This window comes from Tachyglossus aculeatus, chromosome 14 (genome assembly GCF_015852505.1).
Source record: "Tachyglossus aculeatus isolate mTacAcu1 chromosome 14, mTacAcu1.pri, whole genome shotgun sequence".
Classification (NCBI taxonomy): Eukaryota; Metazoa; Chordata; class Mammalia; order Monotremata; family Tachyglossidae; genus Tachyglossus; species Tachyglossus aculeatus.
In genome coordinates, this window is record NC_052079.1 from 50,660,142 (window position 1) to 50,779,909 (window position 119,768).

A 119,768-nucleotide genomic window follows, 5' to 3' on the forward strand; every position below is an offset into this window, starting at 1 on the left:
ATTTCTCTGGGGGATCCCCTGACTGCGCCCCATGTGCTCCAGAGCCTTGGCGTTCCCCTCCCAAGACCTTGTGAACTCTGGCACTACAGCTGAGGGAGGCTCGGCTGCAGAGATAAAAAACTAGAGAGAGAAAACATTTGGTATGGGACGGAGGGTAGACCTGCTGGAACTCGGAAGAGACTGGCCACTCTAGGTGGGCCTTGTTTCTGGGGAAGACTCGGGGCCGGAGGGGAGGAGGATTGGGGAAGTCCGGACCTTAGGGCGGCTATCTTTAGTGCCTCCCCCCGGCAATTTTCCGATGACTCCGCGGAGGACACAGGGTGTCCCTGCCTGGTGGGGTTGGGAGAGGGAGAGACTTCTCCAAAGTCATGTGAACCTCAGTAACCTTGGGGTCGGAGGCTGCACCAGGCCGGGCATACTGGGGTCTCAGGGATCTGGGCTCGCTTGAACCCCATGAGGGAGAAGGTCTGGGCATCCTTTCGACTCCAGCCTGCCACCCCAACTGCCAAGCTGGGCGGCCACAAAGAAGTCTCTTCCCCTCTCCCGGTTGGGAGAATGGCACTGAGCCCCTCAGGTTGGGGATGAATGGATCGTGAGGAAAGGAGCGACATGGATTCCGGGAGTGATTATGGAAAATTTTCTTCCTCCCAGGCCATAAGAGGAGCAGGGGTGGTATAAAGGCTGGGGCGACAGGAAGGGAAAGGGATTGCCTGTTCTCCTTCCAAAATCCAAAAGTGTTCCTGGAAGTTTAAATTCACAGAACGGTGGGTCAGAGCGAGGGAAAGTGAGCGGTTCATGGCTTTGGATTCTGGGCCAGGGGTCTTGGGATGGAAGACCCTCACCGATTCTCCCACCTTCCCTGGGGAGGAACACTACTCTGAGGAGGAGCCCAGGGAGGGTGAAAATTGGGGCAGGAATTCAGAGCATTAAAAAAAAAAAGTCTGGCTGATAGGATGATTTCAGGTGACATTATGGGGGGTGAGAAAGGGGGTTGGGGGTTGGGGTTGAGTTTCCGAATCTCTTGCCTGACCGAGGACACGGCTCACGCCGGAAGGGTGGGTCATCCGGCCGGGCTGGCCACCGGTGAGTTAGGGAGGGGAAGACACCCCCGGCTGCTCCTGCTCCTTTTAAGGTTACAGGATGGATACTTTCCGAACTCCCTGTTCTCACATGCTCAGAAATGTCTGTCGGTTGGTGCGTTCCTTTGTATGGGAGGAATGGAATGAGACTAAGGACTCTTGCCATTCCTCTCAGAGAGGATGATTTTTTTTTTTTTCCTTTTTTCCCCAGGGTGATTCAAACAGAGCCCTTGTGGACAGACTCCTCTCAGGGCAGCCAGAGGAGACAATGAGCCTGGGTCATTCATTCATTCAATTGTATTTATTGGGCGCTTACTGTGTGCAGAGCACTGTACTAAGTGCTTGGGAAATACAAGCTGGCAACATATAGAGACAGTCCCTACCCAACAACGGGCTCACAGTCTAGAAGTCTTCAGCACAGTGGAGAGAAGTCTTCCTTAGAGAAGCAGGGCGGCCTTGTGGACAGAGTCCCTGCCTGGGGGTCAGGGGACCTGGGTTCTAATCCCTGCTCCTCCACTTGCCAGCTGGGCGACATTAGGGAAATCACTTCTCCAGACCTCCACTTCCCCATCTGTAAAATGGGGATTCAATTTTTTTTTTCCCCTTGGGATTTGTTAAGAGCTTACAATCAAGCACCGTTCCAAGGACTGGGACACGGTCCGTGTCCCGCATGGGGCTCACAGTCTAAGTAGGAGGGAGAACAGGGATCGAATCCCCATTTTGCAGTGGGGGATACTGAGGCACAGAGAAGTTCAGGGACTTGAGACTTGCCTAAGGTCTAAGCAGGCAAGGGGGGGAAGCAGGATTAAAACCTAGGTCTTCTGGCTCACGGGTCCTAGGCCACACTGCTTCCCTTGTTCTCCCTCCCCGTTAGGTTGTGAGCCCTGTATAGGACAGGGACTGTGTCTGACCTGATTATCTTTTATCTAAGCCCGTGTTTTGCACAGAGAAAGCTCTGAACAGACACCCCGATGATCATTAAAGCATAGAGCCAGGGGATCTCAGTGAGGAGGAGCTTCCACTGCTCTTTGAGAAGACTGGACACAGTCCCTGTCCCACACGGGGCTCACAGATTTTATCCCCGTGTGGGACACAGATTTTTAGAGAAGTAGCGTGGCTCAGTGGAAAGAGCCCAGGCTTGGGAGTCAGAGGTCATGGGTTCTAATCTCGTCCCCCTCTCCATCCCCCATCTTACCTCCTTCCCTTCCCCACTGCACCTGTATATATGCTTGTACATATTTGTTACTCTATTATTTATTTATTTTACTTGTACATATCTATTCTATTTATTTTATTTTGTTAGTATGTTTTGTTTTGTTCTCTGTCTCCCCCTTTCAGACTGTGAGCCCACTGTTCAGTAGGGAGTGTCTCTATATGTTGCCAACTTGTACTTCCCAAGCGCTTAGTACAGTGCTCTGCACACAGTAAGCGCTCAATAAATACGATTGATGATGATGATGATGATGATGATGATGACTCCGCCACTTGTCAGCTGTGTGACTTTGGGCAAGTCACTTCACTTCTCTGGGCCTCAGTTGCCTCATCTGTAAAATGGGGATGAAGACTGTGAGCCCCACGTGGGACAACTTGATCACCTTATATCCCTCCGTGCTTAGAACATAGTAAGCGCTTAACAAATGCCATCTTTTTTTCCCACTGAAATGGGAGACCCCCACCCCCCAAGGTGGAAGCCCTGAGCCCAGCTCCACTGATCAGCAGGGCCTCCCGAGAGATGATGGCAGGACAAGGAGATTACCCATCCTGATCTGTCATCGGATGGGCACCACACAGCCGACCCGGCTGCTGACCCCATCGGTCCCGCAGATGGCCCTGGCTGGGGCGGCCACCTCAAGGAGCACTGGACTCTCTGTTCTCCTACTACAACCCACCCTATGCACTTCGCTCTTTAAATGTTAACCTTCTCGCTGGACCTCCATCTCGGCAATCTCTCTGCCGACTTCTCACCCATGTCCTCCCTCTCGAATGCCCTCTCTCCTCATATCCGACAGACAATTACTCTCCCCTCCTTCAAAGCCTTCGGAAGGCCAATCTCCTTCAAGAGGCCTTCCAATCAATCAATCAATCAATCGTATTTATTGAGCGCTTACTGTGTGCAGAGCACTGGACTAAGCGCTTGGGAAGTACAAGTTGGCTACACATAGAGACAGTCCCTACCCAACAGTGGGCTCACCTTTCCTCTTCTCCCGCTCCCTTCTGCCTCTCCCTAACTGGCTCCCTTCGTTCGCCCCCACTTCCAGCCCCACAGCACCTATGTCCCTATCTGTCATTTACTGATTTATATTTACATCCGCCTCCCCCTCTAATAATAATAATAACGATGGCATTTATTAAACGCTTACTATGTGCAAAGCACTGTTCTAAGCGCTGAGGAGGTTACAAGGTGATCAGGTTGTCCCATGGGGGGCTCACAGTCTTAATCCCCATTTTACAGATGAGGTAACTGAGGCCCAGAGAAGTTAAGCGACTTGCCCAAAGTCACACAGCTGACAAGCGGCAGAGCCGGAATTTGAACCCATGACCTCTGACTCCAAAGCCCAGCTCTTTCCACTGAGCCACGCTGCTTCTCTAGATTGTAAACTCACTGTGGGTAGGGAATGTGACCGTTTATTGTTATATTCATTCATTCATTCATTCAATCGTATTTATTGAGCGCTTACTGTGTGCAGAGCACTGTACTAAGCGCTTGGGAAGTACAAGTTGGCAACATATAGAGACGGTCCCTACCCAACAGTGGGCTCACAGTCTAGAAGGGGGAGACAGAGAACAAAACAAAACATATTAACAAAATAAAATAAATAGAATAAATACGTACAAGTAAAATAAATAGAGTAATAAATATGTACAAACATATATACATATATACAGGTGCTGTGGGGAAGGGAAGGAGGTAAGGTGGGGGGGATGGAGAGGGAGACAAGGGGGAGAGGAAGGAGGGGGCTCAGTGTGGGAAGGCCTCCTGGAGGAGGTGAGCTCTCAGCAGGGCCTTGAAGGGAGGAAGGGAGCTAGCTTGGCAGATGGGCAGAGAAAGGGCATACCAGGCCAGGGGGAGGACGTGGGCCGGGGGTCGACGGCGGGACAGGCGAGAACGAGGCCTAATGGTGAGGAGATTAGCGGTGGCAGAGGAGCGGAGGTTGCGGGCTGGGCTGGAGAAGGAGAGAAGGGAGGTGAGGTAGGAGGGGGCGAGGGGATGGACAGTCTTGAAGCCCAGGGTGAGGAGTTTCTGCCTGATGCATAGGTTGATTGGTAGCCACTGGAGATTTTTGAGGAAAAAAATATATTGTAATCTCCCAAGTACCTAGCATAGTGCTCTGCACACAGTAAGCGCTCAGTAAATATGACTGACTGACTGACTGACGGACTGGGCCAGAGAGCAGCCTGGTTTTGCCTCAGGACAATGGCATGCTGGGGACAGTAGCCCCTCTTTGCCCCTCAGAGTGAAGGCCACCAACTGTGAGGTTGGAGGAGACATGGGTTGTGTGTTTGTGTGTGTGTGTGTGTGTGTGTGTGTGTGTATGCATGTGAGTACTCGTGTGTGTGGCATGGGCATCTCCCTCCCCCGCCCCTGTTCCCCCGGAGGCATCGGCCTCCTGCCTGTTGTCACTTTTTGTGCTCTGCGGAAGCCACTCCAGGGTGACCCAGCTCCGGCCCTGCCGCCGGATGTAACGAGAGCCCTTAGGGCCCGGGAACATTTCATGTCACTTGCTCCACAAACATTAACTCAATCATCTTGGCCGTGGAGGACGGGGACGGGGGCCCGGTGAACTGCTCTCTCTTGGGAAGCGGTGTGGCCTAGTGGGAAGCAGCATGGCCTAGTGAAGAGAAGCAGCATGGCTCAGTGGAAAGAGCACAGGCTTGCGAGTCAGAGGGCATGGGTTCTGATCGCGACTCCGCCACTTGTCAGCTGGGTGACTTTGGGCAAGTCGCTTAACTTCTCAGTGCCTCAGTGACCTCATCTGTAAAATGGGGATTAAGATTGGGAGCCCCACCTGATCACCTTGTATCCCCCAGCACTTAGAACAGTGCTTTGCACATAGTAAGTGCTTAACAAATATCATCATCATTATTATTATTAGGTGCCAGGTAATAATAATAATGATAGCATTTATTAAGCACTTACTATGTGCAAAGCACTGTTCTTAGCTCTGGACTGTACTGAGCGCTGGGGTGGATACAAGCACAACAGGGTTGGACACCATCTGTCCCATGTGGGGCTCACAGGCTCAATCTCCATTTTACAGACGAGGGAACTGGGGCCCCGGAGAGATGAAGGTCACACAGCAGATGAGTGACGGAGCCAGGATGAGAAGCCACGTCCTTCTCACTCCCAGGCCCGTATTCTATCCGCTAGGCCACACTGCTTTCCCCTCTGTCCCACCCCGGACCAGGAAATTCCAGGCCGGCATGTGGCACCCCATCGAGGGCGTCCCCCAGGCTGCCACCGCTGCCGTGGGCGCCGCCCAGGACCGTGAGGGTTAAGGTTTCCGGTTCCGACAGCTCGCCCACCAGCACATATGCGCTGCTTGGATTCCTTGTCGGGCTCCCAGATGTAGTGTTTGTTCCGTACGTGGGCGATGGAGCGACGTTACTATGAGAACCTCTTCTTTCCCCTCTCCTCAGACAGAGACTGGTCCCCTCATTCATTCATTCATTCAATCGTATTGATTGAGCGCTTACTGTGTGCAGAGCACTGGACTAAGCGCTTGGGAAGTCATCATCATCATCAATCGTATTTATTGAGCGCTTACTATGTGCAGAGCACTGTACTAAGCACTTGGGAAGTACAAATTGGCAACATATAGAGCCAGTCCCTACCCAACAGTGGGCTCACAGTCTAGAAGGGGGAGACAGAGAACAAAACCAAACGTATTAACAAAATAAAATAAATAGAATAGATATGTACAGGGAAAATAAATAGAGTAAGAAATATGTACAAACATATATACATATATACAGGTGCTGTGGGGAAGGGAAAGAGGTAAGGCGGGGGGATGAGGGGGGGAGGGGGAGAGGAGGGAGGGGGCTCAGTGTGGGAAGGCCTCCTGGAGGAGGTGAACTCTCAGTAGGGCCTTGAAGGGAGGAAGAGAGCCAGCTTGGCGGATGTTGGGAGGGATTCATTCAATCGTATTTATTGAGCGCTTACTGTGTGCAGAGCACTGTACTAAGTGCTTGGGAAGTCCAAGTTGGCAACATATAGAGACGGTCCCTACCCAACAGCAGGCTCACAGTCTAGAAGACTTGCCAGCTGTGTGAGCTTGGGCAAATCACTTCACTTCCGTGCGCCTCAGTTTCTTCATCCGTACAATGGGCTTAAATACCTGTCTTCCCCCTGGTGGTTGGCTAGGGCCTGCCAGCTCAGTTCAGCGTAGCTTAGTGGGTAGAGCAAGGAGGCTGGGAGTCAGAAGGACCTGGGTTCTAATCACAGCTCGACCACATGTCTGCTGTGTGACCTTGGGCAAGTCACTTCACTTCACTTCAACCCTGAGTCATGATTGTAGGCTCAGGTGATACGCAGGGAGTACATGCTAAAGGCCCCGGGCTTGGGAGCCAAAGGTCATGGGTTCTAATCCTGGCTCCCCCACATCATAATAATAATAGTAATGATGACATTTATTAAGCGCTTACTATGTGCAAAGCACTGTTCTAAGTGCTGGGGAGGTTACAAGGTGATCAGGTTGTCCCACGTGGGGCTCAGTTTTAATCCCCATTTTACAGATGAGGTAACAGGCCCAGAGAAGTGACTTGCCCAAAGTCACACAGCTGACAATTGGAGGAGCCAGGATTTGAACCCATGACCTCTGACTCCAAAGCCCGGGCTCTTTCCACTGAGCCACGCTGCTTCTCCTCTATGTCTGCTGTGTGACCTTGGACAAGTCACTTAATTTCTCTGAGCCTCAGTTACCTCATCTGTAAAATGGGGATTAAGACTTTGAGCCCCACGTGGGACAACCGGATCACCTTGTATCCCCCCCCCAGTGCTTAGAACAATGCTTTGCGCATAGTAAGCGCTTAACAAATGCCATCATTATTATGATTTATTATTATTAATAATAATAATAACAGTAATGGAATTTGCTAAGCACTTACTATTTGCCAGCCACTGTACTAAGCGCTGATCTACTCCAGACTCAAAATGAGTGTGGGTTCTCTCCTGGTCTGGTCCCCGAAACCACATGGACATTTATATATTTACAATTCTATTTATTTTGTTAATGATGTGCATCTAGCTTTATTTCTATTTATTCTGACAACTTGACACCTGTCCACAGGTTTTGTTTTGTTGTCTGTCTCCCCCTTTTAGACTGTGAGCCCACTGTTGGGTAGGGACTGTCTCTATATGTTGCCAACTTGTACTTCCCAAGCGCTTAGTCCAGTGCTCTGCACACAGTAAGCGCTCAATAAATACGATTGAATGAATGAATGAATGAATGAATGAATTTAATACCTGGTAGTCAACGAGGTTAGAGAATACAGGATTAATGTGCCTAGTCAGCTTATAACGGCCATCTCACTGCTTCTAGACTGTGAGCCCACTTTCTAGACTGTAAGCCCACTGTTGGGTAGGGACTGTCTCTATATGTTGCCAACTTGTACTTCCCAAGCGCTTAGTATAGTGCTCTGCACACAGTAAGCGCTCAATAAATACAACTGAATGAATGCTCATTCTAGGCTGTAAACTCCTTGTGGGCAGGAAACATGTCTACCAACTCATCTGTACTGCACTCCCCTAAGCGCTGAGTACAGTGTTCCGCACGCAGTAAGCACTCAGTAAATACCAATCAATCAATCGATCGTATTTATTGAGCGCTTACTGTGTGCAGAGCACTGTACTAAGCACTTAGCACTGTACTAAGCGCTGAGACTAAGCGCTAATACCACTGATTGATCGATCGACTGCCAGTGCTACACCAGCCCGGGTTATTCCTGGGGGCCAGAAAGGGAGCCCTTTGTAAGCACTTAATACATTCAGATGCCAGGCGAGAAGCAGGGTGCCACTGAGGAAGAAACCCCAGCCCTTCCCTGGGCCTCAGTTCCCTCATCTGTAAAATGGAGATTGAGACTGTGAGCCCCACGTGGGACAGGGACCGTGTCCAACCCGATTTGCCTGTATCCACCCCAGTGCTTAGTACAGTGCCTGGGACATAGTAATAATAATAATAATAATGATGGCATTTGTTAAGCGCTTACTATGTGCAAGGTACTGTTCTAATAATAATAATGGCATTTATTAAGCACTTACTGTGTACAAAGCACTGTTCTAAGCGCTGGGGAGGTTACAAGGTGATCAGGTTGTCCCACATGGGACTCACAGTCTTAATCCCCATTTTACAGATGAGGGAACTGAGGCCCAGAGAAGTGAAGGGACTTGCCCAAAGTCACACAGCTGACAATCGGCGGAGCCGGGATTTGAACCCATAACCTCTGACTCCAAAGCCCGTGCTCTTTCCACTGAGCCACAGTGGAAAGAGCCCAGCTTCTAAGAGCTGGGGCCGGGGGTGGGGGGGGGGGGGGGGGTGTTCAAGGTGATCACATTGTCCCACGAGGGGCTCACAGTCTTAATCCCCATTTTACAGATGACATAACTGAGGCCCAGAGAAGTGAAGTGACTTGCCCAAAGTCACCCAGATGACAAATGATGGAGGTGGGATTAGAACCCATGACCTCTGGCTCCCAAGCCTGAGTTCTTTCCACTGAGCCACGCTGCTTTTCTAAGCACCTAACAAGTGCTATTCATTCAATCGTATTTAATTGTATTTAATCGTCATCTAGACTGTGAGCCTACTGTTGGGTAGGGACCGTCTCTATATGTTGCCAACTTGGACTTCCCAAGCGCTTAGTACAGTGCTCTGCACACAGTAAGCGCTCAATAAATACACTTGAATGAATGAATGAATGGGGAGGTTACAAGGTGATCAGGTTGTCCCATGTGGGGTTCACAGAACTGATCCCCATTTTTCAGTTGAGGGAACTGAGGCCCAGAGAATAATAATAATGATGATGATGGCATTTATTAAGTGCTTACTATGTGCCAAGCACTGTTCTAAGCGCTGGGGAGGTTACAAGGTGATCAGGTTGTCCCATGTGGGGCTCACAGTACCAATCCCCATTTTTCAGTTGAGGGAACTGAGGCCCAGAGAATAATAATAATAATAATAATAATAATAATAATAATGGCATTTATTAAGCAGTTACTATGTGCCAAGCACTGTTCTAAGTGCTGGGGAGGTTACAAGGTGATCAGGTTGTCCCACGTGGGGCTCACAGTACTAATCCCCATTTTTCAGTTGAGGGAATTGAGGCCCAGAGAATAATAATAATAATAATAAATAATAATAATAATAAATAATAATGGCATTTATTAAGCACTTACTATGTGTAAAGCACTGTTCTAAATGCTGGGGAGGTTACAAGGCGATCAGGTTGTCCCACATAGGGCTCACAGTACTAATCCCCATTTTTCAGTTGAGGGAATTGAGGCCCAGACAATAATAATAATAATAATAATGGCATTTATTAAGCGCTTACTCTGTGCAAAGCACTGTTCTAAGCGCTGGGGAGGTTCCAAGGTGATCAAGTTGTCCCACATGTGACTGTGAGCCCACTGTTGGGTAAGGGCCGTCTCTATATGTTGCCAACTTGGACTTCCCGAGCGCTTCGTACAGTGCTCTGCACACAGGAAGCGCTCAATAAATACGATTGAATGAATGCTATAATTACTATGATTATTATTATTATTACCGCCCGCCAGCCCACGTTGGCATGATCCACCTCTGCCACCCAAGGATGGATGAAGAGGGGGGTCCCGTTGCCCCACCCTGAAGCCGGTGGCTGGGATCTGAACACCCCCCACCCAAAGGCAGATCTGGGGGCCACACTCTCCCACATATTTTAGTTACATGGGGGGTTTCGGGGGGGTCCGACTTTATTTCCACTGCCTCAGGGAACCCAGACTACTCCTTGTGGGGCAAGGGGAAGCCCCCGTCCTCCCTCATCTGACAGAGAAGAGAAGCAGCGTGGCTCAGTGAAAAGAGCCCGGGCTTTGGAGTCCGAGGTCATGGGTTCAAATCCTGGATTCCCCCAATTGTCAGCTGTGTGACTTTGGGCACTTCTCTGGGCCTCAGTTCCCTCATCTGTAAAATGGGGATGAAGCCTGTGAGCCCCCTGTGGGACAACCTGATCACCTTGTAACCTCCCCAGCGCTTAGAACAGTGCTTCGCACATAGTAAGCGCTTAATAAATGCCATCATTAAAGAGCTGTACGTTGCCGGGGCTACCACGAGGCCGCATTCCCTGGCTGGAGTGGAGGTGGTTTGAGGCGTGATCATTTTGGCTTTTCCAACCAGCCACCGCCCCCAACTCCTTAAATAAAACTAGAGAAAAAGTGAGGCCTAAAATAACAACAGATAAGAACGATGGAATTCGTCAAGCGCTTACTACGTGTCAAACACTGTCCTAAGCACTGACGTAGATACAAGCTAATCCCGGCTCCGCCAATTGTCAGCTGCGTGACTTTGGGCTAGTCACTTAACTTCTCTGTGCCTCCGTTACCTCATCTGTAAAATGGGGATGAAGACTGTGAGCCCCCCGTGGGACAACCTGATCACCTTGTAACCAAAGAACAGTAAGCGCTTAATAAATGCCATCATAATTATTATTCATCAGGTTGGACACGGTTCCTATCCCACATGGGGCTCACACACTTATCCCCATTTTACAGATGAGGTCACTGAGGCACAGAGGAAGCGAAGGGGCTCACCTAAGGTCACGCAGTAGACGAGTGGCAGAGCTGAGACTAGAACCCAAGTCCTTCTGACTCTCACGCCTGTAGTCTATTTTGGCTTTTCCAACCAACCACCGTCCCCCAACCTTTAAATAAAATGAGAAAAGCAGTGTAGCCTGGTGGTTAGTGCATAGGCCTGGGAGTTGAGCATCTGGGCTCCAGTCCCAGTTCCCCCCACTTGTCTGCTGTGTGACCTTGGGTCAGTGTGGCCTAGTGGAAAGAACACAGGCTTGGGAGTCAAAGGACGTGAGTTCTAATCCTGGCCCTGCCAGTTAGCTGTGTGACTTTGGGCAAGTCACTTCACTTCTCTGGGCCTCAGTTCCCTCATCTGTAAAATGAGGATTAAGACTGTGAGCCCCCCGTGGGACAACCTGATCACCTTGTAACCTCCCCAGCGCTTAGAACAGTGCTTTGCACATAGTAAGCGCTTAATAAATGCCATTATTATTATTATCATTATTATGTCTGCTGTGTGACTTTGGGCAAGTCACTTCACTTCTCTGGGCCTCAGTTAACCTCATCTGTAAAATGAGGATTAAGACTGTGAGCCCCCCGTGGGACAACCTGATCACCTTGTACCTCCCCAGCGCTTAGAACAGTGCTTTGCACCTAGTAAGCGCTTAATAAATACCATTATTATTATTATTATTATTATTATTATGTCTGCTGTCACTTCACTTCTCTGGTCCTCAGCGACCTCATCTATAAAATGAGGATGAACCCTTTGAGCCCCTAGTGGGATGGGAACTAGGTCCAACCTGATTACCTGTTACATATCCCAGCGCTTAGAACAGTGCTTGGCACATAGTATGCGTTCAACAAATACCATCGTTATTACTTCACTTCTCTGTGCCTCAGTGACCTCATCTGTAAAATGGGGAGTAAGACTGAGTCCCAGGTGGGACATGGACTGTGTCCAAACTGATTAGCTTGCATCCATTCCAGCGCTTGGCACAATGCCTGGCACATAGTAAACGCTTAACAAATGCCATTAAAAAGAAAAAAGATAGCCCAAAGCTAAGCAGTCCAGCTGGGAGCCTTCAAGATAATCCAGCGGATTGCTTGGGGTGGGAGGGGCTCCTAGGCCACCCACCTAATAACAATAATAATAATGATGATGACATTTATTAAGCACTTACTAAGTGCCAAGCACTGTTCTAAACATTGGGGAGGTCACAAGGTGATCAGGTTGTCCCACGGGGGGCTCACAGTCTTCATCCCCATTTTACACGAGGTAACTGAGGCCCAGAGAAGTGAAGAGACTTGCCCCAAGTCACACAGCTGACAATTGGCAGAGCCGGGATTTGAACCCATGACCTCTGACTCCAAAGCCCGGGCTCTTTCCACTGAGCCACGCTACTTCTCGGGGTACAATGCCTGGCACATAGTAAGCACTTAACGAATGCCATTAAAAAGAAAAAAAGATAGCCCAAAGCTAAGCAGTCCAACTGGTCTCCCAGCTATAGAGAGCTGGGAGCCCTCAAGCTAATCCAGTGGATTGCTCAGGGTGGGAGGGGCTCCCAGGTCACCCACCTAATAATAATAATAATAATAATGGCATTTATTAAGCGCTTACTATGTGCAAAGCACTGTTCTAAGCTCTGGGGAGGTCGCAAGGTGATCAGGTTGTCCCACAGTGGGGCTCACAGTCTTCATCCCCATATAGAGAGCTGGGAGCCCTCAAACTAATCCAGTGGATTGCTCAGGGTGGGAGGGGCTCCCAGGCCACCCACCTAATAATAATAATAATGATGGCATTTATTAAGCGCTTACTATGTGCAAAGCACTGTTCTAAGCTCTGGGGAGGTCACAAGGTGATCAAGTTGTCCCACGGTGGGGGGCTCACAGTCTTCATCCCCATATAGAGAGCTGGGAGCCCTCAAGCTAATCCAGTGGATTGCTCAGGGTGGGAGGGGCTCCCAGGCCACCCACCTAATAATAATAATGATAATGATGTCATTTATTAAGTGCTTCCTATGTGCAAAGCACTGTTCTAAGCTCTGGGGAGATCACAAGGTGATCAGGTTGTCCCACAATGGGGGGCTCACAGTCTTCATCCCCATATAGAAACTGGGAGCCCTCAAGCTAATCCAGCAGATTGCTCAGGGTAGGAGGGGCTCCCAGGCCACCCACCTAATAAGAATAATAATAATAATGGCATTTATTAAGCGCTTACTATGTGCAAAGCACTGTTCTAAGCTCTGGGGAGGTCACAAGGTGATCAAGTTGTCCCACGGTGGGGGGCTCACAGTCTTCATCCCCATATAGAGAGCTGGGAGCCCTCAAACTAATCCAATGGATTGCTCAGGGTAAGAGGGGCTCCCAGGTCACCCACCTAATAATAATAATAATGATGGCATTTATTAAGCACTTACTATGTGCAAAGCACTGTTCTAAGCGCTGGGGAGGTCACAAGGTGCTCAGGTTGTCCCACAGTGGGGCTCACAGTCTACATCCCCATATAGAGAGCTGGGAGCCCTCAAACTAATCCAGTGGATTGCTCAGGGTGGGAGGGGCTCCCAGGCCACCCACCTAATAATAATAATAATGATGGCATTTATTAAGCGCTTACTATGTGCAAAGCACTGTTCTAAGCTCTGGGGAGGTTACAAGGTGATCAGGTTGTCCCACAGTGGGGAGCTCACAGTCTTCATCCCCATATAGAAGCTGGGAGCCCTCAAGGTAATCCAGTGGATTGCTCAGGGTGGGAGGGGCTCCCAGGCCACCCACCTAATAATAATAATGATGGTTTTTATTAAGCGCTTACTATGTGCAAAGCACTGTTCTAAGCTCTGGGGAGGTCACAAGGTGATCAGGTTGTCCCACGGGGAGCTCAAAGTCTTCATCCCCATATAGAGAGCTAGGAGCCCTCAAGCTAATCCAGGGGATTGCTCAGGGTGGGAGGGGCTCCCGTGCCACCCACCCAATAATAATAATAATAATGGCATTTATTAAGCGCTTACTATGTGCAAAGCACTGTTCTAAGCTTTGGGGAGGTCACAAGGTGATCAGGTTGTCCCACGGTGGGCTCACAGTCTTTCTTAATCCCCATTTTCCAGATGAGGGAACTGAGGCCCAGAGAAGTGAAGTGACTTGCTCAAAGTCACCCAGTTGACAATCGGTAGAGCGTGGCTCAGTGGAAAGAGCCCGGGCTTTGGAGTCAGAGGTCATGGATTCAAATCCCGGCTCCGCCAATTGTCAGCTGTGTGACTTTGGGCAAGTCACTTTACTTCTCTGGGCCTCAGTTCCCTCATCTGGAAAATGGGGGTTAAGACTGCGAGCCCCCCGTGGGACAACCTTATTACCTTGTAACCTCCCCAGCGCTTAGAACAGTGCTTTGCACATAGTAAGCGCTTAATAAATGCCATCGTTATTATTATTACTAGGTGGGTGGCCTGGGAGCCCCTCCCACCCTGAGCAATCCTCTGGATTAGCTTGAGGGCTCCCAGCTCTCTATATGGGGATGAAGATTTTGAGCCCCCCCGTGGGACAACTTTATTACCTTGTAACCTCCCCAGCGCTCAGAACAGTGCTTTGCACGGAGTAAGCGCTTAATAAATGTCATCATTATTAATTGGCGGAGCCGGGATTTGAACCCCTGACCTCTGACTCCAAAGCCTCTTTCCACTGAGCCACGCTGCTTCTCTGACAGATTCAATCAATCAATCAATCGTATTTATTGAGCGATTCCTGACAGATTCCCCCACCTCCCTGAACCTCCATGACCAGCGGCCGGGGCAGAGAAGTGGTCCAACTGTCAGTTGGCACACAGGGGCCTGCTTGGGTGCAAACATGCGTACCCCCACGTACACACCCTTGAGTGCACGCATGGCCTGGTGCGGTTTCCCCGCCAGCCACGCCTGGCTGAGAAGCATCCCCCAGGTGCTGGGAGGGGTCACCTTCCCCGGGCCCACGGCTGACCGCCCACCTGCCCTCCTGCTCTCCTCCACTCAGACCTCCCTGGTTGAGAAGCAGCGTGGCTCCGTGGAAAGAGCCCGGGCTTTGGAGTCAAAGGTCATGGGTTCAAATCCCGGCTCTGCCAAATGTCAGCTGTGTGACCTTGGGGAAGTCACTTCACTTCTCTGTGCCTCAGTTACCTCATCTGGAAAATGGGGATTAAGACTGTGAGCCCCCCGTGGGACCACCTGATCATCCTGGAACCTCCCCAGCGCTTAGAACAGTGCTTTGCACACAGTAAGCACTTAATAAATGCCATCATTATTATTATTCTCTGGGCCTCAATTCCCTCAACTGAAAAATGGGGATTAGTACCATGAGCCCCCCGTGGGACAACCTGATCACCTTGTAACCTCCCCAGCGCTTAGAACAGTGCTTTGCACAGAGTAAGGCTTAATAAATGCCATCATTAACATTATTACTATTCTCTGGGCCTCAATTCCCTCAACTGAAAAATGGGGATTAAGACTGTGAGCTCCCCGTGGGACAACCTGATCATCCTGGAACCTCCCCAGCGCTTAGAACAGTGCTTTGCACATAGTAAGTGCTTAATAAATGCCATTATTATTATTATTATTATTCTCTGGGCCTCAATTCCCTCAACTGAAAAATGGGGATTAGTACTGTGAGCCCCACGTGGGACAACCTGATCACCTTGGAACCTCCCCAGCGCTTAGAACAGTGCTTTGCACACAGTAAGCTCTTAATAAATGCCATCATTATTATTATTATTCTCTGGGCCTCAATTCCCTCAACTGAAAAATGGGGATTAGTACTGTGAGCCCCCCGTGAGACAACCTGATCACCTTGTAACCTCCCCAGCTTTTAGAACAGTGCTTGGCACATAGTAAGCGCTTAATAAATGCCATCATTTATTATTATTACTCTCTGGGCCTCAGTTCCCTCAACTGAAAAATGGGGATTAGTACTGTGAGCCCCACGTGGGACAACCTGATCTCCTTGTAGCCTCCCCAGTGCTTAGAACAGTGCTTGGCACATAGTAAGCACTTAATAAATGCCATTATTATTATTATTATTATTGTTCTCTGGGCCTCAATTCCCTCAACTGAAAAATGGGGATTAGTACTGTGAGCCTCACGTGGGACAACCTGATCACCTTGGAACCTCCCCAGCGCTTAGAACAGTGCTTTGCACACAGTAAGCTCTTAATAAATGCCATCATTATTATTATTATTCTCTGGGCCTCAATTCCCTCAACTGAAAAATGGGGATTAGTACCGTGAGCCCCCCGTGGGACAACCTGATCACCTTGTAACCTCCCCAGCGCTTAGAACAGTGCTTGGCACATAGTAAGCGCTTAATAAATGCCTTCATTATTATTATTATTATTCTCTGGACCTCAGTTCCCTCAACTGAAAAATGGGGATTAGTACTGTGAGCCCCACGTGGGACAACCTGATCACCTTGTAACCTCCCCAGCACTTAGAACAGCGCTTTGCACAGAGTAAGGCTTAATAAATGCCATCATTAACATTATTATTATTCTCTGGGCCTCAATTCCCTCAACTGAAAAATGGGGATTAAGACTGTGAGCCCCCCGTGGGACAACCTGATCATCCTGAAACCTCCCCAGTGCTTAGAACAGCGCTTTGCACATAGTAAGTGCTTAATAAATGCCATCATTAATATTATTATTATTCTCTGGGCCTCAGTTCCCTCAACTGAAAAATGGGGATTAGTACTGTGAGCCCCACGTGGGACAACCTGATCATCCTGAAACCTCCCCAGTGCTTAGAACAGCGCTTTGCACATAGTAAGCACTTAATAAATGCCATTATTATTATTATTATTATTATTCTCTGGGCCTCAGTTCCCTCAACTGAAAAATGGGGATTAGTACTGTGAGCCCCACATGGGACAACCTGATCACCTTGTAACCTCCCCATTCATTCATTCATTCATTCAATCGTATTTATTGAGCGCTTACTGTGTGCAGAGCACTGTACTAAGCGCTTGGGAAGTCCAAGTTGGCAACATATAGAGACGGTCCCTACCCAACAGCGGGCTCACAGTCTAGAAGGGGGAGACAGAGAACAAAACAAAACATATTAGCAGAATAAAATAAATAGAATAAATATATACAAGTAAAATTGGGCATTGGTACTGTGAGCCCACCATGGGACAACCTGATCACCTTGTAACCTCCCCAGTGCTTAGAACAGTGCTTGGCACAGAGTAAGCGCTTAATCAATGCCATTATTATTATTATTATTATTATTATTATTATTATTATTATTATTCACATGGATCCGGGACCCCCCTGCTCTATGCAGGGTGCCGAAACCACCCACAGGTACACACATACACACAGCCCTCCTGCAAGAAAACTTCCCCCACATTTGATGAGGGGTAAACACAGGCCTATTAGGCACAGACTGAGTTTAGCCTGAATGTTGTGTCAACAAAAAATCCCAAGAAGTGCCAAATCCCCCTGCTCTTGGTATTTATTGAGCGCTTACAGTGCGCAGAGCGTACAACGGAGTCGGTAGACACAATTCCTGCCCACAAGGAGTGTATTAATAATATAATAATGGTGATGAAATATCCCAACAAGTTCCAAATCCCCCTGCTCCTGGTATTTATTGAGCGCTTACCGCGCGCAGAGCGTACAACGGAGTCAGTAGACACAATTCCTGCCCACAAGGAGTTTATAACAATATATTAATAACGGTGGAAAATCCCAACAAGTTCCAAATCGCCCTGCTCTTGGTATTTATTGAGTGCTTACGGTGCGCAGAGTGTACAACGGAGTCGGTAGACACAATTCCTGCCCACAAGGAGTTTATTAACAATATATTAATAGCGATGAAATATCCGAACAAGTTCCAAATCGCCCTGCTCTTGGTATTTATTGAGCGCTTACTGCGCGCAGAGCGTACAACGGAGTCGGTAGACACAATTCTTGCCCACAAGGAGTGTATTAATAATATAATAGTAACGATGAAAAATCCCAACAAGTTCCAAATCGCCCTGCTCTTGGTATTTATTGACCGCTTACCGCGCGCAGAGCGTACAACGGAGTCAGTAGACACAATTCCTGCCCACAAGGAGTTTATAACAATATATTAATAATGATGAAAAATCCCAACAAGTTCCAAATCCCCCTGCTTTTGGTATTTATTGAGCGCTTACGGTGCGCAGAGCGTACAACGGAGTCGGTAGACACAATTCCTGCCCACAAGAAATTTATTAACAATATATTAATAACGATGAAAAATCCCAACAAGTTCCAAATCCCCCTGCTCTTGGAATTTATTGAGCGCTTACTGCACGCAGAGCATACAACGGAGTCGGTAGATACAATTCCTGTCCACAAGGAGTTTATTAATAATATAATAATAACGATGAAAAATCCCAAGAAGTTCCAAATCGCCCTGCTCTTGGTATTTATTGAGCGCTTACGGTGTGCAGAGCGTACAACGGAGTCGGTAGACAAAATTCCTGCCCACAAGGAGTTTATTAATAATATAATAATAACGATTAAAAATCCCAAGAAGTTCCAAATCCCCCTGCTCTTGGCATTTATTGAGCGCTTACTGTGCGCAGAGCGTACAACGGAGTCGGTAGACACAATTCCTGCCCACAAGGAGTTTATTAATAATATAATAATAACAATGAAAAATCCCAACAAGTTCCAAATCGCCCTGCTCTTGGTATTTATTGAGCGCTTATGGTGCGCAGAGCATACAACGGAGTCGGTAGATACAATTCCTGCCCACAAGGAGTTTATTAATAATATAATAATAACAATGAAAAATCCCAACAAGTTCCAAATCGCCCTGCTCTTGGTATTTATTGAGCGCTTACGGTGTGCAGAGCGTACAACGGAGTCGGTAGACACAATTCCTGCCCACAAGGAGTTTATTAATAATATAATAATGGCGATGAAAAATCCCAACAAGTTCCAAATCCCCCTGCTCTTGGTATTTATTGAGCGCTTACGGTGTGCAGAGCGTACAACGGAGTCGGTAGACACAATTCCTGCCCACAAGGAGTTTATTAATAATATAATAATGGCGATGAAAAATCCCAACAAGTTCCAAATCGCCCTGCTCTTGGTATTTATTGAGCGCTTATGGTGTGCAGAGCGTACAATGGAGTCGGTAGACACAATTCCTGCCCACAAGGAGTTTATTAATAATATAATAATAACGATGAAAAATCCCAAAAAGTTCCAAATCCCCCAGCTCTTGGTATTTATTGCATGCTTACTGCGCGTAGAGCATACAACGGAGTCGGTAGACACAATTCCTGCCCACAAGGAGTTTATTAATAATATAATAATAGTGATGAAAAATCCCAACAAGTTCCAAATCCCCCTGCTCTTGGTATTTATTGAGCGCTTACTGTGCACAGAGCGTACAACGGAGTCGGTAGACACAATTCCTGCCCACAAGGAGTTTATTAATAATATAATAATAATGATGAAAACTCCCAACAAGTTCCAAATGCCCCTGCTCTTGGTATTTATTGAGCGCTTACTGCATGCAGAGCGTACAACGGAGTCGGTAGACACAATTCCTGCCCACAAGGAGTTTATTAATAATATAATAATGGCGATGAAAAATCCCAACAAGTTCCAAATCCCCCTGCTCTTGGTATTTATTGAGCGCTTACGGTGTGCAGAGCGAACAACGGAGTCGATAGACACAATTCCTGCCCACAAGGAGTTTATTAATAATATAATAATAATGATGAAAAATCCCAACAAGTTCCAAATCGCCCTGCTCTTGGTATTTATTGAGTGCTTACTGCACGCAGAGCGTACAATGGAGTCGGTAGACACAATTCCTGCCCACAAGGAGTTTATTAATAATATAATGATAATGATGAAAAATCCCAAGTTCCAAATCCCCCTGCTCTTGGTATTTATTGAGCGCTTACGGTGCGCAGAGCGTACAACGGAGTCGGTAGACACAATTCCTGCCCACAAGGAGTTTATTAACAATATATTAATAACGATGAAAAATCCCAACAAGTTCCAAATTGCCCTGCTCTTGGTATTTATTGAGGGCTTACTGCACGCAGAGCATACAACGGCGTCGGTAGACACAATTCCTGCCCACAAGGAGTGTATTAATAATATAATAGTAACGATGAAAAATCCCAACAAGTTCCAAATCCCCCTGCTCTTGGTATTTATTGAGCGCTTACGGTGCGCAGAGCGTACAACGGAGTCGGTAGACACAATTCCTGCCCACAAGGAGTTTATTAATAATATAATAATAACAATGAAAAATCCCAAGTTCCAAATCCCCCTGCTCTTGGCATTTATTGAGCGCTTACTGCACGCAGAGCGTACAACGGAGTCGGTAGACACAATTCCTGCCCACAAGGAGTTTATTAACAATATATTAATAACAATGAAAAATCCCAACAAGTTCCAAATCGCCCTGCTCTTGGTATTTATTGAGCGCTTACGGTGTGCAGAGTGTACAACGGAGTCGGTAGACACAATTCCTGCCCACAAGGAGTTTATTAATAATATAATAATGATAATGATGAAAAATCCCAAGTTCCAAATCGCCCTGCTCTTGGTATTTATTGAGCGCTTACGGTGCGCAGAGCGTACAACGGAGTCGGTAGACACAATTCCTGCCCACAAGGAGTTTATTAATAATATAATAATAACGATGAAAAATCCCAAGAAGTTCCAAATCCCCCGGCTTGTGGTATTTATTGAGCACTTACTGTGTGCAGAGCGTACAACGGAGTCGGTAGACACAATTCCTGCCCACAAGGAGTTTATTAATAATATAATAATAATGATGATAATGATGGTATTTGTTCTATTTATTTTATTTTGTTAATATGTTTTGTTTTGTTGTCTGTCTCCCCCTTCTAGACTATGAGCCCGCTGTTGGGTAGAGACCGTCTCTATTCATTCATTCATTCATTCAATTGTATTTATTGAGCGCTTACTATGTGCAAAGCACTGTACTAAGCGCTTGGGAAGTACAAGTTGGTGACATAGAGACGGTCCCTACCCAATAGCGGGCTCACAGTCTTCTGGCTGGGCCACTGACCAGCTGTGTGACTTTGGGCAAGTCACTTCACTGGGCCTCAGTTCCCTCATCTGTCAAATGGGGATGAAGATATGTTGCCAACTTGTACTTCCCAAGCGCTTAGTACAGTGCTCTGCACACAGTAAGCGCTCAATAAATACGATTGAATGAATGAATGAATGAATGAAGCAGCAAGAAGCAGCGTGGCTCAGTGGAAAGAGCCCAGGCTTCGGAGTCAGAGGTCGTGGGTTCAAATCCCAGCTCCGCCAATTGTCAGCTGTGTGACTTTGGGCAAGTCACTTCACTTCTCAGGGCCTCAGTTCCCTCATCTGGAAAGTGGGGATTAAGACTGTGAGCCCCAGTTGGGACAACCTGATCACCTTGTATCCCCCCACGCTTAGAACAGTGCTTTGCACATAGTAAGCGCTTAACAAATACCATCATTATTATTATTATTAAGTGCTCACTATGTGCCAGGCACTACACTAAGCGCTGGGGTGAGTACGAGCAATAAATCAACCAATGACATTGAGCGCTTACTCTGTGCAGAGCATTGTACTAACCACTTGGAAAATACAACAGATTTACCTCATTGCACTTCCCAAGCGCTTAGTACAGGGCTCTGCACACAGTAAGCGCTCAATAAATACGATTGAATGAATCTGTAAAATGGGGATTCAGAGTGTGAGCCCAATGTGGGACAGGGACGGTGGCCAACACGATTTGCTTTTATCCACCCCAGCACTCACTACAGGGTCCGGCACATAGTAAGTGCTTAATGAATACCATAATTATGATTATGTTCCCTGCCCATGAGCTCAGTCTAGGAGGGGAATTAAGTAAGGGAAATAGTAGAAATATAAGGATATGTATGTTAGGGCTGGGGGGAATATTCAAAGTATTTAAGAGGTACACAGCCAAAGTTCACAGGCAATACAGCAAAGTATAGAGAAGTAGCGTGGCTCAGGGGTTGTGGGTTCAAATCCCGGCTCCGCCACTTGTCAGCTGTGCGACTTTGGGCAAGTCACAACTTCTCTGGGCCTCAGTTCCCTCATCTGCAAAATGGGGATGAAGACTGTGAGTCCCACCTGGGACAACCTGATTACCTTGTATCTACCCCAGCGCTTAGAACAGTGCCTTGCACATAGTAAGCGCTTAACAAATAGCAACATTATTATGTGACAGCACTGTACAGGTGGATACAAGCAAATCGGGTTGGACAGTCCCTGTCCCACGTGGGGCTCGCGCTTTTAATTCCCATTTTATAGATGAAGTAACTGAGGCAGAGCGAAGTGAAGTTACTTGCCCGAGGTCGCACAGCAGACAAGCTGCTGTCCCCATTACATGCTCTTGAATCAGGAGGGGTAGTGGGAGGGAAGGGAGAAGGCAGGTGAACAAACAGCCAGACAGCCAGGCTGGGTAAACATCCAACAATTAGTCATGACAAGGGGCCACAACACAGACGTCCCGCGGAGGTTGGACAGGGAGAGCTACAGCGGGGACAGGCCAGCACTGGTGACATTGACCTGTTTAGCGGGGTTAATAATAATGATGGCATTTATAAAGCACTTACTATGTGCAAAGCACTGTTTTAAGCACTGGAGGTTACAAGGTGATCAGCTTGTCCCACAGGGGGCTCAGTCTTAATCCCCATTTTACAGATGAGGGAACCAAGGCATAGAGAAGTGACTTGCCCAAAGTCAACACAGCTGACAATTGGTGAAGCCGGGATTCGAACCCCTGACCTCTGACTCCAAAGCCCGGGCTCTTTCCACTGAGCCACGCTGCTTCTCTGGGATGCTTTAAGGAGGAAGATTTCCTGCAGCCCTGTGACAATACAGCACATCTCCATGTTCTTGGTCCATTCATTCTATTTATTGACCACTTACTGTGTGCAGAGCACTGTACTAAGCGTTTGGACAATTCAGCAATTAAGGGAAACAATCCCTACCCACACAGCACTTAGTCTGGAAAGGGGAAGGCAGACATAAAACAAGTAAACAGGCATCAATATATACAATTATACACATGTACATAAATGCCTAAGTGCTGTGTGGTGGGGGGGAGGGGGGGAAGAGCAAAGGGAGTGAGTTGAGGTGATGCAGATGGGAGGCGGAGCTGAGGAAAAGGGGGGCTTAGTCTGGGAAGGCCTCTTGGAGGTGAGCCTTCAGTAGGGCTTTGAAGGGAAGAGTTCATTCAATCGCATTTATTGAGCGCTTGAGTGTGCAGAGCACTGACTACGTGCCTGGGAAGTCCAAGTTGGCAACATATAGGGACGGTCCCTACCCAACAGCGGGCTCAAAGTCTAAAAGGGGGAGACAGAACAAAACATATTAACAAAATAAAATTAATAGAATATGTACAAACATATACAAACATATATACATAGATACAGGTGCTGTGGTGAGGGGAAGGAGGTAATGGGGAGATGGAGAGGGGGAGAAGAGCAGATTTGGTAGATCTTTTGGCAGATTTGAGGAGGAAGGGCATTCCGGGTCAGAGGCAGGACATGGGCCAGGGGTCGACGGTGGGACACTGTGAGAAGGTTAGCGCCAGAAGAGCGGAGTGTGCGGGCTGGGTGTCTGCCAAGGGCTGAACCAAGCGCTGGGAACTAGACCCAGCTGACCACCAGTCTTGCACCAGGGAACAGGACACCCTGATGCCCATGAGCAGGTAGAAGGGAGTGGGTGGTTGGGTGTGGGGACTTGGATCCTATTTATTCTTCCCAGGGCCCAGTCAGAGAAGATTCATCCCAACTACGAGGCAGAGTGTTTTTATACAATTCTGTTTTATTCATAGACCACGAGCCCCCAACCGGGTCCCTGGCCTTAAGCAGCTTCCTCTTTGGCAATCCGGTCCTTCTTCAGTGGTCCCTGCAAAGAAGAAATTGTGACCAGGTTAGTGGGAGAGGAAGTCAGACCATCACGGTTTAGGCAGAGTGATGCAGCGCTGACTCCATTTCTCTACCTGGTCCCCACTCAGTGACAACAGCAGCCCAGTCACCCCCTTGCCCCCAGGCTCAGAGATTCAACCAGGGAAACCCAGTAACTGAGGCATCTGTTAAGCCCTTAGTAGATGCCAAGCACTGTATTGAGCACTGGGGTAGATACAAATCAGGCCCCACACGGGGCTCAATGTTGCAGAGAATGGAAGCTTTAGCGTTGCAGAGAATGGAAGTGAACTGCCCAAAGTCACAAGCAGCAAAGTGGAGGAGCTTTTAGTGTTGCAGAGAATGGAAGTGAACTGCCCAAAGTCACAGCAGCAAAGTGGAGGAGCTGAGATTGGAAAGCCGGCTGCTTTTTCAGCCCTGCCGCTTCTCAACATGGAGGCCTGAGTCATCTCTTGAGTTGGGAAGCGGCGGCAGCAAGCAGGACATGACACGGAGTGCCACCCTGTTAGATTTCTGAAGTGACTCCCGGCACAGGCTCGGGAAGTCTCAAGGATGCGAGGGCTGACTGTCCCCCTTTTCCCGCCACCCCGGTCGAGAATTCACTCTTCTAATGCTTTCCAGCCCAGCCTCATCCTGAGCAAATAGCAGCGAACCCACGTGGGATTACACAAGAGCTCGCCCGGCAGGTTTCCTGCGTGCAATCTCTAGACTTATCTGCAGACAAACAGGTTAGGTCATGGCATGTGCTGTCTTGAGGGCCGGGAGGGGGGAGGGGAAGGAGAGAGGAGGAGGTCCTCACCATGAAAGCCTTCTTCTCCTCCACCGTCTGGAAGCGGCCATGGCCAAACTTGGAGGTGGTGTCTATGAACTTCAGGTCGATCTTCTCCAGGGCGCGGCGCTTAGTCTGCACCAGAAGGGACTACGGGCACAGAGAGGGCAGGCCCGTTAGGCCCACCACTGCCAACATCCCCATTCCTCCCCGTAGGCAGTCCTGGGGTAACACCAGAAGGCCGGGTGTAACACGACCCCCCCTTGAATGCCCCACGCGGCCCCGATGGCCAGCGCTCCATAGCCCCGCTCACCTTGCGGAGGGTGAGGACGCGCTTCTTGGTTCCCACGACGCAGCCCTTCAGCATGACAAAGTCATTGGTCACTTCACCGTAGTGGACAAAGCCTCCCTGTGGAAGAAACAGCAGGTGAAAAATCACCGCATTTTCCCGATCCTATCCACCCTCTCTTCTGTGTCGACTATGGACTTGAGTGTCCCCTTCAGCCCTCAGACCGCCCCCAGAGCACTGGAGTAGACCCTTATCCTCTATTTCCCTTATCATTCATTTTAATGTCGGGTGGTCTCCCTCAAGACTGTAATAATAATGGCACTTATTAAGCGCTTACTATGTGCAAAGCACTGCTCTAAGCACTGGGGAGGTTACAAGGTGATCCAGGTTGTCCCACGGGGGGGCTCACAGTCTTAATCCCCATTTTACAGATGAGGTAACAGAAAAGCGAAGTGACTCGCCCAAAGTCACACAGCTGATGATTGGCAGAGCCGGGATTTGAACCCATGAACTCTGACTCCAAAGGCCAGGCTCTTTCCACTGAGCCACACTACTTCCCACGCTGTAACCTCCTTGTGGGCAGGGATCGGGTCTATGACTCACCTAAGACTTGTACTCTCCCCCAGGCATTTAGTACAGGGCTCTACATACAGTAATTCCTCAATAGATTCCTCAATAGAATCAATTCCTCATTGATTCATTGATGTGGACTCAGAAAAGCCCAGAAAGAAGACATCCCGCAATCCACACGGGGCTGAGGCGGGGAGGGGAAGCGCGCTCTCCAAGGGGGGCCAGCTGTGTGGGAAAGATCGTGATCTTCGGGAGAAGATCGGAGTCAGCAGGATGCAAATCCCCCAGCTTGGAGCCAGCTACAGGAGATAGATGCACGTTTGCCTTCGGGAAGGAGCTGCCAAGGGAGTTTCGGGATCAGTTAATAACTTGGTAAACAGTGCACCCTGTGATTCAGCTCGGCCCTGAACCACCTGGACGACTTTCCCTGAGCCGTGTCCAACCCCGCGCTGCTGAGCGCAGCATATCTGGCGGAGGCCAGGGGAGGGGAGTCTGGCCGGTGGGGGCCCTGGCCTCCAATAATAATAATAATAATAATGGCATTTATTAAGCGCTTACTATGTGCAAAGCACGGTTCTAAGCGCTGGGGAGTTTACAAGGTGATCAGGTTGTCCCACTGGGGGCTCACAGTCTTAATCCCCGTTTTCCAGATGAGGGAACTGAGGCCCAGAGAAGTGACTTGCCCAAAGTCACTCAGCTGACAATTGGCGGAGCCGGAATTTGAACCCATGGACTCCAAAGCCCGGGCTCTTCCCAGTGAGCCACGCTGCTTCTCCCAAGAGGGACACCCACCAGCGGATTGATGCTCTTGTCCGACAGATCGTAGTCGGTGGATGCGTTGTTCTTGATCAGTTTGCCGTCCTTGATTTGGTAGCCTTGGCCAATCTTGTAGATCTGAGGAGAAGGGTGGCAGCACTTCGGTAGGGCACAGGCCACAGGGTGGGGAGAAGAGGGGAGAGCCCAAGGCCAGCAGGAGCCACGGGCCACCTCCTCTGGGTCTGCCTCATGTTAAAGGGCGGACCGCCCCGCCCTTGCAGGAGACACTCTCGAACAATGGGCGCGTGTCACCGGAGGGCCACGAGGCAGTTCCTCAGGCCCCGGGGGAGGCACGCAGGAAGCCAAGCCCCTCGGCGGGAATGCGATCGCCACATGTCCCGTATTGTTCAGGGAACAAACAAGCAATTGAAGACCCTGACAGGGGAAGAGATTAGAGCCTAGGCAATCTAGTGTCCAGAGCAGGGATGGATCCCTGGGGACCTACAGCCAGAGCTGGGACTTTCTGGTGTCTGGAGCCGCCCTGCAGCTCCCTGGGAGCAGAGGAGCTGGGAGGTGAGGTAGGGTGGACTGGGGTGGGGGTTAATAATAATAATGGTGGTATTTGTTAAGCGCTTACTGTGTGCAAAGCACTGTTCTAAGCGCTGGGGGGGATACAAGGTGATTAGGTTGTTCCACAAGAGGCTCACAGTCTTAATCCCCATTTTACAGATGAGGGAACTGAGGCACAGAGAAGTTGAGTGACTTGCCCAAAGTGGCGGAGCCGGAATTAGAACCCATGACCTCTGGTTCCCAAGCCCAGGCCCTTTCCACTGAGCCACGCTGCTCCTCTGGTTCAGCAGTCTTCCAAAGCTCTGGAGCTGACCGGCTCACTGTCGCCAAGAGTCCTACCCAGCTGGCCCCCTGAATGCCTCACCTTCTTGTTGATCTCGGTGCGGTGGTGGTAGCCCTTTTGACCGGCGCGGGCCACAGAGAAGGCCACGCGGGCAGGATGCCAGGCCCCGATACAGGCAACTTTGCGGAGACCTCTGTGGGTCTTGCGAGGCAGTTTCTTTGTGTGCCAACGGCTGGTCACCCCTGAAAGAGACCGTTACATGCGTTCTGGAGGGGGATCGAGTGGAAAGAGCGCGGAACTAGAAAAGCAGGCGACTAAAATGCATCCCGTTTAACCCTGGGCAACTATTTCCCGTGCCTGTTTCCTCTTCTGCAAAGCCTCTAGCAGTGAACGTGTTTATTAGTCCTGTTGTATTTTTTATGACATCTGTTAAGTGCTTACCATGTGTCAGGCACGGTACCTAAGTGCTGGGGAAGATACTCACTAATCTGATTGGCAACAGTCCATGTCACGCACAGGGCGCCCTGTCTTAATCCCCATTCACAGGTGAGCTAACTGAACGGCCGCCCCACCATCCCCAACCTCATCGCTGTTCTCAGAAGGCAGGCAGCAAGGTTTCCTCATCCGGGTCGGGCGCCGTGCACGGCGCTTCTTGCGGTGCCTCATCACTGAACAGTCCGGCCAGGGGATGAGGGCATCGAGCCCCCTCCCCGATCCCCAGCGGGTCAGGTATGGATTCCGGAAAGGGGCGCCTACCTTTGTAGCCCTTGCCCTTGGTGACGCCGATGACGTCGATCATCTCATCCTGGCCAAAGACCGTGGCCACGGGCACCTGCTGCTCCAGCTTCTCGCGGGCCCAGTCCACCTTCTCGGCGATGCTGCCGCCGTTCACCTGGATCTCCATCAGGTGAGACTTTTTCTGCCTCAGGGGGAGGACGCGCATCTGTGCAAGAGGCAGGGGACTTGTTAGACTTTCAGGAGAGGGGCTGAGTTAGAGGTGGGCTTCCTGTCCTGTGCTTGGGATGTGCTCCTGTTTTCACCACTCCCTCAGCCGTACAGCACTTGCAGAGCCGTGAGTTATTTTCCACAATTTACATTGCCTGTCTCCCCGGGCTAGGCTGTAAGCTCACTCTAAACAGGCAACGTGCTCTCCAACTGTGCTCTCCCAAATGCTTGGCACAGTGCTCTGCATACCACAAGTGTTGAATAAACTGTTTTTCAGAACCGGGTCAAATGCCCAGGCGGCAGAATGCACACCCATTTGGGGGGTAAGGGGGTCCCAGCTCCAGCCCTGTCTGCCTGCTGGGGGACGTGAACCCCCACAGCCTCGTCAGCAGACCACTGGGTGAGGCCCGGGAAAGGTGACCGTTCTCAGCAGGAAGGCAGCAAGATATCCTCATTCGTGTCGGGCGCCGTGCCCGGCGCTTCTTGCAAGGCCTCATCATTGAACGGTCAGGTCTGCCTGAGGGACCACTGCAGTGCACCAGGGATCTGCCCTGGGGCATTTTGCCTTGGGCCATGCTGCCTGTGCCCTCACTTCCACTGGTCAAGGAGCAGCTGGCCAATCCCCCCTTGGGCAAGGCTAACGTGCCCTGGTCTCCATGGGTTACACAGTGCCTGGAGCTCGGCCAGACCCTCTGGAGAATAGGCCCTGTCCTGTTGCTGGATTAGGAAAGCTGGATTGTGCCCTGAACTCCAGAGACGGATGAACAATGGGCGAAGGAGCACGAGCCTGGGAGCCACGTGTACCTGGGATCTAATCCTGGCTCTGGAGGGTGACCCTGGACAAGCCACACTGGGCCGCTCTGTGCCTCGGTTACCTCACCCGTAAAACAGGGATGCTAATAATAATAATAATGATGGCATGTTAAGAGCTTACTATGTGCAAAGCACTGTTCTAAGCACTGGGGGGGATATAAGGTGATCAGGTTGTCCCATGTGGGGCTCGCAGTCTTAATCCCCATTTTACAGATGAGGGAACTGAGGCCCAGAGAAGTGAAGTGACTTGCCCAAAGTCACACAGCTGACAAGTGGTGGAGCCGGGACTAGAACCCACAACCTCTGGCTCCCAAGCCCAGGCTCTTTCCACTGAGCCCCACTGCTTCTCTAAATATCTGAGCCCCTTGTAACCTCTGCCGCGCTTAGAACAGTGCTTTGCACGTAAGTCCTTAATAAATAATACTACATTACATGGAATTATTATTCCAACGGAACTCGTGCAGCCATACCGTAAATGGGGCAGGTGGGTCATTCTGAACTCTCGGACCAAACTCGGGACGGCCCCCTCCGCACGGACTCGGTTGGGTTGCCCGGCTAGCCCCGTGTCCACCCCAATGCTACATGGAAGGAGGATGGGTCGTGCAAAAAAATCCCCAAATCACGAAAAATCTTTCGGGCGGGCAATTCCCTTTGTCCTTCCTCTAAAGGAACCACCTCCCTTCCCGGGACCCCATGGATATTAACAGTCAGAGGATGCATTGCCTTTTTGATTTCCTCTTAAATTAAATAAATTTAATTTATTTAACTGGGACAGGGACTGTGTCCAGTCTGATTAGCTTGTATTTAGCCCAGTGCTGGCATGATGAGGATTTAAATACCATTAAAGAATGGCACCATCTGGGCAGCATCCTGGGCTAATGGAGAACGCAGGCCGTGGTGCCCCCTGCTGGCCCTGATGGGAGTGGCAGCAAGCCCATCATGAGCTGAAGCCTGACCATTATCATCATCATCATCAATCGTATTTATTGAGCGCTTACAATTTATTGAGCGCTTACTATGTGCAGAGCACTGTACTAAGCGCTTGGGAAGTACAAATTGGCAACATATATTGAGCGCTTACTATGTGCAGAGCACTGTACTAAGCGCTTGGGAAGTACAAATTGGCAACATATAGAGCCAGTCCCTACCCAACAGTGGGCTCACAGTCTAAAAGGGGGAGACAGAGAACAAAACCAAACATACTAACAAAATAAAATAGAATAGATATGTACAAATAAAATAAATAGAGTAAAAAATATGTACAAACATAGATACATATATACAGGTGCTGTGGGGAAGGGAAGGAGGTAAGATGGGGGGGGATGGAGAGGGGGACGATTATTAGCCTGCCAGGGCAGAATGGCTAGTCCAGTCTGCTCCAATGGCTACTAACTTCTGGCTAGTCCAGTCTGCCCCAATGGCTAGTCCGGTCAGGCTTCAGTAGAGCCTGAACCACCAGAGTTGGATACATCTTGACCTTGATTCCCCCCCCCCGGGATCTTCCCGCGGGACCCCGGGCCACTCACCTGGGTGTGAGCAATCACACGGATAACCTGGCAGTACTTCTTCATACTGTTGAAGTCCTTCTCCAGCTGCTTCTTGCCCTCCTCATCCTGCCACTTCTTGCAGTACTTGGTGAAGGCCTTCTTCTTGGATTTGTGCCTTCAGGAGCAGAGCACAGTTGGGGAGGGGGGTCTCGGCTCGGCCCTTCATCGGCCCCCCCTCGGGGGCGAGCGGAAGGCGCCGGGGCCAAGGAGTCCTGGCTCATTGCCGGCTTCCAAGGAGCCCTTTCCACCGGCAAGCGGAGCCGAGCTCATCGGGCGGAGGCGGGATCGCCAGAGCCGAGCGGAGCTGCCGTGGGATGGTCCAAATGTGTTAATAAAGATCAAAGGCACCCGGAACAGACACTGCAATTCCTGCCCCCCATCATCATCAACTGAGGCACTGAGAATAATCTTTTTATGATATTAATGTTAAATTCCTCGTATTCATTCAATCGTACTTATTGAGCACTTACTGTGTGCAGAGCACTGTAATAATAATAATAATTGGCATTTATTAAGCGCTTACTATGTGCAAAGCACTGTTCTAAGCGCCGGGGAGGATACAGGGTGATCAGGTTGTCCCATGGGGCTCACAGACTTAATCCCCATTTTACAGATGAGGTAACTGAGGCCCAGAGAAGTTAAGTGACACTTGCCGAAGATCACACAGCAGACATGTGGCGGAGTCGGCATTCGAACCCGTGACCTCTGACTCCAAAGCCTGTGCTCTTTCCACTGAGCCACGCTGCTTCTCTTGGGAAGTACAAGTTGGCAACATATAGAGACAGTCCCTACCCAACAGTGGCCCCCCGCCCCCTTGCAGCCATTAACTGGGTGAGAAACCGCACTGTGCTCCACAGCAAAACTGTGCATAGTACAGTGTTCTGCACATAGCAAGCGCTCAATAAATTGGATTGACTGACTGCACTCACCACTATGGCTGGACTTTTCTGGGGTCAAAAATAATAAATCAAATGCCAGGCGTATCAACCTTTCTGGTTATGACCACGACTCACCCAGGGGTCAGAGAACTACATTCAGAACTTGACAATCAGCATCAAGCGCCAGAGGCGGTTTCCTATGTCCGCCCGTCAAGGGTCTCATCACTTGTAGTCCATTTCCCAAACCTCCCAACCCAAGGAAAAGTCCCCACCCGTGTCCTTCTTCAGGCCTAGCTATCTGGTCTCCAGTTGGGTGCCAATGATCCTATAATTGGGGGGCAAATCCCCTGCCAATCTGGGCATTTGACAACCTCCTGGGAAGTGAGGCTGAACTCTGTAGCATGCCAGACTACACGAAACACGTGGAGCTCTGGTCTTCCCAGTGTCCTTACCAGTTCTTGTAGAAACGCCTCTTGCACTCATCGCTGATGTGTTCGGCGAAGATGGTCTTGAAGGTGCGGAGGCCACGGGGGGTTTGCACGTAGCCCACGATACCCACGATGACCATGGGCGGCGTCTCCACGATGGTCACGGCCTCTACCACTTCCTTCTTGTTCACCTCTGAGGGGAAAAGACGCACAAACCTCAGTTAGAATCCAACCAAATCCAGCTATTTATTGGAGGCTCACTGTGTGCAGAGCACTGAAGTCAGCGTACGCGTTCCCTGCCAACAAGGAACTAGTTCAGAGGGGCCCAACATATACAAATGCATACCGTGGGGCTGACAGGAGTGAATAGCAAATGTTTGAAGAAATAGTTGGGGGTTAGTTGGGGAAGGCCTCTAGTAGGGCTTTGAAGTTGAGGAGTGGTGCGGTTGTATACAAAGAGGGAGGGAAAATGTAGGCAACAGACAGTGGTGACACAGGAGATGGAGGTACAGCAAGTACGCTGGCCTAATGGGGCATATCTCCTGCTACAAAATGGCCTGCAGACTTAAAACAGAGTTAGGGAGCCTCCCCCCCCGCCCCCCAATTGCTGTTTTCCTTAGCAGTATGGTAGCCAGAATTTCTGGAGTCTTTTTTGTGTTTGAAAAGTCTGGAATGCTGTTGCAGCTACGGTACTGAATTTATGAATGTGTAGAACATTACACACAAAAAATGGGACATTTTTTATTGGTATTCAAATGCTTATTCTATGCCAGGCATTGTACTGGAACTGGAAAAGTACACACTAATCAGGTTGGACAGACCATGTCCCACATGGGGCTCACAGCATTAATCCCCCTTTTACACAAATGGCAGGGCCAGGATTAGAACTCTTCATTCATTTTCCATTCATTCAATCGTATTTATTGAGCGCTTACTATGTGCAGAGCACTGCACTAAGCACTTGGAAAATACAATTCAACAACAAACAGACCATCCCTGTCCACAACGGGCTCAGTTTAGAAGGGGGGGAGACAGGAATCAATACAAGTAAACAGACATAAATATAAATAAAATTACAGATATATACATTAGTACTCAATAGAATTATACACACACAAGTGCTGTGGGGGGAGGGGGAGCAGAGGAAAAGGGAAGTCTGGGAAGGCTTCCTGGAGGTGAGCTTTCAGCAGGACTTTGAAGTGGGGTTAAGTGTGATTGGCAGATTTGAGGAGGGAGGGTATTCCAGCCCAGAGGTAGGAAGTCCACTTCTAGACTGTAAGCCCACTGTTGGGTAGGGACCGTCTCTGTGTTGCCAACTTGTACTTCCCAAGCGCTTAGTACAGTGCTGTTTACACAGTAAGCACTCAATACGATTGATTGATATGGGCCAGGTGAGAATGAGGCAGTGAGAACAGTGAGAAGGTTAGTGGCACTAGAGGAGCAGAGTGCACTGGCTGGGATGTAGAAGGGAGGTGAGGTAAGAAGGGGCAAGGTGATGGACAGCTTTGAAACCAAGTGAGGAGTTTTTGCTTGAATCCTTCTGACTCCAAAGCCCATTCTCTAGGTCACTAGGTCATCTACCAGGTCACACTGCCTCTCAGAGAGGATGGCTACATCCTGTAGCCAGGCATTGCAAGGTTTCCTTCCTGCCCACAACACATCTCCCCTTTCTGCATGGCACTGAGAGCCTGGTGGATTGGCAGAGTCTCGGCCTACGTGGTTTCCCAGGGATACTCCCATCCACCACCATTAATCAGGGCATTTCCTGAGCATTTACTAGGTCAGAAGCAGCGTGGCTCAGTGGGAAGAGCATGGGCTTTGGAGTCAGGTCATGGGTTCAAATCCCGGCTCCGCCAATTGTCAGCTGGGTGACCTGGAGAAGTCACCACTTCTCTAAGCCTCAGTTCCCTCATCTATAAAATGGGGATTAAGACTGTGAGCCCCCCGTGGGACAACCGGATCACCTTGTAACCTCCCCAGAGCTTAGAATAGTGCTTTGCATAGTAAGTGCTTAATAAATGCCATTATTATCATTTTTTAGATTTATATATATATATAAAATTGGCATTTGTTAAGCGCTTACTATGTGCAAAGAACTGTTCTAAGCGCTGGGGAGGATACAGGGTGATCAGGTTGTCCCACTTGGGGCTCACAGTCTTCATCCCCATTTTACAGATGAGGGAACTGAGGCTCAGAGAAGTTAAGTGCTAGGGCAGATAAAACGTAATCAGGTCCTACATGGGGCTCAGTCACAAGAGGGAGAACAGGTGCTGAATTGGTTTTGCAGATGAGGGAACTGAGGCACCGTGACTTGCCCAAGGTCACCAAGAATTGAAGTGGTAGGGGTCGGGACTAGAACCCAGACCCACATTATTCCCACTGGAGAGGTCGTGCCAGACTACCAGACAGACAATAAACCACACGTGCAGCACAACCCAGAAGGCCTTCTACTGGTCCACTAAAACAACTTTTCCTTACAGGGGGAAGCAGTGTGGCCTAGTGGCCAGCCCAGGGGCCTGAGCTCTAATCCCGGCCCTGCCACGTGTCTGCTGTGTGACCTTGGGTAAGTCATTTAACATCTCTCACTTTACCCATCCCTAAAATGGGGGTTCAATCTTCCCTCCTTATTGTGAGCCCCATATGGGACTGGGTCCAACCTTACTTAGCTTAGTAATAATGGTATCTGTTGAAGCGCTTACTATGTGACCGAACTACACTAAGCACTGGGGTGGACCCACACAAATCAGGTTCGACGGTCCCTATTCCACCTAGGGCTGTCACAATCCCCATTTTACAGACGAAGAAACTGAGGAAGAGAAGTGAAGTCAGTTGCCCACGGTTACAGGGCGGACAAGAACCCGGGATTAGAACCTGAGAGGTAGCGTGGCTTAGTTAAAAGAGCCTGGGTTGGTTGTCAGAGGTCATGGGTTCTAATCCAGGCTCTGCCACCTGTCTGCTGTGTGAACTTGGGCAAATCATTTCTCTGTGCCCCAGTTCCCTCACCTGTAAAATGGGGATTAAGACAGTCCCACGTGGGACAACCTGATAACCTCCTAGCTACCCCAGCGCTTAGAACAGTAATTGACACGTAGCAACCGCTTGCCAAATACCATTATCATCACTGTGATTAGAACTCAAGCCCTTCTGAATCCTGGGCCGGTTCTCTATCCACTACACCACCAGCGCTCAGAACAGTGCTTGGCACACAGTAAGGCCTTAACGGAGGATATCATTCAGGCCAATCAATCAATCAATCGTATTTATTGAGCGCTTACTATGTGCAGAGCACTGTACTAAGCGCTTGGGAAGTACAGATTGGCATCACATAGAGACAGTCCCTACCCAACAGTGGGCTCACAGTCTAAAAGGGGGAGACAGAGAACAGAACCAAACATACCAACAAAATAAAATAAGTAGGATAGAAATGTACAAGTAAAATAGATAAATAAATAAATAAATAAATAGAGTAATAAATATGTACAACCATATATACATATATACAGGTGCTGTGGGGAAGGGAAGGAGGTAAGACGGGGGGATGGAGAGGGGGACGAGGGGGAGAGGAAAGAAGGGGCTCAGTCTGGGAAGGCCTCCTGGAGGAGGTGAGCTCTCAGCAGGGCCTTGAAGGGAGGAAGAGAGCTAGCTTGGCGGATGGGCAGAGGGAGGGCATTCCAGGCCCGGGGGATGACGTTGGCCGGGGGTCGATGGCGGGACAGGCCAACTGAAGAAACAAGAGATGCCCACTTACTGGATCCAGGCCTGTCGACTTCGCGCACGATGTGGGTCATGCCCGCCTTGTAGCCCAGGAAGGCGGTGAGGTGGATGGGCTTGCTGGGGTCATCCTTGGGGAAGCTCTTGACCTTTCCCCGATGCCTGCTGCTGCGCTTCCGAGGCAGGAAGCCCAGGGATCCGTGCCTGGGAGCGGAGAACTTGCGGTGGGACTGAAAGAGACAACCAGCATCGCTCGGTTACTGCTGCCTGTCGGACCCCACAATCCCGGGGGTCTCCGGGATCCCACGTGCCCTGTCCTTTCCTCGGGATAAATTCAATCGGATTTATTGAGCAATTACTGTGCAGAACACTGTACTAAGCACTTGGAAAGTACAATTCGACAACAGAGACACTCTCTACACAACAATGGGCTCACAATCTAGAATAATTGTGGTTATGTTAAGCTCTATATGCTAGGAACTGTACTAAGAGCTGGGGTGGACACGAGAAAATCGGGTTGAACAGTCCCTGTCCCACATGGGAGCCACAGTCTCAATCCTCATTTTAGATGAGGGGCTGAGATTCATATAAGTGAAGCGACTTGCCCAAGGTCAAGTTTTGGCCTTGGGCAAGCCACTTCACTTCTCTGTATCTCAGTTACCTCATCTGTAAAATGGGGATGAAAAGTGAGTCCCACGTGGGCCAACCTGGTAACGCTCCATCTACCCCAGCGCTTACAGCTTACTTACAGCTGTGTGCTTAGCACACAGTAAGCACTTAACAAATACCATCATTATTAGAAGGGGGAGAAGGACAACAAAACAAGTAGACAGGTGTCAATATGCCTCCTGGGGCATGGAAGGCCCCCCTATTTCCGAATGATCCCCCTTAGGGGATCTGACCACAGGACAATAGAAGGAGTTTAAAAAGTGTGTCCCCAACCCCTAAGCCCACGGTCGTCTCGATGCTACAGGGCACAACCCCGGCACCCGCATCCCAGGGCTCAAACTTCCCATCCGCTTGATTAAGGGAGGAATGGAGGCCCGGGAAGGAACCCTGGGCAAGTCACTTAACTTCTCGGAGCCTCAGTTACCTCGGCTGTAAAATGGGGAATAAGACTGTGAGCCCCTGGTGGGACAACCTGATCACCTTGTATCCCCCCCCACAGCGCTTAGAACAGTGCTTTACACATAGTAGGCGCTTAACAAACGCCATTATTATCATTATTATTATTAACAATTCATTCATTCAATCGTATCTAGTGAGCACTTGCTGTGTGCAGAGCACTGAACGAATCAATCAAATTTATTGAGCGCTTACTGTGTGCACAGCACTGTCCTAAGCGCTTGGGAAGTACAAGTTGGCAACATATAGAGACAGTCCCGACCCAACAGGGGGCTCACAGTCTAGAAGGGGGGAGACAGGTAAAAAAGAAAACAAGTAGAGAAGTGTCAAGACTGTGAGCCCACTGTTCGGTGACAAAGCGCTTGGAAAGTACAATTCAGCCATAAAGGAAGACAATCCCTACGCAACAACGGGCTCACAGTCTAGAAGCGGGGAGACAGTAAAAAAAAACAAAGCAAAACAAGTAGAGAAGTGTCAAGACTGTGAGCCCACTGTTCGGTAGGGCCCGTCTATGTTGCCAACTTGTACTTCCCAAGCGCTTAGTACAGTGCTCTGCACACAGTAAGTGCTCAATCGTTCAAAAACGATTGAACGAATTAATACAATCAGATCAATCAATCATTCCACCTCCGTATCAAGCAAAAACTCAATCAATCATATTTATTGAGCGCTTACTGTGTGCAGAGCACTGTACTAAGCGCTTGGGAAGTACAAGCTGGCAACATATAGAGACAATCCCTACCCAACAGTGGGCTCACAGTCTAGAAAGGGGAGACAGAGAACCAAACATGCTAACAAAATAAAATAAATAGAATAGATAGGTACAAGCAAAATAAATAAATATATAGGGTAATAAATATGTACAAACTTATATAGATATATGCAGGTGCTGTGGGGAAGGGAAGGAGGTAAGACGTAGGGGATGGAGAGGGGGACGAGGGGGAAAGGAAGGGGCTTCCTCTTCCTCTTCGAACAAATCGAATTATGGCTATCTACACATCACTAATAAAATACATTGGCAGCAACAAGAGGCAAGAGCGGTTTTCTAAGCCCACCCGTCGAGGGTCTCCTGATTCCAATCGATGCCCCATGCCCGGCCCGTGGGGCCCCATTTGGGCCTAGACCGCCCTGCCCCGAATCGGGTGCCACTGTCGCCCTGGCAGCACCAAACCCCGAAAATGGGGCCGGCTCCGAGCCCGAGAGGGTTCCCTCTTCCCTTGAAGAAGGGTGTGAGGCGAGGATGAGTGGCGATGGCGGCGATGTCAGCCGATTACCCCGCAGCCCCCCTAAGGTGGCACCGCCCGCCATGACACCACATACCATGACGACACCAGCTGGTAGAGAGCGAGCGGGCCGCCGGCTTCGCTATATATAGACGCGCAGGCCCCGCCCCTTCCGGTCGGGGGGGGGTGCGCGCGACCTCGAGCGCGCTTGCCCCGCGCGGCTTCACGCATGCTCAGTCGGGCCCGGGCCATGCTCAGAAAGGAAGTTGGGGCGGGAGCGCGCCGACGGTGGCCGGCCGCGGACCAACTTCTTGGGAAACGGGGAGTGGGAGGAGGAGAGGCCTCCATCTTGGGGAGTTTGGTCATTTGGTGCCTAAATTAAGCTTCTTTCAGAGCTACTAGTTTTACATGGTTTTAAGCGCTTAGTACAGTGCTCTGCACATAGTAAGCGCTCAATAAATACGATTGATGACATGGAGAATAACAGGAGTTGACATAGTGGAGCTAAAACAGGGCTAGGTGTTAGAATAATAATAACTTTTAGACTGTGAGCCCACTGCTGGGTAGGGACTGTCTCTATATGTTGCCAACTTGTACTTCCCAAGCGCTTAGTACAGTGCTCTGCACACAGTAAGTGCTCAATGAATACGATTGATGATTATGATAATAATAATAATGATGATGGTCTGAGCCCCTTCCTTCCTCTCCCCCTCGTCCCCCTCTCCATTCCCCCCATCTTACCTCCTTCCGTTCCCCACAGCACCTGTATATATGCATATATGTTTGTACATATTCATTACTCTATTTATTTATTTTACTTGTTCATATCTATTCGGGAAAGGGCGCAGTAGCCCTGGATGAATGTCCGCCGCCTCATCATCATCATCAATCGTATTTATTGAGCGCTTACTATGTGCAGAACACTGTACTGAGCGCTTGGGAAGTACAAATTGGCAACATATAGAGACAGTCCCTACCCATCAGTGGGCTCACAGTCTACAAGGGGGAGACAGAGAACAAAACCAAACATAACTAACAAAATAAAATAAATAGAATAGATATGCACGAGTAAAATAAATAAATGAGTAATAAATATGTACAAACATATATACAAATATACAGGTGCTGTGGGGAAGGGAAGGAGGTAAGATGGGGGATGATGAGGGGGAGAGGAAGGAAGGGGCTCAGTCTGGGAAGGCCTCATGGAGGAGGTGAGCTCTCAGTAGGGCCTTGAAGGGAGGAAGAGAGCTAGCTTGGCGGATGGGCAGAGGGAGAGGTGATCGGGTTCCTCATGAGGAACATTTCTACATTTCTATCCTATTTATTTTATTTTGTTGGTATGTTTGGTTTTGTTCTCTGTCTCCCCCTTTTAGACTGTGAGCCCACTGTTGGGTAGGGACCGTCTCTATATGTTGCCAACTTGGACTTCCCAAGCGCTTAGTACAGTGCTCTGCACATAGTAAGCGCTCAATAAATACAATTGATTGATTGATCATGAGGAAAGTGCGCATGCGCCCGGAACAACGCGAGGCAAGGCCGCGCGTGTCGGGAAAGGGCGCATGCGCCCTGAACGAATGACTGTTCGGGCCGCCGCCGCCTGAGCCAAGAACGCGCGCCGGGAAAGGGCGCATGCGCCCGGAGGTCCGCGAGGCAAGGACACGCGCGCCGGGAAAGGGCGCATGCGCCCTGAACGAATGACTGTTCGGGCCGCCGCCGCCTGAGCCAAGAACGCGCGCCGGGAAAGGGCGCATGCGCCCGGAGCAACGCGAGGCAAGGGAGCGCGTGTCGGGAAAGGGCGCATGCGCCCTGAATGAATGAATAGTCGGGCCGCCGCCGCCTGAGCCAAGAACGCGCGCCGGGAAAGGGCGCATGCGCCCGGAGCAACGCGAGGCAAGGGAGCGCGTGTCGGGAAAGGGCGCATGCGCCCTGAATGAATGAATAGTCGGGCCGCCGCCGCCTGAGCCAAGAACGCGCGCCGGGAAAAGGCGCATGCGCCCGGAGCAACGCGAGGCAAGGGAGCGCGTGTCGGGAAAGGGCGCATGCGCCCTGAGTGAATGAATGTTCGGGCCGCCGCCGCCTGAGCCAAGAACGCGCGCCGGCAAAGGGCGCATGCGCCCGGAGCAACGCGAGGCAAGGGAGCGCGTGTCGGGAAAGGGCGCATGCGCCCTGAATGAATGAATAGTCGGGCCGCCGCCGCCTGAGCCAAGAACGCGCGCCGGGAAAGGGCGCATGCGCCCGGAGGTCCGCGAGGCTGGGGCGCGCGCCCCGCAAGGGAGCACGCGCCCGAAGGTCCGCGAGGCAAGAGCGCATGCGCCGTAGGGGCTACGCGGAGCGGCCCGGTCGCCGTGCCCACCTCGGTGGTTGCCTCAGCGGTGAGGGCGGCGGGGTTGGGGGCCCGGGGAAGGCGGCCATGCCCAGCCGCCGGCCCGACTGAGGAGGCCTGCCCCTCCAGCCGCCGGCCCGCGCCCGGTAAAGCCTGGTGGAGCGGCCCTCGGCGCCCCCCGGCGCCCCTCGTGCCGCCGAGGCGGGCGGCGTTGGGCCCCCGGAGAGAGAGGCCCCCGGTGCCGCCGTGTGACCGGCCGCCGCCCCCGGCGGAGGAGGAAGAGGAGGAGGAGGGGGGGGGGCGCGCCCACCATGGAAGGCGGGGGGGCCTACGGCGCCGGGAAAGCCGGGGGCGCCTTCGACCCCCACACCTTCATCCGGCAGCCGCACACCGCCCTGCGCCTCCTCTCTTGGGTAAGGACTGCTTCTATACATCTAGATATGTTTGTGCAGATCTATTACTCTATTTATTTTACTTGCACCTATCTATTCTATTTATTTTATTTGGTTAGTATGCTTGGTTTTGTTCTCTGTCTTCCCCTTTTAGACTGTGAGCCCACTGTTGGGCTCTTCCTAGCTCCCTTCAAGGCCCTGCTGAGAGCTCACCTCCTCCAGGAGGCCTTCCCAGACTGAGCCCCTTCCTTCCTCTCCCCCTCGTCCCCCTCTCCATCCCCCCATCTTACCTCCTTCCCTTCCCCACAGCACCTGTATATATGGATATATGTTTGTACAGATTTGTTGCTCTATTTATTTTACTTGTACATATCTATTCTATTTATTTTATTTTCTTAGTATGTTTGGTTACCTGTATGTATGTTTGCACATATTTATTACCTTATTTATTTATTTCACTTGTACCTGTCTATTCTATTTATTTTATTTGGTTAGTATGTTTGGTTTTGTTCTCTGTCTCCCCCTTTTAGACTGTAAGCCCACTGTTGGGCTCTTCCTAGCTCCCTTCAAGGCCCTGCTGAGAGCTCACCTCCTCCAGGAGGCCTTCCCACACTGAGCCCCTTCCTTCCTCTCCCCCCCACCCCTCTCCATCCCCCCCATCTTACCTACTTCCCTTCCCCACAGCACCTGTATGTATGCTTGTACATATTTATTACCTTATTTATTTATTTATTTTACTTGTACCTGTCTATTCTATTTATTTTATTTTGTTAGTATGCTTGGTTTTGTTCTCTGTCTCCCCCTTTTAGGCTGTGAGCCCACTGTTGGTCTCTTCCTAGCTCTCTTCCTCCCTTCAAGGCCCTGCTGAGAGCTCACCTCCTCCAGGGGGCCTTCCCAGACTGAGGCCCTTCCTTCCTCTCCCCCTCGTCCCCCTCTCCATCCCCCCATCTTACCTCCTTCCCTTCCCCACAGCACCTGTATATATGTATATATGTTTGTACATATTTATTACTCTATTTATTTATTTATTTATTTATTTATTTTACTTGTGCATATCTATCCTATTTATTTTATTTTGTTAGTATGTTTGGTTTTGTTCTCTGTCTCCCCCTTTTAGCCTGTGAGCCCCCTGTTGGGTAGGGACTGTCTCTATATGTTGCCAATTTGTACTTCCCAAGCGCTTAGTACAGTGCTCTGCACATAGTAAGCGCTCAATAAATACGATTGATGATGATGATGACTACTCTATTTTACGTGTACATATCAGTTCTATTTATTTTATTGAGGAAAAACCCATCCGTGGGCCTGTCCGGGCTCCTTTCCTTCCCCACGGCGCCTGTATATATGTCTATATGTTTGTACGGATTTATTACTCTATTTATTTTACTTGTATATATTCTATTTATTTTATTTTGTTAATATGTTTTGTTTTGTTGCCTGTCTCCCCCTTCTAGACCATGAGCCCACTGTTGGGTAGGGGCCGTCTCTTTATGTTGCCAACTTGTACTTCCCAAGCGCTTAGTACAGTGCTCTGCACACAGTAAGCGCTCAATAAATACGATTGAATGAATGAATAAAGGGGGTAGGGAGACTGTCAACCAGCTTTTTGACACAACAGTCCCAGAGCTGGGGGGAGGGTACTGCACTAAGCAGTGGGGCAGATACAAACTAATCAGGTTGGGTTTAGTTCCTGTTCCACATGGGGCTCATAGCCCCCATTTTACAGATGAGGGAACTGAGGCACAGAGAATAATAGTAATTGTGGTACTTGTTAAGCGCTTACTATGTGCCAATCACTATACTAAAAACTGGGGTAGATACAAGATAATTGGGTTGGACACAGTCTCTGTCCCACAAGGGGCTCACAGTTTTAATCCCCGTTGTACAGATGAGGAAACTGAGGCACTGAGAATTTGAATGACTTGCCCAAGCAGGCACGTGGCGGGGCCGGGATTAGAACCCAAGTCCTTCCGACTCCCGGGCCTGTTCTCTGTCCACTAAGCCTCGCTGCTTATATTTTCCCAAATTGGGCTCAGGGAGAGTAGGCTGCCCAAGATTTGGAGCCCAGAAGAGGATTTCAGGAGAAACCCACCTTAAAAAAATCCAGTAGATTGTAAACTAGGGAATTTGTGCCTAGTCAAATGAGGTTTGGGGGAGGGTTTATCCCAGTATCCTGTGAACAGGGGAAGCAGCTTGGTCTAGTGGGAAAATCATGGCTCTGGGAGTTAGGATTTCTAGCCCTAGCTCAGCCCCTGGCCTGCTGTGTGGCCATGGGCAAGTCAGTTAACCTCTCTGTGCGCCTGTTTCCTCATCTGTTAATATGTTTTGTTTTGTTCTGTCTCCCCCGTCTAGACTGTGAGCCCACTGTTGGGTAGGGACTGTCTCTGTGTGTTGCCAACTTGTACTTCCCAAGCGCTTAGTACAGTGCTCTGCACACAGTAAGCGCTCAGTAAATGCGATTGAATGAATGAATGAATCTGTAAAGAAAAAATTGGGATGTCAAGCAGCGTGGCCCAGTGGAAAGAGCACAGGCTTGGGACTCAGAGGTCATGGGTTCAAATTCCGGCTATGCCACTTGTCAGCTTTGTGACTTCGGGCAAGTCACTTAACTTCTCTGGGCCTCAGTTACCTCATCTGTCAAATGGGGATGGAGACTGTGAGCCCCACGTGGGACAACCTGATCAATTTGTATCCTCCCCAGCGCGTAGAACAGTGCATTGCACATAGTAAGCACTTAAATGCCATCATCATTATTAATGCCGTCTTTCACTGTCTCACAAGGACGTTGTGAGGAGGAAACAAAATAATGGACATGAAAGTGCTGTGGAAAAATGCAGATGATCTACAAAGTCCAGCCCTTTAATTACAGGGAACGTTGTCTCCCGACTCCCTTACATTGTACTCTCCCAATGCATACTTCAGTTTTCTGCACACAGTAAGCGCTCCGATACAATTGATTAATTGATTAATTCATTGGCTCACATTTCCATGCTCAAGGCTCGGGCCCTGCCCTTGAGGAGCTTGAGGGACTTTGGAGATTTTCCCCTCAGTCCCTGTGTCTTTTTGCTTCTGTGGCATTCATCCAACCGCTAAGACCAGTGCTGTGCAGGCAGAAGGTGCTCAGGAAGGAATTAGTGAATAAATGAATGCTCTCCTCTCCCCTCTCCAACTGGGATGATGGAACAATTCAGCAGTCTGGATGATGACACCCGCCCCCGCAACTCAGAATGGTGGAAACCTCAAGATCTTTCCCCCCTTCACCCCACCATCTCCAGCAGCAGATTTTCAGCTCTTTGGAACTTGACGTGTCCTGGTTTTCTTAAAAAAACAAAACTCCGTGGTCAGCGTGGGGTGGACGGAGAGGAGGCCAGGGAGGGGGTCCGATGTGGAGAGGAGGGCTTGGGTCTGTTCTGAATTTACCGTAGTGGTCGGGGGTGTGGAGGAGGGTGGATGGTGAAGGCCCCTTGGGTTAATTCACATGTCTGGATCAGCCGGGGGTCCGAAATTGGACTCTGGCCCCTGAACTAAACCAGCCTTTCGAGCTGATGTGGGGACCTCGTTCTCGCCTGTCCCGCCATTGACCCACGTCCTCCCCCGGGCCTGGAATGCCCCCAGTCCCTCTGCCCATCCGCCAAGCTAGCTCTCTTCCTCCCTTCAAGGCCCTACTGAGAGCTCACCTCCTCCAGGAGGCCTTCCCACACTCAGCCCCTTCCTTCCTCTCCCCCTCGTCCCCCTCTCCATCCCCCCATCTTACCTCCTTCCCTTCCCCACAGCACCTGTATATATGTATATATGTTTGTACATATTCATTACTCTGTTTATTTATTTTACTTGTACATAGCTATTCTATTTATTTTATTTTGTTAGTATGTTTGGTTTTGTTCTCTGTCTCCCCCTTTTAGACTGTGAGCCCAATGTTGAGTAGGGACTGTCTCTATATGTTGCCAATTTGTACTTCCCAAGCGCTTAGTACAGTGCTCTGCACATAGTAAGCGCTCAATAAATATGATTGATTGAGAACGGCTAATCCACCTCGTGGGATTCTAGACCTTTGGAGATGCTCAGAGTGGAGTGTTGGGTGGGTAAACCTCTGACGGGGTCGTGCGTTGGTGCATTATATAGCAATTCTCCCTGGCCCCTTTGGGCAGAGAGCTTTACTGACAGCTTTACTCAATTCAACCAGTGGTTTGCATTGAGGGCTTACTGTGTGCGGACCACTGTGCTAAGCGCTTGGGAGCGTATTCATTCAATCGTATTTCTTGAGCACTTAACCATATGCAGAGCACTGGACTAAGCGCTTGGGAGAGTATAACAGAGCAACCTGATCACCTTGTAATCTCCCCAGCGCTTAGAAGAGTGCTTTGCACATAGTAAGCACTTAATAAATGCCATGATGATTATTATTATTCTCCGGGCCTCAGTTCCCTCATCCGTAAAATGAGGATTGTGAGCCCTACGTGGGACAACCTGATGACCTTGTATCTCCCCCAGCACTTAGAGGAGTGCTTGGCACAAAGTAAGAACTTAATAAATGCCATTTAAAAAGACAAACGACACCAAAAACCCGTCCGTGGGCCTGTCCGTGCTCCTTTTCTTCCCCACAGCACCCGTATATATGTATATATGTTTGTACATATTTATTACTCTATTTATTTATTTATTTTACTTGTACATATTCTATTTATTTTATTTTGTTCATATGTTTTATTCTCTGTCTCCCCCTTCTAGACTGTGGGTAGGGACCATCTCTATATGTTGCCAACTTGTACTTCCCAAGCGCTTAGTACAGTCCCCCGCACACAGTAAGTGCTCAATGAATACGATTGAATGAATGAATGAATAAACAGATGCATTTCCTGCCCACAACGAGCTTATAGTCCGTAGAGTTCTAGACTAGAACATGGGTTCTAATCCCAGCTCCGCCACTTGTCAGCTGTGTGACTTTGGGCAGGTCACTTGACTTCCTTGAGCCTCAGTTACCTCATTTGTAAAATGGGGATTAAGACTGTGAGCCCCCCATAGGGCAACCTGATCACCTTGTATCCCCCCAGCGCTTACAGCACTGCTTTGCACGTAGTAAGCACTTAACAAATACCATCATCATTATTATTATTAGAGGAGGAGACGGGTGTTAATAGCAATAAAAGTATTGATTTATATTTGACTCAGGTGTGCAAGACCATAGCCCACCTGTACGCCTTTCTCTGCTGCAGGTTTCACCTCCACCCAATTCTAAGGCGAAAGACTTCTAAACAGGATGTGATCCGCCAGCTCCCAATGTAACATTGACCTCATAAATAAATAAACCATCTATTCAGATGGGGCTGCTGGTTGTAACAGCATTTTCATTTTGGCAGGATGCACTTATTTCCAGGGATGCAGCTCCATTTGGTTTAGGAAACAGCTCGCTTGGGGAGAGCGGGTGTCTTATCTCTCTGTTTTAGGGGGGAAAAAATGTTTGGAAAATTGACACCGTGCACTTACAGTACCAGATGCGCAGGGGAAACCTAAAGAAGCAGTGTGGCCTAGTGGATAGAGCCTGGGACTCAGAAGGACTTGGGTTCTAATCCCGGCTCTGCTACTTGTCTGCTGGGTGACCTTGGGCAAGTCAGCTTGGTTCCTCTGTGCCTCAGTTTCCTCAACTGTAAAATGGGGACTGAGATTGGGAGCCTGACGGGGGACAGGGACGGTTTCCATCCTGAATAGCTTATGTCTATCTCAGTGCTTAGTACAGTGCTTGGCACAGAGTAAGCGCTTAACATATATCATTAAAAAAAAAAGTATTAAAAAGTCATTACCCAACTAGAAAACAGAGCCCTCCTGGAAGATGTCCAGGGGAATTATTCTGATCGGGAAATGGCCATCTTCCGCCAGGCTCCGTTTCCAGGCGTACACATCCGCGCCCCTCTCCTTCCAAACAGAAGAGACCTAGGGTCAGTGCAGTGGTTTTTACAACCCCATCATTCATTCAATCGTATTTATTGAGTGCTTACTGTGTGTAGAGCACTGTACTAAGCGCTTGGGAAGTTGGCAACATATAGAGACGGTCCCTACCCAACAGCGGGCTCACAGTCTAGAAGGGGGAGACAGACAACAAAACCAAACGTGGACAGGTGTCAAGTTGTCAGGACAAATAGAATTAAAGCTAAATGCACATCATTAACAAAATAAATAGAATAGTAAATATGTACAAGTAAAATAAATAGGGTAGTAGATCTGTTCAAACATGTATATGGGTGCTGTGGGGAGGGGAAGGAGGTGGGGAGGATGGAGAGGAGGAGAGGAAAAAGAGGGCCCTTTTCCTCTCCATCAATCAATCAGTGGTATTTACTGAGTGCTGATTGTGTGCCTCTAGTCAGTCGGTTGTATTTATGGAGCGCTTACTGTGTGCAGAGCACTGTACTAAGCCCTTGGGACGGTACATTATAACAACAAGGAGTCACATTCCCTACCTGCACCGAGCTTACGGTCTAGAGAGGTCTGTGTGTCCACCCACTCTGTTATAGTATACTCTCCCAAGTGCTTAGTATGATAGTATTTATTTTATTTTGTTAATATGTTTGGTTTTGTTCTCTTGTCTCCCCCTTCTAGACTGTGAGCCCACTGTTGGGTAGGGACTGTCTGTATATGTTGCCAAACTGTACTTTCCAAGCGCTTAGTACAGTGCTCTGCACACAGTAAGCGCTCAATAAATACGATTGATTGATTGATTTTATATTAATGTCTGTCTCCCCCTCTAGCCTATGAGCTCATTGTGGGCGACGAACACATCTGTCAGTTCTGTTTTATTGTACTCTCCTAGTTGCTTAGTTCAGTGCTCTGCACATGGTAAGCGCTCACTAAATACCACTGATTGATTGCTGACTGAGCACTGTACTAAGTAGACATGATCCCTGCCCTCAAGGAGCTGGGAAGCAGCATGGCTTGGTGGCCAAAGCCCGGGCTTGGGAGTCGGAGAGCATGGGTTCTAATCCCAGCTCCGCCCCTTGTCTGCTGTGTGACCTTGGATAAGTCACTTAATTTCTCTGTGCCTCAGTTACCTCATCTGTAAAATGGGGATTAAGAATTTGAGCCCCATGCGGGACAGGGACTGTGTCCCACCCAATTGCTTTGTATCTACTCCAGTGCTTAGAACAGTGCTTGGCACCTAGTAAGCACTTAACAAATACCATAATAATAGTAATAATAATAATTATTATTAAAAGAGATTATGGGGAGGGCAAGCAACCAAGTGTTAGGATTTATAAAGAGCTCACCTCCTCCAGGAGGCCTTCCCAGACTGAGCCCCCTTTTTCCTCTCCTCCGCCAACTGCCAGCTGTGTGACTTTGGGCAAGTCATTTAACTTCTCTGTGCCTCAGGTACCTCATCTGGAAAATGGGGATTAAAACTGTGAGCCCCCCGTGGGGCAACCTGATCACCTTGTAACCTCCCCAGCGCTTAGAACAGTGCTTTGCACATAGTAAGCGCTTAACAAATACCATCAGTATTATTATTATTGTTATCCCCCCCACCCTACCTCCTTCCCCTCCCCACAACACTTGTATATATTTGTACAGATTTATTACTCTATTTTACTTGTCCACATTTACTGTTCTATTTATTTTGTTAATGATGTGCATAGAGCTTTAATTCTTTTTGTTCCGACAATTTTGACACCTGTCTACATGTTTTGTTTCGTTGTCCGTCTCCCCCTTCTAGACTGGGAGCCCATTGTTGGGTAGGGACTGTCTGTATATGTTGCCAACTTGTACTTCCCAAGTGCTTAGTACAGTGCCCTGCGTACAGTAAGTGCTCAATAAATATGATTGAATGAATGAATTAGGATTTATACATAATGCTGTGGGGTTAAGGAGAATGGAAGCAAGCGCAGAGGTGTGTCCCAGGTGACATACCTCCACGCTGTCCAGGACCGTTCTAGAGTGAAAACGGATAAGTGAGGAGCGTGGATTTAGGCCCCAGAAAATTATTCCTTGAATAAAATAGGTCTGGGAAAAACCCTCCCCTTTTGCCTCCATCTTGTGAGGGTTGTGGGTTAGGCTGTGTCCCCATAAACCTGGATTTTTCAGGATTGGTCGGTGGTTTGGAGCCTCTCCAGCATCGAAAAACCACAACTCCAAACTGCAGACCTAAGTCATCCATCGGTGGTATTTATTATGTGCTTAATAATAATGATAATGATATTTGTTAAGTGCTTACTATGTGCCAAGCACTGTTCTAAGCGCTGGGGGAGAGACAAGGTAATCAGGTTGTAATAATAATAATGATAATGCATTTATTAGCGCTTACTCTGTGCCAAGCACCGTTCTAGGCACTGGGGGAGAGACAAGGTAATCAGGTTGTAATAATAATAATAATGATGGCATTTATTAAGTGCTTACTATGTGCAAAGCACTGTTCTAAGTGCTGGGGAGGTTACAAGGTGAAAAGGTTGTCCCACGGGGGGCTCCCAGTCTTATTCCCCATTTTACAGATGAGGTCACTGAGGCACAGAGAAGTTAAGTGACTCATCCAAAGTCACACAGCTGACAGTTGGTAGAGCCTGGGTTTGAACCCATGACCTCTGACTCCAAAGCCCAGGCTCTTTCCACTGAGCCATGCTGCTGCCGTTGCAGTCTTAGTCCCTGTTTTCCAGATGAGGTATCTGAGGCACAGAGATGGGACTTGCCCAAGGTCACACAGCAGACAAGTGGCAGGGCCAGGATTAGAACCCACGTCCTCTGACTCCCAAGCCCTTGTTCTGCCCACTGTGCCATGCTGCTTACTCTGTGCAGAGCACTGTACTAAGCACTTGGAAGAGTACAGTACAACAGAGTTGGTAGATATGTTCCCCGCCCACCACGAGTTTTCGGTCTTTTCTCTAAATTGTCAATCAAGCAATGGTTAACCTCTCTCTGTGTGCCAAATTCATTCATTTGTATTTATTGAGCACTTACTGTGTCCAGTAATAATAATAATGGCATTTATTAAGCACTTACTATGTGCAAAGCACTGTTCTTAGTGCTGGGGAGGTTACGAGGTGATTAGGTTGCCCCATGGGGGGGCTCACAGTCTTAATCCCCATTTTACAGATGAGGTAACTGAGGCACAGAGAAGCTAAGTGACTCGCCCAAAGTCACAAGGTGATCAGGTTGTCCCACGGGGGGCTCCCAGTCTTAATCCCCATTTTACAGATGAGGTAACTGAGGCACAGAGAAGCTAAGTGACTTGCCCAAAGTCACACAGCTGACAGTTGGTGGAGCCGGGATTTGAACTCACGACCTCTGACTCCAAAGCCCGGGCTCTTTTCCACTCTGCACATAGTAAGCGCTCAATAAATAGGATTGAATGAATGAATGATTCTGGGGTGAGCGTGCTGGTAGGGGGAGGTGGCTGGTGGCCAAAGGGGAAGAAGCAGAAGCAGTGTGGCTCAGTGGATAGAGCCCGGGCTTTGGAGTCAGAGGTCATGGGTTCAAATCCCGGCTTCACCAACTGTCAGCTGTGTGACTTTGGGCAAGTCACTTCACTTCTCTGTTCCTCAGTTCCCTCATCTGCAAAATGGGGATTAAAACTGTGAGCCCCCTGTGGGACAATCTGATCACCTTGTAACCTCTCCAGCGCTTAGAACAGTGCTTTGCACATAGTAAGCGCTTAACAAATACATCATTATTATTATTATTAAAGGGGAGGCCTCATGTGACCCTCATGAGGTGACCTACAGGGTGGGAAAGGGGAGGCAATTCTGGGATTTGGGAACTGGAGGCTGAAAGCGGGGAATGGCACAGTGGATAGAGAAAGGGCTTGGGGGTCAGGTCATGGGTTCTAATCTGGGCTCCGCCACTTGTCTACTGTGTGACTTTGGGTAAGTCACTTCTCTGTGCCTCAGTCACCTCAGCTGTAAAATGGGGATTGAGACTGTGAGCCCCGTGTGGGATGGGGACTGTGTCCAGCACAATTTGCTTTTATCCACCCCAGTGTTTAGTACATTGCCCAGCACACAGTAAGCGCTTAACAAATGCTCCAGTTAACTGACGTCTCCCTTTGAAAGTTTGTTTGGCTTAGAGAAGTAGCTTGGCCTAGCGGAAAGACCCCGGGCCCGAGAGTCAGAGGACCTGGGTTCTAATCCCTGCTCCACCACTTGTCTGCTAGGTAAGCGTGGGCAGGTCTTTGCCTCGTTTCGTCATCTGTAAAATGGGGATTAATACTGTGAGCCCTTTGTGGGTAATCTACCCCAGCGCTTAGAACAGTGCTTGACACATAGTAGGCGCCTAACGAATACCATCATTGTTACTACTTTCCATCCCTTACAGAGGGCTCCCAATCCAAGAAGGGTCAGTGGTGGCTTCTCCCCGGCAGCTTGGGGGAGTCCAATAAGGCGATATAACACACATTCCCTGCCCACAACTATCTTACAGTCTGCAGGGTTTCCAGAGCCAGATTCCCAGTTCATCATCATCAATCGTATTTATTGAGCGCTTACTGGGTGCAGAGCACTGTACTAAGCGCTTGGGAAGTACAAATTGGCAACATATAGAGACAGTCCCTACCCAACAGTGGGCTCACAGTCTAAAAGGGGGAGACAAAACCAAACATGCTAACAAAATAAAAGAAATAGAATAGATATGTACAAGTTAAATAAATAGAGTAATAAATATGTACAAAATATATACATATATACAGGTGCTGTGGGGAAGGGAAGGAGGTAAGATGGGGGGATGGAGAGGGGGATGAGGGGGAGAGAGGTCCCAGTTGTGGACCTCTTTGTGTGGAAAATGGCACGTTGCATTGTGTTGGTTTTACAAGACCAACATTCCAAATCCTATTACCTTCTCTTTTAATGTGCATTCGTTGGTTGTTTTTTGATTTTAGCGGTTTTGTTTTTGGCTTGCTTTTATTTTGTGAGCTTTGCCTGTCTTTCTTTTTCTCTCCTTTGGATGAAATTTTGATTCTTTTATTCATTCATTCAGTCGTATTTATTGAGCACTTACTGTGTGCAGAGCACCGTACTAAGCGCTTGGGAAGTACAAGTTGGCAAGATATATTGCCAACATATATTAGTCATATTTATTGAGTGCGTACTACGCATCAGGCTGTATTCTGAGTGCTGGGGTAGAGATGAGATAATCAGGTCGGACACAGTTCCTCTTCCCACAGTCTGTCAGAAAAAGGAGGATGAGGGAATCCCCGTTTTACAGATGAGAAAACTGAGGCCCGGAGAAGTGAAGGGTTTCCGCGTGGGACCTGGTTGTGTCCAGCCTGATTATTGTGTATCAACCCCAGCGCTTAGTACAGTGTCTGGCACATAGTAAGTGCTTAACAAATGCCTTAACCTTTTTTTTTTTTGAAGTGATTTGCCCAGGGTCAAACAGCAAGCAATTAACAGAGCCTGGAGGCCTGCTGAGAGTCAGATAAGAAGTGTAGCCCACTGAACCCTCGTTGAAGGTTATCTTTTAATTGCTCTTCCAAACACTTTGGACTCCACCTCTTTTTGAGTAAATAGTCATTTATTGCCAGCTCTGCTCCCTCAGCCAAGAGTGACTTTCTTCCCTGCGGGATTTTGTCTGGCTCTCCCAGCCCCCTCAAGCCTGGTTTCAAGCCGCGGTATTTATGGAACACTTACTGTACTTTTTTTAAAAAAAAATGGTTTTTGTTAAGCGCTTACTATGTGCCAAGCACTGTTCTAAGCGCTGGGGTATACACAAGGTAATAAGGTTGTCCCACGTGGGGCTCACAGTCTTAATCCGCATTTTCCAGGTGAGGTAACTGAGGCCCAGAGAAGTTAAGCAACTTGCCCAAAGTCACACAGCTGAGCAACCAATCGTATTGAGCACTCACTATGTGCAGAGCACTGTACTAAGCGCTTGGGAGAGTACAAAAGAATTAGCAGATACGTTCCCTGCCCTTAACATTGCAAAAAAATCAATCCACCAGTGGTATTTATTGAGCACTTACTGTGTGCAGGGCACTTTACTAAGCGCCTGGGAGAGTACAATACAAGAGTTGGTAGGCACATTGCCTGCCCACAGCGACCTTACAGTCCAGGAAGAAATGGGACCGGGGCCTCAGGAAATAATAATACTAGTAATTATGGTATTAAGTGCTTACTATGTGCCAGGCACTGTACTAAGTGCTGAAGGTCCAGTTAATAATAATAATAATAATAATGGTATTTATTAAGAGCTTACTATGTGCCAAAAACTGTTCTAAGCGCTGGGGAGGTTACAAGGTGACCAGGTTGTCCCACGGGGCGGGGCTCACAGTCATAATCCCCATTTTACAGATGAGGGAACTGAGACATGGAGAAGTGAAGTGACTTGCCCAAAGTCACACAGCTGACAGTTGGCGGAGCCGGGATTTGAACCCATGACCTCTGACTCCAAAGCCCGGGCTCTTGATGCTGAGCCACGCTGTGCTTCTCCACAGTTCTGATATTGACATGTTGGTTGACTTTGGACACAGTTTCCTCATCTGTTAATTGGGGGTACAATACCTGTTCTCCCAGCGTATTAGATGGAGAGCCCTGTGTGGACTGGGGACTAGGTTTGATCTTAAGAATAATAATAATAATGATAATGGTATTTAAGTGCTTACTATGTGTCAAGCACTGTTCTAAGCGCTGGGGTAGATACAGGCTAATCAGATTGGACACAGTCCATGTCCCTCATGGGGCTCACAGTCTTAATCTCTATTTTGCAGATGAAGTAACTGAGGCCCAGAGTAGTGAAGCGACTCGCCCGAGGTCACACAGCAGACAAGTGGCGCAGTCAGGATTAAATCTCAGGTCCTTCTGACTCCCAAGCCCAGGCTCAATCCACTAGGCTGCTTCTCTTCTAACGGCCGAGTCTCTTAACTTTTTGGTGCCTCAGTTTCCTCATCCGTAAAATGGGGGTTCAATCCTGGTTCTCCCTTCTACTTCGATTGCGAGCCCCATGTGGAACAGGGACTGTCCAACCTGATTAACATGTATCTGCCCCAGCGCTTAGAACAGCGCTTGACACATAATAAGCCCTTAAGAAATACCCAAATTATTATTAGTGTTGTGATATTTTTCTGTAACGTGAGTCAAATGTGTTAGAATGGAGGATGACCAGGCTGATGTCCCGCCGTCGACCCCCGGGCCTGGAATGCCCTGCTCCCTCTGCCCATCTGCCAAGCTAGCTGTCTTCCTCCCTTCAAGGCCCTACTGAGAGCTCACCTCCTCCAGGAGGCCTTCCCACACTGAGCCCCCTCCTTCCTCTCCCCCTCGTCCCCCTCTCCATCACCCGCATCTTACCTCCTTCCCTTCCCCACAGCACCTGTATATATCTATATATGTTTGTACATATTTATTACTCTATTTTTTTACTTGTACATATCTATTCTGTTTATTTTATTTTGTTAATATGTTTGGTTTTGTTCTCTGTCTCCCCCTTCTAGACTGTGAGCCCACTGTTGGGTAGGGACTGTCTCCATATGTTGCCAACTTGTACTTCCCAAGCGCTTAGTACAGTGCTCTGCACACAGTAAAGCGCTCAGTAAATACGATTGATTGATTATTTTCCATCCATTTTTCTAAGCTCCTTCATTCTGTTTGCGTTAATGTTTGCTCCCTTTGGCTTCAGCCTGTCTCGATTTAAGGTCACTGCCCGGTTTCAATCCCGTGCTATTTGCTCTCTGACTCTGGTCTTGAGGAGGGAGTTTGGGACGGCTAACCTACCCTCCTCCGCCCGTCAAGGAAGCACTGTCTCAGCCCTTATGACTCTCTTTTCTAATCCACTTTGACTTTTGCAGCAGATAATCTCAGGGCCCCTAACAAACCCTCAACCATATTCCTCACGCGTGATCTCTGCTTCTGATTCCTGAAGTAGTTGTGGGGTTTGGTTCCACGTCTGTTTGATAACTGAAACGGGAGTCAGTCAGGACTCCTAGTTTCCATAGGAGCCCCTTCTCGGACTCTCTGGGGTATCTTTGGTTAAGTCATTTCCTCTGTCATGCGGTGGTTTCTCTGCCTCAGATCCCTGGCTCGTGATTCTTTCATGGATTTTGGTTTCATTGCACTGTACTAATAATACGGAGAAGTGAAGTGATGTGACTCGGCCAAAGTCACAGAGGAGAGAAGTCTCCTTAGCGATGAAATGTCAGGTTTAATAGAAGCAGTCTTCTCTCCAGTTATAATAATAATGGTATTTGTTAAGCGCTTACTATCATCATCATCATCATCAATCGTATTTATTGAGCGCTTACTATGTGCAGAGCACTGTACTAAGCGCTTGGGAAGTACAAATTGGCAACATATAGAGACAGTCCCTACCCAACAGTGGGCTCACAGTCTAAAAGGGGGGAGTCTAAGTGCTGTTCTAAGCACTGGGGTAGATACAAGGTAATCAGGTTGTCCCACGTGGGGCTCACAGTCTTAAATCCCCATTTTACAGATGAGGTCACTGAGACACAGAATAATGATAGTAATAATGGCATTTATTAAGTGCTTACTATGTGCAAAGCACCGTTCTAAGCGCTGGGGAGGTTACAAGGCGATCAGGTTGCAGTCTTTATCCCCATTTTACAGATGAGGTCACTGAGGTGCAGAGAAGTGACTTGCCCAAAGTCACAGAGCTGACAACTGGCGGAGACGGGATTTGAGCCCATGACCTCCGACTCCAAAGCCCGGGCTCTTTCCACTGAGCCACGCTGCTTCTCTAAGAGAAGTTAAGTGACTTGCCCAAAGTCACACAGCTGACAAGTGGCGGACCTGGCATTAGAACCCACGACCTCCGACTCCCAATCCCGTGCACTTTCCTCCAAGCCCCATCCAAAGCGCTTAGTACAGTGCTGTGCACACAGTAGCCACTCAGTGACTATCAATGATTGATTGATCCCAGTTGATTTGGAGAGTAATTCCTGTAATTGCTCTCCCCGCCTTCAAATCCTTATTGAAGGCCCATCTCCTCCAAGAGGCCTTCCCTGACTAAGCCCTCATTTCCTCTTCTCCCACTCCTTTCTGCATCACCCTTGCACTTGGATTTGCTCCCTTTATTCACCCCTCCGTCAGCCCCCCAGTACTCATGTCCACAATTCATTTGTTTCTGTTACTGTAGACTGTAAGTTTGTTGTGGGCAGGGAATGTGTCTACCAACTCTGATGATGATAGTATTTAAGCACCTGCTGTGTGCCAAACACTGTTCCCTGTTCTATTGTACTCTTCCAAGCGCTTAGTACAGTGCTGTGTACACAAGTGCTCAATAAATAGGACTATTGATTGGGGAAACCTGAATGAAAAGAGCTCTGAACGAGTGGAAGACGGTCAAGATTATTTTTCTGAAAATCCCAAGTGGGTTACGCCTGACCTCATCCCAGCGACCTGGGAGTGTTTAAATAATAAAAATAAAAGTTGCCTTAATGTTTCCTATCAATGTACCCAGATGCACCTTTCATCCATATGTGATTCATTGATTGATGGATCCAAGAGAGCAGGCTGGCCTAGGTGATAGAGCACAGGCCTGTGAGTCAGAAGGACCCTGGTTCTAATCCCGGCTCCGCCACTTGTCTGCCGTGTGACCTTGGGCAAGTCGCTTCACTTCTCTATGCCTCAGTTGCCTCATCTGTAAAAGGGGGATAAAGAATTTGAGCCCCACGTGGGACAGGGACTGTGTCCAAAGCGATTACTCTGTATCTACCCCAATGCCTAGAACATTGCTTGGCATGTAGTAAGTGCTTAACAGACACCATTATTATCCAAGAATTGGTTCCAGTTCTTCCTGAGTCTCCTGGTATCTTGGGCTCGCCAACTTCCCGTGGTAAGGAATTCCATACCATTTTCTACCTGCTGTAGGAAGTCTTTGGTTTTGAGGTTGGCGAGTCCCAAGGGCAGCTGGGGGACCCGCCGCTGGCGTGGCCCCTTGGGAAGCAGCCCCGGCTCACGCCCCTCTCTGCCTCGGCTAGGTGTTCTCCATCGTGGTCTTTGGCTCCATCGTGAACGAGGGCTACTTGAACCACGCCTCCGAGAAAGAGGAGTTCTGCATCTACAACCGCAACCCCGACGCCTGTAACTACGGGGTCACGGTGGGCGTCCTCTCCTTCCTCAGCTGCGTGGCGTACCTAGCACTGGACATCTACTTCCCCCAGATCAGCAGCGTCAAGGACCGCAAGAAGGCCGTGATCTCCGACATCGGGGTCTCGGGTGAGTCAGCTGGGCCCCTCTTCTCCTCTTTTCTTTTTTGGTATGGTCATCGTGGTAATCGGATTTGTTAAAGCGCTTACTATGTGCCAGCACTGTACTAAGCACTCTTATCACCTTGCCCCCTCCTACCTCACCTCGTTTCTCTCCTTCTACAACCCAGCCCGCCCACTTAGCTCCTCTGGTGCTAACCTTCTCGCTGTGCCCCCATCTCATCTATCTCACGACCTGCCTCTGGCCTGAAACACCCCTCCCTTCCCAAATCCTACAGACAATGACTCTTCCCCCCCCCCTTCAAAGCCTCATTGAAGGCGCATCTCTTCCAAGAAGCCTTCCCAGACTAACCCCCATTTTTTCTCATCTCCCATTCCCTTCCACGTCACCCTGACTTGCTCCCTTTTCTCTCCCCCACAGCACTTATGATCCATATCTGTAATTCCATTTACTGTACCGATGTCTTGCTTATTTGTATTGATGTCTCCCCCACCCCCAGACCGTAAGCTCATTGTGGGCAGGGATTGTCACTGTTTATTGTTGTAGTGCACTTTCCCAAGTGCTTAGCACACAGTAAGCACTTAATATCATCATCAATCGTATTTATTGAGCGCTTACTATGTGCAGAGCACTGTACTAAGCGCTTGGGAAGTGCAAATTGGCAACATAGAGAGACAGTCCCTACCCAACAGTGGGCTCACAGTCTAAAAGGGGGAGACAGAGAACAAGACCAAACATACTAACAAAATAAAATAAATAGAATAGACACGTACAAATAAATAAATATAATACGATTGAATGAATGAATGCTCTGCACACAGTAAGTGCCCAATAAATATGACTGAATGAATGAAAGCTATATCGTACTCTTAGTTCAGTGCTGCGCACATAGTAAGTGCTCAGTATATATGATTGACTACCATCTTTAATTTATCATTAATAAATGCTATCATTATTATCTGAGGGAGGCCCAGGCCTGGCTTCTCTGGCCCCTCCTCTCCTCCCTGCTCTTCTCCTAACCCTGCTTAGCGACAGCTCCAACTGGATGGGCTGGTCGGGAGGGGTGGGGAGGGGCAGCTGAGACCAGCCCGGCCCCCACCCCCCCAGATCAGGGTGGAGTGGGTAGACGCCTCCATGATGCAGGCACCACCCCCAGTCAAAGAGCCTTGTGCTTGCTCTAAAGCAGAGGCCAGTTTGGTTCTGTCAGTCAGTCCGTCGTATTTATTGAGCACTTACTCTGTGCAGAGCACTGTACTAAGCACTTGGGAGAGCACAATACCACATTAGAGAAGCAGCGTGGCTCAGTGGGAAAGAGCCCGGGCTTTGGAGTCAGAGGTCATGGGTTCAAATCCCGGCCCCGCCACTTGTCAGCTGTGTGACTTTGGGCAAGTCACTTCATTTCTCTGGGCCTCAGTTCCCTCGCCTGTAAAATGAGGATGAAGACTATGGGCCCCACATGGGACAACCTCATCACTTTGTATCCCCCCAGCGCTTAGAACAGTGCTTTGCACATAGTAAGCGCTTAAATAAATGCCATCATCATCATTAAACAGACCCATTCCCTGGCCACAACGAGCTTACAGTTTAGAGGGGGGGAGACAGACAATACTATAAATAAATAAATGACACATGTGGACATAAGTGAAGCAGAGAAGCATAGAGAAGCAGCGTGGCTCAGTGGAAAGAGCACGGGCCTGGAGTCAAGAGGTCATGGGTCGAATCCTGGCTCCACCATATGCCTGCTGTGTGACCTTGGGCAAGTCACTTACTCAATCATATTTATTGGGCGCTTACTGTGTGCAGAGCACTGTACTAAGCGTTTGGGAAGTCCATGTTGGCAACATATAGAGACAGTCCCTACTCAACAGTGGGCGCTCAGTCTAGAAGGGGGAGACAGAGAACAAAACCAAACATATTAACAAAATAAAATAAATAGAATAGATATGTACAAGTAAAATAAATAGAGTAATAAATATGTACAAACATATATACATATATACTGTGCTGTGGGGAAGGGAAGGAGGTAAGGCGGTGGGGATGGAGAGGGGGACGAGGGGGAGAGGAAGGAGGGGGCTCAGTCTGGGAAGGCCTCCTGGAGGAGGTGAGCTCTCAGTAGGGCCTTGAAGGGAGGAGGAGAGCTAGCTTGGCGGATATGGGGAGGGAGGGCATTCCAGGCCAGGGGGCCTTAACTTCTCTGAGCCTCAGTTACCTCATCTGTAAAATGGGGATTAAGACTGTGAGCCCCACGTGGGACAACTTGATCACCTTGTATCCCCCCAGTGCCTAGAACAGTGCTTTTGCACATAGTAAGCGCTTAACAGATGCCATCATTATTATTATTATTATAAGTGCTTTGGGGCTGGGAGGGGAGATGAATGAAGGGGGCAAGTCAGGGCGACGCAGAAGGGTGTGGGAGAATAGGAAAGGAGGAGATGGGCCTTTAATAGTTGGGTTCTGGTTGAGCTCTCTGGATTAATTAGTGTAGCTCTGTACTATACTAAACACTAAGGAGTGTATCTTAGAGTTAGTAGCCGTGACCCCTGTCCTCAAGGAGCTAGAATTCTGGAGAGTGAGTGTTTCCTGCATTTGTGTGGATAGACAATCTGTTTTATTATTTGGAGCAATCAAAATAATAAAAACTGTGGAACAGTATGGCCTAATGGAAATGGGTTCTAATCCTGGCTTCGCCCCTTGTCTGCTGTATGACCTTGGGCAAGTCATTTCATTTTTCTGTACCTGTTACCTCACCTGCAAAATGGAGATCAAGACTGTGAACCTCATGTGGGACAGGGACTGTGTCCAACCCAATTTGCTTTGTGTCCACCCCAGCGTTTAGTATAGTGCCTGGCAAACAGTAAACGCTTAACAAATATCATTATTATCATTATATTATAATCATTTACAATAGTATAAGTGATAATCTATCATTATAATAGTTAACTATATATTAATTATTATTATAGTTAATAATAATAATGGGAAGAGCCTAGGCATGGGAGTCAAGAGGACCTGGGTTCTGTGTGACCTTGGGCAAATCACTTTACTTTTTGTTCCTCAGTTTCCTCATTGGTAAAATGGAGATTCAGTGCCTGTTCTCCCTTTTTAGATTGTGATTTCTCCTCATTATCCTTCTCTCCCACTCCTCACTCTTCCAGCTCTGTCCTCGGGATTGGCACTCTGCCCTAGTGAATCAGAGCAGTGGGAGAGAGACCCCAGGAGAGTCCAGGGCAAGTAGGGGGTGGGAGAGAGGGAAGAAGGGGAAGGAAGGAAGAAAGGAAAGAAAGGAAAGGTTGGGAGGGGTTGAGGATGTTTCTCAGTTTCACAGTGAACTGGGAGAAGGGCAGTGAGAGACTCCCGTGGGAAAGCCTGTCTCCTGCACCTTAATATTAATAGTTATAATAATTGTGGTATTTATGTGCTATGTACCAGGCACTGTACTAAGCGCTGGGGTAGATACAAGCAAATCAGTTTGGACACAAGCTCTGTCCCACATGGGGATCACAGTCTTCATCCCCATTTTACAGATGAGGTAACTGAGGACCAGAGAAGTGAAGTGATTTGCCCAATGTCACACTGTAGACAAGGGGCGGAGCTGGGATTAGAACCCGGGTCCTTCTGACACCCAGGCCCGGGCTCTATCCCCTAGGCCACACTGCTTCTTTCGTCCGAGAGGCCTCAGGAAGGGCCGCCAACCCCTCGGCTCCGACCCAGAGCTCTTCCTTTTCTTCAAGAAGGGACAGGGCAGGATGGGATCGGAGAGTGGCTGCCTCTGGAGTTGTTCCTTGCTCTGATCTCCTCTTGGACTCCTGAGGCTATTTTATATTGTTCCCTCCCAAGCATGTAGTACAGTGCTGCGGGCACACTAAGCACTCAAAAAATACCATGGTGACTAGGTGGGGTTGTGTTGGGGTGGGTACCCAGTGTTTAGAACAGTGCTTTGCACATAGTAAGCGCTTAATAAATGCCATCGTTATTATTATTGGATCCTGCTGGGAAACCTGCAAAGCAGTGTGGGGTGAAGAAATGCAAGGGGCCTGCCGATTTACCACATCTCTCTCCTTCTCTCCTCTGTGTCTTTGGTTGTACCTCTGCCTCCGTCTCTTCTCGTCTCCCCCACGTTTCTCTGTGCCTCCGGTTGTGTTTTCCCCCCCTTCCTTTTCCCTCCCGTGTCTGCTCCCGTGCCTGCGTTTTTCTGTCGCCTCACGGCCCTCTGTCTGTCGCTTACCCCCCCGCTGGGCTCCGGTCTCCCTTTCCTGGGGCTCCCTCCTCAGCCCTGTGGGCGTTTCTCTGGTTCGTCGGCTTCTGCTTCCTAGCCAACCAGTGGCAGGTCTCCAAGCCCGAAGACAACCCTCTGAACGAGGGGACGGACGCCGCCCGGGCCGCCATCGCCTTCTCCTTCTTCTCCATCTTCACCTGGGTGAGTCTCTCTGCCTGCCTGCCGGCCGGGCGGGCTGCCCCGTCCCTTTCCGGGACACGGAGGACATCGAGGTGGGGGGAGTCGGGCCGGGACCCCGCCCAGCCACGGACACACTCGCCCTGGCTCTGTGCCTCAATTTCGTCCACCGCAAGCCGAATGAATTGAGGTCGTTGTGCATTTTCACCGCCGTTTTCACCATCCCCTCCCACCATTTTGACCAAGAGCTTTCTGAGGAGGCAGCGCTGGTAGTCTCTGCCCTCTGAGGGCTTTTCAAGCGCTTAGTACAGTGCTCTGCACACAGTAAGCGCTCAATAAATACGATTGATTGATTTCCAGTCTGAGGATTACCTTTTTTCTTTTTATGGTATGTGTTAAGCGCTTACTATGTGCCAGGCACTGTACTAAGTGCCGGGCTCGATCTAAGACGATCAGGTTGGACACAGTCCTTGTCCCACATGGGGCTCACAGTCTTAATCCCCATTTTACAGATGAGGCCCAGAGAAGTTAAGTCACCCAGTAGACAAGTGGCGGAGCTGGGATAAGAACCTAGGTCCATCTGGCTCCCAGACCTGGGCTCCACCCACTCGGGTCGCACTCCTTCTCAAGAAGTGGTGGGAGGATGGCTAATAATAATAATAATAATAATAATAATAATAATAGCATTTATTAAGTGCTTACTATGTGCCAGGCACTGTACTAAATGCCAGGCTCGATCTAAGACGATCGGGTTGGACACAGTCCTTGTCCCACATGGAGCTCACAGTCTTAATCCCCATTTTACAGATGAGGCACCGAGAAGTGAAGTGACTTGTCCAAAGTCACCCAGCAGACAATTGGCGGAGGTGGGATTAGAACCTAGGTCCATCCGGCTCCCAGACCCGGGCTCCATCCACTAGGGCCACACTCCTTCTCAAGAAGCAGAGGGAGGATGGCCAATAATAATAATAATAATGATAGCATTTATTAAGCGCTTACTATGTGCCAGGCACTGTACTAAGTGCCAGGCTCGATCTAAGACGATCAGGTTGGACACAGTCCTTGTCCCACATGGGGCTCACAGTCTTAATCCCCATTTTACAGATGAGGCACCGAGAAGTGAAGTGACCTGTCCACAGTCACCCAGCAGACAAGTGGTGGAGCTGGGATTAGAACCTAGGTCCATCTGGCTCCCAGACCCGGGCTCCATCCACTAGGGCCGCACTCCTTCTCAAGAAGCGGAGGGAAAATGGCTAATAATAATAATAATAGTGATAGCATTTATTAAGCGCTTACTATGTGCAAAGCACTGTTCTAAGGGCTGGGGAGGTTACGAGGTGATCAGGTTGTCCCAGTGGGGGCTCACAGTCTTAATCCCCATTTTACAGATGAGGTAACTGAGAAGTTAAGTGACGTGCCCAAAGTCACACAGCTGGCAATTGGCGGAGTTGGGATTTGAACCCGTGACCTCTGACTCCAAAGCCCGTGCTCTCTCCACTGAGCCACGCTGCTTCTCCTATCCGAGCCCCTCGATTTTTCAGACTGTCCAACTCCGGCCCCTCCTGCCTCTTTGGGTTTTTTTTAACATGGCTAAGCTCTGGCCCGGGGGATGGGAAGGAATCCAGCTGCTGGAATGTTCCAGAAACGGGGGTCAGACGGGAGAGCGATGTGGACATCGCCGGATGGCCAGCGAAGAGTGGGGGGAAAGGGCGTCCATCCGCTTCCCCCTCTAGCCTGCAGTCCTGCCTATTGCAAGAGGGCCAGCGCCTTGGGCAGAGCCGGGGAGGGCAGAGCGTGTGCCGCCACAGAGAAGAGAGTCTGGGGAGGCGAGGCGGAGGTGGAAACCCCTCCTGCAGCTCTCCCCTCCGGCTCCAGCCGGGATCTGGGGACTATTCGGAGAAGCAGCGTGGCTCAGTGGAAGGAGCCCGGGCTTTGGAGGCAGAGGTCATGGGTTCAAATCCCGGCCCTGCCAACCATCAGCTGTGTGACTTTGGGCAAGTCACTTCACTCCTCTGGGCCTTAGTTACCTCATCTGTAAAATGAGGATTAAAACCGTGAGCCCCCCGTGGGACAACCTGATCACCTTGTAACCTCCCCAGTGCTTAGAACAGTGCTTTGCACATAGTAAGCGCTTAGCAAATACCATCATTATTATTATCATTACCTATGAGTGTTAGCTTAGGTCAGTCAGCAGAGACCCAGTCTGGGAATTGTGGGAGGAGGGCGGGCAGGCCCCCCCCTTTTTTTTAATGTCATTTATTAGGCACTTACTATGTGCAAAACACTATTCTAAGCGCTGGGGAGGTTACCAGGTGATCAGGTTGCCCCACGGGGGGCTCCCAGTCTTAATCCCCATTTTCCAGGTGACGTAACTGAGGCCCAGAGAAGTGAAGTGACTTGCCCAAAGTCACCCAGCTGACAATTGGCGGAGCCGGGATTTGAGCCCGTGACCTCTGACTCCAAAGCCCGGGCTCTTTCCACTGAGCCACGCTGCTTCTCTAAAGTGCTTCTCCCTTGCCTTTCCTTGGTGAAAAGCCACCTGGGCCCTCTCTCCCTTCTTCCGCTGACATGTCTTTCCACTTCCTGCCAGGGTACTAAGGTTGGGGCAGGGATCTGTTTCTCTGTTCCTCTCCACCTCTTGATTCCCTGCCCTACCCCTGTCTGTCTGTCTGTCTGTCTGTCTGTCTGTCTGTCTGTCTGTCTGTCTCTCTCTCTCTCTCTCTCTCTCTCTCTCTCTCTCACACTCACACACACACACACACACACACACACACACACAAAATCACTCTCTGTCTTTCTCCCCCCTTCTCTCTCTCCCCCGCCCCCGATACCTCCTAGCCCTAATGAAACCAGTCTGAAATCCCCGCAGAGACTCCGTGGCTTCCCACAGCTTTTTGGAGGACCAGGAAAGGGTGGCCGTCCCAGGGTGATGTGGCATGCAGTGAGCAAGAGAGTGGGCTGGTGACTGGCAGGGGGGCTTCGGAAGGAGCCCCCTCAGGTCGGGGACGGGGCGGAGGAACCAGTGGGGAGATCACCTAGAGCAAACTGAGTGCAGGGGAGGCAGAGGGGAAACCTCAGAAGAGGATAGCCGGGGCCCCTCTGGCCTCAGTGGGATGGATGTTTCCTCTTTGGGAAGAAGCCCCCCACACCCGGCTGCTCCCCCGGGTCGAGCTTGCAGGGAGAATTGAGCTGACCTCTTGCCCCGCCCCTCACTCCTGCTCTCTCCCTACAGAGCTTCCTGGCGATCCTGGCCTTCCGGAGACTCCAGGATCTTACCTTTCAGGAGGAATACAGCATGCTCTTCCCCAGCCCCCCTCCACCTAGACCGTAGCGGCCTCTCCCTCAGCCCCGGTGGGCAGGAAGGAGGGCGTGGGGGACCCCCCGCAGGGTCATACCTCTCTAGCCTGGGGTGGGGGCAAGGAGGGCAGGATCCAGAAGGAGCCCAGATGCACCCCAAGGTGCCCCCAGGATTGATGAGGGGAGCAGAGAAGAAACCCACCTGTCCCAAAATCTGGATCCAGTGAGCAGCCTGCTGGTGTGGAATGAATTTTATTCGCTCCTGGGAGGCGAGGTGCCTACTTTCTGCTCCTCCTTTCCCCTCCCTCTTCCCCCCCCAACTCACTAACCCAGCACTAACTCCACAATGCCTTTCCCCCGTGCAGCTCACTCACCCTCTGGGGGGCTGGGCAGGAAGAATAATAATGATTTTGGTACTTGTTGAGCGCCAAGCACTTACTATGTGCCAAGTACTGTTGTAAGCACTGGGGTAGATACAAGGTAATCGGGTGGGACACAGTCCCTGTCCCACACGGGGCTGACGGTCTGATCCCCATTTTACAGGTGAGGTCAGAGAAGTTAATCAACTTGCCCAAAGTCACCCAGCAGACATGGGGCAGAGCTGGGATTAGAACCCACGTTCTCTGACTCCCAAGCCGGCGTTCTTTCCACTGGGCCACGCCGCTTGAGGGCTGAGGGGATGGGGTCGGGAGAGAGGGTAAGATTATTCCCTCTCAGTCTCCAAGCTTCCCCTCCATCTCTCCTTCTAGCCAAAGCCTCTTACCCTGGTGGGCTCTGGCCAAGCCCCCTCAAATGTGGGTGATCCGAGTGGGAGCCCCCTCCCCACCTCAGGTGCTTCCCGGCATTCCCTTGGCTCCGTTTGGGATAGACCTCCCTTCCCTCCACGCCCCAGGCAGAGGAGACCTTATCAGTGATGGCCAGAACTAGTCCGCGCCCCAACAGGCCTAGAATTCTTAGTCATCCGTATTTATTGAGCGCTTGCTGTTGGCAGAGAACCGTGCTAAGTGTTGGGGAGAGTAGGAGAGAACACTGTAACAGACGCATTCTAGAATTCTTAGTGGGGCTGGGACCTCCAGAGGTCACCTAGTCATCATCATCATCATCATCAATCGTATTTATTGAGCGCTTACTATGTGCAGAGCACTGTACTAAGCGCTTGGGAAGTACAAATTGGCAACATATAGGGACAGTCCCTACCCCACAGTGGGCTCACAGTCTGAAAGGGGGAGACAGAAAACAAAGCCAAATATACTAACAAAATAAAATAAATAGAATAGCTATGTACAAGTAAAATAGAGTAAGAAATATGTACAAACATATATACATATATACAGTCAATCCTGCTGTCTCCAGACAGTGCCGCACTTTAAAGCACTCCAGATGGTAGAGCTCACAAAACCTCTTGTCGTCTTGCAAGCTTCCATCCGGTGGTCATGGGCAGTTGATGCCCTGAGCTCTGGCCTGCCCAGGGCTGCTCTTTGCCCTCTCCGTAGGCCTCTCCAGGAAGGGACGGTCCCCAGCCTGCCCGTAGTCAGGGGCCACCCTCCCTCCCCTCCTTCCATCTGTCAGTGCTTCCGTCCTGGTGAGTGAACGTTCAGGGACTCCAGGCTCGTCTGCCCCTCTGACTCTTCCCATGTTTCGTGTCGGGGAAGGGGACCTGGACGCAGGCGGTGCCAAGCCATTACCCGTTTGCACTCTGGGCGCTAATTCTGCACCGTGGTGTGTCATGCCCTCTAACCTCTAATGGTGACTAACCCGGTTCCTGTCTGTGTCTCCCCCCGCCATCCTTCTGCCGCCATCGCCCCCTCCTCGTGTGTTTCCTTTGGCTTCTTCCTCCCCCGCTCCGGCTCCCCACCCACCTGCCCGGCTGCCCGCCCTCCCCTTCCTCCAGGTGGGCCAGGCATTCCTGGCGTTCCAGCGGTACCGGATCGGCGCCGACTCAGCCCTCTTCTCCCAAGACTACACGGACCCTAGTCAGGACGCCAGCGGGCCTTACGCACCCTACGCCAGCGAGCCAGAAGTGGGGCCCGCCGGCGGCGGCTCTTACCAGCAACCCGCCGACGCCTTCGATGCCGAGACCCAGGGCTACCAGGCGCAGGGGTACTGAGACGGGGGGCGGGGGGAGACGACCTCTCTCCACTCTCCCCCATCCCTCCGAGCGAGGGACAATTGGGGTGTCCACAGGCAAGAGCCCCAGTCTTCCCCCCCAGCTGTTTGCATTGATTTATTTATTATTAGAACATATATTCTCCCCGATTACCCCCTTAGGTGAAACGGTTTTGCCGGGTGTGACTCTGAGGGGAGGGGCTCCCTTCTTGGACCCTGGGTTCCCCGCAGACCGGCAGGGAGCACATGGGGTTCGGGGGATGGGGGGAGGCAGCGGGAACGACCCCAAGAAGAAGGCCGTAGTTGGGGAGAAAATGTCCTCGCAGGCTCAGCCCGTGGGGTCAGAGGTGGGCAAGGGGAGGGAGGGCTTGGGCCTGTGGGAGGGGCGGGGGAGAGGGGAATTAGAAGCGGCAGTGAGAGGCTGGTCCAGGAGAGATTAGAGGAGGGTGGGACAGACCCACCTCCTGCCCCGGGCTGGAGTTTGGGGTGGGTGTAGAGTGTGTTTGACGGTGGGCAAGTGGGGCCGCCTGAGGCGAAGAGGTGGAAGGGAGCGATAACGAAAGCAGAGGATCCCTCCAGGCCGCTGAGGTGAGACATTCCCCCGTGGGTGGGCAGGCCACATTCCCTCCTTTTCTGCTTCCGGCTCTAACGCTGTTGTGGTCTGGCACGCGCCCTGCATCCTTACGTTCATTAAATTCCTACCAAAGGGTGGCTCTTCCCACCATGCCACCTTCTGGAAGGACCCCATAATAAAAATGATGGTATTAAGCGCTTACTATGTGCAAAGCACTGTTCTAAGCACTGGATGAGGGGGCGGGGAGCAGCGTGCCTCCTCTAGGGCTAATCAACCCTCACCCCCATCTCTCCCTGACTCGGTCGGATTGGTTCATCTCCCCCAAGACGCCGGCTTCCCGAGGAGGCTGCCGCGATCACTGTGGCCGGTTGCCGGATCCCTGCTTGGGGGTCAGTGTGAGGGGGCCGTGGGTGAGGCTGTCCCAGCTGACCTGCTCTGGCCAATCCCACCTCCTGCTGGAAGGGGGCCGATCCCGACCCGTATCCCCCTTCTCCCAACCCAGGGCCCCAAGGGGCAAAGAAAAAATCTCTTCTTTATGGCTAGCAGAAATCTCGTTGGACTGGCCAGGCCCTGTGCCCACCAAGAGCCTTGTGGACCCCCACCGTCCCCTTCTCCCCCTGTCCGCCCTCCAGGACGGGAGTCCTTCACCGGCCTTGGTTTTGTAGGATGTCGGGGGCCAGTCCCACGTCGGGTCAGAACGATCCCTCGACCACCACCTTCCGGTAGCCTGGTCTACACCTTACCAGTGGCCTGGAAGTGGCCCGGGCCTTTGGGACTTCCATCTGTAGCAAACTTGTTTCCTCTTTCCTGCCACATTCCAACATTCTCCCTCTGACTCTTTCCTTGTCCCCACCCGGAGACCTGCAGTCAGAGGTGTCGAGCGTGTCTGTGAATTCCGTGGTCTCCACAGACACCTCCTAAGAAATAGCTGATTTCTGCCACCTCCTTGTTCCCGTCCATGGCCCCTGGAGTCTCCTCCCCCTCCTACCTCTCCCCCCTTCTTCTTCCTTTCTCCCCCTGCCTCCTCTTTCTCACTGTCTCCCTTTATCCCTCCCTGTCTTTCTCTCCCTCTCCCTCCCTCTCTATCTCTCCTTAGCCCTGCCACTTCAGTGGTGCTGTCTTGTGGATGGGCAGCGATGGGAACGTACTACCGTGCCATCTTTCCTGTAGCAGAGCTGTTGTCCCTCTGAGATGCGGGGCAATTTCAGTGTAGTGCCGTCTTGTGTATGGGCAGTGATGGGTGGGAGGGGAATGAACCACCGTGCCATCTTTCCTGTAGCAGAGCTGTGTCCCTCTGAGATTTGGGGCAATTTCAGTGTTAGTCTAAGGGGCCTGGAGCAAGAGGGTATAGGCGAGGGGGGTCTGAAGACCCCTACCTGCCCTTTCCTTCCTCCCACCGTTCCCCCAAAGCTCTCCTGGGCCAGCCCTCTCTCTGCTCGTGCCGCTCACCCAGAGAAATGGCAGGGTGAGAGCGAATTGACTAGAATCTCCTGATCACCAGCCCACATCCGTGCTGTATCCCTTGAGTAGAAGGTAGATGCCTCGTTTTCCCCTCGTTGGACTTCCCAATCCCCCCGTCGGTATGCCCCGGTTCCCCGACCCCTGCCGCCCCTCTCCCTGACAGTCTTCTCCCAGATCCTGTTTCTTCCCGCGGGCCCTGCTGTGAGGAGGCTGGAGGTGGAGAATCCCTGGACGTGGGGGTGGAGGGAGGGTGTTGAGGGGGTGTTGAAGGATCAGTGGCTCTGCCTGGCTGCCCAGCCTAGCTCTATCCCATCCTAGCTCCAAATCTGGGTGCCCCCTTCCACTCCGCAGCATTACTGCCTGTGTATAGTATAAATATATATTTTCTATATATAAGATGTACGATATAAGTCTATACAAATATCTATATATGACGTGTGTGTATGGTGAAGGATGTTCAGTTCCTTTTGGGTGCTGTTGACTCTGCACCTGATCTTCCCCAGTGGGCGCGGGTCTCTTTCTCTCCTTCCCCCCCACCCGTCTCTTCCCCATCTCCCCTCGCCCCCATCCTTGGCCGTCCAGTCCGGTTTATCGAGTGAATTGAAATGACCACACACCCCCCATCTCGTGTTTCCGGCGTTCTGTATCTCTGTGGTGAACCAAGTGAAAGTGGTAACTACTGGTGACTTGTCAATAAAGTGAAAACATGTAAAGCCCAGGGACGGTCCCCAGCCCGTCTGATTTCTTGAATCTGCCGTCGCCCTCGTCGCCGAAGCGTAGGGGCCATTTGAGGAAACCAGAAGGGCCTGGGGAGAGGGGTCGGTCAGGATAGTACTTCCCAAGCGCTTAGTACATGCTCTGCACACAGGAAGCACTCAATAAATACGATTGATTGATTGATAGCCAGCTGGGCTTGGGCTAGCGGCAGAACTAAGTCCCCAAACCCGGATGAACTCTCCAGCCCCCTCTCCCACCTGACTCCAAGCATTTTATGTTTGGTTTTGTTCTCTGTCTCCCCCTTTTAGACTGTGAGCCCACTGTTGGGTAGGGACTGTCTCTATATGTTGCCAACTTGTACTTCCCAAGCGCTTAGTACAGTGCTCTGCACACAGTAAGTGCTCAATAAATACGATTGATTTTAAGGGCTTCATTCTCACAGAGTTCTCCCATTCCATTTTCAAAAGATCCTCCCCTCTCTGCCACCCCAACCCCTCACCCACCCATCCTGTGGAAGTCACAATAGTAGTAATAATTGTGGTGGTTGTTCAATGCTTACTATGTGCCAAGCACTCTTCTAAGCACTGGGGTGCAGCGTGGCTCAGTGGAAAGAGTCAGAGGTCATGAGTTCTAATCCCGGCTCTGCCATTTGTCAGCTGTGTGACTTCCCCCTTCTAGACTGTGAGCCCATGGTTGGGTGGGGACCGTCTCTATATGTTGCCAGCTTGTACTTCCCAAGCGCTTAGTACAGTGCTCTGCACACAGTAAGCGCTCAAATATGATTGAATGAATGAATGACTTTGGGCAAGTCACTTCACTTTTCTGTGCCTGAGTTCCCTCATCTGTAAAATGGGGATGAAGACTGTGAGCCCCCCGTGGGACAACCTGATCACCTTGTGTCCCCCCCCCCCCCCCAGCGCTTAGAATGGTGCTTGGCACATAGTAAGCGCTTAACAAATACCATTATTATTATTATTATTACAAGTCAATCAGGTTGGACACAGTCCATGTCCCACATACCATCATCGTCATCACATGGGGTTCACATTTATTCCCATTTTACAGTTGAAGTAACTGAGGGACAGAGTAGTTAAGTGACTTGCGCCTACTAGGTGCCTGGCACTGTAGATACAGGGCAAATCGGGTTGGACACAGTATCTGCCCCACAAAGGGTGTTAAGTGCTTACTGTGTGCCAAGCACCGTTGTAAGCACTGGGGTACCCACAAGGAATCAGGTTGTCCCATGTGTGGCTCACAATCTTAATCTCCATTTTACAGGTGAGGTAACTGAGGCACAGAGGAGTGAAGTGACTTGCCCAGGGTCACACAGCAAACAATGGGAAGATGTGGGATTAGCACTCAGGTCCTTGGATTCCCAGGCCTGTGCTCTTTCCACTAGGCCATACTGCTCCACTAGTAATAATAGTAATCATAATAATAATGGCATTTATTAAGTGCTTACTATGTGCAAAGCACTGTTCTAAGCGCTGGGGAGGTTACAAAGTGATCCGGTTGTCCCACGGGGGGCTCACAGTCTCCATCCCCATTTTGCAGATGAGGGAACTGAGGCCCAGAGAAGTGAAGTGACTTGCCCAAAGTCACCCAGCTGACAATTGGCGGAGCTGAGATTTGAACCCATGACCTCTGACTCCAAAGCCCGTGCTCTTCATTGAGCCGTGCTGCTTCTCTAGCCACGGTAATGCTCATTCACATGGCCCTTGTTCAAGTTGGCATTTAGTCCTTCTCCCCCTTCCTTTTTCCTCTTTCCCCTCCCTTTCCCTCTCCCCCTTCCTTTTCCCTCTTTCCCCTCCTTTTCCCTCTCCCCCTTCCTTTTCCCTCTTTCCCCTCCTTTTCCCCTCCCCCTTCCTTTTTCCTCTTTCCCCTCCTTTTCCCTCTCCCCCTTCCTTTTTCCTCTCCCCCCTCCTTTTCCCTCTCCCCCTTCCTTTTTCCTCTTTCCCCTCCTTTTCCCTCTCCCCCTTCCTTTTTCCTCTTTCCCCTCCTTTTCCCTCTCCTCCTTCCTTTTTCCTCTTTCCCCTCCTTTTCCCTCTCCCCCTTCCTTTTCCCTTTCCCCTCCTTTTCCCTCTCCCCCTTCCTTTTCCCTCTTTCCCCTCCTTTTCCCTCTCCCCCTTCCTTTTCCCTCTTTCCCGTCCTTTTCCCCTCCCCCTTCCTTTTCCCTCTTTCCCGTCCTTTTCCCCTCCCCCTCCCTTTTTCCTCTTTCCCCTCCTTTTCCCTCTCCCCCTTCCTTTTTCCTCTTTCCCGTCCTTTTCCCTCTCCCCCTTCCTTTTTCCTCTTTCCCCTCCTTTTCCCTCTCCCCCTTCCTTTTTCCTCTTTCCCCTCCTTTTCCCTCTCCCTCCTCCTCCAGCCAGGGTAGGAAAGTCTCAGACAGAAGGCAGGCCAGACTGCAGGTCTTTATTCCAGGCTGGTAGGGACCTTGGGGCTATATTCCGCTCCCCACACTCCTCCTGCCCACGCTGATGCTGTTAATTGGCCTCTCACCTCCTGTTCTGTTTTTCCTCTTCTCTTCCAGCCACATGGCAGAATTAGCCAGGGCGTGGGATTATAAATCCCCTTCCTTCCTCAGTCCTCAGCCTCAGATTTCTAAACTGAGCAGAGCTAGGTCAGTGGGAGGAAGAAATTTTTTTTATGGTGTTTGTTAAGCGTTTACTGTGCGTCAGGCGCTGTACTAAGTGCCAGGCACTGAAGGCAAACCCCGTCCACCCTGACTCAGTCGTAATAGTGATGATAATGATGGCATTTAAGTGCTTACCATTCATTCAGTCGTATTTATTGAGCGCTTACTGTGCGCTTGGAAAGTACAAGTTGGCAACATCTAGAGACGGTCCCTACCCAACAGTGGGCTCACAGTCTAGAAGGGGGAGACAGAGAACAAAACATATTAACAAAATAAAATAAATAGTATAAATATGTACAAATAAAATAGAGTAATAAATATGCACAAACATATATACAGGTGCTGTGGGGAGGCGAAGGAGGTAAGGCCTGGGGGATGGGGAGGATACAAGCTGATCAGATTGTCCCACATGGGGCTCACAATTCTAATCCCCATTTTACAGATGAGGTAACTGAGGCACAGAGAAGCTAAGTGACTTTTTTTTAAATGGCATTTATTAAGCACTTACTATGTGCAAAGCACTGTTCTAACCGCTGGGGAGGTTACAAGGTGGTCAGGTTGTCCCACGAGGCCTCAGTCTTCATCCCCATTTTACAGATGAGGGAACTGAGGCCCAGAGAAGTGAAGTGATTTGCCCAAAGTCACACAGCTGACAATTGGTGGAGGCGGGATTTGAACCCACAACCTCTGACTCCAAAGCCCGCGATCTTTCCGCTGAGCCACGCTGCTTCTCTAAGACTTGTCCAAGGTCACACAGCTGACGATTGGTGGAGCTGAGATTTGAACCCATGACCGGGCTCTTCCTATTGAGCCACGCTGCTTCTCGATCATCAGTTCATGCTAGGGTTGATGAGGGGGCAGTGCTATTGGGGCTGGAGATGCCCATTTTGGGATGTTCTGACGGTATATACCAGGGGCCTTGATAGAGCCAAGCGTGGTAGCTACAGTATTTCCTCCCGCAACTCCCACCCAGTGCTTACCCAACCTTGGGACTTTTAGACTGTGAGCCCACTGTTGGGTAGGGACTGTCTCTATATGTTGCCAACTTGTACTTCCCAAGCGCTTAGTACAGTGCTCTGCACACAGTAAGCGCTCAATAAATACGATTGTTGGGAAGTAGGGTGGCCTAGTGGAGAGAGCAGGAGCTTGGGAGTTAGTGGAAATGGGTTCAGGCGCTCACTCTGCCACTTGCCTGCTGGAGGAGACCAGAGGGCAAGTCACGTATCTTCTCTGTCTGTTTCCTCCTCTTTAAACTGAAGATTAAATACCTCAATTAAGGAAGTAATCGGTCAGACATGGCCGAGGGGTCACCGTCGTCGCTGGGAAAGTGTCGAGGTGCGGCGGGGGGGCCGGAGCGGCGACTGGGACCCGCTTCTCGGGCGTGGTGGCCATGGCCCGGCTGGGTGACTATTTTCATCTTTGACCATGAGAAGACAGGGTCTGGTGAAGGTTTGGGGAAAATAATCCAGAGGTGATGATGATGATGGCATTTATTAAGCGCTTACTATGTGCAAAGCACTGTTCTAAGCACTGGGGAGTTTACAAGGTGATCAGGTTGTCCCATGGGGGGCTCACAGTCTTCATCCCCATTTTACAGATGAGGGAACTGAGGCCCAGAGAAGTGAAGTGACTTGCCCAAAGTCACACGGCTGACAATTGGCGGAGCCGGGATTTGAACCCATGAACTCTGACTCCAAAGCCCGGGCTCTTTCCAGTGAGCCATGCTGCTTCTCCTCAGAAGAAGAGATCTCCTCAGAAGGATCGGGAAGATACACCTTTTCCACAAGGAATTGAATTGTGTGTCTCTCAAGCGCATACTACAGTGCCCTGCGCTCAGAAGGTAGTTAGCTACCTCTGGTGAAGATGAATTCTGTGGGGCACAAGGTGGCAAAGGAGAAAAGAGCTATGATAATCATAGTTGTAGTATTAAGCTCGGTTTTGTTTTGTTGTCTGTACCCCCACTTCTAGCCTGTGAGCCCGTTGTTGGGTAGGGACCGTCGCTATATGTTGCCAACTTGTACTTCCCAAGCGCTTAGTACAGTGCTCTGCACACAGTAAGCGCTCAATAAATACGATTGAATGAATGGTATTTGAGAGCCGACTGCAGCAGGAATGTGAATTCTGGAGAAATCTCCCTTTTTTTTTTTTTCAAGTCATTGAGCTAAAATAGTGGAAACTGTAATAGATTTATTCTGCCTGAATCTGTTGTCCCTTCTGCTTTGTTGCAGGGGAGGAGAGGAGGTTGGGTGGAAGGGTGGCTTTCCCAGGCCTGGCTTTCTGGGGGCTCCCCCCAGCAATTGCACTCGAGTGAGTGCGACCCTCGGGTCTTCACTCTGCGTGAAGCTCGGTGGAAAGAGCCCGGGCTTTGGAGTCAGAGGTCACGGGTTCGAATCCCGGCTCCACCACAAGTTTGCTGTGGGCAAGTCACTTCCTGAGCCTCAGTTACCTCATCCATAAAAATAGGGATTAAGACTGTGAGCCCCACGTGGGACAACTTGATCACCTTGTATCCCCCCCAGCGCTTAGAACAGTGCTTTGCACATAGTAAGCACTTAACAAATGCCATTATTAATTAATTCACTGAATCCCCCTCCCCTAACCCCTTTCCTTTCTTCCTCCCTCCCACCAACTCCCCTGTGTCGCGGTCTGCCTGTTCATTATGATGAGCGTTCCCAGGATGGGGTGTTTCCTGTGGATTGGTTTGGTCACAGTGCCTGGGAGGGTGACCGCTGACGGCCCTTGAGAACACAGGGCACATGGAGTAGGCCGGGCCCTCAGGGTAACCTCTTCATTGCACATGTGCCAGTCTTTTAGACTGTGAGCCCACTGTTGGGTAGGGACTGTCTCTATATGTTGCCAACTTGTACTTCCCAAGCGCTTAGTACACTGCTCTGCACACAGTAAGCGCTCAATAAATACAATTGATTGATTGCCATTTGGCAGAAGTTTGTAAATTGGCTCAAACCTACGGCCCTTCTCCAGCTGGAGTGAGGGAGACGGCCTTGGCCATGACCCCCCCTCCAACTGGCTCCAGAACTTTTGTGATCTCTTCCCAAGTCCCTCCAAATTCGGGAACCACTTCCAAACCATGAAACTCGGTGGCAGGAAGGAGAGGGCCACTAAGAACTGAAAATAAAAATGCCGGACCTTAACCATATCAGACGGGATAGAGGGATGGACCGGATGAAAACCCGGCGCCTGGCCTCCCCAAAGCCCAGTGTAGTGTAATATACAGTATAATACGAATAATAATTGCGGCGCCAAGCATTATACTAAGCGTTGGAGTGGATACAAGATCATCAGGTACCCCAGAGGCCTCACAGTCTTAAGCATGTGCCAGGCACTGTACTAATCGCTGGGGTAGAAACCAGCTAGTCACATTGGACACAGCCCCTGTCCCATTAATAGAGGGATTAGAGGGATGCAAAATTATTATTAGCATTATACTGTATATTGCACTACAATTATTCTATTCATTTTATTTTGTTAATATCTTTTGTTGTCTGTTTCCCCCTTCTAGACTGTGAGCCCACTGTTGGGTAGGGACCGTCTCTATATGTTGCCAACTTGTACGTCCCAAGCGCTTAGTACAGTGCTCCGCACACAGTAAGCACTCAATAAATACGATTGAATGAATGAATGAATTTTACTTGTACATATTCTATTTATTTTATTTTGTTCATATGTTTTGTTTTGTTCTCTGTCTCCCCATTCTACACTGTGAGCCCACTGTTGGGTAGGGACCATATCTATATGTTGCCAACTTGTACTTAGCTCTTAGTCCAGTGCTCTGCACACAGTAAGCGCTCAATAAATACGATTGAATGAATGAATGAATTTGTACATATTCTATTTTATTTTGTTCATATGTTTTGTTTTGTTCTCTGTCTCCCCCTTCTAGACTGTGAGCCCACTGTTGGGTAGGGACCATCTCCATATGTTGCCACCTTGTACTTCCCAAGCGCTTAGTCCAGTGCTCTGCATTCATTCATTCATTCAATCGTATTTATTGAGCAATTGCTGTGTGCAGAGCACTGGACTAAGCGCTTGGGAAGTACAAGTTGGCAACATATAGAGACGGTCCCTACCCAACACAGTAAGCGCTCAATAAATACGATTGATTGATTGACCGTCTCCATATGTTGCCAACTTGTACTTCCCAAGCGCTTAGTACAGTGCTCTGCACACAGTAAGCGCTCAATAAATACGATTGATTGATAGACTGTGAGCCCACTGTTGGGTAGGGACTGTCTCTGTATGTTGCCAATTTGTACTTCCCAAGCGCTTAGTACAGTGCTCTGCACATAGTAAGCGCTCAATAAATACGATTGATGATGATGATGATGATTGATTGAATGAATGAATGAATAGGGTGGCCCCCGAAGGCGCGCGTGACGTCACAGCGCACGCATTAACGCCGTCGCGTCAGCCATGATGGGGATTGGACTCTTTGCTGCCCCCACCAGTCAGTTAGCGGTAATGACGAAGAGAGCCGGCACCAGTGACGCCGACGGCGCGTGCGCAGAGGCTCCCTTTCGTTCCGCGGGGGACGTCCGGCCACTAGGGGGAGCCGCGCCCTCCCTCCACGGCGGGAGGAGCGGAGGCCTCTCTTGCCGCCTTCCTTCTCGCCGGCTCCGCGGGGGAGAGGAGAGGGCGGCCGCCGAGGTCCCTCCAAGATGGCGGCGCCGAGGAGGAGCTTGCTGCAGAGTGTGAGGAAAAAGTCCCGCCAACCGGCGCTCGTCGGGGTCGGGGTCGGGGGGTGGTGGTTTGAGGCCACGCCTGGGACCGGAGGGTAACTTTTTAAATGAGGAAACCCCGCCACGAGCCCGTCCTTTGCCCCACAAGGCGAGGGCGCGCTTTGCGCATGCGCGGGGGAGGCCCGCTCTCCCGCCAGCGTGTGCCCGCGCATGCGCACTGCGAACGTTAGCCGCCTAATGATGGCATTCATTCATTCATTCAATCGTATTTATTGAGCGCTTACCGTGTGCAGAGCACTGTACTAAGCGCTTGGGAAGTACAAGTTGGCAACATATGGAGACGGTCAATCAATCAATCAATCGTATTTATTGAGCGCTTACTGTGTTGGGTAGGGACCGTCTCTATATGTTGCCAACTTGTAATAATAATAATAATGATGGCATTTGTTAAGCGCTTACTATGTGCAGAGCACTGTTCTAAGCGCTGGGGGGGGATACGAGGTGATCAGTTTGTCCCACAGGGGGCTCACAGTCTCAATCCCCATTTTACAGATGAGGGAACTGAGGCTCAGAGAAGTGAAGTGAGCTGCCCAAGGTCACACAGCAGACATGTGGGGGAGCCGGGATTCGAACCCATGACCTCTGACTCCAAAGCCCGGGCTGTTTCCACTGAGCCACGCTGCTTCTTAATCAATCTTGTAATCAATCTTAATCAATCTCGTAATCAGTCAATCAATCAGTCGTATTTATTGAGCGCTTACTGTGTGCAGAGCACTGCATTAAGCGCTTGGGAAGTACAAGTTGGCAACATATAGAGACAGACCCTACCCAACAGTGGGCTCACAGTCTAAAAAGGGGGAGAGAGAGAACAAAACCAAACATACTAACAAAATAAAATCAGTAGAATAGACATGTACAAGCAAAATAAATAAATAAATAAATGGTCATAAATCTGTACAAACATATATAGATATATACAGGTGCTGTGGGGAAGGGAAGGAGGTAAGATGGGATGGAGAGGGGGACAAGGGGGAGAGGAAGGAAGGGGCTCAGTGTGGGAAGGCCTCCTGGAGGAGGTGAGCTCTCAGATGATGGCATTTATTTATTCATTCATTCAATCGTATTTATTGAGTGCTTACTGTGTGCAGAGCACTGTACTAAGCGCTTGGGAACTACAAGTTGGCAACATGTGGAGACGGTCAATCAATCAATCAATCAGTCGTATTTATTGAGCGCTTACTGTGTTGGGTAGTAAGTGCTCAATAAATACGATTGAAGTACAAGCGCTTACTATGTGCAAAGCACTTTTCTAAGCGTTAATATGTTTTGTTGTCTGTCTCCCCCTTCTAGAGTGTGAGCCCACTGTTGGCCCTACTGAGACCTCACCTCCTCCAGGAGGCCTTCCCAGACTGAGCCCCCTCCTTCCTCTCCCCCACCTCCCCCTCCGCCTTACCTCCTTCCCTTCCCCACAGCACCTGTATATGTGTATATGTGTTTGAACGTATTTATTGCTCTAGTTATTTATTTTACTTGTACATATCTATTCTATTTATTTTATTTTGTTAATATGTTTTGTTCTCTGTCTCCCCCTTCTAGACTGTGAGCCCACTGTTGGGTAGGGACCGTCTCTATATGTTGCCAACTTGGACTTCCCGAGCGCTTATTACAGTGCTCTGCACACAGTAAGCGCTCAATAAATACGATTGAATGAATGAATGTTGGGTAGGGACCGTCTCTATATGTTGCCAACTTGGACTTCCCAAGCGCTTAGTACAGTGCTCTGCACACAGTAAGCGCTCAATAAATGCGATTGAGTGAATGAATGAATAAGCGCCGGGGAGGTTACAAGGTGATCAGGTTGTCCCACGGGGGGCTCACAGTGTTACTCCCCATTTTCCAGATGAGGGAACTGAGGCCCAGAGAATAATGATCATAATGATGGCATTTATTAAGCACTTACTATGTGCAAAGCACTGTTCTGAGCGCTGGGGGAGATCCAAGGTGATCAGGTTGTCCCACGGGGGGCTCACAGGCTTCATCCCCATTTTACAGATGAGGGAACTGAGGCACAGAGAAGTGAAGTGACTTGCCCAGAGTCACACAGCAGACAAGGGGCGGAGCCGGGATTAGAACCCACGACCTGTGACTCCCAAACCCGGGCTGTTGCCACTAAGGCACGCTGCTTCTCAGTGCATGCGGGCATTTTAGCGGCTGTGAGGGGGATGGGTTTGTGCGTTTGTGCTGTGTGTTGTGGAGGTGTCAGTGAGGGCTGTGTATGTGGATGCTTTGTGTTGTGGAAGTGTCAGGGAAGGGTGTGTGTGTGTGTGTGGATGCTTTCTGATGTGGAGGTGGGGGTGTGTGGATGCTTTGTGTTGTGGATGTATCAGGGTGTGTGTGTAGATTGATTCATTCATTCAATCGTATTTATTGAGCGCTTACTGTGTGCAGAGCACTGTACTAAGCGCTTGGGAAGTACATTCATTCATTGCCGTATTTATTGAGCGCTTCCTGTGTGCAGAGCACTGTACTAAGCGCTTGGGAAGCGCAAGTCGGCAACAGAGATGGTCCCTACCCAACAACGGACTCACAGTCTAGAAGGGGGACAGGCAACAAAACCAAACGTGTAGACAGGTGTCAAAATCGAATTATAGCTATATGCACATCATTAACAAAGTAAATAGAGTAGTAAATATGTACAGGTACAATAAATAGAGTAATTAATCTGTATAAATATATACAAGTGCCGTGGGGAGGGGAAGGAGGTAGGGCAGTGGGGCGATGGGGAGGAGGAGAGGAAAAGGGGGGCTCCATGTGGGAAGGCCTCTATTTTGGATGCTTTGTGTTGTGGGAGTGTCAGTGAGGGGTGTGTATCTAGTTGCTTTGTGTTGTGGAGGTGTCGGTGAGGGGTGTGTAGATGCTTTCTGATGTGGAGGTGTCGGTGATGGGGGTGTGTGTGGATGCTTTGTGTTGTGGAAGTATCAGGGAGGGGAGTGTGTGTGGAGATGCTTTCTGTTATGGAGGTGGAGGTGAGGGGGTTGTGTGAGTGATTTTTGTTGTGGAAGTGTCAGTGAGGGGTGTGTGGATGCTTTCGGTTGTGGAGGTGTCGGTGAGGGGTGTGTGTGGTTGCTTTGTGTTGTGATAGTGTCAGTGAGGGGTGTATATGTGTGTGTGTGTGTGTGGATGCTTTCTGTTATGGAGGTGGAGGTGGGTGTGTGTGTGTGATTTTTGTTGTGGAAGTGTCAGTGAGGGGTGTGTAGGTGGATGCTTTGTGTTGTAGAGGTATCGGTGAGGGGTGTGTGTGTGGATGCTTTGTGTTGTGGAGGTGTCGGTAAAGGAGTGTGGGTGGAAGCTTTCTGTTGTGGAGGTGTTGGTGAGGGGTATATGTGGTTGCTTTGTGTTGTGGAAGTGTCAGTGAGGGGTGCGTGTGTGTGGATGCTTTCTGTTATGGAGGTGGAGGTGGGGGTGTGTGTGAGTGATTTTTTTGTTGTGGAAGTGTCAGTGAGGGGTGTGTAGGTGGATGCTTTGTGTTGTAGAGGTATCGGTGAGGGGTGTGTGTGTGTGGATGCTTTGTGTTGTGGAGGTGTCGGTAAGGAGTGTGGGTGGAAGCTTTCTGTTGTGGAGGTGTCGGTGAGGGGTGTGTGTGGTTGCTTTGTGTTGTGGAAGTGTCAGTGAGGGGTGTGTGTGTGGATGCTTTCTGTTGTGGGGATGTTGGCGAGAGGGGTGTGTGTGTGGATGATAGAGAAGCAGCGTGGCTCAGTGGAAAGAGTACGGGCTTAGGAGTCAGAGGTCATGGGTTCCAATCCCGGCTCCGCCGCTTGTCAGCTGTGTGACTTTGGGCAAGTCGCTTCACTTCTCTGTGCCTCAGTTACTTCAGCAGTAAAATGGGGATTAAGATTGTGAGTCCCACATTGGACAACCGTGTATCCTCCCCAGCGGGTCCTCTCGTATCCTCCCCCTGTATCCTCTATTATGTTTGCACATAATAACCGCTTAACAAATACCAAAATTATTATTATTATTATTATTAGTGCTGTGGAGGGGTGTGCATCTTGCCCTAGGGTGGGTGTTTCTGTACTCATTTTTTGGGGCTGGGAGAGCTGTTGGCAAACTGGGTGCGGTCCCTCATTTCCACTCTGGACTGTAAACTCATCCCGGATGGGAATGGGTCTGTTATATTGTCCTCTTCCAAGAGCTCAGTACAGTGCTCTGCATACAATAGGCACTCAAATAATGATTAACCGACTGAAAACTTGTTGTGGCAGGGAATGCGCCCGTTATATTGTAATAATAATAATAATAATTGTGGTATTTAAATGTGTACTGTGTGCCAGGCGTTGTACTAGGTGGTGGGATAGATACAAGCTAATCAGGTTGGACATAGTCTCAATAATAATAATAATAATAATGGCATTTGTTAAGTGCTTACTATGTGCAAAGCACCGTTCTAAGCGCTGGGGGGGATACAGTGTGGTTAAGTTGCCCCACGTGGGACTCACAGTCTTAATCCCCATTTTTACAGATGAGGTAACTGAGGCTCAGAGAAGTTAAGTGACTGGCCCAAGGTCACACAGCAGACTTGTGGTGGAGCCGGGATTCGAACTCATGACCTCTGACTCCAAAGCCCGGGCTCATTCCACTGAACCACGCTGCTTCTCTATCAATCACTCAGTACAGTGCTCTGACACAGTAATAATAATAACGATGGCATTTGTTAAGCGCCTACTATGTGCAAAGCACTGTACTAAGCCCTGGAAGGGGGATACGAGGTGATCAGGTTGTCCCACGGGGGGCTCACAGGCTTGATCCCCATTTGACAGGTGAGGGAACTGAGGCCCAGAGAAGTGAAGCGACTCGCCCCAGGTCACACAGCTGACAAGTAGCGGAGGCGGGATTAGAACCCACGACCTCTGACTCTCAAGCCCGGGCTCTTTCCACTGAGCCACGCTGCTTCACAGTAAGCGCTCAATAAATACAACTGGGCAGACTGAGCCCCCTTTTTCCTCTCCTCCTCCCCTTCCCCCCCCGCCCTACCTCCTTCCCCTCCCCACAGCACCTGTATATATGTTTGTACAGATTTATTACTCGATTTTACTTGTACAGATTTACTATTCTATTTATTTTGTTAATGATGTGCATTGTACTTCCCAAGCACTTAGTACAGTGCTCTGCACACAGTAAGCGCTCAATAAATACGATTGATTGATTGATTTAGCTTTAATTCTATTTGTTCTGACGACATGACACCTGTCCACATGTTTTGTTTTGTTGTCTGTCTCCCCCTTCTAGACCGTGAGCCCACTGTTGGGTAGGGACCGTCGTCTTTATATGTTGCCAACTTGTACTTCCCAAGCGCTTAGTACAGTGCTCTGCACACAGTAAGCGCTCAGTAAATACAGTTGAATGAATGAGCGAATGAACTGACAGACTGTGAGCTCGTTGTGGTCAGGGAATGTATCTGTTATATTGTTATAGTGTACCCTCCCAGGTGCTCAGTACAGTGCTCTGTGCATGGTAGGCGCCCAATAAGCAGCGTGGCTCAGTGAAAAGAGCCCGGGCTTTGGAGTCAGAGGTCATGGGTTCGAATGCCGACTCCGCCACATGTCTGCTGTGTGATCTTGGGCAAGTCACTTAACTTCTCCGGGCCTCAGTTACCTCATCTGTAAAATGGGGATTAAGACCGTGAGCCCCACGTGGGACAACCCCATCACCCTGTATCCTCCCCAGTGCTTAGAACAGTGCTTTGCACATAGTAAGCACTTAACAAATGCCAATTATTATTATTATTACGATTGACTGACTGCCCTGCTGCCTACAGGCTCAACCATTCATTCATTCATTCAATCAATCAATCAATCGTATTTATTGAGCACTTACTGTGTGCAGAGCACTGTACTAAGCGCTTGGGAAGTACAAGTTGGCAACGTATAGAGACGGTCCCTACCCAACAGTGGGCTCACAGTCTAAAAGGGGGAGACGGAGAACAAAACCAAACACACTAACAAAATAAAATAAATAGAATAGATATGTACAAGTAAAATAGAGTAATAAATATGTACAAACAATCGTATTTGTTGAGCGCTTACTGTCTGCAGAGCACTGTACTAAGCACTTGGGAAGTACAAGTCAGCAACATTCATTCATTCAATCATATTTATTGAGCACTTACTGTGTGCAGAGCACTGTACTAAGCGCTTGGGAAGTGCAAGTCGGCAACATATAAAGACGGTCCCTCCCCAACAACGGGCTCACAGTCTAGAAGGGGGAGACAGACGACAAAACAAAACATGTGGACAGGTGTCAAAGTCATCAATAAATACAATTGATGATGACGATCAGTTCAGTAGACCACCTCAAGCCAGACCCTGGGGACGATAATGCTTATGAAGCGCTTACTATGAGCTAAGCACTCTGCAATGCACGGGGGCCGATTGAAGTGAAGCAGAGAAGCAGCCCGGCCTAGTGGAAAGAGCCCAGGCCTGAGAGTCAGAGGACCTGGGTTCAAATCCCGGCTCTGCCAATTGTCAGCTGTGTGACTTTGGGCAAGTCACTTCAATCAATCGTAATCAATCAATCGTATTTATTGAGCGCTTACTATGTGCAGAGCACTGTACTAAGCGCTTGGGAAGTACAAATTGGCAACACATAGAGACAGTCCCTACCCAACAGTGGGCTCACAGTCTAAAAGGGGGAGACAGAGAACAGAACTAAACATACCAACAAAATAAAATAAATAGGATAGAAATGTACAAGTAAGATAAATAAATAAATAAATAGAGTAATAAATATGTACAACCATATATGCATATATACAGGTATATACATATATACAGGCTGCTCTGGGCCTCAGTGACCTCATCTGGAAAATGGGGATTAAGACTGTGAGCCCCCCCACCGTGGGACAACCTGATCGCCTTGTAACCTCCCCAGTGCTTAGAGCGGTGCTTTGCACGTAGTAAGCGCTTAATAAATGCCATTATTATTATTAGTGGGTGTGAGTGGCTTCAGGGTGAAGAATGAAATGGTCCAAAGATGCCTAAAGCCCTGGGGTGGAGGGAAAAAGGCAATAAAACAAGTCCCCTGAGGGACAGGCTGTCTCTAATTCCCTCTGTGCTCTCCCAATGCCTAGTTCAGTGTTCTGAAATCAATCAATCGTATTTACTGAGCGCTTTCTGCGTGCAGAGCACTGTACTATATGCTTTGGAGAGCACAATATAGCAGAGTAGACACACTCCCTGCCCACAGCTTTCTACAGAGACATTAGTATAAATAAATAAATTGCAGATATGAACGTAAGTGCCAGGTGTTGAGGAAGAAGATCTTGTCCCTGTCTCTCCCTGATACATATGGGGGTAAACAGAGAAAAATGAAGAGCACGAAGGACTGAGAACAACCACAACAGAGTCAACTAATAATAATGATGGCATTTGTTAAGCACTTACTATGTGCAAAGCACTGTTCTAAGCACTGGGGGGGATACAGTGTGATCAAGTTGTCCCACGTGGGGCTCCCAGTCTTAATCCCCACTTTTACGGTAACTGAGGCTCAGAGAAGTTAAGTGACTTGCCCAAGGTCACGCAGCAGACTTGTGGTGGAGCCTGGATTCGAACCCATGACCCCCGACTCCAAAGCCCGGGCTCTTTCCACTGAGCCACGCTGCTTCTCTAATCAAGACAACTAAATCAAGACAACTAAATGATCAGTTCTTCCTATGGAAAGGCAGGCAAACTCACGCCTTATTTACAAACCACCCCGTGGCCCCTTTTGTGGTGAAACTTATGGCAGTCTCTGTCATCATCAGTGATTTTTATTGAGCTTTTACTGTTTGCAGAGCACTGTACTGTACCCCAGGAGAGGAGAAAAATACCACAGGGTCCGTAGACATTTTTCCTGCCCACAATGAGCTTCCAGTCTAGAACAGTGGCTACCTACCGGCACGGTCCCAGGTTTTAAATGGACTAGTTTTCACCTTCCTTGGGATAAGGGATGGATTTTCTCCCATTTTCAGTTACAAGGCCCACTTTAGGTTGGAAAAACCTAATTAGGTTTTTCAGCCCCGAGAATGGGCTGTCCCTACCTCAGATGACTCATAAACGATTTGGCCGAAACACTCGTCTCTCCCACCTGGGCTAAAATGGTGAAAGCTCATTTAAAACAAGCCCTTCTGTACGGAAGCTGGATGTTTGGGAATATCGTTTGGCTAATGAGTATTCCTTGGGTTCGTTAGGATGTTTCTGAATCCGCGGCATCGCTGTCTCGACCCAAATGCCCTTCCTCTCTTTGCTCTGCCTACCCACATTGTAAGAGAAGCAGCGTGGCTCAGTGGAAAGAGCACGGGCTTTGGAGTCAGAGGTAATGGGTTCGAATCCCGACTCCGCCACGTGTCTGCTGTGTGACATTGGGCAAGTCTCAGTTACCTCATCTGTGAAATGGGGATTAAGACGGTGAGCCCCGCGTGGGACAACTTGATCACCTTGTATCCCCCCCAGAGCTTAGAACAGTGCTCGGCACATAGTAAGCGCTTAACAAATGCCATCGTTATTATTGTTATTATTTGAAAAATGAATTTTTTTTAATGAATAAAAGAATATCAAGGATGAACAACCCGTCGTCAGGCAGAATTAAAAAAATGGCCACGCTGTATAAAACAACGTCACTGCTGGCGGAAGATCAATCAATCAATCAATCAATCGTATTTATTGAGCACTTACTATGTGCAGAGCACTGTACTAAGCACTTGGGAAGTACAAATTGGCAACACATAGAGACAGTCCCTACCCAACAGTGGGCTCACAGTTCTAAAAGGGGGAGACAGAGAACAGAACCAAACATACCAACAAAATAAAATAAATAGGATAGAAATGTACAAGTAAGATAAATAAATAGAGTAATAAATATGTACAACCATATATACATATATACAGGTGCTGTGGGGAAGGGAAGGAGGTAAGATGGGGGGATGGAGAGGGGGACGAGGGGGAGAGGAAGGAAGGGGCTCAGTCTGGGAAGGCCTCCTGGAGGAGGTGAGCTCTCAGCAGGGCCTTGAAGGGAGGAAGAGAGCTAGATTAGAGGAAGATTAAACTGGACAAAATTTCCATGGTTTTTACAGCTGATATTTTTCCTCTTCTAATAGAGGCATTCGTTTCCCGGCCGAGCCGTGTGTTCTGTGACGCCCTCCGCTGCCCCACACTCTGGGAAGCTTGAATTTCCTGTACTTTATATGTACTTGTACCTATCTATTCTATTTATTTTATTTTGTTAGTATGTTTGGTTTTGTTCTCCGTCTCCCCCTTTTAGACTGTGAGCCCACTGTTGGGTAGGGACTGTCTCTATATGTTGCCAACTTGGACTTCCCAAGCGCTTAGTACAGTGCTCTGCACATAGTAAGCGCTCAATAAATATGATTGATTGGTTTCTTAGCATTCCCTCACAGACCTTTCCGCGAATTCAGCTTGCAACATGGGGTGGCTTGGAAAGAACGGGACCTCGTCAGACGCAGCGGGCCGGTCTGCGGCGTCCTGGTCACAGAAAGGGCTTTGTGAAGGATTGTTTTTGTGCAGGGGACTAAGAGGGCCAGCTCGGGTCGGGCCGGGGGGAAGGGAGAACCGCTTCTGTGGAGGCAGAAGTGGTTCAGTGCTCTCTCTTTCTTTCTTTATCTCTCTCTCTCCGCCTGTCTCTCTGTCTCTTCTCTCATCTCTCTCTTTCTCTCTCTCCAGGAGCAGCAGCCAAGCTGGACAGACGACCTGCCCCTCTGTCAGCTCTCCGGGGTTGGCTCCACTCCCAACCGAACCTACTCAGCGGACGGCAAGGGGACCGAGAGCCACCCGTCGGAGGACAACCCGCTGAAATTTAGGTGAGAGAAGAGAGCCGAGGGGGGACTGAGGCGGGGAAGGGGGTGGCGGGGAGCCGGAGGGCGGTTGGACGATCCAGGGATCCGCAGCGGTGCCTTCCTCGTCCCGGGAAGCAGCAGGGCCCACTGGAAAGACCATGGGAAGTCTGAGGACCTGGGTAGTTATAATACTAATAATAACGATGGCATTTATTAAGCGCTTACTATGTGCAAAGCACTGTACTAAGCGCTGGGGAGGTTACAAAGTGATCAGGTTGTCCCATGGTGGGGGCTCACAGTCTTAATCCCCATTTTAAAGATGCGGTAACTGCGCCCAGAGAATAATAATGATGGCATTTATTAAGTGCTTACTATGTGCAAAGTACTGTTCTAAGCACTGGGGAGGTTACAAGGTGATCAGGTTGTCCCACGGGGGGCTCACAGTCTTAATCCCCATTTTCCAGATGAGGGAACTGAGGCACAGAGAAGTTAAGTGGCTTGCCCAAAGTCACACAGCTGACTAGTGGCAGAGCCGGGATTTGAACCCATGACCTCTGACTCCAAAGCCCGGGCTCTTTCCACTGAGCCACGCTGCTTCTCTAAGTGATTTCCCCAAAGTCACACAGCTGACAATTGGTGGAGCCGGGATTTGAACCCGTGACCCCTGACTCCAAAGCCCGAGCTCTTTCCACTGCGCCATGCTGCTTCTCTGCCATTAGCTTGCTGTGTGACCTTGGGCAAGTCACTTAACTTCCCTGTGCCTCAATTGCCTCTTCTGTAAAATGGGGATTAAATCCTCCTCCCTCCTCCTCAGACTTGGGAGCCTCCTTTGGGACAGGCTCCCTTTAGACTGTAAACTCCCTGTGGGCAGGGATCGCACCTACCATCTTTCTGTTTTATAGTACTTTCCTAAGTGCTTAGTTCAGTGTTCTGCAAAACAGCGCTCAGTGATTGATTGGAAATGCTTTCCCATTCAAATCTGATGATCCATTGCTCTCTCAATAATAATAATAAGAAGAATAATGGTACTTGTTAAGCGCTTACTCTGTGCGAAGCACTGTTCTAAACTCTGGGGGGATACAAGGTGATCAGGTTGTCCCACGTGGGGCCCACAGTCTTAATCCCCATTTTTCAGATGAGGTAACTGGGGCACAGAGAAGTGAAGTGTCTTGCCCAAGGTCACACAGCTGACAAGTGGTGGAGCTGGGATTTGAACCCATGACCTCTGACTTCCAAGCCCACGCTGCTTTTAGACTGTGAGCCCACTGTTGGGTAGGGACTGTCTCTATATGTTGCCAATTTGTACTTCCCAAGCGCTTAGTACAGTGCTCTGCACATAGTAAGCGCTCAATAAATACGATTGATGATGATGATGCTTCAATCTGCTCAATCTTCAAAGCCTGCCCGAAAACCTACATCCCCCACCTTTACAGACTGTATCAACATGAAACACCCCAGAAACAACGCTTATGTTTGAACCAATCCTTCACACTTAAATATAGCTCAATCTACCATAATTTAGGACTATTTTCTCTATTTATTCATCCATATTCCTGCTCTCAACAATTGCGTCATTATCCTTTCCCTGCACCTATGATTTGTAAATAATCCATGCCTTCGTGGCTCCCCATTAGATTATAAACTTCTTGAAGGCAGTGGGCTAAGTGCTCTCCTTTGATGCTGATGATTGTTGGTACCGGTTAAGCGCTTATTATGTGGCAAGCTCTGTACTAAGCGCCGGGCTGGAGACAAGCTAATCAGGTTGGACACAGTCCCTGTTGCACATGGGGCTCACAGTCTTTATTCCCATTTTACAGATGAGGTAACTGAGGCACAGAGAAGTTTGGTTTTGGGGGGTGTTTTTGGTATTTCTGAAGCATTTACTATGTGCCAGGCACTGTGCTCAGCACTGGTGTTGATAGAGGATCATCAAGTAGGACACGGTCCATGTCCCACGTAGGGCTCACGGTCTTAATCCCTATTTTCTAGATGAGGTAACTGAAGGCCAGAGAAGTGAGGTGATTTGTCCAAGGTCACCCAGCAGGCAAGCGGCAGAGCTGGGATCAGAATGCAGCTCCTCTGACTCCCAGAAGCAGCGTGGCTCAGTGGAAAGAGCCCGGGCTTGGGAGCCAGAGGTCGTGGGTTCTAATCCCGGCTCCGCCGCTTGTCAGCTGTGTGACTTGGGGCAAGTCACTTCTCTGGGCCTCAGTGACCTCATCTGTAAAATGGGGATGAAGACTGTGAGCCCCCCGTGGGACAACCTGATCGCCTTGTAACCTCTGCGCTTAGAACAGTGCTTTGCACATAGTAAGCGCTTGATAAATGCCATTATTATTATTATTATTATTCTCTGGGCCTCAGTGACCTCATCTGTAAAATGGGGATGAAGACTGTGAGCCCCCCGTGGGACAACCTGATCGCCTTGTAACCTCCGCGCTTAGAACGGTGCTTTGCACATAGTAAGCGCTTGATAAATGCCATCATTATCCTTATTATTATTCCCTGGGCCTCAGTGACCTCATCTGTAAAATGGGGATGAAGACTGTGAGCCCCACGAGGGACAACCAGATCACCTTGTATCCTGCTTAGAACAGTGCTTGGCACAAAGTAAGGGCTTAGCAAATGCCATCATCATCATCCCAGCTCTGCCCCTTGTCAGCTGTGTGACCTTGGGCAAGTCACTTAACTTCTCTGTGCCTCTGTTACCTCATCTGTAAAATGGGAATTAAGACTGTGAGCCCCAAGTGGGACAACCTGATCACCTTGAGTCCCCCACTCAGCGCTTAGAACAGTGCTTTGCACATAGTAAGCGCTTAACAAATGCCACCATTATTATTATTATCATCATCGTCATCACCCCAGGCCTGTGCTCTTTCGCTGGGCCACGCTGTTTCCCATCTCTGTTCCCGTCCGACCTCAGCCCTCCTCTCTGGCTCTTTCCGTCAGGAGCGAGAACAACTGCTTCCTCTACGGGATCGTCAACGGCTACGACGGCAACCGGGTGACCAACTTTGTCAGCCAGCGGCTGTCGGCGGAGCTGCTGCTGGGTCAGCTGCACTGGGACCACAGTGAAGCCGACGTGAAACGGGTGTTACTGCAGGTAACGCTCCCGAGCCCCCCGCTCCCCGGCTCCCCGGCTCCCAGCCCCTTTTCCCCGAACTCATTTGGTGGTCCCCGGAGATCTCTCCCTGCTAGAAGAGGGAGCGTCTTATTTTCTCTCTGGCTCCCGGGGGGGCCGTTAATCGGCCCCCAAAGGGCCGCCTTCGGCTCTCTCGGGACCGAGAGTCGTTCCGAGGAACGAAGAGAGGATATGTCCTGGGGAAAGTCTCATCCTATCCCATCTGGACTACTGCATCAGCCTTCTCTCTGATCTCCCATCCTTGTGTCTCTCTCCACTTCAATCCATACTTCATGCTGCTGCCCGGATTATCTTTGCCTAGAAACGCTCTGGGCATATCACTCCCCTCCTCAAAAATCTCCAGTGGCTACCAATCAATCTGCGCATCAGGCAGAAACTCCTCACCCTGGGCTTCAAGGCAGTCCATCCATCCCCTCGCCCCCTCCTACCTCACCTCCCTTCTCTCCTTCTCCAGCCCAGCCCGCACCCTCCTAATCTCCTCACCGGGCCTCGCTCTCGCCTGTCCCGCCATCGACCCCCGGCCCACGTCATCCCCCGGGCCCGGAATGCCCTCCCTCCGCCCATCCGCCAAACTAGCTCTCTTCCTCCCTTCAAGGCCCTGCTGAGAGCTCACCTCCTCCAGGAGGCCTTCCCAGACTGAGCCCCTTCCTTCCTCTCCCCCTCGTCCCCCTCTCCATCCCCCCATCTTACCTCCTTCCCTTCCCCACAGCACCTGTATATATGTATATATGTTTGTACATATTTATTACTCTATTTATTTATTTTATTTGTACATATCTATTCTATTTATTTTATTTTGTTAGTATGTTTGGTTTTGTTCTGTGTCTCCCCCTTTTAGACTGTGAACCCACTGTTGGGTAGGGACTGTCTCTATATGTTGCCAATTTGTACTTCCCAAGCGCTTAGTACAGTGCTCTGCACATAGTAAGCGCTCAATAAATACGATTGATGATGATGATGATGATGAAAGAGAAATTTGTGCCAGAAGAGGGAATTTGGAAGCGTCTTTGGACGGTGGGAGGTGCCGCCTGCCGTAAGGGAGCTTCCCGTGGGGTTGAACCTTCTCAGCAAGCGACCCTGTCCCTCTCCTCCCCGCTCTCCATCGCAGCAGCCGCTGCATTTGCCAGTTCCTTTTCCTCTGGGGTCGGGACCAGCAACGGGACAAATTCCGGGTGAGTTTCGTGCTTCCAACTCTCCCTCGGCGTCAGGAAATAGGAAAACGGAAGGGGGGCAGAGGGCCGGCGGAAGGATCCTGGGGCTGTTTTTCCCAGGTCTAAAGCGGCAGCCAGGGTGCGTGCTCTCAGGCCCAGTTCCAGAATTCCAGGAGTTTGGAAAGCTGCCTATTATGGTAAGGACTCCTCAGTCCTTCAAGACGTCTGAACCCCTATTGGGAAGCGTGGTCTCTTTGAGCCTTCCTCTTGACCGAAAGCTCACTGCGGGCCAGGAACCTATCTGCCAACTCTGTTCATCATCATCAATTGTATTTATTGAGTGCTTACTGTGTGCAGAGCACTGTACTAAGCGCTTGGGAAGTACAAGTTGGCAACACATAGAGACAGTCCCTACCCAACAGTGGGCTCACAGTCTAAAAGGGGGAGACAGAGAACAAAACCAAACATACTAATGAAATTAAATAAATAGAATAGATATGTACAAGTAAAATAAATAAATAAATAGAGTAACAAATATGTACAAACATATATACATATAAACAGGTGCTGTGGGGAAGGGAAGGAGGTAAGATGGGGGTTGTATCGGACTCTTCCAAGCGCCTAGTCTAGTGCTGTGCACACATTAAGTGCTCAATAAATACCATTGATTCAGCCCCCGGAGCTGCCCCGATGGGAGTCCAGACGGACCAACGCCCTTCCCATCCTCAAAGCCCTTTGGAAATCACTCCTCCTCCAGGAGGCCTCCCCTGACTCAAGTCCTCTACCCTTAATTTAGTAAGGCCACTTCAGCACTTGGGCACCTCCGCTCCGCTCCGCGCCCCTGGAGCACTTTTGTCCGTAGCTTTATAATCTGTCAGTGGCATTGGTTGAGCGCTTACTGTGTGCGGAGCACTTGGGAGAGTACAGTACAACAGAGATGGTAGACCTGTTCCCTGTCCTCAAGGAGCTTACGGTCTATTGCCTCCCCCTACCTCTGGTTTATCTCGGAGTCCGTTTCCCCCGCTAGACCGCCCTTAAGGACCGGGATCATGTCTCCTCACTATATCGCACCTTCCAAGTGCTCACTATAGTGTCCTGCCTGCAGGAGCTCATTCATTCATTCATTCAATCATATTTATTGAGCGCTTACTGTGTTCAGAGCACTGTACTAAGCGCTTGGGAAGTACAAGTTGGCAACACATAGAGGCAGTCCCTACCCAACAACGGGCTCACAGTCCGGCTCAGTAATTACTCATGATTTACGACTGAGAGTTCCACCCCAAGCGGTGGCTGTTCATCGGCACTTTTCCTTCTTGATGGTGTTTGTTAAATGCTACTAGGTGCCAGGCACCGTTCTAAGCCCCAGGTTAGATACAAGCAAATCAGATTGGACACCGTCCATGTCCCACCTGGGGCTCACAGTCTTAATTCCCCGTTTTACAGACGAGGGAACTGTGACCCAGAGAAGGGAAGTGACTTGGCCAAAGTCACACAGCAGACAGATGGCGGAACCGGGATTAGACGCCAGCTTCTTCTGACTCCCGGGCCTGTGTTTTATCCATTAGGCCACCCTGCTTCTCTGATTTCTCTTCAATCCATACTTCATGCCGCTGCCCGGATTATCTTTGTCCAGAAACGCTCTGGGCATATCACTCCCCTCCTCAAAAATCTCCAGTGGCTACCAATCAATCTGCGCATCAGGCAGAAACTCCTCACCCTGGGCTTCAAGGCTGTCCATCACCTCGCCCCCTCCTACCTCATCTCCCTTCTCTCCTTCTCCAGCCCAGCCCGCAACCTCCGCTCCTCTACCGCTAATCTCCTCACTGTACCTCGTTCTCGCCTGTCCCGCCGTCGACCCCCGGCCCACGTCATCCCCCGGGCCTGGAATGCCCTCCCTCTGCCCCTCCGCCAAGCTAGCTCTCTTCCTCCCTTCAAGGCCCTGCTGAGAGCTCACCTCCTCCAGGAGGCCTTCCCAGATTGAGCCCCTTCCTTCCTCTCCCCCTCGTCCCCCTCTCCATCCCCCCCATCTTACCTCCTTCCCTTCCCCACAGCACCTGTATATATGTATATATGGTTGTACATATTTATTACTCTATTTATTTATTTATTTATTTATTTTGCTTGTACATTTCTATCCTATTTATTTTATTTTGTTGGTATGTTTGGTTCTGTTCTCTGTCTCCCCCTTTTAGACTGTGAGCCCACTGTTGGGTAGGGACTGTCTCTATGTGTTGCCAATTTGTACTTCCCAAGCGCTTAGTACAGTGCTCTGCACATAGTAAGCGCTCAATAAATACGATTGATTGATTGATTGATTTGGCAGGGATCTTTAGTTTTCAGCACCGGAGGAGGTGAAACCTCGAAGGCCTTTATCAGAATGCCCTGTGGGGTGATGGAAAACTCTGGAGAGTGGGAAGAAGGGGCTTTGTAGGAATGGAAAATCATGGTTTCCTACTTGCCTCATCCCTTCCTGTCCTGTCCCTTGCCTTTACCTAATTGTTTCTCCCTGCCCCGCCCAGGCTTTCGATGTTGTAGAGAGGAGCTTCTTGGAATCCATCGATGACACTTTGGCAGTGAAGGCCAGCCTCCAGTCTCAGCTCCCAGAGGTAACGCCGCCCCATCCCCTCACCACCCGTCAGCGAGAAAGATGGCCCCGGTCCCATCGGGAGGAAACAGCAGAGGCCCTTTGACCCAGGGGTCACCCACGGGGCCACGAGGGAAGGTGTTTTCACGTGGTGGGCGTTCTGTGGCCCAACAGGACAAGGTTTTATAATCCGGCTTCTGAAGGTGGGAGTCCAATAAGTGTTTTGTGCTTCACCAGACTCTCCCACTCATCTGGAGGACAAGACCGACTTATATGGGAAGGCATTTCCAGACTGGGGTACTCCGAGTGCGGGGGGAAGAGGAGGCTCGGAACTGCGGCCGGTGGTCACCTGGCCCACCCCCAGGTCTTGGAGCTCCTGCTCCGGTCTCCCCGAGACAAAGCGGGGTGGCCTGAGGCCCATAGGCTGGATCTTGTGTTCCAGGGCGTCCCCCAGTACCAACTCCCACCTCAGTTCCAGAAGATAGTGGAGAGGCTGAAGGCAGTAGAGAGGGAGATCTCCGGAGGGGCCACCGCCATCGTCGCGGTCATCCTCAACAACAAGCTGTACATCGCCAATGTAGGTACGTTGCCGGCCGCGGAGGGACCGGGGGTCTGGGAGGGAGGTGGCCCCAGGGTGCGGGAGCGGGGCGGAGGACGGCCCCTTTGGGCCGAGAGACGTTCCAACATCGCCGTTCGGAAGTTCGTTCATTCATTCAGTCGTATTTATTGAGCGCTTACTGTGTGCGGAGCACTGTACTAAGCGCTTGGGAAGTACAAGTTGGCAACATATAGAGACGGTCCCTACCCAACAGTGGGCTCACAGTCTAGAAGGGGGAGACAGAGAACAAAACAAAACATATGAACAAAATAAATAGAATATGTACAAGTAAAATAAATAAATAGAGTAATAAATATGTACAAACATATATACAGGTGCTGTGGGGAAGAAAAGGAGCCCGGACAGGCCCACGGATGGGTTTTTTGTGTCGTTTGTCTTTTTAAATGGCATTTATTAAGCACTTACTTTGTGCCAAGCACTCCTCTAAGCGCTGGGGGAGATACAAGGCCATCAGGTTGTCCCACGTAGGCCTCACAATCCTCATTTTGGGCTAGGGGCGAAAATCTTACCCTCTGGAGAAGGCTGGGACAGAGGGCCCCGTCCTTCTAGGGTAGTGGGGAGTGGGGTAGAGGTGATGGCTCCGGGGAGGGTCCAGAGGGGAATCATTCCAGAGAAGCAGCGTGGCTCAGTGGAAAGAGCCCGGGCTTTGGAGTCAGAGGTCGTGGGTTCAAACCCCAGCTCCGCCACTTGTCAGCTGTGTGACTTTGGGCAAGTCACTTCACTTCTCTGGGCCTCAGTTCCCTCACCTGTCAAATGGGGATGAAGACTGTGAGCCCCCCCGTGGGACAACCTGATCACCTTGTAACCTCCCCAGCGCTTAGAACAGTGCTTTGCACATAGTAAGCGCTTAATAAATGCCATTATTATTATTCCAGCTAGCCGTGTGGTGAGGTCCATCTCCCATCCCTGTCAGAGAGGCCGTTGCTGTGGTTTTTTGGGTCTCGTCCCGCCCCCGGCCACGGTTATCCTCCTCTCTGACCCCCGTAGCGTTTCTCCACCGGCCCCCCGCCGCCCTTCCCGCTCAGCCGCTGTCTCGTCTCCCCCGCCGCAGGTACCAACCGTGCGCTGCTCTGCAAGTCCACAGTGGACGGGCTACAGGTGACGCAGCTCAGCGTGGACCACACGGCCGAGAACGAGGACGAACTCTTCCGCCTCTCCCAGCTAGGTGCGCCCGCTGCCTCCCACCCCACCCCTCCCTCTCCACTCCGCTCACTCTCCTCACCGCTCTCTGGGCTCTCTCTGGGGGGCAAAGCTGAATGTGGGACTGACTGCCTCCAGAGATGGCAAGCAGAGAGGACCCTGGCCCGAAAATTAGCATAATTAATTAACCCATCCTCAGGGCCTGGAGAGCTTCTGCTACCAGATCATCATCATCAACATCAATCGTATTTATTGAGCGCTTACTATGTGCAGAGCACTGTACTAAGCGCTTGGGAAGTACAAATTGGCAACACATAGAGACAGTCCCTACCCAACAGTGGGCTCCAGATATTGGAGGAAGATATTGGAGGAAGAGAACCGTCCAAGGGAAATCCTGCCTTGGGCCTCTTCTAAGCTATTGTTGCAAAGCCGATCACTCAGCCTACTGGGAAAGGGGACAGACTCAACCGGGAATTATCACAATAAAGGGACGGGGTCATCTGGGGTCAGTCTCCCAACTTTGATGGTTGGGTTATTTCACGTGCCGTTCAGTGGGCTTTCCTACAGAGAAGGAAAGGGGAGAAACCAGTTAATCAATCAGTCATTTTTTTGAGCTGTACTTAGCGCTCGTGAGAGTACAATATGAGTAGGTAGACATGTTCCCTGCCCATAAGGTGTTTACAGTTTGAGCAGTTGTGGTGCGTAGAGCACCATTTTAAGCACTTGGAAAAGTACAGTGCAACAGAGTTGGTAGATGCAATCCCTGGCCACAGGGAGCTTCTAGTCTACTGGGGAAGACAGACATTAGAAAAGAGTAGTTGAGACAATGGAGCTGGGCCTTTCCCTTTCAATTTCCCGCCCCCAGCAGCCGCTGCTGCTGAAGGCTTGGTCGGGAGCAGTTCTAAAACCTCTGGGGGAGCCTTCTGGGATAATAATAATAATAATGATAGCATTTATTAAGCGCTTACTATGTGCAAAGCACTGTTCTAAGCGCTAGGGAGGTTACAAGGTGATCAGGTTGTCCCACGGGGGGCTCACAGTCTTAATCCCCATTTTACAGATGAGGTAACTGAGGCCCAGAGAAGTGAAGTGACTTGCCCAAAGTCACACAGCTGACAATTGGTGGAGCCGGGATTTGAACCCATGACCTCTGACTCCAAAGCCCGCGCTCTTTCACTGAGCCACGCTGCTTCTCTCAGGTTTTTTCTCTCACCCCTTGAGGTACAGGACTGGATGCAACCCAGTGCAGGGAAAGGGTCAGGTGGGGAGCTGGATTAGGGCTGTGGCCTAATGGCCGTCTTGGATGGCCAGCGTCCTAAAGTGAGCTGGCTTGGGCGGGGCCGGTGGCGGGGAGTGTTGGGGTGGGCTATCTCTCGGGGAGCAGAGGCCAAGGAGCATATTTTTAGACTGTGAGCCCACTGTTGGGTAGGGACTGTCTCTATGTGTTGCCAATTTGTACTTCCCAAGCGCTTAGTACAGTGCTCTGCACATAGCGCTCAATAAATACGATTGATGATGATGATGATGTTGATATGACCATGATCACCCAGGTGGTGTTCAACACAAAGGCAATCACAGAGGAAGCACCTGACAACACCGTCCTACAGGCGAGGAAAAGGGACAGAATAATAATAATAATTAGGACTACTAGAATAATAGTAATAATAATAATGATGGCATTTATTAAGTGCTTACTATGTGCAAAGCACTGTTCTAAGCTCTAGAGGGGATACAGGGTGATCAGGTTGTCCCATGTGGGGCTCACAATCTTAATCCCCATTTTACAGATAATAATTATGATAATAATAATGGCAATTATTAAGCGCTTCCTATGTGCAGAGCACTGTTCTAAGCGCTGGGGAGGTTACGAGGTGATCAGGTTATCCCATGGGGGGCTCACAGTCTTCATCCCCATTTTCCAGATGAGGTCACTGAGGCCCAGAGAAGTGAAGTGACTTGCCCAAAGTCACACAGCTGACAGCTGGCGGAGCCGGGATTTGAACCCATGACCTCTGACTCCAAAGCCCGTGCTCTTTCCGCTGAGCCACGCTGCTTCTCTGTGTGCAAAGTGTTGGGCTGAGAACTGGGGTAGATGCCAAATAATCAGACAGAAATAGCCCTCATTCCACACGGGACTCACAGAGGAGGGAGAAGAGGCATTGAACCCCCATTTTACAGGTGAGGAGGCTGAGGTTCAGAGAAGTCCAGGGACTTGCTGAAGGTCCAACGGCGGGCAAGGTGCTGAGCCCAGATTAGAACCCAGGTCTGCCGACTCCCTGAGCTGTGTGTGCTTGCCACAAGGCCACGTGGCTTCTCTAGGAGGTCGATGTTGCCGTGGCCTCGATCTGGCCGCCACGATCAGCTCAGGCGTTCGGGACGCTAAAGGGGCAGCCGCTCGGGCCGTCCAAAAACGAGTTGGGTTTCTTCATCGTGAAAAGACCTGGGCTGGGCCACGATCCATGGCGACAAAACCAGCAGGGAGGTGGGTATTCTAGGCAGAGCTGTCGTCCTCGTTCAGCATGAAAGACGGACCCAGGAAGTCCATCGGAGGGTTTGTTGAGCGCTTACTGCCTGCAGAGCGGTGTGCTAAGCGCTTGGGAAAGTACAGAACTTGAGAAGCCGCGTGGCCTAGTGGAAAGAGCACAGATTTAGGAGTCAGGGGACCCGGGTTCTAATCCCGGCTCTGCTACTTGTATGCTGTTGATCCGGGGCAAGTCTCTTCACTTCTCTGTGCCTCGGTGACATCGGTGGAGTAGGGATTAAGGCTGTGAGCCCTTTGTGGGACAGAGACTGTGTCCAACCTGATTAGCTGGTGTCCACTCCAGTGCTTAGCACAGTGCCTGGCACGTAGTAAGTGCTTAAAAAATGCCACAATTCTCATTACAGTACAGTTTTTTTTATGGCATTTATTAAGCACTTACTATGGGCAAAGCACTGTTCTAACCGCTCAAGGAGCCTACAGTCTTTGGGTGGAGACATAAAATAGAGGTGGAAGAAATTGTAGTGTGTAAAGAGATGTACAAAGTTGCTGTGTGGCTGGGGTGACTGTCGAAATGCTAAAGGGTTACCCTGCCACGTGCCTAGGTGGAAGTAGGGTTGGGGGAGCTTTCTAGATAATAAAAAATTCAGCGCCCTGCCAGGGGGTTTCAGTGGGCATTTCGGAGGAGGTGGGGGACGGAGGTCAGCCTTTCCCCACTTTTCCCCTTTTCAGCCCCTCTTCACCTATTCTACGGGACCTAGCTCACCCTGACCTGCCTCTTTTCGGGGCAGACGTTGTCCTCCTGTCAGCAGTGAACATTGAATAGGTGAGCAGTGTAGTCTAGTGGATAGAGCACAGGCATGGGAGTCCGAAGGAACTGGGTTCTCATCGCGGCTCTGCCCCTTGTCTGCTTGGGGAACTCATTTCACTTCTCTGTGACTCATTTACCTCAACTGTAAAATGGGGATTGAGACTGTGAGCCCCGTGTGGGACAGGGGCTTTGTCCAACCTGGTTAGCTTGTATCTACCCCAGTGCTTAGTACAGTGCTTGACCCATAGTAAGTGCATAAAAGATACCGTTTTTAGAAAAATAGGGGCCAGAGAGGAGTTGTTTTGTTTCACTCCTTGTCTCTTTCCCCTCCAGGGTTGGATGCAGGGAAGATCAAACAGGTGGGCATCCTGTGTGGGCAGGAGAGCACGCGACGCATCGGGGACTATAAAGTCAAGTACGGCTACAGCGACGTTGAGCTGCTCAGGTAAGCGGAGGGTCGGTTCCCCGCCTCTGCCCAGGCCCGGGTGGTCCCCGAGGACGGGCCCTCTTAGCGGTTTCGGCCCATTCTCTTTCCCGCAGACTGTGAGCTCGTCCTCTAGACCGTGACTTTGTTGTGGGCAGGGATTGTCGCCGTTTCTTGCCGTCTTGTACTTTCCCTAGCGCTTCGTACAGGGCTCTGCACACAGTGAGCGCTTAACAAATACGACTGATTGATTGATTGAGCCCGTCTCTCCGTTGGGGGTGGAGATGTGAGCACCCGGGGGTTAATGATGGCGTGGGGCTCTTGGCTTCCCAACCCGCTGCGGCTAGGACTGCCTAGCCATGAGGGAGGGGTGGGAGGAGGATGGGCGGGCCACCCCCACCCTTCCCTCACCCTTCCAGACCAAGAATAGCCACTCCTGTCCTAGTTCCGAACCTGCTCTAGAGTCAGGAAGCGGGGTCCAGTTTCCCCTGGTTCCCTGCGGCTCCGCCCTGGATAGCGGCCACTGCTTTGGTTTTGTTGGGAGTCTGGGAGAGGCTCGGGCAGAGGCAGGAAGCGGGAGCCAGGAAATCCTGGGGGCCACCCACAGCCTCAGCCTCCTGCTACAGGAATCAACCCACAAGCCAGGCAGTCGGCGGTATTTATTGAGAAGCCGAAAAGCAGCATGGCCTAGTGGCTAGAGCATGGGCCTCGGAGTCAGGAGAGCCTGGGTTCGAATCCCAGCCCTGCCACTTGTCTGCTAGTGTGACCTTGGGCGGGTCACTTTATTTCCCTGTGCCTCAGTTGCCTCATCTGCAAAATGGGGACTGTGAGGCCCACGTGAGACAGGGCCTGTGTCCAACCTGATGTGCCCCAGCCTGGCCCGTAGTAAGCGCTTAACAAATTCCATTGACAACAGTTTCTTGAGTGTTTACTGTCTGCGGAACACTGTGGAGTAAATATGCAGGAAAGCGCAGTACAATGCAGTATGAGTAATAATTGTGGCATTTGTTAAGCACTTGATATATATATCTAACATTGTACTAAGCTTTAGGGTAGATCCAAGATAATCAGATCCCACATGGGGCTCACAGTCTGTGTAGGAGGGAGAACAGATATTAAATCCCCGTTTTGCAGGTGAGGGAACTGAGGCTCAGTGAAGTGACATACCCAAGGTCACGCAGCAGACAAGCAGCAGAGTCAGGATTAGAACCCAGGTCCTCTGAGTTCCAGCCCCATGTTCTTTCCAGTAAGACATGCTGCTTCACGATTCCTGTCGTCAAGGAGCTTACGGTTCAGTTGGGGAAACAGATACAGACATTGAAGAACAGGAAGGGGAAGCAGCAGACTCTAAGGATCTGGACATAAGCGTCGTGGGACTGGGGGTGGAGTGAGTATCAGAGCGCTGAAGGGGCTCACAGCCAAATGCCTAGGCAGTGCAGAAGGGAAGACGAATAGGGTGGGGAAATGATGGCTTAGTCGGGGAAGGCTTCCCGGAGGAGGTGTGATAGTTGTAGGGCTTTGAAAGTGGAGCGAGCGACGGTCCGTTGGTTACAGAGGAGGAGGGAGGATGTGGGCAAGAAGTCGGCGGCGAGATCGACGAAATCGAGGTACAGAGTGGGTTGGCGTTAAAAGAGCGTGCTGGGCTCTAGTGGGAGATGAGCTGCGTTCGGTAGGAGGTAGGGAGCTGGTGGAGAGTTTGAAAGCCGTTGGTAAGGAGTCCGACGCGGAGCTGGATGGACAACCACCGGAGGTTTCCCCGCCCTCCCCCTGAGAGCGGTCGTGGTGCCCGGCAGCGAGTGGGTGCTGGGTCCCCCACGGGCCTGTGGGGTAACATGGGGACTGAGAGGAAGGGGAGGACGGAGAGAAAGGCAGGTGGGGGGGGGGACGAAGCGGTGGACGAAAAGGGGGACGGGAGGAGAAGTGGAGATGGTCGGGGTGAAGGGGATAGTCGTGAAAGATGGGAATTCAAACTGGGAGAAAGTAGGAGGAAAAGGGAATTGGCATGATGAGCTGTGGGGCAAGGAAGGAGCCGAAGAGAGGGAAGGAACAGTTCCCAGGGGACAAAGAAGATGCTTGAGAGGAGCGGGGGAGAGTGCGGCCAAGAAAATTCCCTGAATGTTTCTCCCGGATGGCTAGTTCCAAGTCATTGCTCTTCTGGTCCTGCTTTATTCAACCCCGGGAGCAAGAATTAAGGAGCGAGACTTTGGGGCCTTCTGCTGTCAAAGCGTGCCCTGGCCGTTTTGTTTTTAAAAAAAAAAACCCTGCCCGATCCCTCCAGATTTCCAGATAAGTGGGATCTGGATTACTTTCAAATAAACATCCCAATCCTCAAGGTGGAATTTTTGAACTTTTTGTGGTTTGTCTGACATCATTGAGGTCCTCTTAACATTTTGGTGAAGAGGAAGATTGCCGGGTTGCGTGGCCTCTCGGAGAATTGGTGGGTGCTGCGCACCTGCCCGGTGGAGGAGAAGGAAAGGGCCTGGCTCTCCCAAGGTGGCTGACCCTATCCGCTTCCCCACCGTGTACTGCGGGAGTGAAGAGAGAGCAGGCCTAGGCCATCTGGAGCCGCCGTGCTTGTGAGCGCCATGGGCTCCTGTAGATCTGCAACGTGGCACCTTGGCGCCTTACTTTGTTTACCCCCGCCCTTTCCCTTCCCCCTGTCCCCTCTCCCCGTCTCTCTGTGTTTCCCCTCCTGTTTGGCGACTGTCACTGTACCGGGAACGAGCACCGTTTCATCCCACAGGGCGACAGGGTGTGCCCAGAATGCTAAAAAAGCTCAGTCTTTCCCCGGGCTTTCTCTCACAGCGCTGCCAAGTCCAAACCGATCATCGCCGAGCCAGAAGTTCACGGGGGTCAGTCCCTGGAAGGGGTGACGGGCTTCCTGGTATTGATGTCCGAAGGGCTCTACAAGGCCTTGGAAGCAGCCCATGGGCCTGGGCAGGCCAATCAGGTGAGGTGGCTGTGGCCAGACGTAGCCACACACACAAACACACACACAAAAACACACACACACACACACGCACACACACACACACACACACTCACACCTCCCCTGTCTTTCAAAGTCAGCAGGTAGCCAAGATGTAGACTCTCCCCCAGGGGTTCCTGTTGGCTACACAGCCAGGCCAGATGGTGAATGATGATGATAATGATAACTGTGGTATTTGTTAAGTGCTTACTATGTGCCAGGCACTGTTATAAGCCCTGGAGTGGGTACAAGCCAATGGGGTCGGATGCGTTGGGTCCCAGATTGGGCCCCCAGTCTTGATCCCCATTTTACAGATGAGGGAACTGAGGCCCAGAGAATCAATCAACCAGTCATATTGATTGAGCGCTTACTGTGTGCAGAGCACTGTACTAAGCGCTTGGGAAGTCCAAGTTGACAACATCTAGAGACAGTCCCTACCCAACAGTGGGCTCACAGTCTAGAAGGGGGGAGACAGAGAACAAAACCAAACATGTTAACAAAATAAAATAAATAGAATAGATATGTACAAGTAAAATAAATAAATAGAGTAATAAATATGTACAAACATATATACAGATATATATATATATACAGATGTATATATGTTTGTACACATTTATTACTCTATTATAAATAAATAATATTTATTATAAATATATAATAATTTATTATTATACATAATTTATTATACATATATATGTATGTATATGTATATATCAGTACATATGCATATATGTACTGATATATATATATCTGTATATATATATATATATATAAAGAAGTGAAGTGAGTTGCCCAAGGTCCCACAGAAGACGAGCGGTGGAGCTGGGATTAGAACCCAGGTCCTTCTGAGTCCCAAGCCCGGTCTCTCTCCCCTAACCACACGATGCTCTGCACACAGTAAGCGCTCAATAAATACGATTGAATGAATGAGTGATGCCCCTTGGAGCCTCTGGTTTTCCCACCCTAGCGCCCAAGCAGGGGGGACCAGCCCTTTGTAGGTGGCGTTGCCCTCGTGGCTGCACTTGAGACATCTTCGGTGGCATCCCGCCCTGTGCTCAGCCTTGCACAAGATATCGGGGACCCCCCACCCCCCGAAAAGTCCCAGCGGACCACAGGGGACTGGTCCTTGAGGCAGGGAGTAGGAGGCGCATCGCCCAGGGGCTGGATGCGGAAGCCGGAGCCCTTCCTCCCCGAGAGGACCCCTCCCGACCCGGTGGTGGTAATATTTATTACTCTGTTTATTTATTTATTTATTTTACTTGTACATATCTATCCTATTTATTTTATTTTGTTAGGATGTTTGGTTTTGTTCTCTGTCTCCCCCTTTTAGACTGTGAGCCCACTGTTGGGTAGGGACTGTCTCTGTATGTTGCCAATTTGTACTTCCCAAGCGCTTAGTACAGTGCTCTGCACATAGTAAGCGCTCAATAAATACGATTGATGATGGTGGGTGCTGTTCCTGTGGGCATCCCGGGAGGAGGGATGGGATGGGACAGGGCGCTGGGCTGCTCCTGTGTGGCACAGCTCTGGCCATGTGCTCAGTGTAGTTCAAGAGGGCGAAGACAAGGTAGCTCTGCTACTTGTCTGCCGCGTGACTTAGGCCCAGTCACTTCACTTCTCTGGGCCTCAGGTCCCTCATCTGTAAAATGGGGGTTAAGACTGTGAGCCCTGTGGGGGACGTGGACTGCGTCCATCCTGATTAGTTTATATAATAATAATAATGGCATTTGTTAAGCGCTGACTATGTGCCAGGCACCGTTCCAAGCGCTGGGGAGGATACAAATGATAATAATAATAATGATGGCATTTATTAAGCGCTTACTATGTACAAAGCACTGTTCTAAGCGCTGGGGAGGTTACAGGGTGATCAGGTTGTCCCACAGGGGGCTCACAGTCTTAATCCCCATTTTACAATTGAGGTAACTGAGGCACAGAGAAGTCGAGTGACTTGCCCACTGTCATACAGCTGACAGTTGGCAGAGCCTGGATTTGAACCCATGACCTCTGATTCCCAAGCCCGTACTCTTTCCATTGAGCCACGGTAGTGCTTAGTACGGTGACTGGGAGCAGGGTGGCATAGTGGATAGAGCCTGGGCCTGGGAGTTGGAAGGCCATGGGTTCTAATCCCGCCTCTGCCACGTGTCTGCCGGGTGACCTTGGGCAAATCACTTTGCATCTTTGGGTCTCAGTTACCTCATCTGTAAAATGGGGATTGAGACTGTGAGCCCCGAATAGGACGAGCCCCAGACTGAGCCCCTTCCTTCCTCTCCCCCTCGTCCCCCTCTCCATCCCCCCATCTTACCTCCTTCCCTTCCCCACAGCACCTGTATAGATGCATATATGTTTGTACGTATTTATTACTCTATTTATTTATTTATTTTACTTGTACATATCTATTCTATTTATTTTATTTTGTTAGTATGTTTGGTTTTGTTCTCTGTCTCCCCCTTTTAGACTGTGAGCCCACTGTTGGGTAGGGACTGTCTCTATATGTTGCCAATTTGTACTTCCCAAGCGCTTAGTGCAGTGGTCTGCACATAGTAAGCGCTCAATAAATACGATTGATGATGATGATGATGGGGACTGTGTGCAACTTGATTTGCTCGTGTCCGCCCCAGCACATAGTACAGTGCCTGGCAGATAGTAAGCGCTTAATAAATACCATCATTATTATTTTTAACAATAACCGTTTTTTGGTTTGTTTTTTTTTTAAAAAGAGGCAGCCAATTTTCTGAGGTAGTTTTGGACCGGGGGCTCGGAAGAGCTCAGTTCTCATTGTGGCCGTCAGCTTATTTCTTACCAAGCTGCAGTTCCCTCAGTTTTGGGCCGAGGAAGATGATAATAATAATAACAAGGGCTCAAAGTCTAGATGATACTTGTACTTGTGGTACTTGTTAAGCACTTACTATGTGCCGAGCCCTCTACTAAGTGCTGGGTGGATATAAGATCATTAGGTTGTACACAGCCCCTGGCCCTGACCCACAGGAGGCTCACAGTCTAAATAGGAGGGAGGAGGGGTATTGAATCTCCATTTTACTGATGAGGAAACTGAGGCAATCAATCGTATTTATTGAGCGCTTACTGTGTGCAGAGCACTGTACTAAGCGCTTGGGAAGTACAAGTTGGCAACGTATAGAGACTGTGGGCTCACAGTCTAGAGAGAAAGCGACTCGCCCAAGGTCACCCAGCAGGGCGGTGGTGGTTTCGACCTCCTGGTGAGAGAAGAGTGCCGGGCGCCAGGCCCGGCAGCCGTTGCCGTTGCGATTTGGACACACTGACACGGTGTTCTGCCATGATCTGGGCTTGGGCCAAGGACTTCCCAGGGCTGGGATGGCAGGGTAGGCATTTCCTTCCTCCTTCCCTCTCTCCCTCCCTCCCTCCCACCTCCGGCTTGGCTGGCTGGTCGCTCATCCCTTAGCAGTCTGGGCCACGGTGAGCCAGCTGTAGGCCGCCCTGGGGCCTCACTGTGACTCAACCCTCCCCACCCCGATTCCATGAGATCGCCGTGATGATAGATACCATATTTGCCAAGCCGCCTTCGCTGGACACGGTGGGCCGTCTCTCGGCCACTTAGGGCCCCGACGCTGATGCGCACCCCTCTCTTCCCCCTCGCCCCCCACCCCAATTCCAGGAGATCGCCGTGATGATGGACATGATGATAGATGTAAAATGGGGATGAAGAGAGTGAGCCCCATGTGGGACAACCTGATTACCTTGTATTCCCCCCCGCCCCACTTAGAACAGTGCTTTGCACGTAGTAAGCACTTAACAAATGCCATCATTATTATTATTATATAACTATAATTCTATTTCTTCTGATGGTCTTGATGCCTGTCTACTTGTTCTGTTTTTTCATCTGTCTCCCCCTCCTAGACTGTGAGCCCACTGTTGGGTAGGGACCGTCTCGATATGTTGCCGACTTGTACTTCCCAAGCGCTTAGTACAGTGCTCTGCACACAGTAAGCGCTCAATAGATACGATCGAATGAATGATTAGAGAAGCAGCGTAGCTCAGTGGGAAAGAGCCCGGGCTTTGGAGTCAGAGGTCATGGGTTCAAATGCCGGCTCCATCAGTTACCAGCTGTGTGACTTTGGGCAAGTCAGTTCAGTTCTCTGGGCCTCAGTTACCTCATCTGTAACATGGGGGTGAAGACTGTGAGCACCCTCGTGGGACAACCTGATCACCTTGTAACCTCCCCAGCGCTTACAACAGTGCTTTGCACGTAGTAAGCGCTTAATAAATGCCATCATCGTTATTATTATTATTACAGACACCACACTTGCCAGACCCTGGACAAGATGGGCCGGCTCTCAGCCACCCCTGACTCTGATTCTTGGCCCTCTCCCCCCCGTCACGTCCTCCCCCAATCCAGGAGATCGCCGCAATGATAGACACAGAGTTTGCCAAGCAGACGTCCCTGGACGCGGTGGCCCAGGCGGTGGTGGACCGGGTGAAGCGGATTCACGGCGACACCTTCGCCAGCGGTGGCGAGCGCTCCAAGTTCTGCCCCCGCCACGAGGACATGACCCTGCTGGTGAGGAACTTTGGCTACCCGCTGGGTGAGATGAGCCAGCCCGCGCTGACCCCGGCCCCAGGTACGGTCCGCCCCCTCCTCCCGATAGAGCACAGGCCTCAGAGTCGAATCCCGGCTCTGCCCCTCGTCTGCTGGGCGACCTTGGGCAAGCCGCTTCACTTCTCTGGGCCTCAGTTACTTCGTCTGGAAAGCGGGGTTCAGGACTGTGAGCCCTATTCATTCATTCAGTCGTATTTATTGAGCGCTTACTGTGTGCAGAGCACTGTACTAAGCGCTTGGGAAGTCCAAGTTGGCGACATCTAGAGACGGTCCCTACCCAACAGAGGGCTCACAGTCTAGAAGGGGGAGACAGACCACGAAACATATTAACAAAAGAAAATAAATAGAATAAATATGGAGAAATAAAATAGAGTAATAAATCCGTACAAACATATATACATATGTACAGGTGCTGCGGGGAGGGGAAGGAGGGATGGCTCGCTCGTTTTCTGCTCCTGACTCCTTTATCACGATTGGAGACGCAGCGTGGCCTAGGGGCTCGAGCCCGGGCCTCGGGAGTCAGAAGACCTGGGTTCTAATCCCAGCTCCGCCAAGGGTCTGCTGTGTGGCCTTGGACGAGTCGCCTCATTGTGCCTCGGACGAGTCAAGCGCTTAGTACAGTGCTCTGCACACAGTAAGCGCTCAATAAATACGATTGATTGATTGAGTCGCCTCATTGTGCCTCAGTTCCCTCATCTGTAAAATGTGGATTAAGAGAAGCAGCGTGGCTCAGTGGAAAAAGCACGGGCTGGAGAGTCCGAGGTCAGGGGTTCAGATCCCGGATCTGCCAGCTGTCAGCTGTGTGACCATGGGCAAGTCACTTCACCTCTCTGGGCCTCATCTGTAAAATGGGGATTAAAACTGTGAGCCCCACGTGGGACAATCTTTATATCCTCCCCAGCGCTTAGAACAGCCCTATGAGCCCTATGAGGGATAGGGACTGTGTCCAGCATGATGAACTCCCCCCCATGTCTCGGCAGTCAGTCGGGCAGCATCCGTCAGGGATTTCTCAAGCCGTCACAGCCTGCGGAATCGGGCGAGGCAGGACGGGGAAGGGGGTGACCGTGGGGTATCCAGATTCATTCGTTCATTCAGTCGTATTTATGGAGCGCTTACTGTGTGCAGAGCACTGTACTAAGCTCTTGGGAAGTTCAAGCTGGCAACATCTAGAGACGGTCCCTACCCAACAGCGGGCTCACAGTCTAGAAGGGGGAGACAGACAACAAAACATATTAACAAAATTAAATATGGACAAGTAAAATAAATAGAGTAATAAATATGTACAGACATATATACATATATACAGGTCAGGGTCAGAGGAAGCAGAAGTTGTTCTGCCGTCCCCAGAATTGTCTTTCAAGCCAGCGGTGCTAAGAATCCTGGCCTCCTGAGACCCACTCGCTGCTTCCCTGTCGTCCCAGGCACAATTTTGAGGTGCCCTGGGCATTTCGGGTGGGAAGACAGTTGTGCGTCTGCAGTCTTCAAGGGGTGGAGTGGAGGTGGGTGAGAGTGAAGGAGGGAAACTGGGACTTCCTGCCGTGGGAATCCTACTTGCCCAGCAGTAAGAGGAGCCCCGGGGCTGGGTGGGGCAGGGCTGGTGGTCTCCCGATGACCCCAGCGGGGTGGCGGGGCTGGAGCCGCCTGGATTGACCGCCTGCCCCGTCTTCAGACCCCCTCAAACTTGGGGTCTCCCGCGGGGCCTCCGACGCGCGATTCCTTTCCATGTGCCCTGCAGGGGGACGGGTGTATCCCGTGTCGGTGCCGTACTCCGGCGCCCAGAGCACAAGCAAGACCAGCGTGACGCTGTCCCTCGTCATGCCCTCCCAGGGCCAGATGGTCAACGGCGCCCACAGCGCTTCCACTCTGGATGAAGCTACGCCCACCCTCACCAAGTGAGTAACCAGTTAACATCCAACGGGCACCTCCTCGGCGCTCAGCACCGTACTAAGTGCTCGGGAGGTCCCGGCCTAGCAGAGAAGATGACTGCTAAGATGAATGACAAGAAAGGAGCCCACGGCCCCTCCTGCACTCCAGTGGTCCTTGGTGGAGGGAGAATTGGCTTCATCTTTCCCTGGGGCCAGTAGATTAAGGGCAGCACCATCACCTTGGTATTTTTGTTCCCCCAGCACCTGCACACAGAAAGCGCTTAATGCTCTTCCTGCTGCTACTACTACTTTCACTGGGGAAGTGGCTCTCACATTCATGACTGGTCAGTTGGCTTTGCAGTCACCCCCACACCCATTCCCTCGGGAACTGGGCGGAACCCTAATCTTAGAGCCGTCTGGTCTCTTGGGTCATTGGATGGGGGAGCCCTGCTCTCTGGGTGACGGGTTTCGGGCCTGATTTGAGGCCCCGCACATAGGTGTGTTTGCCGTGGCATTGTCCAGGCCCCTCCTGACTTTGAGCTGCTTCCTTTTGGGGGAAGAGGGCCCCTGACAGCTTTGCAAACGCAAATGTGGCAAGGGCCTGGTGAGCAGGGGACTGCAGAGCCAGGTGCAGAGCCCCCCCTCAGAAGAGTAGACCTGCCCGACTGGTTTTGTGTCTGCCTGGCCTCTCGCCCTGCCGGCCCCAGCCGAAGAGCGGCTCTGATTTCTGCATTCCACTCTGTCCTTCCCTCCCTCCCTCCCGGGATACCACCCGGAGCCGCCCCACTCAGCACGGGCCACAACCGCCTTGGCCTCCCTCGCCAGTCCTCCCCCACCTCCGGGGACGGCCGCACGATGAAGCGAGTTGCTCGCTGCCAGCTAGCTCGCAGCGGACCCCTCTGGTGGAATGGGATCTCTGGGTCGGGGGGGAGATTTCCCCCCTCATCCCCCTCCTAACAAAGGCCCTGTGTGTCGAGCTGCCCGCCCCCAGAGCCGGGGCCCCTCCCGTCTGCCCGGGGGGCCTCAAGAGCTGCTGGACCCCGGGACCGGGAAGGGTTGCAGAGGCGGAATGCTGGACGCCGGCTCCGCTGTGTGGGAGCGGAGAGGTCACTTTAGCCATCCGCGGGCTGTCCCCGGCTAGAGGGGAGGCTGGCCTTGGCCCCCCTAGGCCTCCCCCCACCTCCTAGGCCCGATGGATAACTCGTGGGTGGGCAGCCTGGCCAGGCGTCATGGGAGGAGGACGCTCCCGGACCCCACAGCCGGCCACGGCATCGGGGCAGGATTGGGCCGTGGATTCCCCGTCGATTTTCCCCGTCTCTCATTGTCGCCCGCAGCCAGAGCCCGACCATGACCCTCCAGTCGACCAACACGCACACCCAGAGCAGCAGCTCGAGCTCTGACGGGGGCCTCTTCCGCTCGCGCCCTTCCCACTCCCTGCAGCCGGACGAGGACGGCCGCGTGGAGCCCTACGTGGACTTTGCCGAATTCTACCGGCTCTGGAACGTGGACCACGCCGAGCAGGGGGCCCTGGCGGTGCCTTAGTGTCCCGGAAAGACACCAGGGAGAGAGAGAGAGAGAGACCCCCACTCCGGGGATGCAGATGAGTCACCCCGTGAGTCCCGGAGACCCCCAGAGGGCAGCCAGGAATGGGGGCTTTGGGGAGTGGCTGTGTGGGGAGGGGTGCTTCCTTCTCTCTCCTGCCACGCTTCCCGAAGCAAGCTGGGACCGAACTCCTGGAAACGGGGTCCGTCCCCCCCTGCTCCAGCCATAGCACTCCCCGGGTCTGGGGATCAGCTCGGACGTTGTCGAAAGGAGGTCAGTGCGGACTGTATCACGGGGGCCTGTATCTCACCCGTCCCCTTCAGATCAGGGTAGGGGACGGGCGGCTCCTGCCTTGAAAACGGAGCGCTTCAGCGGATACCTCCGTTTCTCAGAATAAATGTCAGCGGTCTACAGCGACGGGGCTGCGGGCATGTCCTTGCTTGGTCCAAAAGTGATGTTTTTTTAGTCACCCCGGAAGGTGCTGGTCAAAGGCCCTGGAGGTTGGAATTCTTAACTATGTCTCACAGGCAGGTCCCCCCCCACCCACCCACCTGCCACGTGGTCTTGGCCTCTCCCCTTTGAAGTGGCTCAGCGGAAAGAGCCCGGGCTTTGGAGTCAGAGGTCCTGGGTTCAAATTCCGGCTCCGCCACCTGTCAGCTGTGTGACTTTGGGCAAGTCACCTCACTTCTCTGGGCCTCAGTTCCCTCATCTGGAAAATGGGGATTAAGACTGTGAGCCCCACTTGGGACAACCTGATCACCTTGTGTGTCCCCCCAGTGCTTTGCACATAGTAAGCACTTAACAAATACCATCATCATTATTATTATTACTGTTGTCAGCGGTCTGACTTTGGACAAGTTACTTCACTTCTCTGGGCCTCAGTTCCCTCATCTGGAAAATGGGGATTAAGACTGTGAGCCCCACATTGGACAACCTGATCACCTTGTGTGTCCCCCCAGCGCTTTGCACATAGTTAAGCGCTTAACAAATACCATCGTCGTTATTATTATTACTGTTGTCAGCGGTCTGACTTTGGACAAGTTACTTCACTTCTCTGTGCCTCAGTTCCCTCATCTGGAAAATGGGGATTAAGACTGTGAGCCCCACATTGGACAACCTGATCACCTTGTGTGTCCCCCCAGTGCTTTGCACATAGTAAGCGCTTAACAAATACCATCATCGTTATTATTATTACTATTGTCAGCGGTCTGACTTTGGACAAGTCACTTCACTTCTCTGGGCCTCAGTTCCCTCATCTGGAAAATGGGGATTAAGACTGTGAGCCCACATGGGACAACCTGATCACCTTGTGTGTCCCCCCAGCGCTTTGCACATAGTAAGCGCTTAACAAATACCATCATCATTATTATTACTATTGTCGGAAGTCTGACTTTGGACAAGTCACTTCACTTCTCTGGGCCTCGGTTCCCTCATCTGGAAAATGGGGATGAAGACTGTGAGCCCCACATGGGACAACCTGATAACCTTGTGTGTCCCCCCAGTGCTTTGCACATAGTTAAGCGCTTAACAAATACCATCATCATTATTATTATTACTGTTGTCTGCGGTCTGACTTTGGACAAGTCACTTCACTTCTCTGGGCCTCGGTTCCCTCATCTGGAAAATGGGGATTAAGACTGTGAGCCCCACATGGGACAACCTAATCACCTTGTAACCTCCCCAGCGCTTAGAACAGTGCTTTGCACATAGCACTTAATAAATACCATCCAAAAAAAAAAAAAGTGCCCAAGGGCCGTGTTTAATGCCACCTCTTGACTGGAACCGCCCCTCCATTTCTCAGGCACTTGATCGCTGAATAGTAGTTATTGAGCTTTTACCGCATGAAGAACGCTGTTCTAAGCGCTTGGGAAAGAACAGTTTCTCTATCCCCTCGATCCCCTGGTTTAGAAATTGAATGCTTAGAACAGTGCTTTGCACATAGTAATAATAATAATAATGATGGTACTTAAGCGCTTACTATGTGCAAAGCACTGTTCTAAGCACTGGGGAGGTTACAAGCTGATCAGGTTGATCCCACGAGGGGCTTTGCACATAGTAATAATAATAATAAATAATAATGATGGTATTTGTTAAACACTTACTATGTGCAAAGCACTGTTCTAAGCGCTGGGGGAGGTTACAAGGTGATCAGGTTGTCCCACGGGGGGCTCACAGTCTTAATCCCCATTTTCCAGATGAGGGAACTGAGGCACAGAGAAGTGAAGTGACTTGCCCAAAGTCACACAGCTGACAGTTGGCGGAGCGGGGATTTGAACCCATGACCTCTGACTCCAAAGCCCGTGCTCTTTCCACTAAGCGATACTGCTTCTCATTAAGCACTTAATAAATGCCATCATCATTACTATTATTACCTTCCCCACAGCGCTCCGCCCATAATGTAGCAGGCGCTCAATAAATACCATTGATTGATTGATTATAAAATGGGCAATCAAGCCACCTTCCTCACACCACTGCCTTCAAACTTGCTGGCCACACCAACTCCCCCGCCATTTCACCTACTCCCCACCTACTTCATCATCATCAATCGTATTTATTGAGCGCTTACTGTGTGCAGAGCACTGTACTAAGCGCTTGGGAAGTACAAGTTGGCAACATATAGAGACAGTCCTTACCCAACAGTGGGCTCACAGTCTAAAAGGGGGAGACAGAGAACAAAACCAAACATTCTAACAAAATAAAATAAATAGAATAGATATGTACAAGTAAAATAAATAGAGTATCAAATATGTACAAACATATATACATATATACAAACATATATACATATATACCTACTTGCCTCACGAGCCTGCGGAGATGCTGTTCATCACACACTCTGAGCCCTTGGAGAAAGGCAGAAGGGAAATGAGAAGTACTGTTAATAATAATAATAATTATAATAATAATAATAATTATTATTATTTATTAATAAGCATACCTGTCTTCCTATTTCCATCTTCGCTCTCAGAGTTACCAGTAATTAGGCTGCCGTCTGTTCCAGGCCACAGCTATTTTGACACGTCAGGGGATCAGCAGCCAAAGTTAAAGCGCTTAGTACAGTGCTCTGCACACAGTAAGCGCTCAATAAATATGATTGAATGAATGAATAAATACAATTGAATGAATGAATGAGAGGTGCTTCACAGACGTCACGGCGGCGGAGAGGTGTCAGAGGAACGGGGCCCGTCAAACAGATCCTAGTCAGTAGTATTTATTGGGCGCTTACTCCATGCAAAGCACTGTACTAAGCGCCTGGTAGAGTACAATGTAACGCGACACATTCTAAACCCTAAAAAAACCGGGTCTGCTAGGAAATTTTGAGTAGGAGCAGCTGGCCTAGTGGAAAGAGGACCTGTCTTCCCCAGCATCCGCTGACACAAGCGCTTAGTACAGTGCTCTGCACACAGTAAGCGCTCAATAAATACGATTGAATGAATGCGTGAGTGAACTTTGAAGCAGGGAGAATGAGAAATGATTATTAATAAGAATAACAAGCATAAGGTGAGTGGTATTTGTTGGGCGTTTATGTCAAGCGCTGGGGTAGATCCAATACCATAATAACGATAGTAATAGTAGTTACGGTACTTGTTATGCGCTTACTATGTTCCAAGCACTGTTCTAAGCGTTGGGGTAGATGCAAGTCAATCAGGTTGGACGCAGTCTCTGTCCCACGTGGGGCTCACGGATTTAATCCCCATTTTACAGATGAGGTAACTGAGGCCCAGAGAAGAAGAATAATCATATTGGTATTTGTTAAGCGCTTACTCTGTGCCAAGCACTGTTCTAAGCGCTGGGAAGGATACAAGGATACAAGGTGATCCCTACTGGGTAGGGACTGTCTCTCTATGTTGCCAACTTGTACTTCCCAAGCGCTTAGTACAGTGCTCTGCACACAGTAAGCTCTCAATAAATACGATTGATGATGATGACGATGATGATGATGAAACTCGGATGGCTCTTCGATGCCTTCGGCCCCGAGTCGACCACCCCGGCCTCGCTGCTCCAAGCGGGGTCCGCTGGGGTTTCCGCCAGGCCGAGGCTGCCCTGATCCCGGGAGCAAGGCCACCGCTCCCGCCCTGGGATCGGGCCGGAGCGGGGAAGAGGCGGAAAACTCACTCCGGAGGGAGACGGCGGTTTCGGTCCGGTCGGTCGCCCGCAGGTAAGCTCTCTTTCAATCCCTCCAGCTCTGGAACAATTGCCCCGGTAGAATTCATGAATTTGGTTACTATGAATTTGGTTATTTACTCCTCTCCCACATCCCTATAATAATAATAATGTTGACATTTGTTAAGCGCTTACTATGTGCAAAGCCCAGTTCTAAGCGCTGGGGGGGATACAAAGCGATCAGGTTGTCCCATGTGGGGTTCACAGCCTTAATCCCCATTTTACAGATGAGGTAACTGAGGCTCAGAGAAGTTAAGTGGCTTGCCCAAGGTCACACAGCAGACATGTGGGGGAGCTGGGATTCGAACCCATGACCTCTGACTCCAAGGCCCGGGCTCTTTCCACTGAGCCACGCTGCTCCTCTAACAGTTTCACCCTTCTCCCAGACTGCCATCCCCAGAACTCCCTCCTCCACCGCCTCAGAGACAATTCAGAGAAGCAGCGTGGCTCAGTGGAAAGAGCCCGGGCTTTGGAGTCGGAGGTCGTGGGTTCAAATCCCGGCTCTGCCAACTGTCAGCTGGGTGACTTTGGGCAAGTCACTTCACTTCTCTAGGCCTCAGTTCCCTCATCTGTAAAATGGGGATGAAGACTGTGAGCCCGCGTGGGACAACCTGATCACCTTGTAATCTCCCCAGCGCTTAGAACAGTGCTTTGCACATAGTAAGTGCTTAATAAATGCCATCATTATTATTATTCAGCCAAGCGCCCCTGGACTCTTCTTGCCATTAGCCTTTTCGGTTTGATTGACCCGTGGACAATTCAACCTCCTACTCTGGGCATCGCTCACTTATTTTGTTCTTGCTCCCTTCTAGACTGTGAGCCCACTGTTGGGTAGGGACCGTCTCTATATGTTGCCAACTTGTACTTCCCAAGCGCTTAGTCCAGTGCTTTGCACACAGTAAGCGCTCAATAAATACGATTGAATGAATGAATGAATTCACACCCCTTCCCGGCCAGGAGAAGCATCAGGAATACACTTGGATTGGCATTGGCACCTGTATTTATGTATATATATTTGTACATATTTATTACTCTATTTATTTATTTATTTATTTTACCTGTGCATATCTATTCTATTTATTTTATTTTGTTAGTATGTTTGGTTTTGTTCTCTGTCTCCCCCTTTTAGACTGTGAGCCCACTGTTGGGTAGGGACTGTCTCTATATGTTGCCAATTTGTACTTCCCAAGCACTTAGTACAGTGCTCTGCACACAGTAAGCGCTCAATAAATACGATTGATGATGATGATGATGATCCTTCATTCATTCAATCGTATTTATTGAGCGCTTACTGTGTGCAGAGCACTGTACTAAGTGCTTGGGAAGTCCAAGTTGGCAACTTATTTCCGTATCCATAATTTGTTAACTTCTATTACCATCTGTGTCCCCCGTCCCTTCTAGACTGTGAGCCCGTTGTTGGGTAGGGACCGTCTCTATGCGATGCTGACTTGTACTTCCCAAGCGCTCAGTACAGTGCTCCGCACACAGTAAGCGCTCGATAAATACGATTGAATGAATGAATGTACCCTCTAAGCTCATCAGTCAATCAATCAATCAATCAATCGTATTTATTGAGCGCTTACTGTATGCAGAGCACTGTACTAAGCGCTTGGGAAATACAAGTTGGCAACATATAGAGACGGTCCCTACCCAACAGTGGGCTCGCAGTCTAAAAGGGGGAGACAGAGAACAAAATGAAACAGACTAACAAAATAAAATAAATAGAATAGATATGTACAAGTAAAATAAATAGAGTAATAAATATGTACAAACGTATACATATATACAGGTAAATAAATAGAATAAATATGTACAAATAAAAGAGTAATAAATGCATACAAACATATATACAGGTGCTGTGGGGAGGTTCTATCTTGAAATTGGTCTGGGCCAGATGGATAGCACCTGGATGGATGAAATGGTCTGGGCCTTGGTTTTTTCATCCCTAAAATGGGGGTAAAATAGGTCGAGAGCATCACGTGGGCATCATCGTGGGCAGGGAACGTGTCTACCGACTCTGTCGCACTGTACTCTCCCGAGCACTTAGTACAGTGCTCTGCACACAGTAAGTGCTCAATAAATAGCATAGATTTCGATTGATTGAACTGCCCCAGCGAAAGAGCAGGGAAGAGAGTCCAACACAGGGAGCCAGCCTGGCACCCCAGAAATGTGACCAAGCTTTTGGTGGGGGGGTCTTGGGAGCTGGGGTGGTCAGGGGCTGCAGGGAGGGGGAACAGGAGGAACCTGCTGCTGTCCCCGAGACCCTCTGCTCTCTCTGCCATCATGGATCCGCAAGAGAAGTCTGCACCCTGGGTGCTCTGATTTTTGTTTTTAAATGGCACTCGTTAAGCGCTTATTTTACGCCAAGCGTTTTGTTCTCTGTCTCCCCCTTTTAGACTGTGAGCCCACTGTTGGGTAGGGACTGTCTCTATATGTTGCCAATTTGTACTTCCCAAGCGCTTAGTACAGTGCTCTGCACACAGTAAGCGCTCAATAAATACGATTGATGATGATGATGATGATGGGGTAGATACAAGATAATCTGGTGGACACAGCCCACGTCCCACGTGGGGCTTCCAGCCTCAATCCCCGTTTCGCAGGTGAGGCAACTGAGGCAGAGAGAAGGGAAGTGGCCTGCCCAAAGTCACACAGAGGACAACTGGCGGAGCTGGGATTTGAACCCATGACCTCTCACTCCCAAGCCCGGGCTCTTTCCACTGAGCCATGCTGAATAGAGAGCGAGCTAAATAGCCACAATGGATTGACTCTATTGTGGCCCCCTTCTTCCTCTCCCCCTCCTCCCCCTCTCCATCCCCCCGCCTTACCTCCTTCCCTTCCCCACAGCACCTGTATATATGTATATATGTTTGCACGTATTTATTACTCTATTTTATTTGCACATATTTATTCTATTTATTTTATTTTGTTAATATGTTTTGTTTGGTTCTCTGTCTCCCCCTTCTAAACTGTGAGCCCACTGCTGGGTAGAGACCGTCTCTATATGTTGCCGAGTTGTACTTTCCAAGCGCTTGGTACAGTGCTCTGCACACAGTAAGCGCTCAATCAATGATTGAATGAATGAATGACTTGATCGAATGACACGCGGAAACTGTGAGCCCGTTGGGTAGGGATTGTCCCTGTTGCTGAGTTGTACTTTCCAAGTGCTTAGTACAGTGCTCTGCACACAGTAAGTGCTCAATAAATACGATTGAATGAATGAATGAATGAATGAATTGACCGAATGCCACGCGGAGACTGTGAGCCCGTTGGGTAGGGATTGTATCTGTTGCCGAGTTGTACTTTCCAAGTGCTTAGTACAGTGCGCTGCACAGAGTGAGCGCTCCATAAATACGATCGAATGAACGAATGATCTTTCTGAAGCCTCCCTCAGCTCCTTCAAACCTCCACTGGCGCTTCTTCTGATTAGTTTCACCCCATCTCGTCCATCTGTTCTCTTCACCCACTTCTCCCCAGCCCGCTCGCCGGAGAAACAAGCGAGTACCTTGAAGATGGGGAGAGCCCAGATCTGGGGAGAGGGGGAGTCCCAGGCCCGGAAAAGAGCGTGAGAGAGGGGTCGGAAATGGGAGCGTTGAGAGCCAGATGCAGTTAGGAGGTGAGGTTGGGGAAAGGCCGGAATGGGCCAATCAATCAATCAGTCGTATTTATTGAGCGCTTATTGTGTGCAGAGCACTGTACTAAGCGCTTGGGAAGTACAAGTTGGCAACATATAGAGACAGTCCCTACCCAACAGTGGGCTCACAGTCTAAAAGGGGGAGACAGACAACAAAACCAAACATACTAACAAAATAAAATAAATAGAATAGATATGTACAAGTAAAATAGAGTAATAAATATGTACAAACATATATGCATATATACAGGTGCTGTGGGGAAGTGAAGGAGGGAAGATGAGGGGGATGGAGGGGGGACGAGGGGGAGAGGAAGGAAGGGGCTCAGTCTGGGAAGGCCTCCTGGAGGAGGTGAGCTCTCAGTAGGGTCAAGGGGATGGTGTGTGGTGGAGGGGGTCGCAGGTCAGCCGGGAAGCCCCCGGGTGGGAGTTTCTGCTCCATGCGGAGGGATGTGGGTGACTATTGGAGGAGTGGACAGATATGTTCCAGGGGATGCTTCGGGCAGGTGAAGAGTAGAAAGAGTCGTGGAGCAGAGACTGAAGCGGGGAGAGGCCGAAGGTAGGGAGACCAGTGAGAAGGCCGATACGGCAGAAGGCCAAAGGTAGGGAGACCAGCGAGAAGGCCGAGACGGCAGAAGGCCGACACAACGGCCCGACCGAGATGTGACAAGAGCCGACCAGGTGGAAGCTGTTTGGGGCGGAGGGAAGACGATCTGGAAGGAGCCGCGGGCCGGGGGAGGAAGGAGGATCAGGATTCTTAGTCACGTCTCTCCCATAGTCTCTCCGGTGGCCCCTCTAGTCCCCGGTTTTCTTATCTGAGGATTGGGGATGGGCACCCTGACCCACCCTGGGGCTGTGGAAGGCTAAAGGGAGGGAACAGTAGGGAAGGTGCTTTGGCAGAAGACGGTGTCCTCGGAAGGATACTTTCTGCTGGCTCCTCTACCCCGAAGGAAGGGGTCCAGAGGGAAACAGGAAAGGCATCTTAAAGGGGAGAGGGAAAGCGAAGGAGGAGAAAGAGTGGGAGGCTGGTGCGGGGGGGAAGGCCCCTACCCGTTCCTTTAGCTCTGCAGCCAGCCAACCAGCCAGCCAGCCCATCCATTACCGTCCCCCTCCTCCTGGTGACCTTGGCTTCATCGCCAGCTTCTCCGCCTCCCCCCTGCCTCCCAGCCACCAGCCTCAGCCTCTCCCCTCCAACCTCCCGCCTCCCCTTCCCCATCTGCTCAGGCAGCTCAGCCCTACGGGCTGGGGGGCCGTGGTTAGTGGCGCGCGTGAGTGTGTGTGTTGGTTATTCCCAGTTCGTGCAGTCTCCACTCTCCCACTCTTTCTTCCAGGACCACTGAGTCACAGTCCCATATCCGCCCCCCCCCCCCCCCGAGCCTTCTCCGAGCTTTGGATTTGAGGGGTTTCCTCCCCCTTTCCCTCTTCCCACACAGCTTGGGAGGGGAGAGGAGGCCCCGGCCCTTCCTGGGTTAGGGTTTCTTCTCTCCCAGGGGACAAGGGCAGGGGGGGACCAGTTCCCCCCAAAGTCGGCTGGGGAGGACAGGATGGGACGGGCCAGTTGGGAGAGGAGGGTCTCCCTGGCGCTGGAGGCAGGGCCTGGGGGTCCCGGGAACCCGAGGTAGGACCTGTTTCTGTCCTCGCCGGAGGTTTGGGGTCTTTTAGACTGTGAGCCCACTGTTGGGTAGGGACCGTCTCTATATGTTGCCAATTTGTTCTTCCCAAGCGTTCAGTACAGTGCTCTGCACATAGTAAGCGCTCAATAAATACGATTGATGATGATGGCCAGGTGCCCAGGTAGGTTCTGGGGGTGGGGTGGGTGGGACTGTGAGCCCACTGTTGGGTAGGGACCGTCTCTAGATGTTGCCAATTTGTACTTCCCAAGCGCTCAGTACAGTGCTCTGCACACAGTAAGCGCTCAATAAATACGATTGATGATGATGGCCGGGTGCCCAGGTAGGTTCTGGGGGTGGGGTGGGTGGGACTGTGAGCCCACTGTTGGGTAGGGACCGTCTCTAGATGTTGCCAACTTGGACTTCCCAAGCGCTTAGCACAGTGCTCTGCACACAGTAAGCGCTCAATAAATACGATTGATATTGATTGATTGATCCCATCGCCCCCACTCCTGAGCGGGGCGATTGTGTGACTGGCTGTCTGAGACCCTCCCCATTGGGCTCCTCCTCCAGGGAGCCCTCGTTTGTAGGCCCCCTCCCCAGGGCCGGGGGCGCGCACCGGCGGGGGCGCGCACAAGCGCGGGTACGCGCATAGGGGTCCCCGGGAGCGCGGCCGGGGCCGAGCGGGGGCCGGTCACCACCGGGGGTCTCCGGCAGGGGGCGGGAGAGAGCGGCCCCCGCGGCCCCCCGCACCTCCCGCGGTCACCACTCGGGGTCTCCGGCAGGGGGCGGGAGAGATTGGCCTCCGCAGCCCCCCGCACCTCCCGCGGTCGCCACCTGGGGGTCTCCGGCAGGGGGCGGGGGAGAG

At 50.4% G+C, this 119,768-nt stretch overlaps 3 protein-coding genes and 3 non-coding genes across 8 annotated transcripts; 2 read left to right on the forward strand and 4 right to left on the reverse strand.

Moving 5' to 3' along the window:
* Positions 1 to 23,630: 23,630 nt before the first annotated feature.
* RPL3 (ribosomal protein L3) lies at positions 23,631 to 37,773 on the reverse strand. Of its 2 annotated transcripts, none has more exons than XM_038756591.1 (10): positions 37,756 to 37,773; positions 35,348 to 35,540; positions 31,624 to 31,792; positions 30,273 to 30,408; positions 27,745 to 27,931; positions 27,070 to 27,230; positions 26,172 to 26,273; positions 24,834 to 24,929; positions 24,551 to 24,670; positions 23,631 to 23,734 (listed from the first exon to the last, which is right to left on the reverse strand). In XM_038756591.1, exons 1-10 carry the CDS (start codon positions 37,756 to 37,758, stop codon positions 23,690 to 23,692), a joined length of 1,212 nt encoding a protein of 403 aa, XP_038612519.1. In that variant the 5' UTR covers positions 37,759 to 37,773; the 3' UTR covers positions 23,631 to 23,689. The 2 variants fall into 2 exon arrangements, with proteins under 2 accessions (XP_038612519.1, XP_038612518.1); XM_038756590.1 differs by lacking the exon at positions 37,756 to 37,773 and adding an exon at positions 37,491 to 37,562.
* Positions 27,577 to 27,665, reverse strand: LOC119937398. Its single transcript, XR_005454070.1, has one exon. It is a non-coding gene; the product is annotated as a small nucleolar RNA U83B (small nucleolar RNA).
* On the reverse strand, positions 28,353 to 28,441 carry LOC119937397. Its single transcript, XR_005454069.1, has one exon. It is a non-coding gene; the product is annotated as a small nucleolar RNA U83B (small nucleolar RNA).
* On the reverse strand, positions 30,409 to 30,465 carry LOC119937400. Its single transcript, XR_005454071.1, has one exon. It is a non-coding gene; the product is annotated as a small nucleolar RNA U82P (small nucleolar RNA).
* Positions 37,774 to 39,735: 1,962 nt separating the features above from the next.
* On the forward strand, positions 39,736 to 66,640 carry SYNGR1 (synaptogyrin 1). Of its 2 annotated transcripts, none has more exons than XM_038756104.1 (4): positions 39,736 to 40,394; positions 56,269 to 56,506; positions 60,769 to 60,914; positions 64,123 to 64,651. In XM_038756104.1, the coding sequence occupies exons 1-4, from the start codon at positions 40,293 to 40,295 to the stop codon at positions 64,219 to 64,221; spliced, it is 585 nt and encodes a 194-aa protein (XP_038612032.1). In that variant the 5' UTR covers positions 39,736 to 40,292; the 3' UTR covers positions 64,222 to 64,651. The 2 variants fall into 2 exon arrangements, with proteins under 2 accessions (XP_038612032.1, XP_038612031.1); XM_038756103.1 differs by lacking the exon at positions 64,123 to 64,651 and adding an exon at positions 66,079 to 66,640 and having other exon boundaries at positions 39,755 to 40,394.
* A 9,671-nt stretch (positions 66,641 to 76,311) lies between these two features.
* On the forward strand, positions 76,312 to 109,937 carry TAB1 (TGF-beta activated kinase 1 (MAP3K7) binding protein 1). The gene is made up of 11 exons (XM_038756102.1): positions 76,312 to 76,386; positions 86,088 to 86,224; positions 89,147 to 89,300; positions 93,010 to 93,096; positions 93,517 to 93,655; positions 94,745 to 94,858; positions 98,457 to 98,568; positions 101,353 to 101,497; positions 105,891 to 106,113; positions 107,827 to 107,983; positions 109,291 to 109,937. Exons 1-11 carry the CDS (start codon positions 76,354 to 76,356, stop codon positions 109,496 to 109,498), a joined length of 1,509 nt encoding a protein of 502 aa, XP_038612030.1. The 5' UTR covers positions 76,312 to 76,353; the 3' UTR covers positions 109,499 to 109,937.
* The last annotated feature ends 9,831 nt before the right edge of the window (positions 109,938 to 119,768 follow it).

What these genes read in the sequence shown, in the direction of transcription:
- SYNGR1 (XM_038756103.1), top strand. Translation starts at nt 40,293, where the DNA reads ATGGAAGGCGGGGGGGCCTACGGCGCCGGGAAAGCCGGGGGCGCCTTC. An exon ending in CCCTGCGCCTCCTCTCTTGG is followed by an intron (nt 40,395 to 56,268) that starts GTAAGGACTGCT and finishes TGCCTCGGCTAG; the next exon opens with GTGTTCTCCATCGTGGTCTT. An exon ending in CTCCGACATCGGGGTCTCGG is followed by an intron (nt 56,507 to 60,768) that starts GTGAGTCAGCTG and finishes CTCCCTCCTCAG; the next exon opens with CCCTGTGGGCGTTTCTCTGG.
- TAB1 (XM_038756102.1), top strand. Translation starts at nt 76,354, where the DNA reads ATGGCGGCGCCGAGGAGGAGCTTGCTGCAGAGT. An exon ending in GGAGGAGCTTGCTGCAGAGT is followed by an intron (nt 76,387 to 86,087) that starts GTGAGGAAAAAG and finishes CTCTCTCTCCAG; the next exon opens with GAGCAGCAGCCAAGCTGGAC. An exon ending in GGCCTGGGCAGGCCAATCAG is followed by an intron (nt 101,498 to 105,890) that starts GTGAGGTGGCTG and finishes CCCCCAATCCAG; the next exon opens with GAGATCGCCGCAATGATAGA.
- RPL3 (XM_038756590.1), bottom strand. Translation starts at nt 37,547, where the DNA reads ATGGGGCCCCACGGGCCGGGCATGGGGCATCGATTGGAATCAGGAGAC. An exon ending in GTGTGATTGCTCACACCCAG is followed by an intron (nt 27,932 to 30,272) that starts GTGAGTGGCCCG and finishes CCTCTTGCACAG; the next exon opens with ATGCGCGTCCTCCCCCTGAG. An exon ending in GCGTCCTCACCCTCCGCAAG is followed by an intron (nt 24,671 to 24,833) that starts GTGAGCGGGGCT and finishes CTGTGCCCGTAG; the next exon opens with TCCCTTCTGGTGCAGACTAA.